This window comes from Equus caballus, chromosome 20, assembly GCF_041296265.1.
Source record: "Equus caballus isolate H_3958 breed thoroughbred chromosome 20, TB-T2T, whole genome shotgun sequence".
Lineage (NCBI taxonomy): Eukaryota > Metazoa > Chordata > Mammalia > Perissodactyla > Equidae > Equus > Equus caballus.
Window position 1 is genome coordinate 29,253,434 of NC_091703.1, and position 107,475 is coordinate 29,360,908.

The 107,475-nt window shown below is 40.7% G+C and overlaps 5 protein-coding genes, 1 non-coding gene and 1 pseudogene across 23 annotated transcripts in view; 6 read left to right on the forward strand and 1 right to left on the reverse strand.

Annotated features, from left to right (window-relative positions):
- LOC111769170 (zinc finger protein with KRAB and SCAN domains 8-like) overlaps positions 1–13,233 on the forward strand; it is a 19,681-nt gene extending 6,448 nt beyond the window's left edge. For 6 of the 7 annotated variants that reach the window (XM_023624145.2, XM_070245045.1, XM_070245047.1 and 3 more), the window contains 3 exons: positions 550–1,644; positions 3,240–3,353; positions 11,554–13,233. In XM_023624145.2, coding sequence (XP_023479913.1) covers positions 608–1,432 — 825 coding nt within the window. In that variant the 5' untranslated portion in view covers positions 550–607 and the 3' untranslated portion in view covers positions 1,433–1,644; positions 3,240–3,353; positions 11,554–13,233. Of the gene's footprint in view, positions 1–549; positions 1,645–3,239; positions 3,354–4,440; positions 5,766–11,553 lie in introns of those variants that run through there. The other variant, XM_070245048.1, reaches the window with a different exon arrangement.
- Positions 13,234–22,065: 8,832 nt separating this feature from the next.
- On the forward strand, positions 22,066–32,392 carry LOC102148436 (zinc finger and SCAN domain-containing protein 23). Of its 5 annotated transcripts, none has more exons than XM_070245039.1 (6): positions 22,066–22,202; positions 23,168–23,648; positions 23,917–24,046; positions 27,019–27,183; positions 28,935–29,021; positions 32,262–32,392. In XM_070245039.1, the coding sequence occupies exons 2-5, from the start codon at positions 23,247–23,249 to the stop codon at positions 28,985–28,987; spliced, it is 750 nt and encodes a 249-aa protein (XP_070101140.1). In that variant the 5' UTR covers positions 22,066–22,202; positions 23,168–23,246; the 3' UTR covers positions 28,988–29,021; positions 32,262–32,392. The 5 variants fall into 5 exon arrangements, with proteins under 5 accessions (XP_070101140.1, XP_070101142.1, XP_070101139.1 ...); XM_070245041.1 differs by having other exon boundaries at positions 27,019–27,106; XM_070245038.1 differs by lacking the exon at positions 32,262–32,392 and having other exon boundaries at positions 28,935–29,330.
- Positions 32,393–32,670: 278 nt separating this feature from the next.
- LOC138915085 (zinc finger protein 24-like) lies at positions 32,671–39,558 on the forward strand. Of its 2 annotated transcripts, none has more exons than XM_070245055.1 (4): positions 32,671–33,073; positions 33,595–34,056; positions 34,856–35,003; positions 37,804–39,558. In XM_070245055.1, the coding sequence occupies exons 2-3, from the start codon at positions 33,643–33,645 to the stop codon at positions 34,943–34,945; spliced, it is 504 nt and encodes a 167-aa protein (XP_070101156.1). In that variant the 5' UTR covers positions 32,671–33,073; positions 33,595–33,642; the 3' UTR covers positions 34,946–35,003; positions 37,804–39,558. The 2 variants fall into 2 exon arrangements, with proteins under 2 accessions (XP_070101156.1, XP_070101157.1); XM_070245056.1 differs by having other exon boundaries at positions 32,681–33,073; positions 33,595–34,050.
- On the forward strand, positions 38,334–39,558 carry LOC106780907 (zinc finger protein 892-like; annotated as a pseudogene).
- Positions 39,559–52,054: 12,496 nt separating this feature from the next.
- TRNAS-GCU (transfer RNA serine (anticodon GCU)) lies at positions 52,055–52,136 on the forward strand. Its single transcript has one exon. It is a non-coding gene; the product is annotated as a tRNA-Ser (tRNA).
- Positions 52,137–64,015: 11,879 nt separating this feature from the next.
- Positions 64,016–88,409, forward strand: ZSCAN9 (zinc finger and SCAN domain containing 9). 7 transcript variants are annotated; one of them, XM_070245026.1, is made up of 7 exons: positions 64,100–64,237; positions 65,321–65,388; positions 65,672–66,163; positions 66,336–66,483; positions 68,813–68,899; positions 70,105–70,769; positions 88,198–88,409. In XM_070245026.1, exons 3-6 carry the CDS (start codon positions 65,744–65,746, stop codon positions 70,719–70,721), a joined length of 1,272 nt encoding a protein of 423 aa, XP_070101127.1. In that variant the 5' UTR covers positions 64,100–64,237; positions 65,321–65,388; positions 65,672–65,743; the 3' UTR covers positions 70,722–70,769; positions 88,198–88,409. The 7 variants fall into 7 exon arrangements, with proteins under 7 accessions (XP_014589759.1, XP_070101128.1, XP_070101126.1 ...); XM_070245025.1 differs by lacking the exon at positions 65,321–65,388 and having other exon boundaries at positions 64,095–64,237; XM_014734272.3 differs by lacking the exon at positions 88,198–88,409 and having other exon boundaries at positions 64,099–64,237; positions 70,105–71,017.
- A 2,168-nt stretch (positions 88,410–90,577) lies between these two features.
- On the reverse strand, positions 90,578–101,759 carry ZKSCAN4 (zinc finger with KRAB and SCAN domains 4). The gene is made up of 6 exons (XM_070245019.1): positions 101,691–101,759; positions 101,011–101,494; positions 99,448–99,595; positions 97,224–97,306; positions 96,140–96,260; positions 90,578–95,160 (listed from the first exon to the last, which is right to left on the reverse strand). The coding sequence occupies exons 2-6, from the start codon at positions 101,431–101,433 to the stop codon at positions 94,298–94,300; spliced, it is 1,638 nt and encodes a 545-aa protein (XP_070101120.1). The 5' UTR covers positions 101,434–101,494; positions 101,691–101,759; the 3' UTR covers positions 90,578–94,297.
- Positions 101,760–107,475: the final 5,716 nt, after the last annotated feature.

Consider the following 107,475-nt stretch of genomic DNA (forward strand, 5'->3'; position numbering starts at 1 on the left):
GTAATAGTAATGGTAGCAATAGGCAGAGCTTCTGTTATTCCCATGTCTCTCTTCCAACCCGCATATTGTGGACTCTTGTAAGTGGTAAAACACACCTGTCAAAGATGTTATTGTCATTTTTCCAAACTTACTCGTTATCAGTTGAATTTCTGATTCTTTCTGCCTTCTCTATTCCTTTACTCCTTCATCTGCTCTGCTGTCTGCAAATCTCTTCAATTCCTGTCTTGTTTCCTAATTTAATTAAATATGATAAAAAATATTTTTAAGTAGGAACTATATATTATTTTAAATTCACTTATATCCCAGACTCTGTGCTTTATAAAGAGTAGATTTAAATAGTCATTTGAGTCAGGTGTTCATTCCAGTAGTTCTGTGATGTTACTATGTTGTGGTACAGACTGAATAAAAACATTTGATCTGGCTGCCATATGATTGGTGTGCCCTGGGGTTGTCAAACATATTCAAGAGTCCTACTTAAGTCTGTTTTCAAAATATATTGCTTTAGCAGCAGGAAAGATTTAGATTTGAAAGGTCTGTTTATTATTTCAGGCATCAAGGCCAGAGGTATGAACAAGGTATTGATTCTGAAGGGAAGATTTTTGTAAGAATGGACCCACACCAGAAGGTCCCCAGCATATATAATGGGGATACTTTAGGGGAGATTAATGGAGAGATTCCTGAGTATGAAAAAGTCCCTCTGTATGAAGACCAATTAGAAAGGCACGAGGACGGGCCCACAGAGGAAAGACGGTATAAATGCAGTGATTGTGGAAAGAAGTTTGCCCAGAGCTCAGGCCTTGTTCGTCATCGGAGAATCCACACTGGAGAGAAACCCTATGAGTGTGATCACTGTGGAAAAGCCTTCAGTGTGCGCTCAACCCTCACAGTGCATGAAAGAATCCACACTGGTGAGAAACCCTATACTTGTAACGAGTGTAGGAAAGCCTTCAGTGTGAGGGCACACCTGATTATACATCAGAGAATCCACAATGGAGAGAAACCCTACGAATGTATTGAATGTGGCAAAGCATTTAGTGTGAGCTCAGACCTTATCAAACATCAGAGAATCCACTCTGGTGAGAGACCTTATGAGTGTAATGAGTGTGGAAAAGCTTTCAGTGTGAGCTCAGCACTCATCAAACATCAAAGAATCCACACAGGAGAGAAGCCGTATGAGTGTAAGGAGTGTGGAAAGGCCTTCTATGTGAACTCAGCCCTTATAAATCATCAGAGGATTCACTCTGGAGAAAGGCCCTATGAGTGTGGACAATGCAGGAAGGCATTCAGCCAGATCTCAACCCTTATTCATCACCAGAGAATCCATACTGGAGAGAAACCCTACGAGTGTGACGAGTGTGGGAAAGCTTTCCGTGGGAGCTCTAATCTTGCCAAACACCAGAAAATACATACCAAAGGGAAGTGTCAAAAGTGATTTATGTGGTGAAGATATTCAAAGGACTTTTTTTGTATCAGAAGTTACCACCAAAAGAAGGGTATGGTTAAAGTTAATGTTTTAATTGACGCTTGGTCCCTTGAAATATTAAAGAAGTGAGAAGTCAGTGAAAAATGACTCCATCATAATAATTACCAACTAAAGCTCTAAAATCACATCTACTTCTGAGAATGCAGTTTACAACTCATAAGGTAAAGCCATTTAAAAACCATATGCCATAATGTAGTTTGTTTTGGTTTAGTAAGAGCAAACTTCAGTATTTCAAGCATGGTTTTTATTTTTATGTATGAACCTGTTATTGTTATTGTTGTTGCTACCAGTATTACAAGTGAGACATTAAATTTTGAAATTGGAAGTAATGTTGGTGAGACAGGGACAACATATCCTCATTGAATCTGGACATACTAACCTATTGGTTTTCCTTTCTTTGCCTTTGATATCCCATTATGCTCTCAGGGTTGTCTAGCTGGGTTAGTGACCTCCTGGCAGAAGGTAGACTATCTCTTTTTAGGTAGCAATCCCAGTAGGTTGTTCTTCAAGATTATTCTTGCTTAGTTAACAAAGCCCTAGCCTTTTGACTTACTGATCCAATAAACCCTGACCTTAACTGAGCTTCCTGAACCAAAACAAAATAACGAAAAACCTCTTAGAGTCAGGTCCTCCTACCCTTTGCATTTAGTGTTTCTCAGAGTGTAATGTGGCATATGCAAAGAAAGACTGAGACGTATGAGAATAGGACAAGCTTAGGGAACTACTGTTGAGTTGCAGTTGGCGTTGGTTTTAGGATGACTTTCAAGGACCTGAGTGACTGTGTGAAACTTGATAACTGATATCAATCAGGAGAGCTCAGATTCGGGAGGTGGTAGAAAGTTGAGTTCAATTTGGAAAATGTCTTTCCTATGTTGGTGGAAATCCCAGGAGAACTATTCACCAGACTATACCCTAACTTCCTAGCCCGAATCCCTAGGCCTAAAACACAAACCCTGTATATGTACATATGAAACTCAGGAAAAAGATTTAGACTTTAAAATTACTTTTTTATTATTTTACTATATTAATAGGGATTTCTCACTCCTGGGTAACAGGCCTGAAATTCTTTTGATCCTTGAAACTTAATCTTGTGAGGGTCAAGACGAACACCAAATTGATAGAAATTGCAGATTGCTTTGGTCCATGCTGTGGACAGGTAGAAGGGAATAGTCTCTGAGAAGGTAAAATAGTGTTCACTCCTCAGAGTAGGACTCTATTGCAAAGAGATGCACAGTTTCCATGGATTCTCATCAGCAAATCAGGCAAGTCAGCTGCAAGACACACGGGATTCCATGAAGCTCTGAGCCCACTTGTGCCATCAAGCACTGAGGTCACAGATGCATGTGAAAGAGCACATTATGAAGTCTCTGGTACTGAAGTAGTGCTTACCACCCTGCGCGAGTAACTCTAGGCCTGGACATGGGGGCTGAAGGCAGAGAAGGACATGGTTCTGGAGCTCAAACTGTGTGGATAGAACCTCACTTAGGGCATGGGGCATATTGGAGAAACTAAGGCACATACTTAGAGGCAGAAGTGAAGGGCCTCAGCAAAGCACCAGGCAGTTGTCTTTACTATACTGGGTTGAAAGTGTGAATTTCTTTGCCCTGCTTCTTCCTGCGTTTGGCAATTGAAGGAGACTGTGGTTTCTCCTTACTCTGCCCTGGAGAGAGTTCCCTGTCATCCTGTGTCTTTGTTGTTATCACCAGTGTTTTCAGTTTTTACTTCTTTGGCCTCAGCTGTCTTGGTTTTTTCTTAGGATGGAGGTTTGCAAACAGAGTCTTCTGGGTGGAGAACACCCTTCTGGGATCAGCACTGAAGAGATGCCATATGCCACCCCAAACCAGCACAGTTGAATCTTAAGCAGTAACTGGTGAGTATTCTGAAGACTTTGAAGGAGCAGATGGTCTGGCAAAAGAAGTCCCTTTTACTGAAGAATTTAGTGTTATAAGATCAGGATACATGTAACATGTTATTCCTTGTGAGCTCAAATTAAGGTGTTAATGATTATCTGTTTTAGGCTGGATCTTGTGCCTGATGTTAGGAATACAAAGATAAAGGAAAAAAGCACTCTGCTCTACAGGGGCTTACAGTCTATTTGGCGACAGGGAGAAGGGAGTAGAAAGAAAACAACAATTACAGTGATAAAGCCACTGGGTTTGCACAAAGTGCTTTGCACTCAAGGTGTAATAACTACTCACAAGAGTGTTGGAAAGCCTTTGGAGAAGGATGAAATCCTGGAGAAAGAATGAGTTCTGCTGCCATATGAAAAAGAATGAAGGAAGGTACAGTGGGAATAGTATGTTAAAAAGCACAGTGCATCTGGGGGGAAAAGAAGGAAGTTTTCACTGACTGTTTATTGAATGCATTATGGAAGTAGTGACAGATGAAACAGAGAGAGCCAGGGGCCAGACCATGAAATGCCTGGATTTCTATTCTAGGAAGTATGAAACATCTTCTCTAGGCTAATGTTTTTCAACCACTTTATGCACTAGGAAATGCATTTCACATTGTAACTCAGTATACCATTGTTGGGAGAGACAGTCCTCCTTGGACCAGTTGCACTCCTACACATCTTGCTGGGTGTGCCAGCACTGCAAGGCCCTGGCCACTTTCTTACCCAGGCCACTTCTTAGTGTTGTTTATGCACCTGGTATCCTTGAGAGATGAGGTAACATCTCTTGAACAAAGAGTAGGCTAGCTTCCTGTGTGCTTACTGGTGGTTTGGTGCTCTTTATGGAAAGTTGCTATTTGATTCTTATACATGTTGCAGGAATTATGTACATGTTCTCAATATGAGCTCTTCACACAGAGAATGCAAATATCCTCTCCAACTCTATGGCTTGCCTTTTTATTCTCTTAATGGTGTCTTTTGATGAGCATTAATTTTTAAGTTTAATATAGTCCAGTTTGTTAATCTTTTTCTTTCATGTGTGTTTTTGTTTTGTTTGTCTTTGAAGATTTCTTTCTCTGCCTTAAGATCATGAAGATACTTTTTTCTTTGAGGAACATTAGCCCTGAGCTAACATCTGCTGCCAATCCTCCTCTTTTTGCTGGGGAAGACTGACCCTGAGCTAACATCCGTGCCCATCTTCCTCTACTTTATATGTGGGACGCCTGCCACAGCATGGCTTGCCAAGTGATGCCGTGTCCGCACCCGGGATCTGAACTGGCGAACCCCAGGCTCCCAAAGCAAAACATGCGCACTTAACCGCTGCACCACCAGGCCAGCCCCCAAATACTTTCTGTTTGGTCTTAAAAAGTTCTGTAATTTTGCTTTTCCATTTATATCTATAATGCATTTGAAATTGGTTTTTGTGCCTTTTCCCATGTGGATATCCAGTTTATCCTACATCATTTGTAGGTAAGACTCTCTTTCGCCACTGTTCTGCAATGCTAATTTGTCGTATATTAATTGTCCACATGTGCATAGATTTGTTTCTAGTTTCTCTATTATGTTCCATTGGTTTATTTGGCTATCCCTGCATCAGTACCACATTTTCCTAATTATTGTACCTTTACATTATGTTTAGATAGCCAGTGGAACAAATCATCCTACCTGAGGAGTCCAGCTCTAAATTTCTGTGTGTGATTTTTCAGACCTGACCACAGGTAATTGCAGAGGCTTTATCCCTCATGGGGGAAAGCTAGCCTCCCGCACTAGACCTGAGGCACAGCCAAAGCATGCAGTCTCTGAAGGGAGTTGCAGTCAAGGACTCAGACTGCCTGGCCAGTTATACTCTCAGGCATATCTGCATTCCTAGCCCAGGCACCTCCATTTGGAGGCCTGTTTATTAGGGGCCTTGCCCAAGCAACTCTGCCAAGACCCCCTTATTGGTGTGGGAGAACCTTGAAGACAGTTTTCTCTACTCTAACTTAGTACTCAGTACTTTTCCACTCTTAGCCTTTTCCCCTCTTCCTCCCCCTGCCTCCTGGGTCCATTAAATGACTGCAGCCTTTTGTGTGCTGCTCACTTGGCAATGCAACAGTCCCCACATTTGTGCTGATTCACTTGACCCTCGCCTGGCATGTTCCATGGATAAGAATGGAACACAGCAGGAGCCAGCACTTTCTCCTGTTGAGCTTCTTGATAAGGCTATTGCAGTAAATGTTTAAAGACTTCTCGTCAAGCCACACTGTGGCAGAATTCCACATAAAATAGAGGAAGATTGGCACAGATGGTAGCTCAGTGGCAGTCTTCCTCAAGCAAAAAGAGAAAGATTGGCAACAGATGTTAGCTCAGGGCCAATCTTCCTCTCAGAAAAATAAAAATTTTTTTAAAAGACTTGGCTGTTACTCTCATTTTTGCCTATGTTAACTGACCACTGCAACACCTGGCAGCTCAACTCTCTCCAGCTCAGCTTAGCTCTTGATACCATCTTATCCTACTTCACAAGTGTCTTGGATGTTCTTGACCCTTTGCATTTACGTATAAATTTTAGAATCAGCTATCCACTCTCTCCCCAAAAAATCTGTTGGGATTTTGATTGGGACTGTATTGAATCTATAGACTAATCTCGGGAGACTCAATATATATACATGAGTCTTCCAATCCATGAACATTTCTTTAGGGTCTTAGTTTTTCCCAATAATATTTTATTGTGTTTTTTTTTGCAGAGGCCTTGAAGACCTTTGTTAGATTTATTCCTAGACATTTGATACTTTTTCCCTGCAATTGTTAGTGGCATCATTTTTTTTTCAATTCCTCTTTCTGTTAACAGAGACTTTCAATTGATTTTTATATATTGAGTTTTTATCCAGCATTCTAATAATTTTATATGTGGATTCTTTTGGTTTTTATACATAACATTTGCAAATAATGTTTTATTTCTTACTTTCCAATCCTTACGTCTTTTTTTTTTTCTTGCCTTATTTTACTAGATGACCTCCAGTGTCATAATAAAAAGAAGTGATGGTAGCTGGAATATTTGTCTGGAAGAAATGCTCTTACCTCAGCTGTAGGTTCCCCTCTCCACTGACCCATCTTGAGATGAGCATTCTCCCATATCTCCAATGTTTTTCAGACTTAGAGATTCCAACTCTATGCTGACCATTTACTTCTCGGTGTGTACTTTCAGTGGAGGAGAAGTAGGTTCTGAGGGCTGCCAGTCCCATTGGCTCAAAAGAAATCATTTTCCCATTTGTTACTTTCAGACCCTTCACCCTTCTCCTGGATCTGGTTTTGGTAATATACAGTTGATTTTCATTTTTCACAGTAGTTGTGTTCTATAAAGTTGCCACAAACACTGAATTAATGAATACTGAACTCCTTGAGGAAATATAGGGTTAGATTCCTATGAGCGTCTGGTCACATTTTTGTCAATTGAAATGGTATTGCATTGCGTAGGTTCATTTGCCAAGGTCTTTATAAAACAAGCCAATCTTATCAACATTGAAAACCAGCTCTTCAGTATAACCCATTTCTTGTATAACACTGAACAGGTATTTTAAAAATTCTACCACAGCCTCCTGGTGGTAGAACCTGCCTTGCCTGCAAATTTAACATTTTCCAAACTCTATCAGTGTGTGAGCTAGCTAGCCAGCACTAGCTGAGAAGGGTTTATCATTTCCTGACCCTGGTTAACAAGATGGTAAATTTCTTTAGCTTTCAGGCTCACAGCAGTGCTCTCTGCTATGCTTTTTTTTTTTTGTATCGGTTGTCATCTCATAAATACACAAGTTTAGCTGCTTTTCCCTATTTTCCATCTCTTCATCAAACACTATAGATGTTACTGTAGCACTTTCTGGAGCAGCCTCCTGTACAGATCATTAAATTTCCTCTTCCTTTTTCTGGATTTACTGTATTATTGATTTATTACTATTGAACTCAGGCAACAGCACTATAACTCATGTATGAATGAAGCTTATCTAGCACATGTATTTTCTCTGGAAGGCACATCACAGCCTTCTTATGCTTAGGAAAACTAAACAGCACTTCAGCACTATGCTTGGGGGGATTTTAAACAGCAAAATCACCTACAAAAAATGCAGCACTAATTAGGCCACAAAAAGGACACTTGTTTGCAGTATGAGAGCTGAAACAAAGGTAGAGTGTCATCTTGTTTGATCTCAGCTAGAAACAGCAGCAACTCAAATTTTTGCCACTCTGTGCATACCCAGGAATGACTGCAAAAGTGCCACAAGTGTCAATTAGGGGTAACAAGTAATGTTAGCAAGTACATGAGTTCACAAATATGGAATCCATGAATAAACAGGATTGACTCATTTAACCAATGGGTTTTGTGATGTGTATTTATGGAGTTTTTCAAGCTTCTCACAGTTTAGTTCCTTTGCTTCTATCTCCAGTACATAATAGTTTTCTCAGTGTGTCTTTGTGTGTGCTGTTCTTTCAGCCTATGATACTAGATTCTTTCAAGCAATCTTGTGGTATTTTTCCATACAGCTTTAATTCTGTGTAAGCTCTTTTCAGAATTCAGGGACTCAATTGGTACTCTGTTACTGTGTACTTATGTGATTTTCTAAATAGATTATTCATTTTTGAGTATATCTTAAGCATAACATTTATTTTTTGTTTATTTAAGATTTATACTATATTCAGTTCCAAAAAGGATTTAGGGAACACATACTTTCACAATGAAAATGGGACACTTGGGAATAAAAACAGATCCAAATTATATCTACTTAGATAGATATAATCTAATAGATTATATTATCTATTAGTATATAATAGATTATATCTATTAGTTTCTTGGGGCTGCCATAACAAATTACTACAAACTTGCTGGCATGAAATAAGAGAAATTTATTCTTACACAGTTATGAAGGCCAGAAATCCAAAATCAAGGTGTTAGGAGGGCCACATTCCCTCCAAAGACTGCAGGGGAGAACCCTTTCTGACTTCTTTGAGCTTCCAGAAATTCCTTATCTTGTAGTTATATCACTTAAAACTGTCTTCATGTGGGCCTTCACTTTCCTCTTTCTGTCTTCTCTTCTATCACTTAAAAGGACACTTGTTGGATTTAAGGCCCACCTGGATAATCCAAGATGATCTCATCTTGAGATCATTAATTACATCTGCAGGGACCCTTTTCTCAAATAAGGTCACATTCACATGTTCTGAGGATTAGGACGTAGACATTCCTTTTTGAGGGGTCACTATTCAACCTACTACAGATGGTAAATTTCTCTCCTCTCTGAGATAAATTAATTAATAGTTGAGTACTGAAGTTGAAGTTTTCTGGCCATTAAGACAGAATGGAAAATATGTTGGTTTATACTGTTTTCCATTTGCCTAACAAAAGAAAGCAGTTATATTTGACTGCAGAGATGACCTTTTTCCTGGAACTAAATTCAACTAAATATATGTTGCTTGAGTGCCTGTGTAAAGGATATTGAATAATAGTACGTTATCTTCAACTATAGTTTTAAATAGAGAAACACTTAAAATGCATCATAGTGAACCCTTGAAACAATTTCATAAAATCTTTTTTGTGTAGTTTATTATTAAATTATAAAAAGTGCACAAATCATAAGTATTTGTGAGTGCAGAAATTATAAGCAGTTTTGAGTTTAAACTAAGTGAACATGCCTGAGTAACCCATACCCAGCTCAAGAAAGAATATTCCCAGCATTCTAGAACACTCCTTTTATGCCTATGCTCCGTCCCATTCTTACTTCTCCAAAGGCCACCATTGTTATGACTCCTAAATACCATGGATGAGTTTTGCCTGTTTTTGAACTTCATACACATTGTACTCTTTGGTACCTGGCTTATTTCTTTCAACATTATGTTTGTGAGATCATTCCATGCTGTTGAGTGTAGTTTTAGTTCATTCTCCCATGAAGTTTCTAACTCAGTGAAGCATTTCTGCATGTGGCTAAGACAGTATTCAGGGTTTTGCTTTATATGATAATCATGCTTAATTATAAAAGGGTTAGACTTAGAGAATCTAAATGTATAGAAAGTTAAATGATTATCAAGTAGCTTCTCTCAAATTTCAAATGCCTTAAGCAAGCATTAGGTAAGTATTGGGTTGAGATTCTTGACTGAATTCTCTGACAGGAACCTATGATCACCTATTCTATGTAGCCACCTTTGGTCCTTTTTGTAATGATTTAGGGGGTGGATGGATGAATAGGTAGCGGAACTTTATTCTTGCCCAGACATAAGGCCAACCCATTCTAGCATGGGCACGAATAGTAGAGGAATGTATAAGTAAAGCAATTATTCCTCAGGAGAGAAATATTGGATCTTCTCAATCAGTTTGGGTGCTGAGTTGGGATTCCAAAATTCTTTATCAAAAAGCTTAAAAGAGACCACATTAGACTGAAAGATGTTTAGAACAAGTCTCACTTGGTGACTCCCCAATTTATTAAAAAGTCTTAGGTTGAGCTCCATTTGATATCTGCTAAACAAATGTACAAATATACTTCTGTTCCCCATTACCACTTCCAATTTTTCCCTTCTTCCACCTCCCATAGCACGTTGTTTCTTTCTTAGGACACTTACCTGACATTTTGCTTTGTATTTGTTTGCCTCTCATCCTGCTTATTTGATTACAAGTTCTTTGATTGCAGGGATTATGTATGATTCCTTATGGATTCTCTGCAGCCCCTAGTGCACTGAAATGGTGTGAGATTGTAGAAGTCATTTTAGGCTAATTACGATCAACTAGCTTTTTATTATGTAAACAACAGCCCCCTCCCCCCACCCAAACTCTCAGTGGCTTACAGTACAAGATTTATTCTTGTTTATGTTGCATGTCAGTTATGGATCAGTTTCAGCTCAACAGCACATTCTTTCCATTCTAGGATACAGGCTAGAGGAGTATGCCTACCTTGAATATGCTCCTGTTATGGTAAAAGAAAAACAATGGTAGTAACACATGATGACTTTTAAAGCATCTACTGGAGAGGAGCATATGGCATTTCCACTTACATTTCATTAGCCAACACAAGTCAAATGACCAAGCTTACTATCATCTATAGGGTGGGGAAAAATAATTCTTACCAAAAAATACAGTGAATGACTAAAAAAATTAGTATAATCTACCATTGATATAGTGTATCTACCATGATAGCCAATATTTATGGAATGCTTTCTATGCCAGGGCTTTTTATGAGTGCCTTATATATATTTTTTTTCTCAATAAAAAATAATGATATGAGATACATACTACTATACTCCCATTTTATAGCTGAAGAAATTGAGGAACAGAGACATTAAATAACTTGCCCAAGATCACACAGCTAGGAAATGTTAGAATCAGGAATTGAAACCAGAAGTCTAACACAACAACCTGTTCTCTTAACCACTGTGCTGTATTATGAAAGTTGTAATCCGAAGGTTGTTTATGCACCACAGTAGGCTTTAAGAGCCAGTGTATTATGCTGATAGAAACTTTAAAGGTATGATTCAAGAGCCCTTGGTCTCAACCTGTCTTTACCTCTAAGTATCCATGTTACCTAGGTCAATGCCACCTAGCTGGGCCTGTTTCTACATCCTTAAAAACAAGAGAAACAGGCCAGATATTCTCTGATATCCCTTCTAGCTTTGAGATTTTTATAATTTCTCCAAATAGATAGTAAAATGCCTTGTTGATGTGATGACCCTCTTATTTAATCTGCTGTTTTATGTGTTGTTACACTCACAGGAGATCTTGAAGAAATATCAAGTCTCCTCCTCAGTGCCTTCCTCCTCTTTTACTTCTCCTGCTGCACATTAGTGATAATACTAATAATAGTAGTAGCTTCTATTTTTTGAGACCTATTCTGTTCCAGGTACTTTTTCAGGCTCCGTAGGTAAGTTATTTCATTTAAAAGTATAGACTATGTTTAGAAAAGAAGCAAAGCTGGAAAAAAATGATGCTCTAAATGTTAATTTTAAGAACATAAAACTAAGAACAGGAAAATAAACCCAAAAAAGCAGAAGGAAGAAAATGCTAAAGATAAGAGCAGAAATTAATGAAAAGCAAGTATATATTCTTTCTTAGACCTTTTATATATAAAAAACTGTGTTTTAGGTAGTTTCTGTAGGCTACTCTCATACTTGGACTCCCTCTTTCTGCCCCTGGGGAGAAGATGCTAATTGCATAATCAACTTGTTCTTTCAGATGGTGATTCAGACCTTAAACAAGGAGTCCATGTCAAAGCAGAGTTTTCCAGAAGTCCAGCACAGAGGATGATGCCTTAAGGACTAAATGGGAACATTCCTCAGGGGCTCCACACTGGACAAGTCCACGGGCTTCTGAATAGTTTGCCCAAGTGAGGGAGGAGCTGCTTTGATGAAGCACAACCTATATTGCCTCAAGCCAAGGAGAGGATCACTCTGAGGGAGAGACCTAAGACACCTGGGAAAATTCGCCCTGAAGTTCAGTCCTGTCAATGCTCTGGGAGTGGGAAATACTTCATTCAGCTTGCACATGATTTTCAATTTCAACTGTAATAAAAGCAGCAGCCCCCCAATGTAAAGTGAGTGGAAAAGTCATTGTTCCAAAAATATCCCTCCCTTATAAAACAAACCCTGACCCACCAGCAGCCCTAAATAAACACCAGCATATCCAACCTGGAGGAAAGCCCAATGAGTATCGAGCCTGGAAAGACCTTCAGTGTATACCTAAGTCCCATTAAACAACAGAGGAGCCATCCTGGAGAAGACTCCCGTGAGAGTAAAGAATGTGGCAAAATCTTCAGGTACTGGAATGATCTTGTCAGACATCAGAGAATCCTTGTGGATATCTTCAGTATCAGAAGACTGTATGTGAGCTCAAGTCTCATTAAACATAAGCAAATTCATTTTGGACAGGAGCCTTATCTATGTCATGAATGTGGCAAAGCATTGAAGTTCTGTGATAGCTTTGTTAAACATTAGAGAATCTGCACTGAAGAAGACCCAAGGGTGTGAAGAGTATAGTAAAGGGTTCATTGTGTTTCAACTCTGGTCACCAACCAAAGAACCCATGCTGAAAAGTACCATTGTGAATGTGGTGAGTGGGGCAAGACCTTCATTTGGAAGCCAGCACTTAGTAATTACCAAAAAACCCACACTGGAAAGAAACCCCATAAATGTAAAAACATAGGAAGGCCTTCACTAAATGCTCAATCTTATACATCAGAAAATCCACACTGGAACAAAACTGTGTATGTGTGACCACTGTGGGGAAGCTTTCAGTCAAAGTTCAGATCTTATCAAACATCAGAGAGTCTTATGAGAGAAGTCTTATGACTGGGACACGTGTGGGAAAACCTTTTGATGAACAACTCTCTTACCAAACATCAGAGGATGCACAACAAAAATGAACCTCAATAGTCAGATATGTGGTAGAGGTAGTATAGGACTTTTTCAATATCAAGCATCACCATTAAGAAAAAACCCAATTGCATATAATCACTTTAACTGGTATTATTTTATGGAACTAAGGACACATTTTATTAGAAAGAGACTTTGTCTTGTCACTTCCTGGGCAAAGTTGAATTAAAACAGATCCAGATGTCTATGGACGTTTAACTCTCTTTGGCACGGTTTTTCATTTTCTGTAGTGAAGGTAGAGAGTAGGGGGAAGCCTTTATAACTAATCAAACCTTGGATAATCCAAACATTATTTATTACATTTATTGGTTTTTGTTTGGAATTCATGATGCTAATTAAAGTAGTTTTTTCTAAGAATAATTTTCACATTGATTCCTGGGACCCAACAAGTATACCACTTCTGTGAGATTTACTCGCTTTTACTTTTTATAGTGTTAGTAGATCTGGGAAAGGCTGCAAATAAATATCTACGTTTGGTAAGCCATTTCACAGAATTTTCTGTCCGTTTGTAAAAAAAAGAAAAGAGAGAAATGTGAGTAGGCCTAGTGAACTTGTAGTATATTGAACAACAGACCGTATTTACTTTGTTTACCTTTGTGTGTCTAACATATAGAATAGTGACTGACACAGAGAAGACCCTCCAACATGCTTGTTGAATGACTGAGGAGTTCTGTTCATGGGTTGGTATCAGTTCATGCTGAAAAGGGACCTGTAATAGTTTACCATAAGATCTGCCCCCTTCCTAGACCTGGTCAATGAATGACCTTCTAAATAATCCAGGCTCAAAGAAATCACAATGGAAACTAGAAAATATATTGAATTGTACTTCTGACAAAGATGGAATAACAAAGACTGAATTTTCTCTCCCACCATATAAAAGCTAAAAACCTGGACAAAATTAATGAATAACCATTTTTAAGACATTAGAAATCAAGTGATGTAGGATAGCAATCCCTGAAAGCAGGAAACAAGTGAAATGAATACTGTAATTGCCCCAGCTTACTGCCATGAGGGGATTTTGACTGTTACACAGGGAGAGGGAACCTAGGTGGAACTGGCAGATTGTCTGAGATGAGGATACAGTTGAGAGTCTGAAAAGACCAAGGTGGCTATAGTTCACAGGGCAGAATGATAGAAAGTGCTGTACGGAGAACCCCAGAGACTGTAGAGTCCCTCTCCAGTCTTCAGGAGTAAGTATCAGGGCATCACATGAAGAAACTACCCTGGCTCAGAGAAAGAACCACCCAAAAGAATTAAAGGAAACAGTACACAGCATTACACAAGACTGAGAATAGTACCTGATCCTGCCAACAAGACTGAAAAATGCTCTAATTCACAAAGCATTGGGTAAAGTACTCAGGAGGAGTCTACCTCAGTATTGAGGAATACTTAGCTATGTTAGTTTCCTTTTGCTGCGGTAACGGATTATCATGAACTTAGAAGCTTAAAAGAACACAAATTTATTGTCTTACAGTTCTGGGAGTCAAAAATCCAAAATGAGTCTCACAGGGCTGAAATCGAGCTGTCAGCGTGGTTGCATGCCTTTTGTGGAGCTCACGGAGAGAATTTATTTCCTGGCCTTTTACAGCTTCTAGGGGTCACATATATTCCTTGGCTTTTGGCCCCATGTCTCCATCTTCAAGCCAGCATCAGGTTGAGTCCTCACATCATATCCAACATCTTCTTTGGCCTCCCTCTTCCACTGTTAAGGACCCTTGTGATTATACTGGGCTCATACAAATAATACAAGATAATCTACCTCTATTAAGGTCAGCTGATTAGCAACCTTAATTCTATTTGCAACTTTATCCACTTTATAGATCTTCTTAAAGAACTAGTGTTCACTTTTTTGTATTGTCTATTTTTTGTTTCCTATTTCCTTGATTTTTACTCTTTATTACTTTAATTTTTTACAAAAGTAATTTATTTCTTCTTGAAGGAGCCTTGGTAGTTTTTGTCTTTCAAAGAATGTTTCCATTTAACCTAAGTTGTCAAATTTATTGCCATGCTAGTTTTCATAATATCCATGTATTATCTTTTCAATATGTGTAGAATTAGTACTGATTCCTCTTCTTCATTCCTGGTATGCATAATTTGAGTCTTCATTTTTCCAGATCATGTGAGTGATATCAGTGGAAATGGTGGAGTTAGTACCTCTGAAAATCTTCATAAAACCAACAAGAATACTGGCAAAATGTCAGAATCAACTTTTTGTGAACTGTGGAAATTAAGAAAAAGCTTACAGTAATCCAGCGCATGTTTATTCAAGAAAAAAATGACTAAATCTCAGTAAGAATAGTGAGCTTTGTGGTGTTTTAACTTGTGCTATTTCCATTCCTCGCTCTCCGCACTCAGCTCCACAGTAGCCTGAAAACCTACAGCCTGCAATCATGATGAAAACCAGCAACCCTGCAGCCACCGGAGGGACACAACAGTGTTGGAGTGCCTTCAAAGCACCATTCCCAAATTGTCATTATTTGACCTGTCTGATGGTTCCCTGGAAGATCCCACTCTCCAGGCTTGTCTTTATTTGACAAGCCTTTATTTGACAATTGAGTGGTCATCCGTGTTAGCTAATTGCCTTTATCCAAATGAAAAAGAAAACTTCTCATGTTTATAACAAGCAAGTACTTATAATGTGGAGCCAGGCATCTAGTTAACTACCACCAAGTGGGGAAGGGTGAGGGTTTGGAAAGGGAAATGAGATAGGGGTGCTGTCTTCCTAATGTTTACATTTCAAAGAGGTGGAGCCCAGGCCATTAAGAAAAACATTCCTGGGTGTTAAACTAGGAGAGTCTTATTTAGCTTTTAAAATGATTTACATCCCTCTAAGAGACAGAGAAAGATTTTACAATTCTACAAGTTTTCTAAATAAAATGCTCTAAGATAAGGGGGGGTGGATCTCTTTTTTGCACTGGGGAATATTAAATATTTTATTTTTAGGTTTATATTTACCCTTACAACTAAAAACTACAAAACATTGCTAAGAGAAATTGGGGAATGCCTAAATAAATGGTAACACATCTCATGTGAATGGATTGCAAGATTTAATATTGTTAAGATTGCAATATTCCCAAATTGATGTAAAGGTTCAGTTCAATCTCCTTCAAAATTCCAGCTGCCTTTTTGTTCCCCAAAAATTGAAAAACTGATCTTAAAATTTCATATGGAAATGTAAGAGACCAAGATTAGCCATAGCAATCTTGAAAAATAAGAAAAAAGTCAGAGGAATCACACTTCTTGATTTCAAAACTTCCTACTGAAAAAGATTCTTTGCTTGGGCAAATTTTAGTCAGCCTCCTGAACATTCTCCTAGGCACATCTGTGCACTTGCTTGACAAATCTAGCTTTAGCAAGAACTCTGCAAAGTCAGTGTAACCAGAACCTCCCACCCTCAATGTCTGATCACTCTCAACACCTGATCAGGTTTCTCATCCTTCATCATCTCCCAAGTGATGTCTGATCACCCTGGCCTGTCTTCAGCAAGAATCCTGATAGGTCAGTTTAGCCAGAACCCTCCTTCTCTCTGTTTCCTCATAGTAATTTTCCTTCCACTGGCCCCCACCCTGCTTCCTGGCTATAAATTCCCACTTGCCCTTGCTATTCCAAGTTGAGCCCAATCTTCCTCCACCAATGTAAAATCCCATTGCAGTGGTCCTGAATACAATCTGCCTTACCACCTTTAACAAGCATCATTGAATATTCTTTTTTAACACTACAAGGCTTCAGTAATCACAACTATAGTGCTGGCATAAAGATAAACATGTGGCTCAGTGAAATAGAAATGAATGTCTAGAAATTAACTTACACATTTATAGTCAATTGTTTTTTATTTATTTATTTTTTAGGAAGATTAGCCCTGAGCTAACATCTGCTGCCAGTCCTCCTCTTTTTGCTGAGGAAGACTGGCCCTGAGCTGACATCTGTGCCCATCTTTCTCTACTTTATGTGTGGGACACCTGCCACAGCATGGCTTGACAGGTAGCCGTAGGTCTGCACTCAGGATCCAAACTGGCAAACCCCAAGCCACCGAAGCAGAATGTGCTAACTTAACCTCTGCGCCACAAGGCTAGCCCCGACAGTCAATCGTTTTTTGACAAGGTGTCAAGATGATTCAATGGGGGAAGGTAGTCTTTTCAAGAAATGGTCCTGGGACAACTGGGTAGCTATATGCAAAAGAATGAATTTGAACCCCTACCTAACACCATAGGAAAAAACTAACTCAAAGTGGATCAAAGACCTAAGGGTAAGAGTTGAATTTTAAAACATTTGGGAGAAAACGGGTGTAAATATTTGTGACCTTGGAGTGGGCAATGATTTCTTAGATAATATTAGAAGCTCAAGAAACCAAATTAAACATAGAGAAATTGAACTTCATCCAAATTAAAAACTTTTGTGCTTCAAAGAACACCATCAACAAAGTGAAATTTTCTCCCATGGAATGGGAGAAAATATTTGCAAATCATGTATCTGATAAGGGTCTAGCATCCAGAATAACAACTCAGCAACAAAAAGACAAACAACCCAACTTAAAAATGGGCAGGGGCCGGCCCCGTGGCCAAGTGGTTAAGTTTGTGTGCTCCGCTCCTGCAGCCTAGGGTTTCACTGGTTCGAATCCTGGGCGCGGACGTGGCACCGTTCATCAAGCCATGCTGAGGTGGCATTCCACATGCCACAACTGGAAGGACCCACAACTAGAAATACACAACTATGTACCAGGGGCTTTGGGGAGAAAAAGATAAAATTTTTAAAAAATGGGCAAAGAGGGGCTGGCCCCGTGGCCGAGTGGTTAAGTCTGTGCGCTCCGCTGCAGGCGGCCCAGTGTTTCGTTGGTTCAAATCCTGGGCACGGACATGGCACTGCTCATCAAACCACGCTGAGGCAGCGTCCCACATGCCACAACTAGAAGGACCCACAATGAAGAATATACAACTATGTACCGGGGGGCTTTGGGGAGAAAAAGGAAAAAATAAAATCTTTAAAAAAAAAAAAAAAAGGGCAAAGAATTTGAATAGACATTTCTTCCAAGAAGATAAACAAATGGACAATAAGTGCAAGAAAAGATGTTCAGCATCATTTTACATTAGGAAAATGCAAATCAAAACCATGAGATACCATGTCAAACACACTAAGATGGCTATAATCAAAAAATCAGAAAGTAGCAAGCGTTAACAAGGATATGGAGAATTTGGAGCCCTCCTACTTTGCTGGTGGGAATATAAAATGGCATAGCCACTTTGGAAAACAGTTTGGCAGTTCCTCAAAAACGTAAACATAGAGTTGCCATAAAATCCAGCAATGCCGCTCCTGTGTATATCAAAAAAAGTTGAAAACAGGCGTTCAAATAAAAACTTGTACATAAACAGTCATAGCAGTACTATTCACAATAGCCAAAATGTGGAAACAATCCAAATTTCCATCAATGGATGAAAGAATAAATAAAATGTGATATAATCTTACAATGGAATATTATTCAGCCATAAAAAGGAATGGAGTATTTATATTTGCTATAACATGGATGGACCTTGAAAACATTTTAAGTGAAAGAAGCCAGACAAAAAAGGCCATACAGTGTATGATTCCATTTTTATGAAATGTCCAAAATAGGCAAATCCATTGAGACAGAAAATGGATTAGTGGTTCGCAAGGACTAGGGGAATGGGAAGTGACTGCTAATGGTGTTTTATTCTTTATTTTGGGCTGATAAAATGTTCTAGAATTAGATAGTGGTGATGATAGTACAAATTTCTAAAGATACAAAAAAAACACTGACTATTACACTTTAAAAGGGTGAATTTTATGGCAAGTGATTTATATCTCAATAAAAAATATTAAAATCTATTCATTTCACAAAGGGGAAGGAAACACTCAATTCTAGTCCCCTCTTATCCTTTCATGTGGGGGAATAGAAATACCAAGTCCAGCCTTCTCTAGACTTCCTCTCTCACCTAAGGAGTGAAAGAAGAATAAAAACTAAGAACTTGTGAAGGTCACAGTCCAAGGCTACCGGCTCACTGAAAGACTGAAACCAAGACATAGGACTGTAGAACACTTCTCCTCTCCCCATACCTTACCACCACATCAACAGGGATCCTCTATAACAAGAGGGGAACATAACTGGAAGAATTACACATCTTAGAGCTATTTAAGAAGTCTATAAGGAAACTCAAAAGGGTAAGACAGAAACAAGGACACCAGTGCAAATTTTAGCCTCTGACACCTACAGCTACAGCAAATAATAAATACAGCCTAATTCTAACCTACAAAAACATAAAACCCCACACTAAAGGCCTATTTACCTCAGTTCCTTGTACCCAGTATAGTATATCTGGCTTTCAAAAAAGAAAATTACAAGGCATATTAAAAGACAAAAGCCACAGTTAGAAGAGGCAGAGCAATAATCAAAACCAGACTCAGATATGGCAGAGATGTTGGAATTAGCAGACTGGAACTTTAAAATAACTATAGTTAATATGCTAAGGGCTCTAATGGGAAAAGTGGACAACATGCAAGAACAGACTGGTAATGTAAGCAGCGAGATGGAAACTCTAAGAAATAATGAAAAGGAAATGATAGAAATCAAAAACACTTTGACAGAAATGAAGAATGCTTTTCATGGGCTCATCGGTAGACTGGACAAGGCCAAAGATAGAACCAATGAGCTTCAAGAAATGTCAACAGAAACTTCCAAAACTGAAATGCAAGGTGAAAAAAAGAAAAGGATAGAACAGAATGTCCAAGAACTGTGAGACCTGAAAAAAGAAAAAACATAATTAATATGCTAAGAGAGGAGGAATGTAATCATATAAAATGCTCAATTAAAACCACAAAAAGAAAGAAAAAGAGTGGAAGATAAAAATACAAACAAACAACAAGAGCCATGAATAGAAAATAGTAATGAAAATATGGTAGGCATTAATCCAGTTGTATCAATAATCACTTTAAACATCAGTGGTCTAAATATACCAATTAAAAGACAGAGACTGTTAGAATGAATTAAAACAAACAAACAAAAACAAGACTGAACTGTATGTTCTCTACAAGAAGCCCTCTTTAAAGACATAGATTAAAAGGAAGGAGATATAGAAAGATGTTTCATGCTAACATTCATCAAAAGAAAGCTGGAGTAACTAATGAATTTCAGGCAAAGTCAGCTTCAGAGCAAGAAAAACTATCAGGGATGAAGAGGGGCTTTACATAATGATAAGGAAGTCAAGAACACTTAACAATCTTTGATGCGTATGCACCTAACGAGAGTGTCAAAAAACATGAGGCAAAAACTGATAGAACTGCAAGGAGAAATAGATAACGCACTACTGGAGTTGGAGACCTTAACATCCCTGTATTGGTAATTGACAGTCCAGCTGGCAGAAAACCAGTAAAGACATAGTTGAACTCAATAACACCATCAATCAGCTGGTTGTAGTTGATATCTATAGAATATTTCATCCAACAACAGCAGAATACACGTATCTCTCAAGCTCCTATGGAACATTCACCAAGATAAACCACATTCTGGGCCATAAAACATACCTTAACAAATTTAAAATAGAAATCATACTAAATATGCTTCCAGACCACAATGGATTTAAACCAGAAATTAGTAACAGAAAGATAGCTGGAAACTCCCAAAATATTTAGAGATTAAACAACATACTTCTAAATAACACAAGGGTCAAGGAAATCTCAAGAAATTTTTAAATGCTTTGAACTAAATGAAAACATCAAAATTTGTAGGATGCAGCAAAAACATTGCTTAGAGGGAAATTTATAGCATTGAATGAATACATTAGAAAAGAAAAAGATCTCAAATCAGTAATGTAAGCCTCCACCTTAGGAAACCAGCAAACGAAGAGCAAATGAAATCCAAAGTAAGCAAAAGAAAAGAACTAATAAAAATTAGAGCAGAAGGCAATGAAATTGAAAACAAGAATCCAATAAACTCAATGACACCAAAAGCTGCTTCTTTGAAAAGATCAGTAAAATTGATAAACCTCGAGCCAGGTTAACTAGGAAAAAAAAGAGAAGACACAAATTACTAGAGTTACCGTGCCAGGCTGTTTTTGCCTCACCCCCAGAAAGCCAAACACTGAGATGACAGGATTGCAGAGAGAGAGAGTTTAATCACAAGGCAGCCATGTGGGGAAGCGGGAGTGTGAGTCTCAAATCTCCTTCCCCAAAAATAGGGACTCGGGGATATTTACGGGATTGGGAGGCAAGGTGGTCTGAAACGTGGAGATAGGTGATTGGAGGTGAGGAGAGGTGAGGTAATTGATGAAGTGCCCAAGCATAGTCAGACGCCATGCCACTTCAGAGGACACAGGCTCCCAAAATGGCATGTAAGCATGATCTGTGGGTAGAGTTTTTAACTTCTTGAGGTCAAAAGGTTGCCTGTGGGACATTTGCATGGATCCACTTGATGAGTTGGCAGTCTCAACCAGCCTGGAGTGGATAAAGGGGTTGTGATTCCTGAGAAACAGCTCAAACACCCATTACCATGGTGACCCAGGTGCCAGAGATCTTATCTATAGGAACCCAGTGGGAGTCAGATAGCATAGTGCCTAAACAGCACAGTTAAAAATGGATGGGTTAAACAGCTAAAAGCTGTAATCAGTAATTGCAAAAAGGGAAAAAACCTTTAGTTCCTAGCTACCTAATCATCAATGGCTAACTCTTTACCTATTTCACTAGTATCAGAAATCAAAGAGGGCCATCACTATGGACTCCATAGACATTAAAAGGATAATAAAGGAATATTACAAACAACTCTATGCCCACAAATTTGATAATTTAGATGAATTGTACCAGTTTGTTGAAAGACACTGTGATTCTGATTCCAATTACAACGTGTGGGAGTTTTTTCCACTTTTTTTGGTAAGCCTAAAACTGCTCTTAAAAAATTAGGTCTACTAGTAAAAAAAAAAAAAAAAAAGCTACTACAGCAAAAGACATCATTAAGAGAGTGAAAAGGGAACACCCATCATATTCGGTGTTCATATAACAAAGAGCTCATATCTAGAATGTAAAAAGAGGTTCCACTCATCAACAATAAATACACTACACAAAGGGCTCAGAACTAATGCCTAGAGCACTGTGAGTCTTAGCAAGCTGGGGGGTGAATTCAACTTTACGGAGAGGCTCAGAGTTCCTCAAGGGAACGTAGACGCAGAGAGAGGAATAAAGAACCAAACGCCACAGCACGAGGTGCTCTGCCTGCCCTGGATGCACCCAGAGGGGAAAACAAAGCCAGGGCCGTAGTACCGAGGATCATAGAGAGGACCGAGCCTCCGGATTCCTAGGCGGACACAGGAAGTAACTCAGGGTCCAGGGGTCTTTGGCTCTGCGCGTCGTGGGCTCGTGCTTGACTCCAGGCCATGGTGGCTTCAGCTTTTCACTTTGTTATTACCACCAGAGGTCGTCTTCAGGGAACACCAGCCATCCCCAGAGCTCCGGGTGAGCGGTTCGGGCTTCTTCCCAGGCAGGCTGCGTAACGCGCCATCTCTGTTGTCTGTCCCGGCAGAGTTGGGGTGGGGAGGGAAGGGTCTCTGCGGCTTGGGTGTCCTATCCTCCCCCCAACACGTGCACGCAATGATTGATAACGAGCTGCAGTGATGATTTGGCCCTCTCTTCGTTTTGGATTTATCACTGTTATTTTGTCATAGTATAAAATAAACTAGACTCGGATTTTGCTTGACAATTCTAGTTCTTTCCTGTCACGACAGCACTACACAACAATGGGGGGGGGGCGGGAAATGTCTCAAATGACAGGTGCTTAATACTTTACTCCCTGAATGAACACAATGACCACTTTATGGATCTTTAGTGTATTACCCCCTGGATAAATAGTATGATTCCTTTAAAAGTCATAAAGGTTTCACTGGAGAATTCTATGACTGCTGATGTGTATGTTATCATAGTAAGTTTACTAAGGTGACAAGATCTGCCTTCCCTTACCTTGCTAAGGATCATGAAGCCTTCTTTTTCTCTACTGGAGTGCCCCAAAACCCATCCTGTCCTGCTGAAGGAGTTCTGTGAAGGGGTGCTAGGTTATGCATATACGTAAAAGAAAGCCTTGGAAAGTGGGCTATGGTGGCCCCCAGCCTCTGGCTCATGTGCTTTTCTCTTCTTTCTTCCTGTAATGCAGTTCTTAAAAACTCAAAAGTTTTTAAATCCTGAGGGTGTGGCCTTATTTTCCACAGCAACAGAAGTTCTAATGCTGCTATTTATGTAGCATTTTCTATATATTGGCAGCCAAGTCCACTTTCTCAATGATCCTTACTTGCTGTGGATGTTACCACATTGCTACTACACTACTTAGGAATATTATCACCATGGTGCTGAGTCTTCATTACCGGTAATACAGGTTCTTGACTGCTCTGGTTATTTTGCTGTTTCAGTAGTGGGTTCTCCTCCCACAGGAGTGCTCTGATCCTAAGATTCTTCAAGACTCCTGGGATATAAGACAAGTGAATCCTATCCCCAGCCAGTGAATGCAAGATGTCCACCAAGTTGAGAGAAGATGCAACCTTGACTCCTGTAGTCCACACTCCAGAGGAGGAGGCGGGTCTGAGTATAGTGAGAGTGGAGGAAGAGGAGGACCATGCTTGGGAACAGAAGACTGGACTTCCAGGGAATGTGGACCCTTATCAGGAACTTGTCCACCAGCGCTTCAGACACTTCTGTTACCAGGAGGCCCCTGGACCTCGAGAGGCTCTGAACCAGCTTCTGAAGTTCTGCCGAAAGTGGCTACAGCCTGAGATGCACACCAAGGAGCAGCTCCTGATCATCCTGCCCACGGAGCTCCAGGCCAGGGTGTGGGGATATCATCACCGGAGCGGAGATGATGTGGTGACTGTGCTGGAGAATCTGGAGACAGCACTTGGAGATAAAGGACAACAGGTGGGAAAAGGGTAATCCATTGTTCCTTTATGAGAGCACCAAGGGTCTGCCAGCAAAGAGAGTGTAAGCAAGAGGATTTTATGACCATTATTTGTTGAGCTGAAGTATTGTCTTTCTGTTTTTTCTTTGAAGCTACGCTGCTTATTTCTTTTGTGAGTTGATTTCTTCATTCTGCTTCCTGTGCCCATAGGAAATTTTCTTTTGACGTTTTAGCTCATGCCATATTTCTGATCCTTTCATAAACCCAGCTCTACTTGTGTGTCCTTAGGTACAAGCCAATGCACACTACAAACAAGAAGTGCTGTGGAAGGCAATAGGACCTGTAAGCCTTGCCGATCAGTCACTGACTGTCCAACTAAAGTGTGATCCTTGGAAGCATAGTCCTCTGCAAGAGAATGGTGGGCCTTAACACGTGAGTCCTTGTGGTCTTTCGGAAACAGAGTCTGCAGTGTCTGCTAGAAAGCAGTATTTCTGGCGAGAAAAGTGCTATCTGGGGATAGCAGACTAAATTTAACACCAAAAGGTTATTTACAAAGTGAGCATATCCAGAGTTGACTTAATTTTGAATTGGGATTTCTGATATTTTTTTAAATTCTGTTATGATAGTGGTTTAACAACTCTGACTGAAAAGTCACAGGGAGCTGTTTTAAAAATACAGGTGCCCAGATCTACCATGGATTTACTGCAATGGGCCCTGGTATTATATTTTTTTAACTAGTTATTAAAAGTGCTATTATTATGGGACAATAATGGTAGCTTACATTTAAAAATTCAAGTAGTATAGAAAGTTTTAAAATGAAAATAAAAGTGCCATTCCCGAGTTAACCACTGTTAACATACTCTAATATATATTTCTAGAACTTTTCTGTACATACTGAAGTCCCTCTTCCCTTTTTAGGGCAAATGGTATCATACTGTATTGACCATATTTTCTTGTTTTCTATATTCTTGATGCTCTGGCATTTGGAACCTTGATCCTGGAGAGACTGCGCTTCCCAGGGCTAGCTAACTCCTAGAGATAGCAGAGGGCTCCCCTGGGAGTACACCTTTCATATACAAACCAACCAGTCCAGAGCCCACTCCCCTAACCATCTCCTTTATCAAACTCTCACACACCATGCCAGTATTCCCCCTGCCCTCAATCACCCTAGGGCCAGGTACTGGACAGCTAGGGACCATCTCTATAGCCCAGAGCCTGACAGAATTATTCAAACTATCCAATCCTAAGCTTACTCAGCATACCTACCTTGTCTTGCTCTTCCCTGCCTGGGAAAACTCCAATAAAGGCTCTAGACTATGCTCTCCCCTCTTGCCCTTCTGCCTCCTGATGGGCCTTGTGCTTTCTCACATGGCCCTTCATGGCATGTCATGCCTCCTGTTCTTAGGTATCTGTGAATATAAAGAACTTCTTCTTGATAGTCATTTCCATGTCTGCCTGTCTTACTATATGTGATTAAAACAAATCCTTGGTACATTTTAGCACACATACTATACATACACTTTGCATTTTGCTTTTTTTACCTAATGATAATATTCAGGACATTATTCATTCATGCAACAAATATTTATTGAGCATCAACTATGTGTCCAGTAGTAATCTAAGCACTGGGAATACAGTGGTGAACAAGATAGTCAAAGTCTCTACCCTCATGCAACTTAAATTCTAGTTAAATCACTGGATACCACAGTCTTAGTTCCTTTGTTCAGTTGCAGTGGGTGTTTGTGGCCTACATACAAAAGGAAGAAATAATATTCTTCTTCTTTTTTTCTTTGAGGAAGATTAGCCCTGAGCTAACCACTTCCAACCCTCCTCTTTTTCCTGAGGAAGACTGGCCCTGAGCTAACATTCATGCCCATCTTCCTCTAGTTTATACATGGGATGCCTACCTCAGCATGGCTTGCCAAGTGGCGCCATGTCCACACCTGAGATCTGAACGGACAAACCCCGGGCTGCCGAGAATCGGAACATGTGAACTTAACCACTGCGCCACCGGGCCGGCCCCTAAATAATATTCTTATCAATAGAGTTACTTCATTCTTTTTGATAGGTGTTTAGTTTTCTGTTGTATCCGTATATTGTAATTAATTAACTAGTCTCCTACTGATGTACATTTAGGCTGTTTCCAGTATTTTTTTTATTATAAACAATGCTTCAGTGGGTGTCTTTATGTTAAAAATCTTTTATCACTTGTGTGAAAATATTGGGAGAAAAAAATTCCTGATAAATACAGTCAGAGGTTGACAGCCACTGGATTGAAGCAGGAGATTCATTACATGGGCAACAAAGCTACAGCGATTACCTCTGGGAAAGGAACAGGAGGATACAGGGTGATGGAGAAAGGTGAATTTGGACTTTTTTGCTTTTATACCTTTTGTACTGTTGAAATTCTTACCATGAGTATCTATATCTTTTTTAGTAAAAATAAAGAGGACAGGCTTTGGATTCAAATAGATGGGTTCCAGGCCAGGCTTTACCACCTACTAGCCATGTGATCACAGGCCAGTTATTTAATTTCTAACTTCCAGGTTCCATATCTGTTACCCAGCTCACAGTGTTGCTGTGAGCATCACCAAAATCTGGCTGATCACTTGGTGTTTTATCTCTCTATTTCTATTGTAACAAACCACCCCAAAACTTAGTGGCTGAAAGGAACAACCATGATATTATCTCTCACAGTTCTGTGGGTTGACTAGAATAAGCAGGGTGGTTCTGCTGCTGCACATGATATCAGTTTGAGCTGTAGCTATCTGGGGGCTTGCCTGGCCTATGATGCTCAAGATGCTTTACTCACATGTCTCATACCTTAGCAAGAGAGGGCTGGAAAACTAGGCTTAGTGAGACTCTGAGATGGATGGGCATCCAGTTCTCATTCTCTCACTCCCTCTATAATCTTTCTAGCAGGGTAACCAGACGTCTTACAGGATAACTCAGGGATCTTAAAAGCACAAAAGCACCTTTTAAAAGTCTTAGTCCTTGAACTGACACAGCATCACTTCCAACACATTCTGTTCGATAAAGCAAGTCATAGGCCAGCCTAGATACTCTGTGGGAGGGGAATGGACTACACAAGGGATGAATACTGGAAGATATGTTAATTGGGGACCCTTGAAGACTCCTGGGAAGTTTTCATTTCTTTCCTGCCATTCTGAGTTTTTAGATCTGGGCGGGGGCCCAAATCCTTTTATTTATTTATTTTTGTTCTCTATGACTCATAGGCAAAAACCATTAGGGTGATAGTTCTTAATTATTTAGCACAACCCCTGATATTAGTAAAGCATTCAGTAATGTTATTAATTATTATTACTAATCTGTCATCAAGACCTCATGTGGGACATGTGACATTTAAATAACTGCCATGCTCTCTCACAGCAGGTGAGACCAGGAACATGGCTGGTGAGTTGGCTCCAAAGCAGATTTCTGCAGAAAGGAATTCCTTGGATGTGTCCCAGTATACAAGGTGTGGAGAAACTTTTCAATATGAGAGTAAATCAGAACAGCAAAAGGTCAACCCTACAAGAGGAAAACAACACAAATGTAAGGAGTGTGGGAAGGGCTTTGCTCAGAGCTCAGGGCTTATCGGGCACTGGGCAATTCACACTGGGGAGAAACCTTATAAATGTAATCAGTGTGGAAAAGCTGTCAGTGATAAAGCAGCCCTTCTTTCACACCAAGAAATTCATAATAAAATAAACATTATCAGTATAATGAATGTGGGAAAGCCTTCAGTCAAAACACAGGCCTGGTTCTTCATCAGAGGATCCATACTGGTAAGAGGCCCTATGGGTGTAAAGAGTGTGGTAAATCCTTTAGTCAAAGTTCTCACCTTATTGGACATCTGAGAATCCACACTGGAGAGAAACCCTTCAAATGTAATCAGTGTGAGAGGGCCTTCAGTCAGAGGTCAGGACTCATGGAACATCAGAGAAGTCACACTAGAGAGAAACCCTATACATGTAAGGAATGAGGGAAAGCTTTCTGAGGGAGCACCAGGCTTACTCAGCACCTGAGGATCCACACTGGGGAGAAGCCCCATCAGTGTGAGGAATGTGGACGAGCCTTCATTCAGTGGTCAAGCCTTGTTCGTCATCAGATAATCCACAGAGGGCAGGAGTCTGTGTCTCTATTCTAATTGTAAGGCCGTTAATCATAAATCAGGCACTACTGAACTCTTTAGAAAGCTATGCTGAATACAGACCCTATCACTGTGTAGCAAATTCAAGAAATCAGGGATGTGGCATCTCCGTTCCCATTGTTATTCTAGGTTGTCAAACTAGGAGAGTGATCTCAAACATCAGATTGAAAGGAGCTGGGAACTGGAGCTTCCAGTCCATTGTCAGTGGAGCAAACTGCTCACGTATTGGCCTGACTCAGCTGTAGATGCTGCTATTTCTTCTCCTTTCTTTTGATCCTTCTCCTTTGTGGTCCTTCACACTTTTGCTTTTTGAAATGACTGTCGTCAAAAACCCTGAATATCCAGATGATACAGTTTCTCTCAGATTTTGAACAGAGGCCCACTGAGACTATTACTGTGCATACTACGCAAAGGAGAACTTATCAGAATGAGTGGGAAAAGTGATGCTATTTTAAAAATTATATGAGGGGTAAGCTGGTAAGTTAAGTTTAAAAATGACTGCTCAGTGACGCAGCTTGCTGTTTGTTCACCTCCCTTTCACCCTATTGGTGAGGGAGGGAGTCCTACCCTAGGATTCTGAGGATGGCCGAACACATGACACTCAACACCGGACACATGGGATTGACAACAGTTTATTAGTCACTTATACTCACAGCCAGGGGAGGAGGACAGCACACCACATAGGGCCACTCAGGAGCACAGTGAATAAATAGGGGTTTTGAGATTCAGGCTTTTTAGTAATGAGATGATGAGGTGATCCCTAGTTTCCTCAGGAGGATGTAATTGGTTTGTTTGAATAATTTCCTGGGCAGGCAAGGAGGTCAGACCTGTAAGGTTGAGGGCCAGGAGTGCAGCTAGTCCAGCTGATGGGGAGCTAGCCAGGTGAGGGTCGTTTCCCGCTGGGTGGGAGGCATATCTGACAAGAGCAGAGGAACTCATGGTTGAGCCTTTGGGTCCCTGTGAGGCTCAAAGATGTCAGGGCAGAACATGAAATTTTAGGCCTTACTGCTCACGCTGTCAACTTATGGAAGAAGCATAGTTTTTAGGAAAGTTATCACGTATATTGTTATCCTCAACGCTACTCTTTATTCATATGTCCTCTTTTTCTTTTGAAATCTCAGTGATAAACATCTCTCCTCCTGTTTACCTCTAGGGAAAAAAAACCCAGAAATACCTTTGACCATCCAGCGCTCCAGGTGGACTTGATCACATATTGATAGTGAGACTAAAGAGACATCAGGTACATCTGTAATGCTTCACCCTTCTGCCTTTCTCATGCTAAAAACCCCTAGATACTTCAAGCTCAGCTCCCTCACTGACCACAGTAGTCATCTGGATGCTTGTGTCCTCATTATGTTTTCGTTTATCTTTTCAGTCTTTGGACTAGACAGTCTAAGAAACTTTACTGTTGTCTTCTCTTTTGACTTTGAATAAAATATGCTTTTCACTATTAGGAGGACTTGAGAAATTAGAAAGTTTATAAAAGTTGGGTATTTCACTATATTCATATTTTTATGGGAATAGTACAAATAAATATCAACCATGAAAACTCTGGAGGTGCTAATTGTTCACCTCTACTGCCGTCAAAGCACTTATTTTGTTTTGCCTTGTTTCAAGGCTCAGGTAAGAAGTACTGGTGCGGTTGAAGTCTACAGGCCAGAGGGAACAGTCAAGAAACATCTATGACAAAAATAAGAGAAAAGTGGATAGAACATTAAATCTCCCTGAAGTTAGGTAGCTTGAAATTTAAAATATAGACTTTCACAGAATACTTGTACATTTGAAAACTTGTACATTTGAGGAATTTTCAACCAACTGGATGAACTCTCCCAAGAGGTGTGTTGATACGCTGAGCTTTTCTGAAAGTGGGAACTATGCCAGAGATGAAAACTGGCATCCTAAGGATCAGATACATTTGGCAGACTTTTGTGTAGCTCATTCATTGTTTTTAAGAATTGAATTAGTTGCCAACTTAAAAAATGTAGACACTTTATGTAAAAATCTGGATTTCCATATTATTTTGAAAAATTAAGATCTGGTGTCACTGGGCCAGACCTCTGTAGATGCGCTCTCCAGTTCATTCCAGTCTCCACCCTCCAGCTTCATTATCTATCTGCGCCCTAGAGACATTTGAATTTGCTTATCTCAAGAATGACTACTTTAGAAGAGCGTTTTATTTAATGGCAGAGAAAACTAAACAGAAACAAGGGGAAGTCATCCTTGACCTTTTTGATAGGTTGTTTGTAAAAAACATGTAAAAAAAGAGGAAATTTAAAAAATCGGATATTTCTTGATTTAGTTTAAAAATAGTAAAAACATATCGTAAATGTCAATAATTTGACCTTTGTGGGCTTTCCTAACCTTAGAGCTCTCTCCATAGTGACTTGGCTAGTACACATTTCTGAAGATATTATGTGTTTAAAGAATGGTTATGGCATTCATATGTCATGCATTTTAAAGGTATATACAAAATGTAAATAAAACATGGATTCAAACTTGATGAATTTATAATCTATTAAGAAAGACAGATGAACACAAATCAAGAAACAATTCTGCCTGGGAGAATTGGGAAAGTATATAAAGAAGGTGGGCATTTGTGGGACTTTAAGGATAAATAGGATTTTGGTATTGTATCAGTTATTGTATCATTTCTGGTGGAAATGTCCACTAGGATGTCCTGCTGGCACCTCAGACTCAGTCTCTAAAAGTTTTTATCCCTTTCCCTTCCACCACTACCAGCCCCCATAGAAACAGACCCACAGCCAACAGGAGGTCCAGGAAATTGGAGAGTGGGAAGAGAGTGAGGTCAAGGCAGGTCTTCCTCTAGCTGCCTCCCTCCAAGGTTGCTTTAGGTTGGCTGTATTCCTCTCCTAAGTCTGTCAAGTAGCCATATCTTATCTCTGGGTTCCAGGAACTGCTTCCTCCCCTCATAGCTTCCTACAGGTCTCAATGCTGGACAAGAGAATTTGGCTGACACACCTATGAATCCTCCTAAAACTAGCCTTGTGCTTCAGAATAATATCTGCTTTTCATTAGCTAAAGAGGAAAGGAAATGATAGTTTGGATTACTGGGCAGCAAATATTCATTTCCTTGCTTCCACTGTGGGAAGAGTATAGTTCCCGGTTGGTTGATGTGGGAGTGGGCATGGACCTTGCTTTGGCCAATGGAATGTTAGTGAAATAAGCAAAGGCCTTAAATGTGCTTAGATTTATATTGTGTCATCTTAGCTAAGCCAGAACTATATTCCCACGAATTCTTTTCCTTGCATAGCTCTTTATTAGTCTGGGTCACAAGAGACATTGGAGATTTGGAAGGCAGAAACGAAGCAGTTGCCGTATTCCTTTAGGCTCAGGAGGTCAGTGCAGGACATGAAGCATCGTTACAGCTTACACTGTCTATCTACTGCTTCATCTGCCGCATCTTCCAGCTTCAGTTTCTCTGATTCATGGGCCAGGCAGTTGTTTAATTCCATCAAGAGCCCCAAATTTTCCTGGCAGACACCCCCATTATCAAAGTTGGAGAACTGGATGTGATGAGAGACTGATATGTCTTCTAGCTTGCAGCTTGTCCTTGTTTCTCCCACTTCACATCCATCTTCCCCTCCTGACTGCCTACTCTGTTGACTTCAGACTCCAGGACCACACACATCAAAAGAGGCTCACAGACTGTTTAACCAACTCCCGGAGTAGTGTAAGGCCAAATCCCTGTAATAAACCCTTTACCATATTTATCGCCTAGTGGTTCTGCTTCTCTGATCAAACCTTGACTGATACACCTTGGATCTTGTGCTCCACCAAGAGAAGTTTGCCCTAAGTTGATGCTGTGGCTTTATCTTGGTGCTCAGAACACAAGCAGGGCAGAAAAGAGCCTACCTTGTAGCCCAGAGTCAAGCCCTGTCTACCTGAAGCCTTACCACAGACTACCCAGCCTATCCTGATCCATCCTAGATCAGCAGCAGATCTGTGAGCAAGAGAAAAAATACTTGGAAGCCCATGAAATTTACTGTGGTTTGTTACACAGCGTTATTGCGGCAATATCTAATACAAGAAATGCCTTTATCTCTGCCATTTGTTAATTAGCTGGTTAGCATTCTCCAGGCTAAATAATGGAATTTCATTAGGTGGGACCTAGAGAAAAGAGAGGTCTGAGAGGTTAAACAAACATATGAAAACACACTTCCAATTGTAAAAAGAAAAAAAAATTTTACAATAATTTACCAGAGAGTATACAAGATCCTTGCTTCTGACACTTAAAGCTTAGAATATAGTGGAAGCATTGGGCTCAATAAACAAAGGAAATAGAAACCTGAAGACCTAACCTTCTCTCGTTAAAGCCCTCTAAACTTATGGTGGAAAGGGTTAAAGAGGGGAGGGGAAAACAAGCCTTTCTTGCACTATTTGAAACATTACAAGCAAACAATCTGAGAGAAGTTACACTGACGACATCCCAAAGTCTAGCTATAGTGTTCCTTCCTTAAAGGGAGAGGGTTCCGGACGCAGGGCAGAGGAGACGACAGCGCCCAGGAAAAGGGCAGAGAAGAGACAAACAGGTTAGTGATGCTGACCGCGAACGGCCTGCCTCACGGGAGCCCCCCTTATGGAAAAGAGCAATCAGTTTTTGTCTTTATCATCAAGAATTCTTCCACTAGATTTTCAGTTAAGAGATCCTGCCGAGTTTGCAAGACGCGAGAGTCCGAGACCTTTTTGTTAACTGCAGAGATCCAGGAACCGACTTTAGCTTATCCATCAGCTGGGTTGCTGCTTCCATGGCCTTTCGTTCCAAACTGCTCGAATTTAAATCGCAGCGTAACTGCCGGCAGGGTTACCCGCAGGCGCCAGGCACGTGGGCGGAGGCGGGGCGCGGCCGCGCGCTCGGGGGCGTGGTCTCCGGGAGGCGCCGGATGCTGGGCGCGCGCCTGAGCGGCTGGTTCCTGCGGCCGCTGGTCTGCGCCCCCGTGGGTCTTTCTCGCCTAGGTCTCGGCTTCGACTTTCGCAGTCCGGGAGTCGGGGTCCTGCGAAGCTCCTGACGTGCTGAGCCGCGTCGGGGAGCCAGCACCGGCCCCGGGTCAGGCTGGGGGACGCTCGGCATCCTGAGTGGCACGGGTCTGCGTGCCTGGGGGCAGGCGTCTCTCTCGGATGCTTGGAAAGGGCCGGCTGCAAGGCCACCAGACGGGACCGTTTACCCGGGTTGGGAGCCCTCCTTCCGAAGCTCGGACGGAACCCGGGCCGCTGGCGCTGTGTGACTCTGAATGGGATTTCTCTCTCAGTTTTGCCAAATTAACATGAAAACAGGTGAATGCTCTACGGACTGTGATTCGTGACTTTTTTATCTCCCCCAAATTGGGTCGTATGTATTCAAGTATGGGAAAACTCTGTGCCAACAGATAAGTCTTGAAAGCTTTGCTTTAGGCTAGGTACCACATACCCGTACTTAATGTCGGATTTGGCGGAGTCTTCCATTAAACCCAAGTCAGGGAAGCTTAAACCCTTCCATTAAGCTCGTGTTCCCCCTCCCCAACTCCATAAGGTATTTTTACTTACCACCATCTAACATACTAGATACTTTTTATATTTATTGTGTTTATTGATTACCCCATCTGGAATGGACGCTCCATGATGGCAGGGATCTTTGCTTTGTTGACTAATGTATTTCAAACACTTAGAACAGTTTCTACAAGGTAGGTCTCTAGTAAGTATCCGTGGATTAAATGAATGAATAAAATTGGTTACACTAGTTACAGGTCTTCTTTCTTGTGTGGGTTCTGCACGGTATTTCCCATTTATCCTCTTATCCCTTAATTCTTATTCCCCAGGGTGCCCTCAGAAGCCTCCAGTTGAAACTCTAGCAGAAGCCAGGTCGGATGGCTGTAGACACAAGAAAGCCTGCCAGCCTGCTGTTCAAAGCCCCATGGGGTCAGCAGGGGCCTGTGATGGGGAAGGTGAAGTTGGAGGATGACCACCCCAGGAATCAGGGTCTCAGCTTTCCAGAGAACCAGCTCCCTGGCTGGGAGATCTTCAGGAAGCAGTTCAGACAGTTCTGCTACCAGGATTCCCCTGGATCCCGTCTGGCCCTGAGCAGGCTCCGGGACCTCTGCCATCAATGGCTTAGGCCAGAGACACAGACCAAGGAGCAGATCCTGGAGTTGCTGGTGCTGGAGCAGTTCCTGTCCATCTTGCCTGAGGAGCTCCAGGCCTGGGTGCAGGAGCATCATCCAGAGAGTGGGGAGGAGGCAGTGACCATGCTGGAGGATCTGGAAAGAAAGAGAAATGTACATGTAGGAGAGTAGTCTGATATGGTTGTGGGAAAGCTGAAAGTAAAGCTTTCTGAAGTGTGGAGGCTCAGAGAACAATGGGAAAGCCCAGCATTCAGCAGGGATCAGAGCTTCTTGCTAAGCTAGCGCTCTAAGGAGGGGAGGGGTGGGAACCAGTAGATTCAGGGATGGTGAGTAAAGATACTGAAGGCAGGGGCCAGGCCCGTGGCCACTTGGTTAAGTTCTCACTCTCCACTCTGGTGGCCCAGAGTTCCACTGTTTCGGATCTTGGGCACGGACCTATGCACCGCTCATCAGGCCATGCTGAGGTGGCATCCCACATGGCAGGTCTGGAAGAACCTACAACTGTAATATACAACTATGTATATAGCGGGGCTTTGGGGAGAAGAAGAAGAAAAAAAGGATTGGCAACAGATGTTAGCTCAGGTGCCAATCTTTAAAAAAAAAAAGTTACTGAAGGCATTCCATGAGCATTGTGCTCCTTGTTTTACAGGTCACTCAACATTTACAGCAACTAAGAAGTAGGTCATTATCACACATGGAAACTAAGTTCAGACAGGTTGTGTAACTTGGTCAAGGAAACATGGCTAGTAAGTGAAGTGACAGAAACAAGATCTGATCAAACTTTGTTTTGCTTACCTTTCTGGCTGCTTCTAAGTGCCCCAGCAAGTAAATGAGGCTCTGGTTTCTCTCTACTTCTTCCTAGTCTTGGGGGATATTTCTTGTGGACTTCTCCCTGAGGTTTAGTCCCTGTTAAATTCATGATATCCTTACAGGCTTATTGAGTTCTGCTTGTCTCCAGGTTTCAGCTTGTGCTCTGGAACAGAAAATCCTTTTGCAAACAATGACCCTTCAGACACTAGATGAAGAATCTTCATACACCTGGGTTTAACTCCGAGCGATCCAGCTCAAGAGCAAAGGACCTGAGCCCCAACCATCAGAGGAAAGAGGTGAGGCAAGAATTTCTCTAGGGAATTTGGACTGAAATGAACTTTGAGTTGGTTTTTTTGTGGAGTTTGACATGTTAATTTCTTGTGATGAGGGTTATTAAAGGTCATGACAAAGGTAACATTCTAGCTAATAATGATTAAAAGGTGATAAGTCATCTCAGCATAGCGTCAGTAGTATGGTCAGTTTTAAATATCCATAGCTGAATTTTCTGCATATAGTTTAGTAGCAAATATTATTTTCAAGTGTTTTTTTTTCTCCCCAATTCCTCCAGTACATAGTTACATATTTTAGTTGTGGGTCCTTGTAGTTGTGGCAGTGGGACGCCGCCTCAGGATGGCCTAATGAGTGGTGCCATGTCCGCACGCAGGATCCGAACCAGGGAAACCCTGGGCCGCCGAAGCTGAGCACGTGAACTTAACCACTCGGACACAGGGCTGGCCCCTATTCTTAAGTATTTTGATGCATACATTCTTCAGTAGACCCTGTAGAATATTAATACTGTAAAATTGTATTGATTTTTTTTTAAAGTTACCTTTTATTATTACCAAAGAATTATATATGCATTGTAGGAAGTTAGAAGATACAGTCACAAAATAAGAAGATAAAGCATGATATTCTATCACCCAGAGATTACGACTGATGACTTTTTATTTTATTTATGTATATCTTTTTTATGTGCATATGTATTTATATACGTATATGTACGTGTATACACACCTTTTACCAAAAAGAGTTCATGCTCTATATGCTGTTTTATAACCTGTTTTGTTCTGTTGATAATCTTTCCTATTCCCCATCGATACATTTTAATGTTATCTAAACTCAATCCAAATTCAAATTGACCCATTTTTCCCAATATGTCTTTAAAGCTGATTTGTCCAAACCAGGATAGACTCTAGGCCCACATTCTACGTCTGGTTGTTATGCCTCTTAATTCTTTTTTACTTTAGAACAGTCCTCCTCACCCATTTTTCCCCATAGCCCAGACGTTTTGACCAGCCCAGGCCAGTTTCCCATCCTCTGGAGTTTTCTGGTTGCTTCCTCATTGTATCATTTACTTTGCTGCCCATATACCCTGTATTTCCTATAAACTGGAATTTAGATCTAAAGGCTTGAAGGATTCAAGTTAAACATTTTTGGCTAGAATTAATATTAGGTAATAGGAGACGTTAATACTGGCTGACCCACTATGAAATCACCGGCTTAGAATGGTAACAGTGGGATCCCTCAATTGAACGGCTGTTTTTTCTCCTTGTAACTAACTATATGGTATCACTTTGGTACTTTGTGAATGGCCAGTTTCCTATCAATAAAATACAAAATATTTGATATTCCTTATATGGGTCAACCATTTTATTAAGGGCTGCAGAATGATTTTATAATTGTCATTCCTTGTATGTTATTAACTGGTATTCTTTATCATGAAGCTTTCCCTCATCAGATATGTCTATTTGGTCACTTCCTACTAGGCAGTCATGAGTGATGCTCACTTTTTCCCCTTTATTTAGCAATTTTCAAATTCAAAGAGTGATTTAATAGGCACCTCAAATGGCGTCATGAGATTTTAGGACTTTGTGTAGTATCATTAACTTTTTAGGAATTTTCGTTGAATCGATGTGTCTCAAACCACCACCGTTATTACTCTTTTGAATGCTCAGATTGGCACATCTTTGGCTTGTGTGGATGTCTTCAGTGTTACTCATATCTCTTGATTGCCATGACCCTTTTAATTTTGAATGTTTTCTCTTTTTTAAAAATTAATTATTTTTAGCGAGGTATAATCAACATAACATTATATTTGTTTTAGGCAATGCTTTCTTTTTGAACAAAATAAATTGTTCTGGGCTCCCCTTGTACCTTCCTTATACCCCAGATCTGGTATCAAGCATTTCTGAACCTTGGTTCCTTTTAATGAAGAATAAAGTCTGGGTGCTAGGGGTGTTTTTTATCACTAGGGTAACACTGCTTCTAGGACATTTCATTGGCAGAGCTAGATGTACATTTTTTTCCTAAAAAACATGAGTTCATATTGAAGCTTTTCAATGTGTGGTTTGTTTTCCCTCATCTTCTCTTTTTAATTGTAGTAGTTTATACAGTTAAGAAGCTTTGTATTTTTGTACTAGTGGTATATGCTTTATCAATTGCTGCTTAACAAATTATCACAAAATTAGTGGCTTAAAACCACACACATTTATTATCTCATAGTTTCTGTGGATCAGGAGTCTGGGTTGGCTTAGCGGAGCCCTCTACTTCAGGGTCTCTCACAAGGTTGCAATCAAAGCTCCAGGGCTGGGGTCTCATCTGAGTTGTAACTGGGGAAGGATTCACTTCCAGGCTCATATGGATGTTAGCAGGACTCAGTTCTTTACAAGGTGTTAGACAGAGGGCCTCAGTTCTTTGCTGGATGCTAGCCAGAGGCCACCTTTGGTTCCTTGCCACATAGGCTTCATTCTGTGGCTTTCTTCATCACAGTCAGCAAGCCAGCAAGGAAGGTGTCCGTAGAGAGTCCATTAGTGAGATGGAACTTAGAATATTATGTAATCGCAGAAGTGACATCCTGTCAACTTTAGTACTCTATTGATAACTCGCCATGCTTTATTCTTTCTCAGTTCCACACCTCTGTTACTACCATTCCTTCTACCTTAACTGACGTTTCTCTGAACCCCTAACACTAAATAAAGAGAAGATATACTATCCTCTCTTAAAATTACCCTAAAATAAAAATTAGCCTTTCCAGCTGTCTTTTAAATTATTTTTGAGTTGTATTTTCCCCTCAAATTGTATGGTCTGTTCTTTCAGATGGTGGTGTGAGGACTGAGAACATGACATTAGACACAAAGCAGGAACTTTGTGAAGAAACAGAACCACGTAGGGAGGGGTCTGATGGACATCATGAAACTATGTCTCGGCCCACCAAATACAGAGGAGATGGTGGGCCTACTGGAAGTTTAGAAATGCAAGATGGGGATGCCACAGGTGAGAAAAGATAGAAATGTGATGAATGTAGGAAGACCTTCATGTCTGTCAGAGGCCTTCAGATGCATAGGAGGACCCACACTGGGGAGGAACTGTACTCACGCACAGAATGTGGAAAGGCCTTTATCAGACGTGCAGAACTTACCCAGCATCAGGGGCTTCACAGCAAGGAAAAGCCCTATCAATGTAAAGAGTGTAGCAAATGCTTCAGTCAGAAGGCAGGCGTCCAGGCGGCCCCATGTTTCGTTGGTTCGAATCCTGGGCGCAGACATGGCACTGTTCATCAAACCACGCTGAGGCAGCGTCCCACATGCCACAACTAGAAGGACCCACAATGAAGAATATACAACTATGTACTGGGGGGCTTTGGGGAGAAAAAGGAAAAAATAAAATCTTTTAAAAAAAAAAAGAAGGCAGGCCTCTTCCAACATCTGAAAATCCACACTGGAGAAAAGCCCCATCAATGTAGTAAATCTGGCCGATGTTTTAGTCGGAGGTCAGTTCTTACAAAGCATCAAAGTCTCCACACTGAAGGGAAACCTTTTGAATGTCTGGACTGTGGGAAAGCCTTCCACCACAACTCAGACCTCGTTGAACATCAGCGATTCCACAACAAAGAGAAACCTTATGAGTGCAATGAGTGTGGGAAGGCCTTTAGGCAGTGTTCACATCTTATTGAGCATCAGCGAATTCACAGTGAAGAAAAACCATATGAATGTAAAGTGTGTGGAAAAGCATTCACTCGGTATGCAGGACTTAACCAACACCAGAGAATCCACACTGGAGAGAAAACTTCTGAATGTCCTGTATGTGGACGAGCCTTTAGCCGGAGCTCAGAACTCATAATACATCACAGAATCCACTCGGGGAAAAGCCCTATGAATGTGCCGAGTGTGGAAAAACCTTTAGCGTGAGCTCAACCCTTATCATACATCAGAGAAGTCACACCGGGGAGAAGTCCTATAAATGTGACAAGTGCTGTGAAGCCTTCAGTCGAAGGACAGGTCTTAGTCACCATCTCAGAATCCACACAGGAGAAAAAGCTTTTCAGCGTTCTGAATGTGGACGAGCCTTCAGCTGGAAGTCAGATCTCAATAAGCATAAGAGAGACCACTCTGAGGAAAAACCCTATCACTCTGAAGAGTGTGGGAAGGCCTATAGGCAGAGAACCACACTGATCCAACATCAGAAAGGCCACATTGTGCTAAGCCCTGGCAGTAGAGCGGATGGGGTGGAACGTGCAGTGGAAGCTCAGCCCTGATTAAGCACCAGAGAATCTACTACAACTGGACACCTTGCCCAGGTGTTTGGTGATAACTTCAAGTAAAACCCAAGATTTTGTTTTTGCTGAGATAAAATGTTTCTTGAATTTCGTTATTTAAAGAACATCAGAGATGCCACATTGAAAAGTTTTTATAAAGGTCATAAATGCTGGAAAAGTTTCAAATTTAGAAAAATAAACATCAACAAGGAATTTGCCTGTAATTAGCTTTATTAAAGGCAATGAAGTGTCGGTTAATGCAATGAAAAAGTACACAAGGGCAGCTGTAAAAAAATATATTTTTCTACTGAATTCAAGTTTTGTGTTTTGTTTTTTGCAGAATGTTTTGATTTCTAACTAGCTTTAGCATGGCCTGATGTTGAAATTACTTCTCTGAGAACCAGTCGAGGACGGTGGAATATCTAAGAGCTTAGAATGTGTGAGGTGAGTTGTCTCTGTTTCCCTCCCTGCTTAACCAAGCCTCTGACCACAAGTGGGTGGCCTGCAGAAGCTTTCTGATCCCCACCCCATAATTAGCATATCCTGGTAAATAAAGGGTGGGTTATATTCTAAGTAATGTGGAGGGCATAGAGGTTTTGGCCTCCAGTAGCTCAGAATCTAGTGGGGCCATCATAGCTAAAGCGCAGGGCTTAGGTTTCTCATTGTGAACACAGCTCCTTGAGCTGACAAAGGAGAAGAACGAAAGGGAGGAGGGAAAACCAATCCTTTCATTCTAGCATTTTCACCTACAAATTATATTTACGCAACTGAAAGCTCTTTCAGCTTCAGCACTACCTGTGTCCTCAGTCAATGACGTGAGGGACATCTTTGCTAAAGCTGATAATAGTTTTCAAATACTAGAAGAATATTTCCTCACTTTTTTGTCCTATCCACGATGTAACAGCTATAGATGTGACACACTTTTAAGTTTAATCTTCGTTATTAACATTTTCTTCAGCACTTTCTTAAATCTAGACAGCCAGCGAAAGAATAGACCCTGCTCCTCCTTTCCTGTGACTGATGTTTGCATGATGTATCTTTTTCCATCCTTATACTTTCAATCTTATATCGTTAAATTTGAAGTTTCTTGTAGACAGCATATACTTGAGTGATGTTTTTTAGTTCACACTGCCAATCTTTGTCTTTTAACTGGTGCAGTTAGACAATTTCCATTTAAAGTAATTATTGGTATTTTAAGGCTTAAGTCTATCTTTTATTTGTTTGTTCTCTGTGTTTTGCTTCTCTGATTTCTTTTTCCTGCCTTCCTGTGGGTTACTTGTACATGTTTTTAGGGATCCATTTTGATTTGCATATAATGATTTTGAATGTATCTCTTTACTTAGTATCATTGTCCTTGCTTGATAAAAGCTGTTATTTTGAATTGGATTTCAACCCACCTACACTCTACACATTTCTCTCCAAGAAATACATCATTTTTTGTTAACCATGATTTGAGAATAATCCTGGACAGTAATACAAACATTATAAAACTATGTGGGAAGGTAAACTGGGTTTGATCCTTTACAAAGTCTGTCTTTGTTAGTTTTCTCTATGTTACCTGTTAGTCTTATGCCCCAGGGGAGTCACTGATGAGACCCAGCAGAGGGAGCCCTGCTACTTTAGCTAAGAATGGTCAAGAGCAGGAATCTTGATTTTATGTACTGATATATCTCAGCTCTTCAGTCAGTACCTGACATGTGTTAGTTGCTCTATAAATATTGCATGAAGGAGAGGAGATTCCTGGGCCTTGAGCAGCTCTGAATTATCAGTGGCTGAGGCCAGAGACACGCATCAAGGAGCTGATCCTGGAGCTGCTGGTGATTAAGTACTTCCTGACCATCCTGCCTAAGAACTATAGGTCTAACTTCAAAACATAACCCAGGGGAAATGATACCTTTGCTGTGGAGAAATCTGGTAGACAACACCCTAACCAGGTAATCAAACAACATAACTAGTTGTGGAACGAACATTGATATCGTATGGCTCCTGATAGGATTGCTTCACTGAGAAGGACACACCATCACTTCTGTGGTATTCCTGGCAAAAATACAGAACCTGAATCTAATCATGAGGAAACCTCAGACAAACCCAGATTTGGGGAGGGGGGCGGGGAGTAGTTCAATAGAACAACTGGCCTATGCTCCTCAAAAATAGCAACATTATGAAAAGCAAACAAAGAGTGAGGAATTATTTTAGATTAAAGGAGATCAAAGAAATACAACTAAATTCAATGTGTGAGCCTAGGTTGGATCCTAGATTGGAATAAGATTTATATAAAGGACATTATTGGGACAATTGGCATAATTTAAACATGGTCTATACATTCAATTAATAGTATTGCATCAGTGCTCAATTTCCTGAGTCAATAACTGTACCGTGGTCACCAAAAGGATGTCCTTGTGTTTGGAAGATATGTGCTGAAATATTTAGGGGTGAAGGATCATGGTACTGCAACACACTTTCAAGTGGTTTAGCGGTTTTGCAAATAATAGTAGCAGTAGTAAAATATATGTGGAGGAGAAAACAAAACTGGCAAGCATTAATAATAGGTGAATCTGGGTGAAAGGTATATGTGTTTATAATACTGTTCTTACAAATTTTTCTAAGTGAAGGTTGAAAATAAAAGCAATACCTCCAATGAAAACAAACCCAGAGAGTGGTTCACATTTAAGAAAGGTTTTTCTCTTCAGATTTCTTCTTTCCAAGAGAGGGCCAAGTGGGTGAAGTAGTCAAAAAGTACAAACTTCCAGTTGTAAAATAAATAAGTCATGAGGATGTAATGTACAGCATGGTGACTACAGTTAATACTGTATGGTATATTTGAGAGTTGCTAAGAGAGTAGATCTTAAATGTTCTCATCAAAAGAAAAAAATTTATAACTGTATGTGGTGATGGTACTAACTGGATTTATTGTGATCATTTTGCAGTATATACAAATACCATATCATGTTGTACACCTGAAGCTAATATAATATGTCAATATATCTCAATATATCTATATATCCCCCCATCTCACAACTGCCAATCTGTTCTCTGTATCTGAGTTCAGTTTGTTGTTGTTTTAGAGTCCACATTTAAGTGAGATCATACAGTATTTGTCTTTCTCTGGTTGACCTATTTCACAGCATAAGGCCCTCAAGGTCCATCAGTGTTGTTGCAAATGGCAAGATTTCCTTCTTTTTTATGGCAGAATGATATTTCATTGTGTGTGTGTATATATATATATATATATATATATACACACACACAAACACTAAATTTTCTTTATCCATTCAGCCATCAATGGACATTTAGGTTGCTTCCAGGTCTTGGCTGTTGTAAATAATGTTGCAATGACCATGGGGGTGAAGACATCTTTTCAAGTTAATGTTTTCATTCTCTTTGGATAAATACCCAGAAGTGGAATTGCTGGATCATATGGTAGTTCTGTTTTTACTTTTTTAAGAAACCTCCATACTGTTTTCCATAGTGGCTGCACCAATTTACATTCCCGCCAACAGGGCACAAGGATTCCCTTTTTTCCACATCCTAGTCAACACTTGTTATTTCTTGTCTTTTTAGTGATAGCCATTCAAACAGGTGTGAGGTGATATCTCATTGTGGTTTTAATTTCATTTCCCCAATGATTAGTGATGTTGAGCAACTTTTTATGTACCTATTGGCCATCTGTATGTTGTCTTTGGAAAAATGTGTATTCAGATCCTCTGCCTATCTTTTAATCAGATTGGGTTTTGTTTGCTATTGAGTTGTATGAGTGCTTTATGTATTTTGAATATTAACTTGTAATCAGATATGTGATTTGAAAATATTTTCTCTCATTTGGTAGGTTGCCTTTTCATTTTGTTGAGTTTCCTTTACTGTGCAGAAACTTTGTAGTTTGATGTAGTCCCACTTGTTTATTTTTTGCTTTTGTTGCCTTTGCTTTTGGTATCAAATCAGAAAAATCATTGCCAAGACCAATGTTACGGAGCTTACCCCCTATGTTTTCTTCTAGGAGTTTTATGGTTTCAGGTCTTAGATTCAAGTCTTTAATCCATTTTGAGTTAATTTTTGTATATGGTGTAAGATAGTGGTCCAAGTGTCATTCTTTTGCATGTGGCTGTCCAGTTTTCCCAACACGATTTACTGAAGAGACTGTCTTTTCCCCATTGTATATTCTTGGCTCCTTTGTCGTAAATTAATTGACCATATATGCATGGGTTTATTTGGGAACTTCTGTCTATTAATATATGTCTGTTTTTATGCCATACTGTTTTGATTACTATAGCTTTGTAATACAGATTGAAATCAGGAAGCATGATGCCTCCAGCTTCATTCTTCTTTGTCAAGATTGCTTTGGCTATTTGAGGTCTTTTGTGGTCCATACAAATTTTGGGGTTGTTTGTTCTATTTCTTTGAAAAATGCTATTGGAATTTGATAGGAATTGCATTCAATCTGTAGATTGCTCTGGGTTGTATGGTCCTTTTAACAATATTAATTCTTACAATCCACAAGCACAGAATATCTTTCCATTTATTTGTGTCTTTTTCAGTTTCATCAGTGTCTTTTCATTTTCAGTGTATAGGTCCTTCACCTCCTTGGGCAGATTTATTCCTAGGTATTTTGATCTTTTTGATTCAGTTGTAAATGGGATTGTTAATTTCTCTTTCTGATAATCGGTCATTAGTGCAGAGAAATGCAACTGGTTTGTATATTGATTTTGTATCCTGCAACTTTACAAAATTTGTTTATTAGTTCTGACAGGTTTTGGTGGAGTCTTTAGGGTTGTCTATATACAATATCATGTCATCTGCCTATAGTGACAGTTTTTACTTCTTCTTTTCCAATTTGGATGCCTATTATTTCTTTTTCTTGCCTAGTTGCTCTGGCTAGGAGTTTTAATACCATGTTGAATAAAAGTGGCAAGAGTAGACATCCTTGTCTTATTCCTGATCTTAAAGTAAAAGTTTTCAGCTTTTCACTGTTGAATATGATGTTAAGAGTGGGTAATGTTAATTGAGAGAATCATTAACCTCTAATGCAACTTGGATGGTCAGGTCACTTTTCTTTGATGGACCAGCTTGTGTTCTTGTTTAATCACCTGCTTATCTCAAGCCAGTTAGGAGAAATTAACACTTAAGAATATCTACAACTGAGCAATTGCTTTGTCAGAACTCTGGAAGTGAGGAAAAGGTAAGTTAGTTTCTGCCTTTAAAGAGGAATTGCCATCCACAGTCTGAAAGACCTGAATGCAAGCCCCAAAGGAAGAAGGACATTTTGAATAAAATTGGGAAAGACAAAAATAGTGTAAAATGTCTGAAGATCAGTCACTGAAGCATCCTCTGGGGAAGGAGAAAGAGAGTGTTTGGCCTGTTTTTCCCATAATTCATTGGGAAGCAGACATTTCTCTGAGAATTGTCTTCAAACACTGAATAAAATGAATGGAGCAGCATCAGTTTAATGTAATTTCTTTTTTTTTTTCCCCCAAGATTTTTCCTGTTTCTCCTAAAGCTCCCCGGTACATAGTTCTGTATCTTTAGTTGTGGGTCCCTCCAGCTGAGGCATGTGGGACACTGCCCCAGCATGGCCTGATGAGCAGCGCCATGTCCATGCCCAGGATTTGAACCAGCAAAACCCTGGGCCACCAAAGCAGAGCGTGAACCTAACCACTTAGCCACTCAGACAGCCCCTAATGTAATTTCATATAAGGTATTTTTATCTCATTAGAAATGCCGGTCTCTAGCCTTCAGCACTGGGTTATCAACCTACACAAGCCCTTGATAAGGCACAGCCTGACCCACAGTCAGTAAAATCTTATAATCCGAAGTCCCTCAACAAGGACAACTATCACTTCCAGAAAATGGAAAGAGGATATCTTGGGATTCTATTCTTTAACTTTAGAGATATGAGGGTTTGTACTCTCTTAAAAGTAATGTTAGGGTCTGGCCCTGGGGCTGAGTGGTTAAAGTTCCACGCGCTCCCCTTTGGCAGCAATTTGAATCGGGGTGCAGATGTACTCCACTCACCAGCTGCACTGTGGACGTGTCCCACATGCAAAAAAATCGAGGAGGATTGGCACAATGTTAGCGCAGGGCAAATCTTCCTCAGCAAAGAAAAAGTAATGTTAAAGGTAGAATTTTAGGAATGTAATTTCTTTTAAAATAGAAAACAACTTTTTCAAAAATAAAGAACAAAAGGCAAAACAGCAAGTGAGCTTTGATTCATTAGCAAGTCTGGAAAAGCAATTCCTGCAACTACCAAGCTGGCCTCACTTGGCAGAGAGATGGGGGTCTTAATCTCAAGGTCCAATCAACACCCAGGGAATGTTCCAACACTGGACCAATTTCTAGGAAGCTCCTCCTGCATCCGGCTAGTTTGCATTCCAGGGTAAGACAACGTGGCAGCCACTAGCTCTCCACCAGATTTTTCCTGTATCTGGTCTCCCAGAAACAGAAGAGGAGAGCCAATTGTCTAGTGTGGTCTTGAGAATGTCAGAAAGGTACTTGGGTGGGTGAAAATTATGGCCCTCCTAGGATCCAGATCTTAACATGGGAAAACCTCTGCCTGGTCACTGTCCACCCTAAGGTCTCCCACCCCACACCCTCACCTCCCAAAACCTAGATTTGAATGTTTCGAAATTCTAAGTTCCTCTATTAACAGTTTACCTACAGAAAGAATAGGAGGGGTATGCAGCAAAAGGGAGGATTGGGCAGCTTTCCTGGGATCTCACACCATAGACTGACCGTCTCAGAAACCCAAGTGCGCATCTCAGCGGGGTCGAGAAAGGCGTCAGGCATGTCTCCACCACCGAAATCCCCAACATACCACCAGTTATCCTCCTGGACTTTCTGTTCCGTGCGTCTGGGGACACATAATTCTCTAGGAAAGGGTGGAGCGGACCTGGTCCCCAGCTCCCTAGCGGCTGCAAACAGGGGCAGTTTTGAAACATTCGCTAAGATTCTCCCTCAGGTGAGAAAGGTTCAGCTCTAGGCAGCTCATTTGAATGGACGCAGAGATTGTGACTAGGGGAAGAAGAGAGACACCGCTAGCACTTTATAGAGCTGGGTACAACCACAGCTTCCCCATCCAGAGAACCGAACCTTTGACAGCCACCAGAAAAATCGAGAGAGGCCTTCACCTGCGCACCGAGCAGATTTTGTTTCATGGCTTTTGGGTTGGTGTTTGGAAAATTGGGTCCTAAGAGTGGCTTCTGGTCTTCGCGGAGCTCTCTTTCGTTTTGTCTTTCGACACCACAGGTTTCGCCCTCCACCTTCCCCCTCAAGCCTAAAACAAACCACTCAATCAAACTCGATTGCGTCTCCATTGAACTTTAGGGAAAAATACTCGGAAATTTCCGCGTTTGAAATGCTGCGTGGTAGTTAAGAGCATGGACCGTGGACGCAGATTATCCCTTTTAAACCACAGCTCGGCCGCTCTTTGAGGTGTGCGCCTGGGCTGGAGGAAAGGTGAGAGCGCCCACCTTACAAGCGCCGGTCTGAGGTGCCACGAATCGTGCGTGTAAAGCGCTTTGGAGAGAGCTCGGCAGAGTCCGCGCTATGTAGGTGTCTGCCGTTATTATTACTACCCTGCTGTGAAAGATTTTAGAAAACAGAAACCAGGAATTAAGTAAACCTACAGAGAGCTACCCTCCGCCCCGCGCCCCCCTCTCCCCCGCCCCCGTCTCCAACCTGTACTCCACCGTCTGCGCTTTCCGGGGAATAAAGTTAAAGCTTCGAGTGTGCGGACGTCGCTGACGAGGAGTGTTCAAGTTCTCGGTCAAGGGGTAAAGGCTTGGGGCCAGTGGGCGGGTGGGCACTTCCCACGCAGCTGTGAACCCATGGACCGCGATGTTTCCCAGTTTCGTAGTTCTATCTCATGCCTTTAGTTACCGATAAGGAATTTCCTGCAAATAGGGTATTGAACCTCTCCCTCAGCTTTTCTTGTCAGCAGAGTTATTACATATGTCTTTGCTTACCTCCTTATACTATCCTTGACCATAACCTCTGGCATATTTATGCAATGAAGATAAGTGAAACATTTTGTAACTTTTTATTATGGAAATCTTTAAACGTACAAAAAGTAAATAAATTGATATGATGTAGTCTCATGTATCCATCACCCAACTGCAAGAATTAGCAATATTTTTACCAATCTCATTTTATATGTATCCCAACCTTTTTCGTCCTGTATTTTAAAGCAAAATCCAGGCATTATACCATTTTATCCATAAAGACTTCAATATGTAAGAGAGAGAATTTTAAAATACATTCACTGCTTATTTACTGGGGATGTCTAGTAGGGGAAAAAGTAGCTTCTTCAGATTTCTTTGATTTATCCTATTTTATTTTCATCAGTGTGTTAATTTTCTTACAGTGGTCTTAAAATAAAGAATCAGAAACATAATTCCATTGCACAATGTTGGTAGGGCAGAGTTTTGCTTACACGGTGAGCAAGATAATTTTCCTTCTAAGGATCAGTGTTAAATACGAATTTTATCCCTATTTATTTATTTATTTTTGAGGAACTAACTGCCCTGAACTAACTGCTGGCAATCCTTTTTTGCTGAGGAAGACTGGCCCTGAGCTAACACCCGTGCCCGTCCTCACGGCCCATCCTCCTCTCCTCTAGTCCGTCTGTGGGACGCCTACCACAGCATGGTGTGCCCAGCAGTGCCAATGTCCGCACCCGGGATCCGAACTAGCTGACTCCGGGCCGCCCAGAAGCATAACGTGCGCACTTAACCTCTGCGCCACCGGGCTGGCCCTTTTATCCTTATTTAATTTGAACTTAATCAGTAACATCCTTCAAGAAAACAGTCACCTAAATCTTCACGTTCATGGCGATGTATGATATCTTCCCTCATTTCTCTGCTCTGCTTTAATGCCTTGCAATCGTCTCCTAAAAGTCTCCTTTCCCCAGATTTCATAGTGCTCTTTATATTTAACCCGGCACGTTGTTTTAGTCAAAACACACTTTTCAGAAGCTGGCAATTACGATATTCAGTTTTCAAGACTGCTCTGCCACCTTTGCTAGGAACACATCTACTAATAAATTATTTTTATTCTGGTGAATGTAGATTCAAACAAATTGGCTGTCAAAACTTTTGCAAGATTGGAAGTTTTCTTAAAAGTTTTCTCTATTCCTTTGAATAAATTATGTACACCTTACCCCTGCAGTATTTAAATAAGTGGACAAAAGAAAGAATAGAGTTGTTAAAAATGGGAAATAAACCAAGGAATTAGCAAATAATTTCCTGTGAATTAGATTTACTGTAAGAAAGAGAAAATTCTGGAATCTTTACCATTTGTAGTTAAAATCTTGAACAAGGAGAGAGAATTACTCATTAAGGATGTAAATCTGATTTTTTTTACAATTCTTTAAAAAGCCAAATTCTTCTGCTAACTCTAAAATGAAACAAAAGACATGCTACTTCAGACATTTGGCCTGAAACACAGGGGACTAATGCAGGGCACCTAATGAGAATTTTGCTCATATTCTGCTTCAGATGGGTTTGTAATCAAGTTTTGATTTCTGGACTTTATATGCCCTCCCTGTGGAAATGGAAAGTGTAACCCAGATCCCCACTGAGAAAAGGTGGAGAAGTACAGCCCTGATCCTCTGTAGTTTGGTGAGATGTAAGAAGCAAGGTTGGGAAGCTTTGGTAGGAAGAAAGCCCATGCAGGAGTTTGAGGTACGAAACAGCGATTACAATCACTGTGCTACGGAACACAATTACAAGGATGCTTTCCACTGTCCTGAAGCAGTTTGTGGAATCAGACCTCTTGCAGGTAATGCCTGTCAGCTTGATCTATAAGATGTCAAGATGAAACTCTATCCTATCAGGTATAAAAATTGTTGTTAAACCTAGTGGTCATTTCTTAATTAATATCTTCATTTCTGAGCAGCCTTTGGCTCTGTCCACCACTTTTCTGCCTTTAAATAATTTCTTTAAATTTATCTTTACTTTTTAAAATTAAATTACCAAGTGACGCATACTCATGGTAAAGAAAAAAATTAAATCTTGGAAAAATGTTTAATATAGAAAATTTAAAACCTTCAGATCATAGCTGTTAACAACTGGCATACATCTTCAGGATGCTTATTTTTATATCAATCAGAGGCTTCCAGAAATAGCAAAAGGTTCACATCATCTTCTTCCCAACATGTAAAAAATAAAAAAATGCCAAATAAGATTTGAACATATTGGGATATATTTAAAATTCTTCATCCATACACAATGGTGGTATATATAATACATACATAGACTTATACATACATAGTACTCCTTTGAGGATAACTTAAAAAGTCTAAGTTTGGGGCCTTCATAAAATTGAGGCTGAGGGGCCTGCCCATTGGCTAGTGGTTAAGTTTGTATCTTTGCTTCGGCAGCCCAGGGTTCAGGAGTTTGGATCCCAGGCATGGACCTACACACCACTCATCAAGCCGTGCTGTGGCAGCATCCCACATACATGATAGAGGAAGATTAGCAATGGATGTTAGCTTAGGGCCAATCTCCTCACACACACACAAAAATAAAAATAAAAATAAAAAGGAAAAATTGGGGCTGAAGCTAAATGGTTCTCACTAATATTAAATATCTAACCTCTCAGTCTATCACTTAAACAAAAATACTATATATACTGTTCTGCAACTTGCCTTTTTTTAAACTAAGTGGGAAAATATTTGTAAGTTACTACATGTAGATTTGTATTATTGTTATTAATGGTAACATACTACTCTAATGTTTTGTTTAATCATAAGTTATTTAACTAAGTATTCCATTTTGGTGGGCATCAGGTGGTTTCTAATGTTTAACTATTATAAGTAGTGTTCCAATGAACTATGCATAATATGTGTGTGTGTATTTTTTTCACACTAGTGGTGGCATTTCTCTAGCATAATTCTCTACTAGTTGGTTGACTATTGGGCTTAAGGAAAGGACGAAGGAAGCACATAAACTTTGCACATTTTAATAGGTCTTACGCTATTGTTCTTCAGTTTGATTGGGCCAATTTACACCTGCACGGACAGTATTTCAGAAATCTGGAGTGGGAGCAGGGGAAGGAGAATGATATGTTATTGTTTTAAATGGCATACCCTACAGATAAATTAGGTAGAGTATCTTCAAATAGATTCATCAATCATTTGATTTTCTTCTGTGCATTGACCATATGTGTTTTTTGGTTATTTTTTTCCAACTGGGTTTTCTTTTCTTATTGAATGTAATTTCATGTAATTAATTATCAGCTTATTATTTATTTTATTCGTAATAAAAACAACTACAATAATGTCAAGTGGCTTACACAGTGATTACTATTTGCAAGGCAATTTTCTAAGCATTTTACTGATATTAACTAATTTAATACTCAACACAAACTCAGGATTTAAAAAAAAAAAACTACTAGGATTATTAACCCAAGAGATTTAATTGAACATATTCATTCTAGCTACCTTTATTCTGATGCTTAGATTTTGTGTTAAATCTAGAAGATTTTATCCATTCATTTAGTTATATTGTTGGTGTACTCTTGCACTGGTGTAATACGATTACCAAAACAAGTATATATTTCCTGCCCTCTAGTTGGACGGAGAATGGTCTAAACCAAACTTCAGTGAAACTCTTTCTGTGTTAGTGGCAGAAATTCCCCCCTCAAAGCTTCCTCTAGGACCAATTCTGAAGTTACTGGCGTGAAATGAGGTTGCCCTTGAGTCTCTGAAGAGTGAGTGTGAGTGGCACTGGATGATGAGACATGTAACAATATGCTCGCCCCATTCAAAGGAATAAATAAGGCTGTTTAGTTTAGTATTGTGGACGAAGTACCCCTAATGGTTGTTTTGTGCTAACCGAAGACATTTTGAAATTCGGTGAATATGGGTGAGAGAGAAAAGAGTCCCTCCCAACAAAGTTGAGAACAGAGCTAAGAGGTTTGATAGGGAGCGAAAAAGCACCAACATTTTGGTAGAAAAGAAAGTTCCCCCTTCCAAAATTCTGCACTAAATATAAAAAAGCACACAAACTCTCAGGAGTGAAGAGGCTTCCTGAGGGTCACATTACCACCGAGGTTCTCGGAGCCGGAAGGGACGTTAGGGGTTACCCAGTTCGGCTCCCCAAGTCAGGGTTGGAGTTAGTGATGTGGCTCGGGAAAGAGCCACAACCAGAATCCTGCACTCTGACTCCTGCATCGGGCCTTACCCACCCCACCCGCCCTGCCCGGTGCTGCCGATTTTGAGTTATGATACAAACGACTCCCCCTAAGGGCTTTTGCACTTCTCTACTTTTTTCCGAAACACATTCTCGCCCGTTGCTGATTTATCATAGACTGATCAATGCCAAGTCCTAGAGAGGGTAGCGAAAGAGAAATGAGAGCGTCTTCTGGCCGTCGGGCATATTACAAACGCAAACAGAAGGAATCGCAGAGCCAGGTTTCTGGTACCGCTCAGAAAGCAGGAATCCCAGACGTTTTGATCAAGAGGCAAGAAAATGAATTCCTCGAACGCGAACGCAGCGGCTGAGGGACTCTGTGGAGGTCGGAGAGTTTGTCTCCGAAGCACGCAGGGCTGCGGGCTGGAGCTGAGTCGGCGAGTCAGGGTCGACTGGCGTCTAATAATGTGTGCCAGGCCTGGTTCTACCTGTTATTAGGTATGAGCCAAATACTGCACCACTCTAAGCGTCGTCCATCAGTTTTGTGGTGGTGGTGAAATGCACTTTAAGATACCTGACTCAGACTGTGGTTGTGAAGATTAAGCCAGGGAAAGGGCAACGAGATACATTGCTACCAACTGTCTGGGAGTACTGCAGGGAGGAAGAAATTGAACGGCTGGTGCTTCTGCATGACGAGGTGGCCGAGTGGTTAAGGCGATGGACTGCTAATCCATTGTGCTCTGCACGCGTGGGTTCGAATCCCATCCTCGTCGGCTGACTGAGCATTACAGTGGGAAAGCATCTCCTTTTGGTGAGTTAATTCCTTACTCACCACCCAGCTGAGTAATTTCCTCTAATCCTCCCTGTTCTCTGCTTTCTCAGTAGCACTTTCCGTGGCTGTGAACTTAATTTATCAATTGATTTATTTGATTTATCTTTCATTCCCCTACCAAATTTTCATTCGAAGTTTTGCTTAGCAGAGACTCCCCATTGAGGACACAACTCACGAATTAATTGAGGACCATAAAGAAACATTGCCTAACAAATTTAAAGGAATTGATAAAGTTGTCCATAGAGTAATGTACATGAAATTATGTATACTGAACTATATGGTTATTTAAGGCGTTTTCAGGCTAATTTTATCTCTACTGCAATCTTTGTTATATCTTTAATGCTAATTTTAAAAGCAAACATTATTGTCTAAGGACCCCTGTCTTTGACAAGGAGGCATATGTGTCTCTTAGAGATACGACATAACTAAAAAGTACACGCCATACAGTTCCAGTTAGGGCTAAGTATTTCTTCCTGAGAAAAGCAAAGAAAAATGTGGGTATTGTGTAGTTTCTACCTGTGACTTCCATCTTGGCAGACCGGTAGAAGGAAAAAAAAAGAATAACATATTTCTTCATTTTATTTATTTTATTATTTCCATTTCTTTGATATGTACTACATTGACATGATTCAAAAAGTATAAAAAGCTATACAGCAAAGTTTTGTCACCAATTATCCTTCCCACAGGTTGGGTCCTATTAGTGTCACGTATACCCTTTTGGATATGCCGTTTTGCATGTGTGTCTATCTATATCTGAAATATAAATATCTAGAAGTAGATATGCTGTGTTCTATGATTTTTTTACTTTTAAGATAATGCCACATTTCCTCCATAGAGGTTGTATGATTTACACTCCCAATCAACAAGGTGGAAAGGAGACCAGACCATAGCTGCTTAGGCAGCCCTATAATAGGGATTATTATTTCAACTAGCATTGTCACAGGTCATCTAAATGGAAGCACAAACACCCGCAGTGAAAAGGAAAAAATTAGGAATCCTGAGTTCTCATAAACTTGGTGGCCTTAATTTTACATATTGAATTACAAGTTTTCTATATAACCACCAGCAATTTATAAATTGGGCTGATTAAATATTTAAGATTTAATGGATTCTAGTGTTCGTGAGGTTGAGCCTTTGTGTGGTTTGAGGGTAGAACTCGTTTGTTTTATTAGAATGAAAATTTAAAATGTCTAAATCAGAGGTCTGAAATTGGATCGCTGGATTCAAAGCATCAGCTCTTATGCAACAGATGAGATTACTCTAGTTTTCAAAAGTGGTTCTCAAAAGTGTGGTTCCCCCACACAATGGCATCATCATCACCTGTAAACTTGATGGAAATACAGACTCCAAGGCAGGGGCCCAACAATTTATGCTTCAACAAGCTCTTCAGGTAATCCTGATTTGTGCTAAAGTTTGACACTGCTGCTCTAGTTTTGTTTTGTTTCAAAACACGGTTAACCTAGTTTCTGTCCATCTTAGTAACATCTTTTCTCCTTAAGACCGGCGTTTCTCCCATCTTTCCAACATCAGCATGAGTGTCTATGCTGAACCCTCTCAGCTCCTCCAGGATTACTCACTCTTACCCCTACTCTGTCCATGTCCCCAAAGCTAGGACCCACAGAGCAAACTAACGTGATGTTGAAGACACCAGCCAAACACCACCAGGAACAAACCTGTAGTCTGACAAAATCAGTTTATTGAATCAACGCAGGGACAGGATACTCCAGAGTAACCGGGAAGTGCCGCTCAACAAGAGGAATGAGAAGCGTCTTTGCTTAAGGATTGAGTTTCCGCTGAAGGGTTGGTTCTGAGGAGGCTCTAAGTGAAGCGGAGAGCTGGATTGGCGGCTGTTGCAAAAGCGGGATGAGGAGAACCGGGGATTAACTAGGGATTGGGTATTGTCATGAAAAGAGGGCGGCTTTAGGTATCCCCAATAATAGGTGGGTGCATAAGGGCGCGTCTGGAGCGTTGAAAGGCGGTAATCATACTCTCAAGGAGGGGGCCGCTGTGGCGTTTTGCAGCCGCTGCGTGATCCGGGGCAAACCGTGTTCCTGTTAACTTTGCAGCTGTCTTTGCCGGTGTCTGTTTCCAGCCTGACAACAGCAGCGTTGCTTTTTTCTTTTTCAGTCGGAGCCAATTTCCTTCCTTTCCGTCTAGACAGGTTTTTACTCTTCCAGTGGACATTTCCTGTCCGTGAGCCTCGGCTTCGGGGAATCATTCTCCGGTGCTCCCGCTGTGGGCGTTTAGGAGACTTTGGAGAGGACACAGACTGAGGTTTCCTCCGTTTTTCCCGGGCCCGAGGGCCCAGAAGCCCCGGCGCGGGAGCACTGACGGCCGCAGGGGGCGTTCCGCCTGTCTAGACGGGCCCCGCCCCGCGCGCCCCGCCCCGCGCGCCTCCCGGCCCCGCCCCGCCTCCCGGCCCCGCCCCTCCACCTCCCGGCCACGCCCCTCCACCTCCCGGCCACGCCCCGCCTCCCGGCCCCGCCCCGCCCCGCCGTCTCCCGGCCCGGCCCGGTGAGGAGTTTTCCCGCCTCCGGGAGGACTGGGCGCTTGGACAGCCGGAACTTGTTCTCCCCAATTCTCGGTCCTCTGCTGGTTTTCGAGGCGTTTCCAGCCTCCGGTTGGGGTTGGGGTGGGCGGTGGGGAAGGACGAAGGCGGACTAGCGCGATTGCTGGGTGAATGGGGAGATCCCCTCCCCCAGAGGTGGGGAATGACCTGAAAGCATGCCCCGCAGTGGAGAAAGCGCACCCGCCGCCGGCCGGAGGTCGGCGGTAGGGTTGCCAGATAAAATACAGAACGCCCAGTTAAAACTGAATTTCAGATAAAGAACGAAGAATTTTTTATGGACAAATCTGTCAAACCTAGCCGGTGGCTCCGCGTGTCGGTGAGCGGGCCTCTGGGCAGGGCGGGGGCGGGGAGAGGGTCCTCACTGGGAGCATCAGGAGGCCGGAGCCGTGCTCCCAGAGAAATGTTACCATCCCGCCCTTTCCGCCCGGCTCCCGGGGAGTCTGTAAACTTCCGAAGGGAAATGTCCATTTCTGAGTTCTCCAGCCCTCAGCCCGCTTTGGGTCACAGAAGAGAGGCATTAAATTTTGACTTGAGAACTCCTTCGCTGTGAAATACAACTTTCTCACCCCTTGAAGCTGAGCATATCATTAAGTCGGAAAGGAGTTTTACTCAAAAGAGGGGAGAAATGGGCTGCTCCAAGTCATTTACCAGAGAGGTAAAGGCAAAACCGGACCCCAAGGCCGCAGGGAGATGTGAACTCGGATCGTGGGATTCAAAGTCCATAATGCTGACTGTTCCACAAGAGGACAGCTGCCTTGCGGTGTGTATCGTGATTAACTGAAATGAATCGGCAGCGTCTTAAAGAGTTTCTGACGAAAACGGACGTTCTTATGACGTTTACCACCAAGCTCTGCGGTGGTACCAGCTCCTGAGACTCTCAGAAGAGCTGGGTTTGGGTCAAGATAAAGGAAACTGGAGGGTAGGTCCCAAGTTCTGTTCCTGGCGGAGAAAACTGACCAAATGAACCGGGATTCGTCTGTAAAGTCGCTGTCGCATACTTCTGGAGGGAGAGTAAAACGCCTTTCAGAGAGCAAATTGGCACATCATTTATCACCCTTTTAAAAGTAGACGTCAGACTTCAAAAACAGACTAGCACATTTACGGTCAACTGATTTTCATCAAAGGTGCCAAGGTAATTTAGTGAATCTAGAAGGAAAGGAGTCTTTTCAAGAAATGGTGCTGCAATAGTTGGGCAGCAGCCATGGGAGGGAAAAGATGATGAATTTCCGTTCTTACTTCACACAATATTCAAAAATTACTCATAATGGCTAATAGACCTAAATAAAACCTAAAACTAAAACTTAAAACTCTAAAATTTCTAAAAGAAAAGAGAAAAACTTTATGACTTTGAGTTAGGAAAATATTTTAAAACTAGGACACAGAAAATGTAAAACATAAAAGAAAAATAGAAAAATTGGACTTTATCAAAATTTAAAACTTCTGTTCTTTGAAAAGCACTGTTAATAACAATGAAACGACAAGCCTCAGACTGGGAGAAAATATTTGCAAAGCACATATCTGATAAAAAGACTTGTATCCAGATTATATAAAGAACTCTTACAACTTAACAATAGGAAAACAATCCCATACCCCATTAAAATGGGGGAAAGATTTGGATTTAGACCTCAACAAAGAAAATACATAGACGGCAAGTAAGCACATGAAAAGATCTCAGCGTCATTAGTCATGAAGGAAATTCAATTAAAACTACAATAAAATACCATTACACATGTATTAGAATGGCTAAAATTTAAAAAAATAATAAACCTAACTGCTAAATGCTAATGAGGATGTGGAGCAGCTGGAACTCATACATTGCCACTAGGAATACCAAATGGTACAGCCACTTGGAAAGGCAGTTTGGCAGTTTCTTATGACATTAAACAAATACTCTATGACTCAACAATCCTGAGTATTTACTCAAGAGAAATGAAAACATATGTCCACCTGTGAGTGAATGTTTATAGCAGCGTTATTCATAATTGACAAAACTGGAAACAACCCAAATGTCCATCACCTGGTGAATGGATAAGCGAATTGTGGTACATTCGTGCAGTGGAATATTACTCAACAATGCAAAGAACAAACCACTGATACAGACAGCAACATAGCGGAATCTCAAAAGCAGTATGCGAAGTGAAAGAAACCAGAAACTAGACCCAAATCCTAATGGTATATGATTCCATCCCAGAGAAGGCAAAGAATATGAGTGAAAAATCAGATCGGTGGTTATCAGGGGCTGGGAGTGGAAGGAAAGACTGACTAAAAAGGAGCAAGGGGAATATTGGAGGGCGCTGGAAATGTACACCTTGATTGTAGCAGCCTTTACATGACAATAAGTGTTTGTCAAAATTCATCTAACTGTACACATAAAAAGGTGATTTTTACCATATGCAAGTGGTGTCTTAATAAAACTAACTTAAAAAAAAAAAGGATATCATCACTCAGCAATTCCATTTCTAAAACTCTATCCTTTAGAAATACTTGCATAAGTTCATCAAGGTGTTTGTCAAGGAATGATCAAAGTAGTAGTGTTGGTCACAAATTATGCGGCCTATAAAACAGATGGCAACTGACATAAAAAGTACGCTGCAGAACAGTAATGTATAGCAGTTTCTATTTTTGTAAATATAATTCTAGAAGTAGACATACAATTATATATTCATTTATAAGTAGCTTGGAGGACTACACGTCGAACTGTTGGTGCAGATTTTTTTTTTTAAGAATTGAATTGGGGGTCCAGGCACTTTTCAATTACTACAGAATTTGCTGTTGCAATGTTTGAAGAGGGTGGCAGGCAGAGGAGCATATAAACTTTTATCATTTTTCTTAAAGCACATCTGCATAAGACAATTAATGGCCAGTTATATAGGACTCAGGAGTCATTTTTCGATGCTGACCCCCCACCGGGCTGAGCTCTGTGGTGGCAGTAGAGGGAACAATATGAAAGAATTAAAAGGTAAAATCCCAGATTGCAAAAATGTGTTGTCCTTTCGGCTGGGGGAGATGGGGGGGGGGCTGCTAAAACGCACAGGGGTGTGTGCATTTAATAGTGGATGGGCAAGGAGAGGACCACCGCCCCTCCCCCCCCCACCCCCGCCCGCACCTTGGGCCTAGAGATTTTCAACCGTTTGGGGGGTCACCCCTTTAAGAACCTTAGCAAAGACCCTCAAAATTCATGGCTTCGGGGATTTTCTGGCGACTACTCAGAAAACTCAAGGCAGGACCCTAACCTGGGGGGATGGATAGGATGGAATCTCAGGGCAAAGAGCAATGGAGGCGTTGATCTCCAATCTTTGCTGGATGAGTTCCCAGGTCCTTCTAGGCTTAAAATGTTCTGAATCAGAAAGAACAAAATTTAGGAATCAGTGGAGTCCGAAGCAGCAAGAACGACACAGTGGGAAAGAAGAGCTGTTTAATAAACACTCCTCTGGCACCTCTTAGGCTTTGCGCGCTCTGAACCAGGCGCTGGAGCGGGCTGGGAGCGCGGGGGAGGGGAACACTCGGGGCACAATCCTGCGGCCCCTGCTCTCCCACACCCCTCGAGAAATCCCGCGGCTGCGGCCTTTCGCTCTGTCAGTCTCCTTTTTGCTCTGTGTCCAATTCCTTGGTTCCTTCCTTCTCTGGCACCTCCAGTTCCCGAGAACTTTCAAATACCCTGGCTGAAACGGCGCGCGCTGCTGAAACGGTGTGAGTGAGGTGGCAGACGTGTGGCCCCCTCCGCTCCAGTTTCAACTCTGAGGTCCCCTCTTCTCTCAGGGACGAGTTCTTACAACGCTCTCCGTCGCTGGTCACAGCCAGAAGTGTTTGTAACCGCAAATGCAGATGAAATTTAAAAATACCACTTTATTAAACGCTATGCAAAATAACTTAGAAACCTGGTTCAATGCATATATTTCCAGAAAATATAATATACCAAAAGAACCTTAGAAGAAAGAAAATCCACACGGACCAGTTACAAGTGAAGACATAAAAAGTTGTCAACAAACTACCTCCCTAAAAGCATCAGACATAACAGTTTCACAGGTGAATTCTAAGAAACCATTTACAGAACAGATAATTCCAATGCATTTAAAACTGTTCCAGAACAGAGAAAAAGAAAAGAATACTAGATTTTGGAGGGAAACAATCTGAATATTGATCTTGAAAACCAAAATATATTACCAACAAGAAAACCACATATTCTTATTCTCACTTATGCTGAATCTTAAATAAAATAGTAGAAAACAGAATTCAGCAGCACATTAAAGGAATAAATAATTTACCATGACAAAATGGGGATGAGCAGAAAAATTCTTTAAGAAATCTTTAAACATAATTCACCATATTAACATATTTAAGGAGAAACAGCATATAAGCATTTAAACAGATGTTGGAAAGACATTTGCTTACATTAACATCCAGTTTTGACATTTGAAAAAATTTTAATAAAAAAGAATAGATGGTTCCTTACATAACATAATAAAACATACGTAACTTACATCAACCGTCATCATCCTGCTTTTCAGAGAAAACATTATATGCCTTCCCTTTGAAGTAAGCAACATGCTAGAAAGCTGTCCACTCTCATTACTATTGTTTTATATTATTCTGGAGGAACTAGACAATGTATTTAGCAAGAGAAATAAATACACTTGAAAGAAGGAGTAAAAATTATCATCATATTAGATATACAAAGGTACCCCAGGATTTGTTTATGAAATTAAATATATTTGTAAAAATAAACAAGAGAAGTCACTTGCTTTCCTACACACACATGCACACACACACACACACACACACACACACACTGGACAAAAGACCCCATTTACAACAGCAGCAAAAGAGATAAAATATTGAGAAACTAATTTGATGAAATTACAAGATCAATAATAAGAAAACTTTAAATGTTGTTGCCTGACCCAAGATATGGAGGAAGAGACATATCAATTTTTTCTTACTAGTTACTCTAGGTATTTAATATAATGCCAACAAGAATTAAAGTGGAATTTTGTTTTCGAACTGGGTAAATTGCTTCTAAAGTTTATGTGAAAAGTAAACAAGCATTAGCAGCCAGGAAAACTCAGAAAAGAATAATAACAAGGAAGACATAGGCCTTCCAGGTATTAAAACATCTTACAAGCTACTGTTAAGTTAATTAAATAAGGAGACCATTAGATTGAGGTGGCTCTAATGCCGTATGTAGCAGCCTATGTAAGCAAACCAAAATCTAAACCTGTAAATGCCTGAAGATTATGAAATCAAAACCTAAGGACAGCCAGTCACAAACTAGGCTTTAAGCTATAGCCAATCAATAATTTCCTTGTTTTGTTTCCACCTTTTCTCTATAAAAGTTTTTCCAGAGCTCCTGCTGGTGGAGCACTCCTAACCACTTCTGGTTTGGCACTGCCCATTGGAATCAATTTTTGCTCAAATAAACTCTTAAAATTTGTAATATGCTTCAGTTTATCTTTTAGCATTACAGTGAATAAAACATTGTAGTACAAACAACATAGAAAATCCCGAAGTAGGCACAAATATTTAAGCACAAATATTATAAAGATGACATTTCAAGTCAGTGGAGAAAATATGGATTATTCAATAAATGGTACTGGGCCATCTGGGTAGATATCTGAAAAAAACAGAGTGTAATCCACACCTCACATCTTACAACTGGATAATTTCCAGGTGGTTCAAAAATTTAAATAGAAAAAAAATAAAACCATAAAAGTACTAGAAGAAGTCACCTGAGAATTTTATTTTATAGTTTTAGCACAAGGGAGGGCTTTCTTAGTATCACAAAAACCATAAAATATTAGTAAATTTAACTACTTAAAAATTAAAAATTTCTTTGTAACTAAAACCGCTACAAAGTAGAATAGAAAAATTCCAAATTATCACAAAAGGATAATTTCCTTAATATATGATGATCATACAAGTCAACAAGAGAAAGACCAAAAGGAAAAAGGGAAAGGGTATGAACAGACTGTTCACAGAAAGAAAATATACATGAATATTAATTTACTCAATCTGGTTCATATTTAAAGAAATGCTAATTAATGCTACAATGACTTACGATTTCTTATCTATCAGGTTGGCACAGATCAAAAAGTTTGGTGAGATTGGAGGCGATATCACTTTGGAAATTGTTAGAGAGCTGTAACTTTTTAAAACCACTTTGGAGGGCAATTTAGTAGTGTATATCAATTTTACAAATGCATATATTCTTTGACTCAGAATTTCTACTTCTAGGAATTTATTCTAGAGATAATCTGAGACATGTGTAAGATTATGTATGTATGAAACTATTTAGTTTAGCACTGTTTATATAAATAGAAAACAATTGGAAATAGCCTCATTTCTCAGCAACTGAGGACTGGCTAAATGAATCTGCATAATGGAATATTATGCAACTGTCAAAAATAGAGGTAGATCTATGTCTATGGCAATAGGAAAAACTCCAAGATTTATTATTCAATAAAACAAGCAAAATAGGGCACAATACGCATAATTTTCTACCATTTGTGCAAAATAATGTGGATGAATTATAAATAAATATTTGCTTCTACATGCATAAAATATCTCTGAAAAGCTACATAAGAAATCAATAGTTTTGGCTGTTTCCATAGAATGAAATCAGGTGAATGGGGGTAGGAGTAGGATAGAGATTTTTCTTTAAAAATGTTTTATTTTGAAAATGTTAAATAGAGATCTAGTACATATCCAGAATTCCTTATCCACAGTTCTAAAATCCATAACATTCTGAAAATTATTTTTTTCCATAAATTTGGCACTAAAACTCACCTGGGACAAATCATGAAGTGAACTGAACTGAGATTCCTTATAATCAATCTGAATTCTGAAACACATCTACTCCCAAAGGCTTATGTATAATGCATAATGAACATTCATATACTCACCTCGATTTCATAAGTGTTCACATTCTGCCACATTTGCTTTCTCTCTCTCTGCTGAAATATGTTAAAGTAAACTGTAGATGTCATGACATACCACCCTTGAATATTTCAGTAGCCATCTCTAAAAAATTAGGACATTTTCCTATGGAACTACAATATCATTCCCAAACCTAACAAAAGGAAAAATCAGAGAGAGATTTTTCAGTGTATGCTTTTTTGTGCATCTTGTATTTTGACTCTGTAACTTATTCGATAGACAATAAAATTTAAAATTAAAAATAAACTAAGGAACATTAATACTTAAAATTGATCAGAAAGCTATGGGATCTGCCCAAGGTATCATTAAGGAATAGGGAAGAAAGAGTCACAAGAACCCAGCTGAAAGTAGACATTGAAAAAAACAAATCATCTCATTTTAACGTCCAGCTAAGCTGGGGCTGGTATGAGCAGGGCTTTTATCAAGTCAGTACTGACAGAAGCATGGTGGGTATGGAAAGCCAATCCAAATCCAAAACAAATACCTGCTTTCAAGAAAAGTTTTGCTCTCTCCATCAAGGAGAGAGTTCAGTGTAATCAACTTAGCACCAGATGACTGCCTGTCCCAGGATTGGCTGCGGCTCTTGCAAAGTGGACTCTCAACAGTGATGGTATCTAGATTAGTCTTAGTGAAAGAAAGGCTTTTGAAAAAAATTTTTTGAGCCTATGCACATCCTCCATCCTGGCAGCCATGGTCGCTATGTTCAAAAGCTTCTTGAGCAAATAGAGTTGGCTGAACAAACAGCAGCTAACATCCATAGGGAAGATCAGCTTGCCCACTTGCTTATTGAAACCCTCTTACACAGCAGGTTAATGAAGATTCATATGGGCCACAAATATTTTTACACTTGGGTCTATCCACATACTAGCTAGTTCCCTCAATCTCTTTGTCACTAATCCTCCAAATCTTTTTTTTCTTCTCCTCGCTCTCCCCCTTCCCTCCTCCTCCCCCCCTCTCTTCTTCTCCTCCCCTTCCCCCGCCTCCCCTGCTCCTCCTTCTCCTCCTTCTCCTTATGGTGTAACCCACAGCAGAGTCAGTATCCCAATATGCATGCTTCCAGATTCAGATAACCCTCAATTCAGATAACTAATCTAGTTAGACTTGCAGTCAATATTTCTTCTTGTCTCTGAGCTGACTGGCAATTTAAATATTTTCAGTAAGAATTCCCAATTCTAAGTTAAAAATAATCCGTTCTGTCTCAGGATGCTTATCAAAGTACTGCTATAGGGAATCTTCTCCCAAACAGACAAGTAGGAGCCAGTCTTTCTCAGGGCCGTTTAACTACAGAGAAGTTCAATGCACTGTTCATTTGACCCTAGAGTGGAGGCTGCCTGAGTCTTATAGTTGACCTACTTAACAAACACACATAAACAAGTTAGAGAGCCTAACCAACTGTCAGTGAGACATTTGGGAGTTTCATACAAATATGAAAACTGTGATTACTTGTCACATATGGGCATCCATAACAGAAGAGAATAACATATTTAAACAACCTATTCAAGTCCAGGAGAAGGTGAGCATTTACTCATCATATGCTCTAAATCCAGTTAGTTAGGAAAGTTTGTACTGAGGGCTTTGCAAGTGAGGTACGATGTGGGAGAAAGTGATCAGGGTTTTGAGCTGATTTTCTTCATGCTGGTGCTCTTAATGATTACACACTTTGGAAATCTGGAAGAAGCTGAAGTAAAGGATGAAGCTTGAGTTTATTTAATGCCCTCAGGTGGCTGGGTTGAGGAAAATAACTAAAGAAATTTACAGAGCTACAGTTTTGGAGTTTAAATGCATTACAAAACCTCCATTAACACACGAGATAGTTTCTGACTGCCGTGGTAAAATAATGAGGGTCTCTGAAAACAAAACAAAACATAGTTTAACCTAAGCTATACCAGCATTCTGGTTGACATAATAAAATTGATCACTGACTAACAGTACTTATAAACACGCTTGTTTGTTCCAGTAAAACTAATTTAATTGGTTTTGGACTGATTTTTTATTACTACTAAAATTCAGACAACTTTTGTAGCAAAAAAACAAAAGATAGGAAGGGAGAAAAGAAAGAGAGAGAGAGAGAGAGAAAGAGAGGGAAGTGGGACTAAGGGTGAGATCTCACCTTCTAATTTATTAATTTTGGCAGTCTGAGTTTTTTTTTCTTTTTAAACCATAGGTAATGTATTACTTTTTAAATGTTTTAAAAATAAATTTTTCAATAGTCTATGCTTCATCTGTGTTTGCAGTTTAAACCTGTATGGGGCCCACACATGTATGAAATTCTGATCACGTGACTCACTGCTGAAAAAGAACTGTATACCCAGGAAATTGGGGGTTTCTGCCCAGGTGAGGCAAGCGCCGGAGGTAGGAAACGAGACAAGGAATCCTAGACCGGCCGGAAGTGCCTCTGCTTGGTGGGCCCCGCGCGGCGGGCAGGCGTCTTCCGGGCGGGCCATTGTCCGGGCTGGGCGCTCGTTCCCACGCCCAGGCAATAGCGCCAGGCTCCCTTTTCGCCGTTTGCAGGTCTCGTGAGTCCGCCCCTGGAACCTACGGTCTGTTGGTGTGCCTGAGAAAGGGGTGTGGGCGGTGACCCTCAGCCCCGGGGAGGGCGGAGCAGGGGGAGGCTGTGGCCTGTGCTCGGCAGCTCCGGGCGCCCCCTGGACCAGGCTCCTCATCCCCGGCTGTGGGGACAGGGCACGGGAGAGGGCTGTGGGAGGCCTGCGAGGCTGAAGGGTCGTGACCGTGAATAACCACAGCCGGATTAGGACTCAGAGTAGGAAACGCCTGGAGTCTGGGGACATACCTTCGGGGAGAGGAAGTCAAGAACAAATTAAAAATGACTGTGCAGCCTTCGCCATGGAGAGCCAGTATACCCTCTCAGACAGAACATTTTGGTTCTAAAAGCAGATGAAGGGGCGTTGAATGGACCGATTTTCATTGCAGAATGTGGCACTTCCCGATTCCCTTTCCCATAGTTCATTGATTCTCAAACCGCAGAGTGCATGCACATCCCTGGGGAGCCTGTTAAAGATGCATATTCGGGGGCTCTCTTCCCCCGCCCCCCCCCCATCCCCAATTCTGATTCCCTAGATGTCTGTGGCAGGCCTGCCTGGTCAAGCTGGAATTCAGCTGCTGGGCTGCACTTCCTGAGGTTTTGGAGACACACAGGTCTCCTGGGTTTCAGGCACCGCCTGGGTATGAGCAGAAGACTTCCTTCCGGCTTCTGTGGATTCTTAGGATTGTCCTCACAAAGAATTTGATCTTAGGCTCCCTGCTAAACTTCCCCTGGCCTGCATTTCTTATGTAGTGACATAGTGATTGTGGTCATCAAACCTCAGAGGGTGATTGTGAGGATTAAATATGGTCCTGTGTAGAAAGCATGTTGTGACTGTTTGGCAGTGCTGACCATTACTCGCAGGCAGCAGCCGAGCAGGGTGGAAAGCTCACAGGACTTGGAATCTACCAGAATTTTCCTTTCTGTCAATTTAGTGAAAATGATACCAACTCTAAATGGTTGTTTTGAAGAGATTAATTTTAAAAACTCAAGATTTCAAAATAAAAGTGAGTTCATTCATTTAGTCAAATACAGGAACAATATTTCCATTTATTTTTTCTCTGCTTTGGCTTTTATACAGTGGGGCTGAACTTTTTAACCATTCTGAGTGGTCTGTGTGGTGCCTAATTCTTCCATGAACTCCATAAGGTATTATTTGCTATTTCTTTTTCACATTAAGAAACTGGAGCTTGAAAGAAGCTAAGGAATTGGCACACAATTAGTAAATGTTAGAATCGGAATAAAACCTAGGTCTGGATAGCTTGAAAGCCTGTGCTCATTATGCCTTATGTTTTCCATCATTCCCATCCTTTGGTCACCAAGTCACTTTACTTTCATTGAAGGGCTTTAGGGTCTAGGATAATTGCTTATATTATCAGTTGCTGTCTTCGGCTATTGCCTTTTTTCTATATAAATGATTTTTACTGCTTAGGAGGAAACCTTCAGAGGTGCTTCTGAAACAAGCTCCAGCTGGAGGGTACTTTTTAAGTTATTCAAGGTCAAGATGAATACAGGCTCAAAGGAGGTTTTATCCCTGGATGTTCAAGCTCCCGAAGTGAGGGAAGAACTTCTCAGAGTGAAAATGAAGACAGAAAGTCAGCTCCAAATGCAGGAATCCAGACTGAAACGCAATAATCCACTGGCAAGGGAAATTTTCCGGAGGCGCTTTCGGCAGCTCTGCTACCAGGAGACCCCTGGACCCAGGGAGGCTCTTACCCGACTCCGGGAACTTTGCCACCAGTGGTTGAGGCCACATGTGAGCACTAAGGAGCAGATTTTGGAGCTGCTGGTGCTGGAGCAGTTCCTGTCCATCCTGCCGAAGGAGCTGCAGGGCTGGGTGAGGGAACACTGTCCGGAGAGTGGGGAAGAGGCTGTGACTTTGCTGGAGGATCTGGAGAGAGAGCTTGATGAACCACAGCATGAGGTAGGAAAAGTGATTTGCTAGGGAAGAAGTATGTGCTGGTTACCAAGGACCTTTGTATCCTCTGCTTTGTATCTCCTTGACTTTGGTGATAGAATTTCCCGCTTATTTTTGGAAAGCATTTCTTTAGACAGTTAATTTCTGCAGAAGTCAAATCTTGTCTCTTTGTCCTCAGATGGTAGCCCACAGACGGGGACAAGAAGACCTCGTTAAAGAGACAGTGCCTCTTGGAGAGCAGACGTCACTGAGCCTTGAGTCTGAGCCTAAGGAGCCCCAGCTCTTATGTGACCCTGCTCAGGAGCCGCGCTCTATTGGAGAGGCAGGTGAGGGACAGGGTTTATCTGATGTTGAACGTATCCCACCTGGTCAAGCAAAAACACAAAACCTAGAGCTGGGGAGACAGGCGATCAGAAGACTTTACCAGATAGCAACAATGCTCAGTGCTTCTAAGCGTCTAGGGTGGTCTTCTTTGTCCCCTCCCCCTGCATGCAGTCTTGCCCCTTGGTACCATCCTGGAAGCTCTCTGGTCTTCTGGCACGTGATACATTAGGAAGACTTTCAGAAATCGCTATGGAGAGCAGCTTTAGAGAATGGGCTTCGAGGCTTGACAGACATAGGTTACATCTTGGCTTGGCCTCTTGGAAGTTGCTTGTACTTGTGCAGGTTTCTTAACTACTTGATGTCAGTTCCCTCATCTGCCAAATGGGGTGGATAGTAGTATTGTCTTAGTCCGCCCAGGCTGCCGTAACAGAATACCACAGACTGGGGGGCTTAAACAACAGAAATGTATTTCCTCATAGTTCTGCGTGCTAGGGATCCAAGATCAAGTTGGTTTCTGGGGAGACCTCTCTTCCTAGCTTGTAGGAGGCCACCTTCTTGCTGTGTCTCACATGGACACTTCTCTGTGCACATGCGTGTGGAGAGAGAGCGCGCCAGCTTTTGTGTTTCTTCCTCTTCTTGTAAGGACATCAGTCCTACTGGATTAAGGCCCCACCCTTATGACCTCATTTAACCTTAATTACCTTCTTAAAGGCCCTGTGTGCAAAGAGAGTCTCTCAGAGGCTAGGCCTTCAACATATGAATTGGGGGCACACACAATTCAGACTGTAACAGGTATGTACCTCAGAAGGTTGTTGTGAGCAATGAATACAAACAATTTATGAGGAGCACTTGGCATGCGTTATGCTTAGTACATAGTAGCTGTTCTTATCAGAAGTTGCCAGTGCCACCCTTGCTGACTGGGGTTTACACTCAGAGTAGAGAGGTGTGAGGTATGCTCGGTAGGTGGCAGGTGGTTGGAGAATCTGGTGGAGTCAGACTTGCCATTTCCTTATATGTGATCTTAGTGGTGGCAGTACTGAGTACCAGTGGGGCAGAACTGGACACTTGGGTCTGAGTCAGCTGCCTTCCCTTTCTAGCTCTGCCTGCAGCCATTGGCTCCAGCTTCTGTCTAATTTCCCACACTTACCATCACAGCCTCTCACTGACTTTTTGTTACCTGACAATCAATCTACAGCAGAGTTCTGCTGTTTTCATTTTCACATTACCCCATATGTATCAGAGCCACACCTTCCGTTGCCTCTCTGTCTTCTGCTTCTATTTATTTCATCTACCCTAGCAATCATACTGTTATCACAGATTTCTGTCACTTGGAACCCATCTCTTGATTTAAATTAAAATGTACTTGTTGAGTAAATTCTGTGCCCACTGTAGACTTTCCTTTGGCTCCCGTGATCTCATCAGATTAAAATTTCTTCTGGTTTTGTTTTCTTCCTTTAAGAGTATCTTTCCAGTCAGTTTCTTTGTTTCTTTCTTCTTCATTTCCTCATGAACTTGGACTTTTCGTTTTCTGGCCATCTTCTCCTTTCTTCTGCCTTCTAGACAGCATCCAGAATGTGGCTGAGAACCCCTCTTCCAAGAGGCACATCTAAGTAAGTTCATCCACACATCCATCCATCCATTTAGTCATTCATTCCTTCAGCAAATATTTATTAAGCATTTACTATGGCTACTGGAAAGTATCCAGAGGGCATCTACAGATGGGAGAGTTCTCCCTGTAGGACCATCAGTGCAGCTGTGTGTTATACTTTCAGGAAAAGCCAATTTTGTAAAGCAACATAGTGACAGAGGAAATGTTGGAGATTACAAGCACCAAATCCAAGTTCCAGCTCTTCTGTTTTTCAGCTAAGCAACATTTAAAGTTATTTCAGATCACTGAGTTTGAGTTTCTTTTTGAATTCATGCTGATTGTAAAAAATCCAAATAATAAAGGTTTATATAGTAAAAGTGGAGGTTGTCCTCCAAATTCACTCCCCAGGAATAACCACTCTTACCAAATTGCTGTGTATTTTCCAGACTTTTTTCTAAATATATAGCTATATATGTCTACCTATATATTTATCTTTCTTTTTTTCCCCACTTCTTAAAGAGGTGGGATAATAACTTTAAAGGGTTTTGTGGTGAGTTAGTTTGATATGTCTGTGAAAGGACTTTGTAAGTCATGGAAGGCTGTGTAAATGGTAATTACCGAAAGGTGGGAAATGTCTTCGTTTTTATATTCTACCCAATTCCCTTGTACATTTCAGATATAAATGTGAAGTTTGGGCAAAAGGGTAGGACTGATCCCACTTGTGGCCCGTTTCTTCTCTGCAGACACATTTCTGTTTTCCAAACCTGTTGTCATATCTCAGCTAAAAGAAGGAAGAGAGCCATGGTCTAACAACAGAGGAGTCCTAAGAGGTACCTATCCAGGAGCATGAGGGACAATGCAGTTTGATGTGAGAGGAAGAGCCAGATGTTTTGTAAAAAGAAGGGGTCGGGGGCTGTTTTCCTTGGGCTTTTCTGGGTTACAAGGTGGAATCACACCCAGGGAACCTAAGACATCCTAAGGACACCACAGCAGCTGCACTCTAGTGTTTAGACAGTTTTTGTCTATTTATCTCCATTCTCACCTTAAACTCCTCCAAGTAAAGAGGGTCTGATTGAGTTGGTTGGACCCTGTCCAATATGGGCCAGTCCTATGGGGCCGCCTTTGGCTCAGGTGCCAGTCCCTGGGCCAGTCAGTTGAGGCCATAGTAATAAGATTGATTTCAATACTTTCTTTTTCGTTCATGCAACAAATATTTATTGAGCAAGTACTATGTGCCAGGCATGATTCTCAGGGAATAAAACAGAAAGATACTGCTGTCATGGAGATTAGATTGTAGCAAGAGGAAGACAAAGAAAAAACATACAAATAAGGAGATGATATAGTATGTTAGAAGGTGGCACGTGCTTTGGAATAAAGCAGAAGTTAAACAGGATAAGGGAGATTATGAATGCTGTGGATGGGGCAAACAGATTGCAGTATTAAATAAAAGAATTAAGAAGGTGAGAGTTGAGCAAAAACTTGAAGGAAGTGAGAGAGAGAGCCTTGCTGTTATCTGAGGTGAGAGCTTTTCAGAAGAGAGAAATGCTAGAGTGCAGGCCTTGTACTGGGAATGCACCTAGGATGGCTGTGGATTTGAAAGTCATAAAGTACTTCCTGAAGCACCTAGAATAGTACAAGCTTAATACTTGTTCCATAAATGAATGAATGAATGAATGTATACATGAGGTAACTTTCCTTGGGAAGTTAAGGCTCCCTACTTCAAAATGAGGAGAGTGTTCTAAGGGAAAACTCCAGAGATGCCGCCTGATTCTGACCCTTCTTTCCCTTGAGCAAGTATAAAAAAATCTTTCCAGGCCCAGTCCACGTAAGGATGGACTGAGCTGCATTTTGCCAAAGAAGGCAGGCTTCTGTATTACCTGGAGGAAGGTGTTACCACCTGGCCCTTCTGTTTCTAACCTCCCTACTCTGCTGTAGGGTTACATCAGGTTAGAAGCACCTTGTATTTCTGAGCACATAGTGACCCTCCCATAGACTCAGGGAACAAGTGATATTTACCTGGTCTTTTTTGTTTCAGATGAAATGACCAAGACTGAGGACAGAGAGTTGGTGCTAAGGAAAGACTGTCCTAAGGTAGTGGAGCCACATGGGAAAATATTTTATGGACGGATCTGGGAGGTATCACACCAGAATCACCAACGTGGAGAAGTTGGTGAACACAAGGGTCGGATAGAAGGGCACTGGGGAAAGCCCTTAGGAGAAGGACAGCACAAATGTGATGAATGTGGGAAGAGCTTTGCTCAGAGCTCAGGTCTCATTCGACATCAGAGAATTCACACTGGAGAAAGACCCTATGAATGTAACGAGTGTGGGAAAACCTTCAGTCGCAGTTCTGGCCTGTTTAATCACCGAGGAATCCACAATATACAGAAACGGTACCACTGTAAGGAGTGTGGGAAGGCCTTCAGTCAGAGTGCAGGTCTTATCCAGCACCAGAGAATCCACAAGGGAGAAAAGCCCCATCAGTGCAGCCAGTGCGGTAAGAGCTACAGTCGGCGTTCATTTCTCATCGAGCATCAGAGAAGCCACACCGGGGAGCGACCTCACCAGTGCAACGAATGTGGGAAAAGCTTTAATCGCCACTGCAATCTCATCCGCCATCAAAAGATCCACATGGTGGCTGAGCTGGTCTAAACTTTGCTATGTGCAAGTTTTCTGGATCATTGGCCAAGTCGTGTGGGGGTAGGTTAAGACTAGAAAATGCCTTTCTTCCTGTCTCCACTAAATGTGTTTTAGAACAAATGCTGACCTGTGGTCCAGGGGCATCTGAAGAGGAAGGTTTGGGTTTTTGAAGCTGCTGCTTTCCCTTTGGTTCCTTTACCCCTTCCCAGTTCTTACTACCCCCATCTCTTATTTATTCTCATTGAGATGGCTGCTAAACCTTCCCAATATTGTAATAAATGGTGCTGCTGTAGCCGACTTGCCTGAAAGGTCTGTATCTGTGTTTAATTCCTAAAGATCACATAGAGCCCTGCTGATGTTTTATGATAAATGGGTCTTTGGTGTTCCCATGGCCAGTACCGACATGGTAAACATCTTTTCTGCCTTACTGCTTCCCTCTGGCTCCTACATGACACTCCCTTGGAATAGTGACCAGCATTGGCTGGGTGTTTTGTTGTTTGCAGAGTTCTTCCCTTTACTTAACCACATTTGGTCCTTACAACAGCCACGCAGGAGAATGAGTATTATCATGATCTCATTTTACAGATGGGGAATCTGAGGCTCAGAAAATCCAAGCATCAGAGCCAGGGTTTAAACCCTGGACTTTTATTTTTAGTACCTTTTTATTTTTGGAATACTTTTAGACTTATAAAAAAGTGGCAAAAATAGAGTTCTCATATATCCGTCACCCAGCTTCCCTTAATGTTAACATCTAACATCAGATCTTTTTAGTTAAACCCTTGACTTTTGACTCCAAATCCCTATCTGTTTATAGTGTCATGCTTCATATTGGTATTCTCACATTTCCTCACTTAAGCTTAGTCACCTGAAACTCCTTTAGTGCTTTTCCGTCACGTCTTCAGCGTTACAAAAAGTCCTCTGTATCCTGGGTACAAGGCCACATCAGAGATTGGGATCACCATCCAGATAAGATGCTTTAAAAACTGCTGTCTGAAGTCTCCTGAATCTTTCCTTTCTGTTGCTTGGCTTAGGTCTGGAGAAAAATTTGCCTCCCTGTATGTTGTTGGGAAGTTTTCCTAGAGTTTGGATAATGGGTGAGAGAATGTGTTGGTAGCAGCTCAAAGAAGACTTATGTACCTTGTGTGTTCTGCACCCAAAGGAAGCTCTTTCCCAGGGAAGTTTCCTCATGGGGAGCAGGAATCCACTCTTCTTGGGACTAAAACAGGCTTGAGGCTTGATCCGAAAGGCTCTCTTGGCCTCCCCTCCCTTGTTCCCTCTTATGATTTCTTCACCAAGGCTGCAGCTCCATCTTTTTCCTTTAATGTATTTGATGTTTGGAAGTTTCCCTAGAGATGGGAGTGAAGGCAGGAACATCCTGCAGTTTGCTCAGGATGGTCCCTGTGCATACACGATTTGAGCTTTGTGCCGTTTTCAGTAACTCCAAAATGTGTTGCACGGGGCAGCCAACTCTTGAATTGGGGATTATATAATTTAACCCCTCTGGAAAATTTCAAACAAACAACAGTGGAATAGCATAGTGAACCCCCATGTACTCATCACCCACTTTCAACAGTTACCAACTCATGGCCCATTTGTTTCATTTATACCTTATATTATATCATATCATATTATGTTATATTATATATAACATGTATTATATTATTATGTATTTATTGTTTATTATATATATTATATTATACTCACTTCCTTTGGATAACTTTGAAGCAAATTTGAAATGTAAATGTTGATTCAGGTTGAGATCATTAAGCGGATGTGGTGACTGAGTCCTTTCTCGATCCCAGTCTCTATCTCCTTTTTTCTTGTTTCTCCACTGAGTGAGTGGCCTAGGAAGTTGGATTTTAAGTCAAAGCCCGTATTAAGTTTCCCATCACAGGGAGATAAATTACCTCATACACAGCATCACCTAAGAATTCCATAAAATGTCAGCTTAAACTAAGGCATCCATTTCCCTCTCTATCAGAGAAAAGTTCTACACTTTGGGGGGCAGCACAAGATGAATTTCCACATCACAGCAGGTGTAAAGGATAAAGCTCTGGGATCATTTGATAGAAATGTTAAGTATAGAATACCTTCCCCTACCAAACAGAAATGGTCTGGGGATTAGCTATCAGTGGTTACAGTAATTGTCATGGATAGAGTCCCCTGTCTTGAGTGAGTTAAGGGTCAAAAGTTCAAATATTGAAGTAGTCTCTTCTCATCCTTTGTTGTGTCTCCATACCACATGGTATAGTGAAAAAGGGGGCCAGGAGTCAGGTCCCAGGGATGGAGTCCATGCGCAGTGAGTTCTAGAGTGTGGACCTCACTTGGTTGGGTTTCCAAGAAGCAGAACCTAGGCAGGGATTCAGGTCCAGGGGAATTACTGAGGAGAAATAAGCTGCAGGGAAAAAAAACGCAAGGCAGTGAGGGAAGCAGGATATGGGAGAGGAATGGGCTGAGCAAGATGTGGTCTCAGTTAAAGTTTAGCCCTAGCCTGATTTGGAAGACCGGCCTCGAATAAAACTTGCCCTTGAGGCGAGGGCCAGCCTTTTGTACCCTCAGTGAGTCACTCATTGACTGAAGGCTGCCCTGAGAGAGGAGAGCAGCCCCTTTGTCCAAGGGTAATTCTTCAGAGAAGGGGCGGATTTGAGCCATTAGCCGCCAACTCAGCAATCAAAGGGTGGGTGCATTGCAATCAGGAAATGGGTGTACTGACTGGGTGAAGGGCACCCCGGCAGGACACCACTGGCATCTATTACTGTACTTAACCTCTCAAGGCCCCAGTTTCTTCACCTATCTTCTTACTTTGCAAGATTGTTGTGAGGAACAGCAAATAGCCATTATGTGAAAGGACACTGTAATCTATAAATGCTACATTTAACAAATAGAAGGTGATATTACTAAGTTTGAAAATGATATATCAAGGAAAAAGGATCATCTGACATAGCAGTGAGAGACTTCTCTTGTAAGTTAAAGTTTTTTGTGGGACTTTTTCTTTTACCTCAGATTTTTAAAAAAGTGTATTATAGACTGCACTCACTTGGATTTTAAAAGTAAATTAATATTAAAAAGTAAAGGCTTGGGGCTGGTCCGGTGGCGCAGCGGTTAAGTGCGCACGTTCCACTTCTCGGCGGCTCGGGGTTTGCCAGTTCGGATCCCAGGTGTGGACATGGCACTGATTGGCAAAAGTGATGCTGTGGTAGGCATCCCACATATAAAGTAGAGGAAGATGGGCATGGATGTTAGCTCAGGGCCAGTCTTCCTCAGCAAAAAGAGGAGGATTGGCAGATGTTAGCTCTGGGCAAATCTTCCTCAAAAAAAGAAAAAAGTAAAGCCTTGTGTATTGCATGAAATTGTCTGTTTCCATATATGTTTATCCTGAACTAATCATTTAGTGTATGTGCAATGTAAATGTGTTCCACAACAGTCTCTCAGCTAAATCAATCTAAAAGTCCTCCCATCCCAACTTCTTTCCTTCCCTGCTCATCTCACCCCATCTGACTTAGTCTGCTTGGGCTACCATAACAGAATACCATAGGCTGGGTGGCTTACACAACAGAAATTTGCTTCTCACGGTTCTGGAGGCTAGGAAGTCCAAGGAGGGAGGAGGGTCAAGCTCTCTGGTGTCTCTTCTTAAAAGGGCACTGATCCCATCATGAGGGCCCCACCCTCATGACCTCATCTAACCCTAATTACTTCCCACAGGTCCCATCTCCAAATACCATCACATTGAGGGTCAAAGCATCAACACATGAATTTGGGCATACACAAATATTCAGTCCATAATACCACCCCACTACCTCCAGTGACTGCTCTCAACACACTTCCCCCATTGTTTCATCATCTTTTCTTGAGAACCAAACATAACTGTATTTTTATACAATCATATTATGAATAAGGAGAGTTTTCTTTCTTCCTTTGCTTTCTTCTCTTTCTTATCTTGATGCACTAGTCATCTGTTCAGCACAATGTCAAGGAGAAGTCATAGTAATAGTCATCCTTATCTTATTTCTAATTTTGAGTGGATACATCTGCAAATAGCATATTTGCTGTGCGTTTCTGATTATTATCCTCATAACATTAGGAACATTCCCATCTAGTCCTCATGTACTAGAAGTCTTCATCATGAATGGGTCTTGAATGTCATCAAATAATGTTTCTGCATATGTTAAAATGGTAATATATTTTTTCTTTTAACCTATTAATGTGGAGAATTATGTTAGCAGATTTTCTATTTTGAAAATATTAGTTTCTCAAGTTTGTTAATTGTATTGTTCAAATTCTTTTACATCCTTACTAAGTTTTTGTCTATTTGATCTATTGATTATTGGGAGAGGTTTGTTAATACTATGCTGTGGGAGGGGACTTGTCCGTTTCTCCTAGTATTCTGTTGGTTTTGCTTTATAGATTCCAAGGATATGATTTTAGGTATACAGAGGTTCAGCAATTATGTGTCTTCTTGTGGAATTATTCCTTTAATCATAAAGTCTTTATATCTAACAATGCTTATGTTGTTGATATTAATGTAGCTAGTACAAAATCTTTTAGAAAATATTAGCCTAGTATACCTTTCCTATCCTTTATTTAAGAAATAATTTCCTCTGGACATCAAGTGCACAGAATTAGATTAATTATAATCCTTGATATGATTCATGACATACTGTCATCATTGGTCCATGAATGCCCCGCGTTTTTTGTGTGTGTGTGAGGAAGAATCGTCCCGAGCTAACAATTGTTGCCAATCTTCCTCTTTTTGCTTGAGGAATATTGTCACTGAGCTAATATTTGTCCCAGTCTTCCTCTGTTTTGTGTAGGATGCCATCACAGCATGGTTTGACAAGTGGTGCTAGGTCCACGCCCGGGTTCCGAACCTATGAACCCCAGGCTGCTGAAGTGGAGTGTGCAAACTTAACCACTATGCCACTGGGCCAGCCCCATGAATGCCATGCTTTTGATTATTAGTTTGGAAATTTAGGTAGTTAATTTTAATAATTAGCACTTGTTAATGTGCCATCCAAAACACAAGTAAGACCTTGAAAAACATCTATATATCTAATCATTTGGTGCTGCTCATCTCAGCCGTCTGATTTCTCCCAATTAAAGGAACGTCATTCTGAATCCTGATTTTATAATTTCTTGCTTTCCTATTTATATACTTTGATTGCATATATATGCATTCCTAAGAACTATAAGTTTTATTTTAATTGATTTTAATAACCCTTTATAAAACTTTCTATGTTCAATCTTGTCTTTTGACTCATCAGTTTAATCCAGTTATGTTTATTATGATTATTGGTTTATGTCTGGTACCTGACTTTGTCTTTTCTATTTTTCATGATCTTTCTTTGAGTTTTTTTCTCTGTTCCTGTCTTATGTTGATTAATTTATATTTTCTTCCTTTTCTCCCATTTGCATGTTTGAAAATTATACACTTTTTTTTTACTGGTTACACAGAAAATTTAAATATGCCCACATGACTTGTGAGGTTATGAAACTCATCTCCGTCCCTGCCCTTCTCCATGATACTGTACAAAACTTGGATGCCTCTGTCAACCTCCTCTAATATTACACAGCATTGTTCATTAGTATTTTAGTTCCACTTGTTTTTAAGATACTCTGACCCCAAATTGACATTGTCATTATAATTACTGTTTTTACTGGGTTTTTATAATCAATGATTGATTATATTTTCATATGTGTGTTTTAACAAATTAGTTTTACCCACTGGGTAGTATCTTGAAGATTCATTTTTCTTCTCACTGAAGTACATCTTGCAGTGGTTTCTTTAGCAATGGCAACTTCTGTTAGTGTGAACATGTTTTTATTTCATTTTCACCCTTGAATATTAGTTTCCATGTGTTTGTAGTGAGAGAGCCCTCATTAACTCAGTCTCCTTAGAAGGTGGATAGTTGTTTGAAGATTTTAAAATGCTATTTTCCAGCACACAATAAGAAAGACACTACTGTCAATTTATTTGTTATTCCATTGTAGGTAATCTCTCTCTTTTTTTTAAGATTTTTTTCCTCTTGCCTGAAGCTTTACTACAATGCATCTAGGTTTATTTTTATATAACTTGCTCCAGACTTGGTGTGCTTCTTCCAACTTGAGATTTGTATCTTCCATCACTTCTGGCAATTCTCAGTCAATGTCTCTTTCAAAATTCTCTTTGAAGAATGTAATTTTTCCTGGTTCTCCTGTTACCTATATGTATTGGACTTTCTTCCGAGTCTCTTCATCTCTATTGTGTTTTGCTGGTCTTTATCCCCCTGTGATATGTATCTGCAGATCAATCTTATAGTTTACTAATTCTCTATTAGCTATATTTAATATGTTAATGCATAAGATTTTCATTTCAATGCCTATTTCTTTTTTTTAAATTTTTTTTTTTGAGGAAGATTAGCCCTAAACTAACATCTGCCACCAATCCTCCTCTTTTTGCCGAGGAAGATTGGCCCTGAGCTAAGATCTGTGCCCATCTTCCTCTATTTTATATGTGGGACGCCTGCTACAGCATGGCTTGACAAGTGGTGCATAGGTCCGCACCTGGGATCCAAACTAGTGAACCCCGGGCCACTGAAGCGGAACGTGCGAACTTAACCACTGCACCACCGGGCCAGGCCCTCATTTCTTAATGTTTTATTTGGTTCTTTTTCAAATCTGTCTGCTCTTTTCACTTTATGTCCTGTTCTCCCATTGTGATTTCTAGATCTCTAAAAAAAATCTTTAGGGGGCTGGCCCCGTGGCCGAGTGGTTAGGTTCGTGCGCTCCGCTGCAGGCGGCCCAGTGTTTCGTTGGTTCGAATCCTGGGCGCCGACATGGCACTGCTCATCAAGCCACGCTGAGGCGGCATCCCACATGCCACAACTAGGTGGACCCACAACGAAGAATATACAACTATGTACCGGGGGGCTTTGGGGAGAAAAAGGAAAAAAAAAAAATCTTTAAATGTTCTAAATACAGTTTATAATTTTCTTCAGATTATTGTATTATTTGAAGTTCCTAAGGAGCCAAGTCTGCTGTTCATTTCTACTGATTCCTTTTCCAGGGTAAATGCTTCCTTCTGTAATTTCTGATTTTCTGTCACATGCTAATTTTCAAGAGGGATTATTTTTTATCTGTGGTAGTCCACTGTATCCTGTGGCAGGTTATGGAAGGGTCCTTACAGAGTTGTTTTGCATTTCCTCCTAGTGAACCTAAATAATCCAAGGGTTTCCTGGACCCTAGACCATATGTGTTAATTTTTAAAATATGTTATTTTTTTGACTTTCAGATTCCTACAAAATGTAGGTACTGTGAATTCTGGTTTCCCTTTCTTACCTCCCACCCCCTCCTCCAATGGTAGAATCTTGGGTTTTAATTTCCACCCAGAGGCTTAGGAAGAGACAAGTCATCTTCTTGAATTAGTGTGTAGAGTGTTTTATATAGTCCTAGTGTTCTTGCTTTATGTAGGGAATCTAATTTCTAGTTCTCTTCCTCATGCTAAGTTAAGGCCGCCTCCCTATATCTTTTTATTGTGGATTTAAAATGTATCTACAAATTCCCTAATGATTCTCCCTTTTAAGGGTAGAGTCTAATTCCATTCCCCTGAAATGTGAGCTGACTTTATCCTCTAGCTCAGAGATCCTTTCCTCGGTCATGTCCAGTCTACTAATAAGCCCATCAAAGCCATTCTCCATTTCTCTTACTATGTTTTTTATCTCTAGCATTTCTTTTTGGTTTTTTCTTAGGATTTCCATCTCTCTGCTTACATTGTCCATCTTTCTTGCATGCTGTCTACTTTATCCATTAGAACTGTTAGTATATTTATTATAGTTGTTTTAAATTCCTGGTCTGATAATTCCAACTTCCCACCATGTATGGTTCTGATGCTTGCTCTGTCTCTTCAAATTGTGTTTTCTTCCTTTTGGTGTGCCTTGTAATTTTTTCTTGATAGCTGGACAAGATGTACTGGGTAAAAGAAACTGCTGTAAATAGGCCTTTAGTAATGTGATGGTAAGGGTAAGAGAAGTGTTCTATAGTCTTTTGTTTATGTCCCAGTCTTTTAGTGAGCCTGTGTCTCTGGATTGTTTCTTAGGTTTTTCCTTCCCTCGTAGATGGGACAGGGTCGCTAGAGTCAGTTATTTCGCTTCTCCCACAAGGAAGGCTAGAGCCAGCTGGAATTGGGTATTTCTCTTCCCCCAGGTCAGTTATGTTCTGATAATACTTCAGTTGGCTAGACTCTGGTTAACTAGTTTCCCCTGTGGGCAGGCCTTATTAAAAAGAGCAGAGTGCCTGGTTTATTTCAAAATGATTCTTTTTCCCCTCCTCTCTGCTGCAAGCACAAGGGGATTTTTGTCTGACATTTATTGAGGGATCCTGGTCGAGCTCCTGGAGGTAAATCTCACAATATTGTGCAGGCTTCCTTATGACTGGGTCCCCCTGGAGTTATTAACTCTCAGAGTTGTCCACACTGAACCCCCAGCAATGCATCAATTGAAGTTCAGGGTTTCCTACCCCGGCGCCAGCCTCACAGTCGTTTCTGCTCGAGTTTCTGCTTCAGTAAGCCTCTCCTCCCTGTGTTTGCCTGTCTGTCTCTCCAGTCTTGGGGGCAGCAGTTTGCCCTGTGTCCTCCCCTCTTTTATGGATCCAAGAAGAGTTAATTTTTCAATGTCTTCGGCTCTTTACTTGTTGTTAGCAGTGAGTGGTAACTTCCAAACTTCTTAACATGTGAAACCAGAAACTGGACAATATGTGTGAGCTAAGTTTGATTACCCACCTCTAACAAATAGAATGTGGTGGGAGCTGCATGTCATCTGAGGCTAGATCATAGAAGAATGCAGCTTCCACTCTTCTCTTTCTCTCTCGGATTGTTCGCTCTGGAGGAAGCGAGCCACCATGTCATTACACTCAAGTAGCCCTGTGGAGAGCCCATGTAGAGAGAACTGAGGCCTCCTGCCAACAACCAGCAGTGATTTACTAGCCATGTGAGTAAGCCATCTTCGAAGGAAATCCTCCAGTCTCAGTCAAGGATGACAGCAGCTTTGGCTGACGTCTTGACTGCAACCTCATGGAAGACGCTGAGCTAGAATCACCCACCTAATCTATTCCTGACCTATAAAAATTATGACATATAATAAGTGCTGTTGTTTCAAGCCACTGAGTATTGAGGTAATGTGTTATACAGAAATAGTTAATACACTGCCTTCCTAATGGCCAGTATCCAGGTAAATATCTCTGAGAGTTTCTTTAGCACCAGTTCACAAGCTTGTCACAATATGTACCATCAAATTCTCTCCTCATTACTGGCATTTGGGAAGTTTCCCTTTCATTCTTTTGAGCTCAGCTATGTACATAAATGTTCTTTTATTATACTTTATTATTTACCTGTGTCACTTGGCCATATTAACATATGATAATTTTCCGTAAAATTATAAATTATTACAATTAACTTCAGAAAAGATAGAGAATTTAAGGAAACTACAATTTCTTAGAACCAAGTTTAACTGAATATGATGAAACGTTCTAAGTACTAGTGGCTTAACTAAAGGAAAACTTCATTTATCTCTTTTATAAAAGAAGTGTAGAGACAGAGAGTTTAGGGCTGATATGGCAGCTCCATGATGTCATATAGAGATATAGGATATATAGGAGATATATAGGCTCATACATTTCTGCTAAACCACCTTGGTGTCTGGTGACATTCTTCAAGATCAACTTAGCATCCAACAAGGCTGCCAGAGCTCCAGCCCTCACATCTGCAGTGTGGGAATAAAGGAGTGAGAAAAGCAAAATGAAAAATAAAAGTCCAGCCCTAGCTGAATCAACTCCCTTTAGACTCTTCTCTGAAAGTCCCACAGGATACATCCACAAACGTCTCATTGACTTGAACATAGTCTCAAGACCATAAGTAGTTGCAATGGAGACTGAAAAATGTCCTTTATTCCAGTGGCAATGTATCCAGCTAAAATCAGGATTATTTCTGTGAGAAGGAAAGAAAAAATGGATCTTGGGTGGACAATGAGCAATTCCTGCCACAGACTAATAACCTGAGAAGAAACAGAAAAATTGTCAAAGATTTACTCCCAAAACAACACCAGGTCCAGAGAATTTCACAAGTAAAATTTATAAAAACTCTAAGGAATATAAAGATACTTTCATTTAAACTTTTCTGGAGTATAGAGAAACAAAGGAAATGATTCCAAGTTCTTTTTATAAAGTAAATATCACATTGATATTAAAACCTCTCAGGGGCCAGCCCCGTGGCGGAGTGGTTAAGTTCGCACGCTCTGCTGAGGCGGCCTAGGGTTTTGCTGGTTTGGATCCTGGGCACAGACATGGCACAACTCGTCAGGCCACAGTGAGGCGGCATCCCACATACCACAACTAGAAGGACTCACAACTAAAATATACAACTAGCTACTGGGAGGATTTTGGGAGAAAAAGCAGAAAGAAAAAAAAAACCTGTCAAAACCAGCATAAAGAGAAAACTACCAACCAAATTTACTTGTAAATATTAATGCAAAAATCCTAAATAAATATTAGCAAAAAAAACCCATAGCACATTAAAGGAAGAATGGATTATGATAACACTCATTATTAATTAAACTAGAAATAGATAATAAAAAAGATATATCTTAAAAACAATGTTTTTTAAATTTTGTCAAGGTCATATTGGTTTATAACATTGTGTAACTTCAAGTGTACATTCTTATTTATCAGTGGCTCTGTATAGACTGCATCATGCTCACCACCAATAGTCTTGTTTTTGTCTGTCACCATAGAGATGTGCCCCTTTGTGCCTTTTGCCCACCTCCCCCACCCTCTTCCCCTCTGGTAACCACTAATCTGTTCTCTTTATCTCTGTGTTTTTTATCTTCCACATATGAGTGAAATCATATGGTGTTTGTCTTTCTCTGTCTGGCTTATTTCACTTAACATCATACCCTCAAGGTCCATCCATGTTGTTGCAAATGGGATGATTTTGTCTTTTTTTATGGCTAAGTAGTATTCCATTGTATATATATACACCACATCTTTATCCATTCATCAGTTGATGGTAACTTGGGTTACTTCCATATGTTGGCTATTGTGAATAATGCTGCAATGACGTAGGGAGGCATAGATCTCTTTGTATTGTTGATTTGATGTTCTTTGGATTAATACCCAGTAGTGGGATAGCTGGATTGGATGGTATTTCTATTTTTAATTTTTTGAGAAATCTCCATACTGTTTTACATAGTGGCTGCACCAGTTTGTAATCCCACCAGCAGTGTCTGAGTTTCCCTTTTCTCCACATCGTCTCCAACATTAGTTATTTTTGTCTTGGTAATTAGAGCCATTCTGACAGGTGTGAGGTGATATCTCATTGTAGTTTTGATTTGCATTTCCCTAATAACTAGTGATGTTAAACCTCTTTTCATGTGCCTGTTAGCCAGCTGTATATTTTCTTTGGAAAAATGTCTGTTCATATCCTCTCCCATTTTTTTCATTGGGTTGGTTGTTTTTTTGTTGTTGAGTTGTATGAGTTCTTTATATATTTTGGAAATTAGCCTCTTGTCAGTTACATGATTTGCAAAAATTTTCTCCCAGTTGGTGTGCTGTCTGTTCATTTTTTTTCTTTACCTTGCAGAAGCTTTTTAGTCTAATGTAGTCCAATTTGTTTATTTTTTCTTTTGATTTCCTTGCCTGTGTAGACATGGTTTTCAAAAGATACTGGATGTCAAAGAGTGTACTGCCTATATTTTCTTCTAGGAGTTTTATGGTTTCAGGTCTTATATTCAATTTTTTAATAGATTTTGAGTTAATTTTTGTGTATGGTATAAGATAATGGTCTACTTTCGTTCTTTTTCACGTGGCCATCCAGTTTTCCCAATACCATTTATTAAAGAGACTTTCCTTTCTTCATTGTATGTTCTTGGTTCCTTTGTTGAAGATTAGCTATCCATAGATGTATGGTTTTATTTCTGGGCTTTCACTTCTGTTCCATTGATCTGTGTGTCTCTTTTTCTGCCAGTACCATGCTGTCTTGAATACTACATCTTTGTAGTATATTTTGAAGTCAGAGATTGTGACGCCTACAGCTTTGTTCTTTTTTCTCAGGATTACTTTGACTATTTGGGGTCTTTTGTTCCCCATATGAATTTTAGGAGTCTTTGTTCTATTTTCACAAAGAATGTCATTGGGATTCTCTTGGGATTGCATTGAATCTGTAGATTGCTTTAGGTAATATGGACATTTTAACTATGTTTATTCTTCCAATCCATGAGCATGGAATATCTTTCCATTTCTTTATGTCTTCTTCAATTTGTTTCAATAATGTCTTATGATTTTCAGTGTATAGATCTTGCACTTCCTTGGTTAAATTTATTCCTAGGTATTTTATTCTTTTTGTTGTGATTGTAAATGAGATTGTATTCTTGACTTCTTTGTCTGCTAGTTCATTATTATTTACAGAAATGCAACTGATTTTTGTCAGTTGATTTTGTACTCTGCACTGTTGCTGTAGTTGTTATTTCTGATTGATTCTTTATGTAGAATCATGTTGTCCACAAACAGTGAGAGTTTTACTTCTTCCTTTCCAATTTGGATACTTTTTATTTCTTTTTCTTGCCTAATTGCTCTGGCCAAAACTGCCAGTACTATGTTGAATAGGAGTGGCAAGAGTGGGCACCCTTGTCTTCTTCCTGTTCTTAGAGGGATGGCTTTCAGATTTTCACTGTTAAGTATGATGTTGGCTGTGGGTATGTCATGTATGGCCTTTATTATGCTGAAGTACTTTCCTTCTATACCCATTTTATTGACTTTTTATCATAAATGGATGTTAGATCTTGTCAAATGCTTTCTCTGCATCTTTTGAGATGATCATGTGATTTTTATTCCTCATTTTGTTCATGTGCTATATCACATTGATTGATTTGCAAATGTTGAACCATCCCTGCATCCCTGGTAGAAATCCCACTTGATCATGGTGTATGATCCTTTCATGTATTGCTGTATTCAATATGCCAATATTCTGTTAGGGATTTTTGCATCTATGTTCATCAGCAATATTGGCCTGTAATTTTCCCTCTTTGTGTTGTTCTTGTTGGGTTTTGGTATTACAGTGATGTTGGCCTCATAAAATGAGTTAGGAAGTGTTCCATCTTCTTCAATTTTTTGGAATAGTTTGAGAAGGATAGGTATTAAATCTCCTTTGAATGTTTGGTAGAATTCTCCAGAGAAGCCATCTGGTCCTGAACTTTTGTTTTTTGGGAGGTTTTTGATTACTGTTTCAATCTCTTTACTTGTGCTTGTTCTATTCAGATCCTCTATTTCTTCTTGATTCAGTTTTGGGAGGTTGTATGAGTCTAAGAATTTATCCATTTCTTCTAGATTATCCAATTTGTGGGTATATAGTTTTTCATAGTATTCTCTTATAATTCTTTGTATTTCAGTCATATCCATTATAATTTCTCCTCTTTCATTTTTAATTTTATTTATTTAAACTTCTCTCTCTCGGTGAGTCTGGCTAAGGGTTTGTCAATCTTGTTTATCTTCTCAATAACCAGCTTTTAGTTTCTTTTTTTTTTTTTTAAGATTTAAAAACATTTTTTTCCTTTTTCTCCCAAAGCCCCCTAGTACATAGTTGTGTATTTTTAATTGTGGGTCCTTCTAGTTGTGGCATGTGGGATGCCACCTCAGCATAGCCTGACGAGTGGTGCCATATCCGTGCCCAGGATTTGAACCAGCAAAACCTCGGGTTGCCAGAGCGGAGCTTGTGAACTTAACCACTTAGCCATGGGGCCAGCCCCCCAGCTTTTAGTTTCATTGATCCTTTCTATTGTCATTTTGGTCTCTATTTCATTTATTTCTGCTCTAATTTTTATTATTTCCCTCCTTCTGCTGACTTTGGGCTTTGTTTGTTCTTTTTCTAGTTCTGTTAGGTGTAGTTTAAGATTACTTATTTGCAATTTTTCTTGTTTGTTGAGGTAGGCCGGTATTGCTATAAATTTCCCTCTTAGCACTGCTTTTGCTGCATCCCATAAGAGTTGATATGTTCTGTTTTCATTTTCATTTGTCTCCAGGTATTTTTTTACGTGGAGACAATCTTGAAGGCAGCGAAAGACCTCATATAGTGAAACTCTATTAATTTCCTAAGGCTGCTGTAACAAATTAGCACAAATTTGGCATCTTAAAACAATAGAAACTGATTCTCTCACAGTTCAGGAGGCCCAAATTCCAAAATCAAGGTGTGGCAGAGTTGTTTCATTATGGTGGCTCTGAGGGAGAATCCATTGCTGGCCAGCTGACAATCCTTGGATTCCTTAGCTTGTATCCACATCACTCCACTTCTGCTTCTTTCACATTGTCTACTCTTCTGTGTGTCAGTATCTTCTTGTCTTCTTTCTGTCTCAAATATCCCTCTGCCTTTCTTTTATGAGGACATATTGTTGGGTTAGGGTCCACCCAGGTAATTCAGGATGATCTCCTCATCTCAATATTCTTAACTTAATTGCATCTGCAAAGACCCTTTTTCCAAATAAGCTAATGTTCACAGGTTCTGGAAATTAGGACATGGACATATCTTTTGGGGAGCTACCATTTAACTCACTACAAACCCCAATAAGATTAAAAGATTATAAATACCTTTGTATATATATTTCACAAAATTGTTTAAAAATTTAAAAAACATATTATAAATATGTTTGTTATATGAATTATTACATTATGTGTCACTAGTATATGAAAAAATAGACCAATAGAATAGAATAGAAATTCCAGAAATAGACCAGATACCTAAAATAATTTAGTAAATGATGAGGCTGCTGTATCAAATCAGTAGGAAAAATAGGAACCATCAAAAGTGATGTTGGGACTATTGGGTCACCATCTTTTTTTAAAAAGTTGGATCCTTACCTCTACATCAGAATAAACTCTAAATTTATCAAAAATTTAAATATAAGAGAATGAAACCATAAACTGCTAGAAATAAACATGGAACAATGCCTTTATAATCTTGAAGGGGGACAAAGCTTTTTAAATATTAGTATTGAAAATCCAGAAACCATAAAAGAAAAGATTCATAAATTTAATTGCATTGAAAAAACTTCTGCATGGCAAAAAATCTGCACAAACACACAATATAGAAAAACATTTGCTACTTATATATAAATAGTCCCTAGAAGTCAAGAAGAAAAAGACTATAATCTCAAAAGAAAATGGACACAGAATTCAAACAGTTCAAAGGAAATAAAATGGAAAAGGCTCTTACATACATGTAATGATGCTCATTCTCATTTAGAATAAGAGAAATGCAAATAACACTTCACTGAGCTGTCATTTTTCATGTATCAGATTGGCATCAATTCAAACAAATCCACATTTTTTATATAAGCTGTTGGAAGATAGGTACTCTTATTCATTGCTGGTGGATGTGTTTGACAAAAATACCCATGGAAGGCAATATGGCAATATCTACCAAGATTATGCATATCCCCTTTGACCTGGCAATCCTACTTCCCACTGGCAATTTACCCTACAGATATACTTACACATGTGCAATATGATGGATGTACAAGATGACCTATTGCAGCATTGTTTGGAAATAGCAAATACTAGAAACAACATAAGTGTATCAAAAGGAGATTTGTTAAATATTTAAGGTACATCCATATAATGGAATACTAAGGAGCTAAAAGGAAGCTCTCTATATCCTGATATGAAAAGATCTCCAAGATACATTAAGAGGAAAAAAGCAAGATGCAGAGCAGTGGGAATAATAGACTACTTTTTGTATAAAAAAGGAAGGAAATTGAGAATAGACATTCATGTTTGCATAAAGAAACTCTGAAATGATATACCAGAAAAATTTTACAGAGGTTATCAGGGTGAAAACTGGGAATATGGGGGACAGAGAGAGGTTTTTACCATATATATATATAATATATAAAATATATGGTATGATAGATAATATATTGATTTTTGAAATTTGTGAATGTATAATCAATGCAACATTTTTTAAAAATTAAAAAATAAATGTAGAGGGCCAGCCTGGTGGTGTAGTGGTTAAGTTTGTGGGCTCTGCTTTGGTGGCCCAGGGTTCACAGGTTTGGATCCTGGGTGCAGAACTACACACCCCTCATCAAGCCATGCTGTGGCGGCATCCCACATACAAAATAGAAGAAGATTGGCACAGATGTTAGCTCAGTGACAATCTTCCTCAAGCAGAAAGAGGAAGATTGGCAACAGATGTTAGCTCAGGGCCAATCTTCCTCACCAAAAAAAATTAGAAAAAAAAAATTAAAAACCTATATAAGAATGTAAAAAATAATCTAATGAATGAACTTTTAAAGAGAAAACAATGAACAAGATAAAGGAAACAATATACTGGGAGTAAGTCTAAAACATAGGGATAAACACACACACATCTTCGATATAGGTAAGAAAAAGATCAACAACCACATAAAAAAATTAAGCATAGGACATACACAAACAGTTCACAAAAAAGAAATAATTAAAAAAATTTAAAGATATAAAACTATGCTCAAACTCATTTGTAGATAAGAAATTCTAATTAAAACTTCAATTGATTGACTAGGCAATGAGTAAAAGCTTGACAGCACCCTGTTGGCAAGGCTGTGGGGGAAACAGGCAGCCTCACACAATGTTATACTGAGATAAGTGGAGCCATGGTAGAGAGCAATGGTTTGGGAGCCATTTTGAATGCTGGGTTTGAATGCTGGATGTGTACATTCTGGCAAGTAATTTACCTTTCTATGCTCCAGTTTTATCATTTGTAAAAGATGGATTATAGTATAACTACCTCATAAGGTTGTTGAGAGGATTTAAAAATGTAATCCAGATAAAGCTTAGACAGCACCTGACAGACTTAGCACTCAATAAATATTCACTATTTGTATTACAACCAACATGCAAGGCATTTTGGCAATGGCTGTCAAATATTTTATGTGCACATTTCCTTCAACCCAGCCTTTACATGTCTAGACATTATGCAGAGAAAAGGAAAAGATCAGAGCATGGTTGAAGCCTTCAACTGGAAAATAAAAGTGTTTCCCGTTGGTACTCTACTTGGTTCAGACCATTCAATAAATCAGTAAAACATCTACAACTTGGCAAGGTCAACATCAATTGCCATTTAGAAGATAAGAAACAGAACCTCAGAGAATGTGTATTAATTATCTATTGATGTGTACAAAATTATGTCAAAATTTAGTAGGTAATTTATTATTCCTTATCTCTTCTGTGGGTCTTAGCTGAGTGATTCTGGCATGAGATCTTTTACGAGGCTGCAGCCAAGATGTTGGTTGAGGCAGCAGTTCTCACTGACATGGCTGTTGGCAGGAAGCCTCAATTCCTCCTCTCAACAGGCAGCTTGAGTGTCCTCAGACATGGTGGCTGTCTTCCTCAAGAGTGAGCAATTCAAGAGTGAGAGAGAGCCAGGAAGAAGTGATCCTTCTCATGACTCGGTCTTGTAAATCACCTAGCCTCACTTTTGCCATGTTTCCTTTGTCAGAAACCATCACAAAGTCTGCCTACATTCAAGAGGAGAGGCATTCGATTCCACCTTATAGAAGAGGAATGTGAAATACTTTGCAGGTACATTTTTAAACCACCACAGACGATACCTGTCCCAAGTTTACACAGTTGCTGAATGGCAAAGAAGGTGGTAACAAACAAGCTCTAAATCTCAAAGGCTTACAACAATAAATATTTATTTCTCACTCATGGATGTGCAGGTTGCTTTGCCTCCACTAAGCTTTCCTGGGCTCAACTGGGCTTGTTCCCAAGCTATAGCTTGGGTTCAGATCTGCCCTACTGGTTTTCTCATTCAGGGATGCATTCTAGAGGATCAGCATGACCTGGGGCAGTTTATTCCCCTGGTAGAGAGAAGAAACTGAAGGAGGCAAGTGGAAACATAATGCCTTGTAAAGTTTGCTCAGAACTAGCACACTGTCACTTCTGCTCACATGCCATTGACTAAAGTAGGTCACAAGACCAAGCTTAAAGTCAATGGGACATGGATACGCCTATTCCTACAGGAAGCAGGCAGGACACATGGCAAACACCTGGAAACACAATCCTGTTATTGTGGAGGGAGGGAGGGAGTGGTTATGACAATAATACAATTGACCACAACTACACTGGAAAACCAGAGGTTAGAGGAAATTGAGGCTTGATATAGTAAGAGAGTTTCTAGTGATGTGTTCTGCAGTTATTTGATGTTGAGCCTGATCACAGTCTGTGAAAACAAAAAAAAGCACTGCTACATTCATTCATTTATTCAACAAATATTTATTAAGCACCCACCATGTGGCAGGAAATATTTTAAGTGCTTGGGATACATCAATGAACAAGACACAAATACTCCTGCCTTTCTGGAGCTTATCTTTCTAGTTGAGGAAGTCAGACAATGAAGCTAATAAATAAGTAAATCAGAGAGTCTGTTAGAAGGTGATGAAATGATAACTTAAAAAACAGCGGGCTATAGGGAGGATGAGGAGTATTAGCTTGTGGTTTAGTATTAAACAAAGTAGTTGAAGTAAGCCTTATTGAAAGGATGGCGTTTGAGTGGAATTAAAAGAGGTAGGTGAGGAAGTTAGCTAACTGGATTATTCTAGGAAGAGGAAATAGCTAGAGCAGAGGCCTTAAGTGGGTGTTTGCTTGTGTGATCAGGAAACAAGGAGGCCAGTGTGGTTGGAGCTGGGTGAGTGAGGGGGGAGGGTGGGCGATGAGGTCAGAGAGGTAGTAGGGAATCAGATTGTGAAGAGCCTTTCTGATCTCTGTAAGGGCTTGGGCTGTTAATTTGGACAAAAATGGAAACCATTGCAGGGTGTTGAGGGGAAGAATGCTGTGTGTGATCTGACTTAGATGTTTAAATAATTGCTCTGAGTGATATGTTGAGAAGAGCCTAAAGGGAGGAGAGCAGAAGCACGGAGACTCATTTGCAGGCTATTGTAGTAACCTTGGGAGAGGAATAGTGGCTCAGCCAGGATGGCGGCATTGGAGGTGGTGAGAAATGATCAGCTGCTAAATCTGCTTCAAGAGTAGAGCCACACATGAAAACTTAGCATGGAAGAACAGAGAGTAGCTCTCAGCCTCTTCAAGGGCAGAGGCAATGTCTCAGTCATCTTTAACTCCTTAGTGTCTGAGCACAGGCATGACATAAACAGTCAGGTTTGCTGAATGAATGGTTGTGAAAAACCTGTTTAGAGGGCAGGCCCGATGGCATAGCACTTAGGTTCATCTGTTCCACTTCACTGGCCTGGGTTCACTGGTCCAGATCCTGGGTGTGGAGCTACACACTGCTCATCAAGCCATGCTGTGGCAGCATCCCACATAGAAGAACTAGAAGAACATACAGCTAGGATACACAACTATGTACTGGGGCTTTAGAGAGGGGATAAAAAGAAAGAGGAAGATTGGCAACAGGTTAGCTCAGGGCCAATCCTCCTCACCAAAAAAAAGCATACCTAAAAAACTTGTTTAGAAATAGGGAAAGAAGACTGTTACTTCTGGAAGTGGGAATGTACATGCTTTGGGTTCTAGCAGTAGGTGGCAAGGAATCTTGATTTAATAGTACAAAAGAACGAGTTGAATCAATCAATTTCCAGATTCATTCATTTAATAGGAACTCTGCTAGGTGCTGAGGATACATGGGCGAGCTGGTCATTTATCTCATGTCTCAGCCCTTCTATACCCTGTGCTGTTAGTGGGTCTGCAAGGCTACAGATTCCATTTCCCAGGCTCCTAATGCCAATGGGTAGAGCTGGCGGGAGAGCAGAAGGGAGAAAATGGTTAAGTTTCAATGCTTTAGCTAATAACTGAAGTACAGTTATTTTCTGACAGCATGGAAATCATGCAACACGTTATCTGTTTAAGAATTCACTCAGACGAAAGGAATAACCACATGGTTTATTATGTTTATACAAATGAGTTACATAAGGATTGTTCAGATTTTGAAAATCTTGAACAACCTTAAAAATTGGAATAAAAACAGGGATTCGCAAAGGTGTGCAGAGGATTTCACATGATGACCCAATTCCCATAAACAAAATACATGGAACAGGCAGGAATATATCATAGAGTTCAGCTATTAATTGGGAAAGGAGAGCAGGAAATCGTGATATGTTCACATTCCAAGGTCTTAGTTTGATGTAAGTAGAGAGGGATTGCTAATGCCAGAAACCAAGTGAGAAATGTGAGTAGATGCAGAAATGAAAGGCTATTTCGACAATACAAGTCATGTGTTAACAAAAAAGTCCACAGGAAAGTAGTCATCCTGAAATAGTTCCTTAGTAACAATTCCATTTGAAATGTACAAAATAGATGCTACGTATACAAAGCTAGCTAAGAAAAGTTTCCTTATTTGAATCTGTCAGACCCAATTTCAGCTGTTGTCAGGAAAGACAAAAGATAGACTAAAAACGGTTTAGAGAAAAGTAGATAATTGAGTTTACTTAGTTGTTAAAGTTCTCATTACGAATAACTGAGATGGAACCACACAGATGATTTGGGACATCGTTACAAGATAAGAAGATCAACACTGTCATGTAGTTACAGGACACTTTTTTAGATAGTCTTTATTATTAAACAATTTTCATTCCAATATATAGAGGTTTCAGCTAATAAAATGTTTAATCTCCATTTCTCTACCAATGTCAACATCTTCAGGTTATTTACAAAGCACTTCTTATTAGTATCAGCAGATCCTTCAACGCTGTGAGGTAAGCTGTCACTCCTACTATTTTTTTTTTTTTCCCCCACTAAAGGAAAAGGCAGAGAAACAGAATCTTTTCCAGGGTTATACTGTTTACCAAAATTAAGAACACATCTAGGAGAACTATTCATCAAAACTCTTTTCATTGTAACTATTCATTCTACCCAAGTAGAAAAAAAATGCTATAACCAGCTACTTATTCACACAAAGGAAGAAAAAAGAAAATGGAGAATTTCTGCATTGCTTTTGGTTGGAGAATTGAAGTAGAATGGCTGACTAATCAACACTAAAACTCCTAAAAACAATTTTGAAAAACAGCATTTTATTCCACTTCATATACTGCTTATATCTTTAAGCAGCTTATTTTACTGGACCTGATTTTATCTGAAAATAATATGTTTTTACTATCCTTTTAAATAGGCTAGAATTAAACTCATTTTATAATTCACTTATTTATAAACACACCTTTGTTTTATACAAAAGTGAAGTGTCTTATTATAAATAGACTATCTGCAAAATAATTTTTAAATTTGAAATTACACCATACTTCCAGTTAGTTTCGCAGATAATATTTTGACCATAAAATGTCAGGGGCTCTCTGGTACTTAGTGAATAAAATTTAAACTCCTTGCTCTGGCACTGAAGGCCCCTATAAGGTATCCGCCTCTTCAAACTTGCCGTATTTACTAAATTTGACAAACTCTGTTAGTCTTTTCAGCTCTCAAACAGGTCACCTTGTCCGTGTAATAACAGCAGCACACAGCCAGAAGTAACTTTTCCCTCCTCAGAACATGCACAGCCTTCAGCTGACCACTCATGAGGCATTTACCATGGCTCTGCCTCATTTACGGGCAAGTGTTACCAACTCGGTTATAGCCTAAGCCCAAGTATGTACGTGCGTGTGCGTGTATGCTTTATCCCTTTCATTATCAGGCACTCCGAAGTATTTTTCTACAATATTTCCCTCCTCTAAGGAGAAGTCTTTCAGGCTCAGGAGTAGAGTGAAAGGAGGCACAGTGGTCCTTTTTCAATCTCAGTAAGTTATACGTGTATAATGCTTCTGGTTTGTAAAAGGCTTTCACATGTATCTCTTCACATGACATAAGAAACAATTAAATACCAAAGAAAAATGAACAGCCTCTAAGATCAAGGCTACTAGCAAATATTTAGGAAAAATAAAGATAAGAAGAGAAAAGGAAATGGCTAGCTTTGTGAAAGTAACAAAAATAAGGTTAATTTAAAAGGAAATTTTAAAAAGCTAGAAAAGATTAACTGGAGAAAGTCTACAGGATTTTGGAAAGCTACAGAAGTTTTAAATTAGACTGCAAGGAGGGGATCATGAACGCAATGGAAGGTTGTAGGGAAGTGATAAAGGGAGAGCTCTATGGTTTGCAAAGTCCCTAGTCGGCTGTGGTACTTCAGAGCAGGAATCCAGAAAGGTATTTGGGAACAGAAGAGAACACTATGCTGGTGACTGAACAAAACATGGTTATGGATTCCATCAGAAGCAGAATCCATTCTCGGCACAGGCTGGTAAAGCTGGAAGCTGGTGAGATACACTTAGGCATCTAGGAAGAAGATAGCCTCTGAAGAACTCAGTAGAAGGTGATTTGGGTGAAAACAGGAGCTATCACAAAATTCTTATTGTGATTAACTCACAGCATAGAGCCTTGTCTTCTTATGTTGATACTTAGGATATTGTGGAATCATCTTGGTCAGATACTCAGGATTCCCAATGTATTTCTGAAAAGAAACATTTTTTTCCTACCGCCCATACTCAGGTTCCTATCCTCATTGGTTGCCTCTGACCCCATCTTCCTATTCCCAACCCATAGGGCAGTTTTGAAAACATGAATGATACTTGTTATAAATATTTGGTGTTAATCCTCTGATCTAGAGGAAGTTCAAGCTTAGTTGGCATAAGCCTTGACACACAGTTGACTCTAAGTTGGGAAAGAAAGATAAAGATGGTGTCTTGGCATTTGGTTAGGCCCAAGATAACTAAGAAACAAGCTGTTGAGCATCATAGAATTTATATCACAATTCATAATCATTTTGAGCTGACTTGATAAATTGATTTTTATTTACCTGAATGTGAAAGGTTTCCCCTTAAACGATAGCAAAATTAATGTGAACTAACGTGATTAATGTTGAGTAAAGAATGGAGTGGTAAGGATGGAGCAGTCTCAATGTCTTAATGATAAAGAAGCTGTTTAAGGCATTCTTACCATAAGTACTATGCTGGTGAAGAAATATGGACTCCTTCACCCAACTCTGACTATCTTATGTACTTGGCAATAAATACATTAGATTCACCAAGAATGTAGAACTCAGAGAATTAGACACAAACACAATGGCCTTAGTTAGAAAGTCCTCAGAAATCTAGACAACGTTAGATTTTCAGAGCTATGAAGGTCATTTCACTGGTCTGTTTAATAAATGTTTATAGCACCTATATGCAAGGCACAATGGGGGGTATAAGACATCATCGATCCAACCAACTGGTGAGGGACTCAATATAGGCAAAATGAATAGTCAGAGCAGCAGTCTCCAAATCAGAGCCTTCCACCCAGGAGACATCATGAAGTGCTGGCTGAGGGTGAGGAGCCAGTCTGGACGCCTTTGAAGTCCAGTAGGTAGGAAGAAACTATTTCAGGTCCTACCTCTTCCAGACAACTCTCCCATAGCGTCCTATCAAACAAGGCTTTTTTCCAGTCACCTTATAGAACGTAGAAGATAGTTCATCTCAGCCAGACTCTATCTTTTTCAAACAAACACCCGATGACGTGTAGTGGTAAATTAAGCCCCAGCCCACAATTTCTGCAGTCAGAAGGGCTCCAGGGTGGCTTCAGTTCGGTAGGAATGAGCACCAACTTTGGCATGTTAAGACAATGAGTCACTGTGACAGAATTTTTTTCCCAACATGACTTCTCTGATGTTGAACAAGGTACGAAGTTCGGGTGAAGCCTTTTCCACATGCATCACACTGAAAGGGTTTCTCACCAGTGTGGATTTTTTGATGTTCAATAAGGCTTCTATTCCTAGTGAAACTTCTCTCACACTCATTACATTTATAAGACACGGGAGCCTCAATATGTCCCTCCTGGCTTTCCATCCTAGCCTGACTCTCCCAGCTCTCTCCATGGTCAGGATTCTGAACGTTGTTATCCCCATGGATCCTCTGGTGTCTCAGGAGATGTGAATTCCGCCTAAAGGCCTTGCCGCACATGTTGCACTGGTACGGCTTCTCCCCGGTGTGGATTCTGTGGTGTTCAAGGAGGCTGCAGCTCTGGCTGAAAGTCTTCCCACAGTCATCACACTCGTAGGGCTTCTCCCCAGTGTGAGTTCTCTGGTGTTTGATAAGGTTTGAACTGTGACTAAAGACCTTGCCACAGTCTTCACACTCATATGGCTTCTCACCAGTGTGGACCCTCTGATGAATGACAAGGGCAGAGCTCCCGATGAAGGTCTTGCCACAGTCTTCACATTCGTAGGGTTTCTCCCCAGTGTGGATTCTCCTGTGTTTAGTCAGGCCTGAACTCTGAGCAAAACTCTTTCCACATTCATGACAATAGTGCCGCCTACTCCCAGCGGCATTTTTCTGTTTTCTTTGTAACCTGCCCTCCTGTTCACCAGGTTCTACACGTGTAGGAGTCTGGCCAACAGCTTCACCCAGGAGGGATGGTATTTTCCCAGGTTCCTCTTCTGGATGGTCCTCATCTGGAGGCAAGTCCCTGATCTTAGTCTGTATTTCACCACCTGAAATAACAAATGGCCAGCAACTGTCAATTATGCTCTGCCAAGGAGGAAAGCTCTGTGATGAGTCCCAGGGAGGCAAGAATTACAGAGGTCTATATAGGCCATGGATGAAGATTGAGGTGCAAGAATAAGGATGGAAATAAAGAGGGAGAAAGAACAGGGGTGCTGGGGAGGAGGGAGACCTGAGAATGAGAATGGGGCCACTGGAAGAAGGGTACAAACTGGGAATGGAGGGAAGGTGGTGAGAACTGAGGACTGTGCTGGGGACACACAGAGAGGCTCCAAGTTCTAATGATGGTAAGGCAGGGCCATGCATCTAAGACTAGATACTAAAAGAGCTGAGCAGAAGGTGACAGTAAACAAGACAAGTGAAAGGACTTCTGAAGCCTTCTGTAAGAAACAGGGAAAGTGGGGACTCAGAAATTAGTCACTAACCAATGAAAAGTGCAGTCCTCTCTCACTGTGCATCAGCCAGAGGCAGTCCCCCAAATTAAATTGGCTTCTGTGCTGGGAAATCTGAGTTGGAGCCCCCACTGTGCCACCAATGATCTATGTGAACTCAGACAAGTCAGGCAGTCTTGTCAGGCACCCTCATCTCTAATGTCAGGCTCCGTAGTCAATCTCTAGGTCACTGCTAGCTCTCACATCTACGGTCCCATGGCCCATTTCCTGAAGAGACCCCTCAGGCCTCCTCTTCTGTCAGGGCTAGCAACATTTACTAAGCATCTACTATGAGCCAGACCTGTACTAAGAGTTATACCTACCTGATCCCACTTAAACTGACTAGAATACTGGCAGGGCAGAGAAGAAAGCAAGGTCAGGATTAAGGAGCTAGTCACACAGCTGGTTAGGAGCTGGGGTTCAGAAGTGGTGGTTCTGAATCCAAACATAATTCAAACAGCTGCTAACAGCCCAGGAGGTTCTCATACACATAGGAAGCCAAGAAACCTGATGAGAAATCAGTGCCCATCAGTCTTACCCAGGGAGATCAGGCCGCCACAGTTCTGCCTTTCATCTCTGAAGAAGTTCACCTGAGGTGAATCCAGCTGGGTCCACCCAGGAGTGAGGGTCAGGGCCACATCTTCCATTTTCAGCAGCCCCTGAAACAATAAGTAATCATACCTAGTTCCTCTGGCCCAAAATCATTCCCAAAGCTGGGTACATGCAATGAAGGAACACCCTCTATAAAGGGGCTCTTTAAAAAAGAGCAAGAGTGGCACCCTTATTCCTGTCTCTAAGAATACCTTTGTCCAAAAAGTAAATATCAAAGGAAAGAAATATTACACACATTAGGATAAGTACTTTCATATAAATATCTAAACAGTCCAGAAAGTGAAAAGATTTGGAAAACAAGGACCAATGCAGTGAAAGGAGTGGAACCACATCCAAACCTTCCAAAAGATTTGTGGTGTGCTTTGGCAAAGTGGTAGTGGGGGTTCATTTATATTAATGATTTTTAAAATACAATGAAATCTAGGTCTGAGGTGAAAATAACCAGGGAAAACATAAATATTACAGAGCCTCAAACACTGAAATCTTCAAGCAGGACATAAAAGACTGGATAAGAAATTAAAATCCAAGTTAAGTAAAGATTGTTCAGGTTGTAATATTAATCCTCAGACCCAAAGAACATGCCAGATCTCTTCCTCCGAGTAAGTTCCTAAAGGGCAGAGGGCACGTCTTATATCCCTCACTACAGCACAGTTTATGACACTTCAAAAAAAACAAAACTAAATCACTATCACAACAAAATCTTCAGTTTGTATTTGCTAAATTGCCCTTGTTGAAGAAGAAAATCCTGTTGATGAAGGCGCTGACCAAACAGATGGGGTAAAGACTATCAGGGAAGCACAGACTACCCCCCACCCCCTCAAGCCACAGGTAAAACAGGAAAATCCTCTTAACTGGGCACCAAATAAAGGCCAACAATAACAAGCCTTGGGATTGATGAGAAAACTGAAACTCCATATGTATCTAGGATGAAGGGGGAGGAGTGGGGAGAAAGGAATCCAACAGAAGCAAAAAGGCTGAGTGCTAGGGGAGGGAGAGGGGCTCCAGCTCACCTGGGACTCTGGGGAGAGCCTGGCAGCTCCGGCTGCATCTTCTCTGCAGCGCCCTCCTGCGGCAAGCCCAGGAACCTGGAGAACTAAGAAGGAAAGCAGCTCTGGATGAGATCTACCCTGGCATTCGGCCTCCCTGCCCTGTGGAACCCAAGTTCAAACACTGCATTGATGAATTCCTGCCAAGAAGTTTATAGAGTATGCTCCCTTCTAAACATCCTGATCCCTACCAGTTCAAATCCTAGGGCCTAAGAGATGTGCTGTGCTCCTGCAGATACACAAAATCGATGGGCAGGATCCTCAGCAGGAAGAATGAAATGAAAGCAACATAAAAACAAAACAAAGCTTCCCATTTGAAAATCCCTTATTCTTGAATTTTGCTAAGAGAGGGGACAAGAGGATTTTTGTTGTTATTGTTAAAATCTCCTGAGTAGCTCTTAGGGTGCTTTCTGCTTTAGTTTTAAGAAAGTAAGAGGAGTCAGAAGAAGCTGGGTCCAGAAAGGAAGAAATGGAAGTCTGCTTATACAGAACTTGCTCGAATTCGAGAGAAGTAAAGGGGAACTTCAGGTTTTCCTATAAGAGGTGAACTTTGCAAAGGACAGAAAACAAGTTAGTTTAGGCTGGTACCTCTGCTGAGAAATAAAGATGGCATGTTGGCTGGTGTGTCCCAGTGCTGCGTGTCTTGGGAATCTGCCCAAATGTTCACAGCACATGGAGAACACCCTGGAACATATTCCTACTGAGCAATTTTCACCCTGTTCTACTCACACACTGAGGGTTAAGATCTATACTCTGATGTGCAGCAGTCCCACAGTCTCTGGAATATTCTGGCTGGCTTTACATATTTTGCCTTATAGTCTTCATAGCACTTACCAATATCTAAAATTGTATTATTAATTTATTTACTATCTTCCCTACTAGACGAGATGGAACAAGAAATCCATCTTACTGACAACTCGATCCCTGGTGCCTACAACACTGGCTATCATATAGGGGCCTCCATAAATATATGTTAAATGAATGGAGATCACTGTGATGTTGAAAAATCAATTCTTTCAAATCACCAATTTTAATAATGTCTTATTTACTATCTCCAGCTTTTGCTGGGAAAGCTCTCCACAGGCTTTCCCTGAGGGAGTATCTCTTTCCTGTTTCCCTCATCCTAGCTCGCTGACCCCCACTTCTAGTGTTTTCAAAGTCATCTCTTCTACTTGGACTGTCCTCATTCTTCTACTCTGAATCTAGAGTTCCTCTGTGGTCTATTGGTAACTCCCAACAAACAAACCAAGAGCCCAGGGATCAGGCAGCTCCCATTTAGCTGGTAAGGAGATTGCCTCCTAAGGTGAGTGCTGGCTGTTTCATGCTGACCCAAGACTAACACAGGTCACACACAGGAAGTGGAGGAGGCACGGATGCTGGTGCTGTCTGGCTCATCCCTTGGTCACACCAACGCCAGCACTGACAGATAATGCCCATTCCCATGGACCTGGCTAGTGGGCACAGCTCCTTCATACCTAGAGGTGAAATCCAAGAGCGTAAAGAACATAAGTGTGGAGTAAGAAGACCAGGCTCGGGTCCCAGCCTTGCCAAAGAGGAATGAATAAAATACTAGGAGATCCCAGGTTCCATCCAGGTTCCCCAAAGAAAGGCCCCGGATCCTGCCTCTGTGGCCTGCCAGGCCTCTTTCTTCCCCTGCAGCCTTTAGCTCTTCATAGCATCCACTCTGTACCTCAGCTCTCTCTCCAGAGTCCCTCAAATCTCCCTCCCTCTGCCCCAAAGATGATATTCTTAGGAAAACACTGAGGTTTCAGCTCTGTCTTTCCCCTTCCCATGCACTCCAGACCTGAAAGCTATGGTTGCCTGGCTGCGGGCTTTATTTTGCCTGGCTACCACCCCTCCCTACTTCTCAGGCACGCGTGGGAAAGAGCATAGCCGAAGCAAGGATTCCCTGGCTAGCACCCGGGGGAGTCCTTTGCTCTCCAGGGAGGGTCCCTGTGGGCTCCACCTGTCCAGCTGGCCCCACTGCTGGGGACAGGCAGCTGGGACCCGTACTGCAGGCGAAGAGGCTGTGGTTGTCTGAAATTTCCCTTTTAGTCGCAGTCTCAAAGTCAAGTAGATCTGTGATGGGCATATACAGGACGTGTCAACAGATCTGTCTTTCAGGTGATCCTTCAATGAAACTGGATGAAGTCTGCAGAATTCATACTGCCCAGAAGATAATACTCACCCCTGTCTGGTAAGGACTGGGATCCCAGAGACTCATGCTTGTGCAGAGCCTTCATCGGCTGGAACTGGGTACTTCGTGACCTCTGAGTTGGTGTCAACACTGCCATCTTGCAACAGAGCAGTTCTTGCCCCTGGTCACCACCTGGGACCTAGAAGTCATTCATTTATTTGTTCATCAAACACTTCTATCATGCTCTTGATGTGCTGGTACTTTCTATTTTCCAGGCACTATTTCTAACAGCTTTACAAATATTAACTCACTTAATGCTTATAACAACAACTCTACGAGCTAGGGACTACTATTATCTGAATTTTTGTAATGGGGAAACTGAGGGACAGAGTTTAAGCAACTTGCCCAAGGTCAGCCAGCTAATAAGTGGCAATGCTAGGATGGGAGCTTAGGCAGAATGACTCCAGAGCCCATGCTCTTAAGCATTACTCTGTGCTCCCTCATTAAATATATTTGTGCTTTTATGAAAACTCTTTAGGAATTGGTGCTAAGTTCTTATATAATACTAATATCTCTTCTTATCTGAAAAATGAGGATAATAATTTCCAGCTTACAGGGTTTGGGGAACCAGTATATAAGATCACAGTATGTGAAATCACCTAACGCAGGGCTTAGCATATGGTGCGTCCTCATTAAATACAGGTTTCCTTCTGGATATTTGTAACTAATTAGTTTTCAAGTCATTTTCATGATCATTAGCTCACCTGCAGCTGAGAACAGTCCCACATCCTCTATAAAGAATGAAGAGCCTGAAGCTAAGAGACTTGAAATGATTTTTCACTGTCACAGGGCTAGGGGGCACTAATGTCAACTCAAGAACCTTGGGCTCCTGGTTATGGGGTTAGAAGCCTTTACTCTGGTCATGTATCCCCTGAAAAGAAGGCACAAGGACACAGGATAACGCAAAGGGAAAAGAGTCTCATACAACAAGCAGGAAGATGCAGATAAAAATGACCCAGGGGTTCCTACCCTGTGGTCGGTGGACTCCCTCTCAAGAGTTCCATGAAAGGGAATAGGAAAAATATTTTTATTTTTACTAGCCTTTAAGCAAAATTTAGCTTCCTTTATGAATTTCCTTCAGTTATGAATGGAAGCAACAAACCACGGTATTAGAAACAGTACACAGGAATCTGTCACCAATAGAAACTGCAGACGTTTTCACATCACGTTACAACCACGTAAATATTGTTAAAGTCATTCATGCCTGTCAAAGTCATTCATCACCACTTTAAAATTGTACCAGAGTTATTGGGCCTGTCCCTAGATATTACTATTTAATGCATTAATTTTTAAAAACACATAACTTTATCATAAATTTGTTTAATGCCTTGCTAACTGTATTTCAATATAGTTGAGTACTTTTGTAATCCTTTATATTTTCCTTATGTATTTCAAAATATTATTATCCCTGGACTTCACCTTACTGCCAAAGAGGTTCATGACACAAAAAGAGATTGAGAACTTCTGATCTTAAAGAAATGCCTCTCGCTTGGATCTTGAGATTTCAGCAAGAAACAGACCACACCTCTCAGATACTAAACCTGTTCTCTCTACCTGCGACATCGGCTCATCCAGCTGCCTCTCCAAATACTCCAACAGCACTACCACCTCCTCCCCGCTCTCGGGATGCTGCTCCCGCACCCAGGTCTGGAGGTCCCCCGGCAGGATGGTCAGGAACTGCTCCAGCACCAGCAGCTCCAGGATCTGCTCCTTGCTGTTCATCTCGGGCCGCAGCCACAGTCGGCAGAGCTCCCGGAGCCGGCTCAGCGCCTCGCGGGGCCCCTCAGCCTCGGGGTAGCGGAAGCCCCGGAAGCGCTGGCGCAAGCGCTCGGGGCCCGGAGCGGGGCTGCCGGGTGCGCCCACCTCTGCGGCCAACGCGGAGGCTTCCTCCTTCTCCACTTTCACCGTTAAGATCCCTGTTAAGTCCTCTGCAGATTGGGGGTCCAAGGCTGCGCTTTCCTTCGATTCTCTGGCCATCCTGGGTCAAGGCAGTTCTTGGGCCTCACTTTAGCTGGGAGCTGTATTTCTCGAGAAAATTCTTGAACGGTGGGAAATCAGTGTTAGCCAGTAAAACTGCAAGTGGTCCCCTTCCCCATGCCCAGGACACCCCTGGGGCGCAGCTGCACAGATTTCTCCTTGCAGTCCTTGCCTTTGCAGCGTCCTTCTCTGCACCCCACCCCGAAATCCACAATAAGTATCCTCAAAGGATGTCCTAGTGAAGAGTGAATACCCACCAAATGCGGGAGAAAAATTGAGGTTGGGGCACAGGAAGCCTCGGTGGGAATCAGTACCACTTCCTGGGCTCTCTAGGAATCGCCTCTCGGTGGTTGTCCCCGAGTTAACACGTTAGCAACCATGTCCTTGCCTCCGCTCGTGGGAGGCGGATAAGGGAAGGACAAAGAAAGGACGACAGGCTCTGCATCATAAGAAATAAGAAGAGACTAAGAAATAAGGCTAAATCTTTAAATCCCGTAGGATGCTGGTACTGCATCAATGCTCTGATGTGCTAAACAGCTGGCATAAAATTGACATTAAAATTTAGAAGAAAGCAGGGCTTTCTCAGAGCCCTTAGAGCTCTGGGCAGGAGGACCTTCAGTTTCTCTCAGAAACATCAAAAAGCAGAACGTAGCCTGGGCACTTGGTTGGAGAAAGCAGCGGCTGCCCCTGGTCCTTGCCTGGCTCCAACTGCCTGCACTCTCTTTCTTCCCCTTCAAGGCCAAACTTCTTGAAAGAAAACCCGCCTATCTCTGACTCTAGTCCTCACCTCCCACTCATGCTTAACACATTGAAGGCGGCAAACTGACAACAAAGCCATTGAGATTGCTCCTGCAAAAGCAGCTGGAGATTCCCCCTCCTGCAGTGCGCCCCACCAGCTACCGTTTTCCATTTTCCATGGCCTCTCAGGCAACCAGGCTTATGCTGTTCCCCATTTCCAGACACCCTCTAGTCCCTGGCTTCAGGGACTCTATTTTCCCTGGCTTTCCTTCTTTTTGTTTCCTCCCAGCCCTCATTCACAGTCTCTCATAGTGGTTAGATCCACAGACTCTCCATCCAGGTTACTTGGGTTCATAATCCTGGCTTTACCACTAACTAGTGGGGTGACCTTGGTAAGTTACTTAACCTCTCTGTGTCTGACTTTCCCAATCTATAAACAGAGATAGTAATGGTAGATAGGGATGTTGTGAGCATTAGCTGTGTTTTTTGTGCTTAGAACAATGCCTGGCCTGTAATAAGCTAGGCCTGCCCCAAATGGAAGGAAGACTGGAGATTCCTTTAAACCAGAGACAGGAGGAGATTTTAAGCCAAAAGTGACTGCAAAGTTATTTTGCTGGCCTGAGATGTCAGTAAGTCCCATTTCTACCCTGTGGAATGGAGAGCCTAGAAAATGCAAGTTTGGTAGAAGTTTACCAAGTGGAAAAATACCATGCTGGTACCTGCCTGAGTTTTTAACCCCTCAGTGTATCCCTCTGCAGTTGAAAGGATAATAAGGAATGGATAGAACTTAAGAAATGAGAAGTCCCAAAGGCTGCTACAAAAGAAAATTACTAGAAAATAGTTTTTTCTCTTGATGAGCTGCCACAGGAGGGACCGGGCACTGCCAGGAAGTATTGTTGGCAAAGTAAGTGAATCCGAATCTAGTTAAATTTCTAGATCCTAATACTCGTGTATAGGTGAGATACAGAAGCCAATTAAGGTATGAGTTTTTAAACTCTGCAGCACATTAAAATCATTGGGGAGGTTATAAAACATCCCGATACCTTGGATGCAACCAAGATCAATCAAATCAGAATGTCAGAGGGTGGGACTCAAGCATGAATAACTTAAAAAATTTCCTAGATGATTCCAATATGCAGGTGAGTTTGAGAATTAATGAATTAACTGATACTTAAAAGATGCAATCAATGAAATCCAGAATGTGGGACATTATACAGAACAGAAGATCCAGATTTTTCAACAAATAAATGGCATTTTTTGAAAAGACAGAGGAGAAAGGGGAACTGTCATAGACTAAAACAGACTGAATAGATAAATTACCCAAGTGATTGTAAACCTTATTAGGACCCTGATCAGAACAAAACAATGATAAAAATACGTATTTGAGACAACTGGGAAAACTAGAACACAATGACATTAAGGAATTACTATCAATTTAGTTGCCCCAATGATATTATGGTTATGTTAGGAAAAAAGTCCTCAGTGGCTAGAAATTTATACTGCTGTGCTTCTACTTGTAGGTGAACTGATATGTCTGGATTTGCTTTAACATATTCAGAGAGAAATAGAGAAAGAAACAAAGAAAATAGCAGAAAGATGATAGTTGTTGAAGCTGGGTGAGAAGCATATGGGGGTTCGCTGTAATAGTCTCTTTACACTTATGCATGTTTGAAATTCTCCATAGTAATTTTATTTGAAATTAAACAAAATCCCACCTTCCTTCCTGAATAATTCAGTCCAAAAGCCTTTAGGTGGGGCCAAAGGAAGTGGAAGAGGAGGTGGCAGCCCAACCCACAGTGAGTCAGGAGTCCAAGTGGAGTGAGGAGAGTGTTCACACTGGTGAGGGGAGGGCGCTGTAGCAGGAAAATTGACACTGATACATTACTACCATCTATTCCACAGACCCCATTCAAATTTCAGCAACCTTAAGACTTGAGGTCTGAGCCCAACTGAGAGGAGCGAGAAGACATGAGCAAGAAGACACTCAGGAAGGATTAATACAAGTAAATATATTTAAGATATTGCGAGCCAGGTTTCTCAGGTCAGAGACGGAGTTACAAACATGGAAAAGCGAAAGGCCAAAATGAGTCTTGTAGTGTTGGATTGGAATCGAAGGTGCCAGCATGAACTCAATGTCCCCTAATCTATAGTTACTTATAGACATAAATATAAATGTAGGCATGTAGATGTATACTTGATAAATGGTGCTGTAATATTTTGATGTCCAATTTGGGAAAAAATTTGGTTTACACATGCACAAAAATTAATTCCAGTAGTTTAAAGACTTAAAAGTCAAAAAGCATAACTTTCACATTTTTAGAAGAAAATCAGGAAAAGTTCATGATGCTCTTGAGTAAAGCAGGATTTCTTTTAAAATCCACAACCTGCACAAAATGTGTAGGAAAAAATTAGTAAATTTGACATCACTAAAATTTAAAACTACATCAAAATATACTAGAAACAAGTAGAAATGACAAACAAAAGACTGACAGAAGATATTTACAACCCATATAATCAACAAAGATCAATACCCAGAACATACAATGAACTTCTACAAATAAACAAGAAAAAAGCCAATAAACGGGAAAATTGACAAGGAATACTCACAGGGAATTCACAGATGAGGAATTAGGAACAGCCAATAAACATAAGCAAACATCCTTAACCTCATTAGTAATTAGGAAAAGGCAAATTTTAAGTCATTTCATACCTACACCTCAGCAAAATGTTACAGTGTTTCAATAGTATTTGCTGGCAAGAATGTGAGAAATTGTGAACTCTCATCCACTGCTGATGGGTGTATAAGCAGGTACAGTCATCTTAAGAAGCAATTTCAAAATATATACTAAAGTTGATAATAATATACATATGCACTCAATAGCTTTAAATTATCTAACTTATAGGAGCTCTTGTACAAGAACAAGAATGTTAATTGAGTCACTATTCTGAGCCAGAAACTGTTTTAGGTGTTCAGGATACAACAGAGACAAAAAGACAAAGATCTCTGCCCTCATAGAGTTTATATTCCAGTGAGGGCTGACACACAAAAAAATAAACTATGAGCAGAATAAATACACAAATTTCAATAGAAAGTTATGAGCACAATGATTAAAATAAAAGAATACAATAAAATCAGGATACAAGACCCTGATCATTTTTCCCCCCAGCCTATTCCTCAGGATTGTTTATGCAGCTGGTAATCTTGCAAGATGTGATAACGCATCCCCGTGGATGATTAACAGGCTTGCTTAACTGCTTGTTATAAAAGCTGCAGATCCCCTAAATTCAGGCTTCCCTGGATGCAACACAGACACACTTGTAGGTATAGCATCCATCTGTGCCTGTCATGTCACCTCCTGGGGACTTGGGGGCAAGAGCAGTGGGTGCAAATATGATGACGCTCATGCTTTTTGCTATCTATGAGTAATAAATATTAGGCTTGCTATCTATGAAAAATAGGCTGGCAAAAATAAAGTGATCAAGGCCTTGTATCCTTGATACAAGTAACAAGATACATCAGAGCACAGACAGCCCAAGGAGAACTGTCTCTCCTAATAAGGTTTTTGGGAATTGAGAAAGAGTAACAATTACAATGACTTTGAAATAGTGTGGCTAAGTAGGGGGACCATTGATGCATTGGAGAAAGGCAGTGAAATTCTGAAGGCAAAGCATGAAAAGCATAGGGCCTCCCTGGAATCATATAAAGTCCATTGTTTCTGACCCAGGAAACTCATATTTTATGCCATATGCCATGAAACAATAACAAGCTAAGTTAATTAGCTTGTTAGTAGAGTACAATCAAATCCTAGACCCAAAAAATCTGAGAAAATATACCCAAAACCCCTTGTCAATGCCCCTTTTGGTCTTATCTGTTCTTTGGTCCATGACTTTGATTACGCATACTGATACATCTCATGGTTTGGAGAATCTTCTTTAGACTTACATATTCCCTTTCAGTGTTATGGTGATAAAGCTTCGCATGCATAACTATTTTTTAATAATTCCAATTCATTCAAGACATATACATATGTTGGCATAGTAGGCCAGTACTCACTATAGACGTATTTAAACTCCTGCACTGCTTTTACTTCTTGAAGAGAAGTCACCTTACTGTCAGATAAAATTAAAGACATGATATTATGACTAATTTGTAGACCCTCTAAAAATATTTCAGTTTGTGAACTCCTCCCTATGATCACTTTTAAAGACTCCTAAAAGACTCACTTCTCTGCTGAAGCACAGAGAAACTTAGGGACTGCTCAAGTTCCCCATCTAATTAGTAGCAAGGTTAGCAGTAGAAGCTTTGTTATCCAGAGCTTCGGTTATCCAGTAAGACTTTTACCCACTCATATTCTGTGTCATGAACCGTGCCCCTCACCTGTACTATTCATCAGCCATTGTATAGGTAACAAGGGTGACTCTCCTGGCTTGGGGAGTTTATAGTCCCATCAGTAAGACGGCAATTTCAGTCATACCCAAGGAAAGAGATTCAGGAAAGTAAATAATGGGATTTGAGGAAGTTGGAAAGTGGTAAATGACACCAAGCACTTGGATAGGTATTACCACTGCAAAGGGCTACAGCATGAGCTGTGACGAAAACCAGCCTCTGATGTGACCTCCAAGAGAAGCCTAGTATATTCCTTCTCTCTCCATTTCTTCACCTTGCTCCAAGGGGGTAGGGACAAACCTGGAAACATTGCCCTAGATACCTGCATTTTATCTCTGAGTGAGTTAAAGAAAGATTCCTAAGGGTGAATAGAATGTAGAAGACATCTAGAATTTCCAGAATTGTAGGGTGAGTTCTAAGTTAACTTCTTGCTATATGAGCTTCAGAGACTCTCCTGGTAACAGACTTCTTGTAGCTTATCTGATATTAATTCCTTTGTATTAAATAATTATTTCTATACCTTAAAAGTACCCCTGAAACACTGGCCTCTGCTGCATTTGGTATCATCTTGTTGACTACTCAAGGATAGGATAACTAGCAACTGATCTGAATGTGAGGACATCAGCCAACGTGCAGAAAGGAGGTAGTGATTGTTCTGAAGGATCTGGAGACAGAACTCGATGAGTCAGGATAGCAGATGAGAAGATTGATGTAGGACTCTGTGTGTGTGTTTCACACAAAATGAAAGTGAGTGAATGAGGGTTCTTTCTGAATAGGCTTCACCACAACTGATTCTTTCTTTCCATCTTGTCCTTCCGCCACTCCTAGATCAGTGGTTCTTAACCTTGTTTAGCTCTCAGATCCATTTGAAAATATGATAGATACATGGGTTCTTAGTGTATTAAAATTTACCATTA

What these genes read in the sequence shown, in the direction of transcription:
- LOC102148436 (XM_070245037.1), top strand. Translation starts at nt 23,247, where the DNA reads ATGTCCACCAAGTTGAGAGAAGATGCAACCTTGACTCCTGTAGTCCAC. An exon ending in TTGGAGATAAAGGACAACAG is followed by an intron (nt 23,649 to 23,916) that starts GTGGGAAAAGGG and finishes GTGTGTCCTTAG; the next exon opens with GTACAAGCCAATGCACACTA. An exon ending in TAGTCCTCTGCAAGAGAATG is followed by an intron (nt 24,047 to 27,018) that starts GTGGGCCTTAAC and finishes GCTCTCTCACAG; the next exon opens with CAGGTGAGACCAGGAACATG.
- LOC138915085 (XM_070245055.1), top strand. Translation starts at nt 33,643, where the DNA reads ATGGCTGTAGACACAAGAAAGCCTGCCAGCCTGCTGTTCAAAGCCCCA. An exon ending in AAAGAAAGAGAAATGTACAT is followed by an intron (nt 34,057 to 34,855) that starts GTAGGAGAGTAG and finishes GCTTGTCTCCAG; the next exon opens with GTTTCAGCTTGTGCTCTGGA.
- ZSCAN9 (XM_014734273.3), top strand. Translation starts at nt 65,744, where the DNA reads ATGAATACAGGCTCAAAGGAGGTTTTATCCCTGGATGTTCAAGCTCCC. An exon ending in TTGATGAACCACAGCATGAG is followed by an intron (nt 66,164 to 66,335) that starts GTAGGAAAAGTG and finishes CTTTGTCCTCAG; the next exon opens with ATGGTAGCCCACAGACGGGG. An exon ending in CAACAGAGGAGTCCTAAGAG is followed by an intron (nt 68,900 to 70,104) that starts GTACCTATCCAG and finishes TTTTTGTTTCAG; the next exon opens with ATGAAATGACCAAGACTGAG.
- ZKSCAN4 (XM_070245019.1), bottom strand. Translation starts at nt 101,433, where the DNA reads ATGGCCAGAGAATCGAAGGAAAGCGCAGCCTTGGACCCCCAATCTGCA. An exon ending in GGCTCTCCCCAGAGTCCCAG is followed by an intron (nt 96,261 to 97,223) that starts GTGAGCTGGAGC and finishes TTATTGTTTCAG; the next exon opens with GGGCTGCTGAAAATGGAAGA. An exon ending in TGGCGGCCTGATCTCCCTGG is followed by an intron (nt 95,161 to 96,139) that starts GTAAGACTGATG and finishes TTGTTATTTCAG; the next exon opens with GTGGTGAAATACAGACTAAG.